Source organism: Sarcophilus harrisii, chromosome 3, assembly GCF_902635505.1.
Source record: "Sarcophilus harrisii chromosome 3, mSarHar1.11, whole genome shotgun sequence".
Lineage (NCBI taxonomy): Eukaryota > Metazoa > Chordata > Mammalia > Dasyuromorphia > Dasyuridae > Sarcophilus > Sarcophilus harrisii.
In genome coordinates, this window is record NC_045428.1 from 555456957 (window position 1) to 555600156 (window position 143200).

General features: G+C 47.0%; 3 protein-coding genes across 3 annotated transcripts; 2 read left to right on the forward strand and 1 right to left on the reverse strand.

Moving 5' to 3' along the window:
• The first annotated feature begins 3609 nt into the window (after window positions 1–3609).
• SLC9A1 (solute carrier family 9 member A1) lies at window positions 3610–67029 on the forward strand. Its single transcript, XM_031962501.1, has 12 exons — window positions 3610–4128; window positions 53736–54196; window positions 58771–59021; window positions 60619–60836; window positions 61251–61453; window positions 62571–62660; window positions 63124–63194; window positions 63276–63449; window positions 63726–63840; window positions 64067–64168; window positions 64524–64596; window positions 65393–67029. The coding sequence occupies exons 1-12, from the start codon at window positions 3783–3785 to the stop codon at window positions 65713–65715; spliced, it is 2427 nt and encodes an 808-aa protein (XP_031818361.1). The 5' UTR covers window positions 3610–3782; the 3' UTR covers window positions 65716–67029.
• Window positions 67030–100297: 33268 nt separating this feature from the next.
• TENT5B (terminal nucleotidyltransferase 5B) lies at window positions 100298–110067 on the forward strand. Its single transcript, XM_031962502.1, is given in 5 exon segments — window positions 100298–100358; window positions 100361–100396; window positions 100399–100455; window positions 100458–100792; window positions 107470–110067. Coding segments are annotated over 5 exon segments (1509 nt in total). The 5' UTR covers window positions 100298–100312; the 3' UTR covers window positions 108505–110067.
• An 18817-nt stretch (window positions 110068–128884) lies between these two features.
• TRNP1 (TMF1 regulated nuclear protein 1) lies at window positions 128885–131791 on the reverse strand. The gene has a single exon (XM_031962503.1). The coding sequence runs from the start codon at window positions 131458–131460 to the stop codon at window positions 130516–130518; it is 945 nt and encodes a 314-aa protein (XP_031818363.1). The 5' UTR covers window positions 131461–131791; the 3' UTR covers window positions 128885–130515.
• Between the last annotated feature and the right edge of the window lie 11409 nt (window positions 131792–143200).

Sequence of the window (143200 nt, forward strand, 5' to 3'; positions counted from 1 at the left end):
TTAAGTACTTAAGCTGTGTGACTTTTCCTCTGCCTCAGTTTCCCCAATTCTGAAATGGGAATTATAATAGCACTTAGAGGGTGCTTATAGGGTTGTTGTGAGGATCAAATGAGTTGAGATAGTAGGTGCTATCTAAGTGTTTATTCATTTCCCTTTTTATTGTCATGGTTTTGTTGCCTCCTATTCTTGGAAAATCCCTTGGGTGAGTTCCTCCCTGCAATTTACATTTGAGGAAATATCCATGCCATTGCAGGCTGACTTCACACCCCACCCAGCCCAAGCATGTCTCTTGGTTCTAGAGTGAGAGTAACTTTCCTTCTCTTATTTATTACCCCACCCCCTTTCCTTTTACTGTACTCTTTCACTGTTAAAATAAAATGTCCTCGAGGGCAGGAACTATGTTTCTGCTTGTATTTGTATTCTTACTCTTTGCCCAGTGCCTGGCTTATTTGTTGCTGTTGAGTCTTTTCAATCATCTGAAGGTGACTCATTCAGGGTTTTCTTGGCAAAGATGCAGGTGTGGTTTGCTATTTCCTTCTCCAGCTCATTTGACAGATGAGGAAACTGAGGCAGACAGGGTGAACTGACTTGCCCAGGGTCATACAGCTAGTAAAGGGGTCTGAGGCTGAATTTTGAGGTCTGGCACATAGGAGGCACTTAATCAATGCTTGTTGACTTGAGACATGTACAAGTATTATCATCATCAGTTTATAATAAACGGATCATTGATTTAGAGCTGGAAAGGATCTTGGAGGTCATCTCTTCTAATCCCTTCCTTTATAGTTGAGGAAACTCAGATTAGTAGAAATTAAGTATCTTGCCCAGAGTCGCACGGCTACTAAGTGTCTAAGGCAGGGTTGGAATTCATGTTCTTCTGACTCCAAGTCCTGTACTTAGTCCACTGTATCCACCTCCCAGCTCACCTAGGAAACTGAAGTTGAGTGACTCTATATAATTTATTACCCAGCTAGCAAGTAGCAAGATCAGTACTGGATTTGGGTCTTAGAATGTTCCTTAGGCTGCCTCATGGCACGGCTGTTCTGGTATATACCGTCTATGGACTGAACATACGCATGTTTTTGTCAGCTATGGCTAACCCTGGCAGTGCCTTCCGGCCTTCCCTTCCAAACACTGTTGTCATAACCTTCTCCAGGCTGTTCAGCATCTCCCAGGCTGGCATTTCCTGGTCCTAACGCTTCAGGGCTGGGAGGACAGCCGCAAAATTGGGGGTGGGTTCCTTCCCGGTCTGGGATCCAAAGGATAGAAGAGAGAGGGGTCAAAACAGGAAAGGCTTTTGGGAAGTGAGTTCAGGGTGTCAGCCAAGATAATCTGGAGCCTAAGAAAGAATGGTGATTCTTTCTGTTATTCCTCTAGCCCAGCTCCAGGAAAATTCTTCTCTGGAGCCCGACTTCTTCTCACTGTGCGTCCTGAACAACAGCTACCGCGACCTCCCCCCTGTGGATGATTTATCGATTTTATAGTCAGGAGCGCGATGCATTTGAAGACAAAAGGCCTGAATTTGGATCCTAGCTTTGACACTTATTTAATGAAAACTGTGTATGAATCGCTATCATTGGCAGGTTCCCTGCCCGACCTAATGGTTTCCGTTGGTTTTAGAGCATCACCGAGGGAACCTGAAATCCTTAGTTTGGAGTGGGCACGGTCGCGTTCTTGGGAAACCTCCGCATGAGGAAATTCACCGTTGCGCCTTTGAGATGGCATCCGCTTTGATACTCATACCTACCCCTCAGTCCCCTATGCCCGTCACACTGGAGGTGGGGCAAAGAGCTCCTCCCAAAGCCTCCGTGTTAAAGGGGGCTCCCAAGCTGGCGATTCTCATCAACGACACCGCTTGGTCCGGGTCGCGCGTCCCCTCCCGCCGTTTCTGGAGGACTGCCTTCCCCCTTTAGATTGTGAACTTCTCGAGGGGAGCATCACTCTCTAGTTCGCATCCCCAGCATTTTGGCAGTGCCCGGCGCATCGCAGGGGCTCAGTAAACGTTTATTAGCTGACTGCCTCACCTTCCCAAGGCCCAAGAGGCCTTTCCTCGCCCCCGCCCCCTTTCCCTCCCCCCGCCTCCCACTAGTGTCGCTTTCCTTTCGGAGCGGGCTCCCATTCACTTTGCATGTAAAATTGCAATGTGAATAGGACACGGTTATCGCACGCGGTCTCCATCCCCAGGACGTGTTTCCCTTTCTTTTTTTTTAATCTCCAGGATTTGACGCAGGGCAGACACCCAGTAAATGCTGAGTAAACACGTGCCGGTCGGTGGAGCCGGACACTCCCAGCCTCTGGGCCGGCCTGGGTTCCGCTACCTCCCTCGTCTCCGCAGGAGCCTCCGGCCAACTCTTATCCAGACCGTTATCTCCCATGATCCAGCTGCCGCACCTGCTCAGCCCTGACTATTGTCGGCCCCGGGAGCGCCCCTGCCTGAGGCGCCTCCACGCGCCGCTCTCGCACAGCGCACGAAACGTGTCCCCCGTCGGACGCAAGCTCCCTGAGCACAGGGGCCCTGGGGCTTAGTACCGCGCCCGGAACACAGTAAGCGCTTAATAAATGCGCGCGGCCCGCCGGGCTCGGGAATCCCTGCCCCTCACCCTTCAGGGCTTCCCCCGACGCCTTCCCTCCGACTTCCGGAGACACGGCGTAGAATAGATGGATTCCGGGTCCAACGAGAGTTTGGGTCCTGACGTCGGGAGCCCAGACTCGACGCGGGATCGCTAGCCCGGAGCACGCGTTAGGCAGCTGCGTGCGGCCTCCTCGCCCATCTACCCGAAGGGCCGCTAAGAGGCGCTGTAGCGCGGCGGCCTCGGCGGGTGTTTCTCTAGCCCGCCGCGCCGGCCGCTCTGTGGTACGTATAAAAGGCAGTGCCGGGTTGTCGGGGGCTCAGTTCGCTGCTGCCGGAGCTGGAACCCAAGCTACAGGGGACCAGCGGGAGCCGAAGGGCCGGGGGCGCAGAGCTGGGGCCGCGCAGCTGTCTCCGCGGGCTCTCTGGGCCCCCAGCGGCCGGAGCTCCTTCCCCGCCTCCGCATCCCGCCCTTTCTCGGGGAGCCTCCTCCCGGCACGCCCGGCCGCCGGCCTCTTCCCCATCCCCGGGGCTGCCCGCAGCCCCGGACTCCTCCCTTCCCCACCCGCGAGGGCCCAGCCTCCTCTCCCTCTTCCCTACCGCGCGGTCCCAGCCTCCTCCTCGCCTCCCCGGCTGCGGGGCCCCAGCCTCCTGCCCTCCCCGAGCCCTCGGTCCCAGCCTCCCCCGAGTGCCTTCCCTCAGCTGCAGGGGCCCAGCCTCCTCTCTTCCATCCTCTTCCCCGGCGGCGGGGCCCCAGCCAGCCCCTCCCCGGGCTACCTGCTCCATCCCCGCTACCTCCTGACTTTGTTCCCCGTCCTCTTCCCGCCAGCCTCCTCCTCTTGCCCGTGGCTGGGAGCCCCAGTCCTCCCTCCGCTTCCTTCTCCCCTCCCTGGGATTCCCAGACTCCTCAGCTTTCTTTTCCTTTGCTCCCTCATATGGAAATCCTGGTCTCCTCTCCCCTCTCCCCTCCCCAGTCTGTGCACATCCTTTCCCACCTGACCCTCTAAGAAGAGCAGTTTCTTAGTCTTTTGAAACATGAGCTTTTCTTAGTAATTCTGGCTTTATTGTCTCTCTCTCCCACCCCCACTCCCCATTTCCTTTCTTTGGGCTCCGATTTCCAGCCCTTTTTCTAGACCCATTCCTGCCTATGTCCCAGACTCTGCTATTTTCTTGTTGAGGCTGGAGGGACCTTCCCCTCCAAGAGCAGCCTGAGAAGATGCCGGGGCCTGGGTTCTGTGGTCTCTCCCCACTCCGGGTGTTCCCCTCCGTGTTTGTGGTGGCAGCCCTCCTGGGCTTGCTTCCAGTCCTCCGGAGCCATGGGCTGCAGAATACGGTGACATCAAAGGTGTCCACCATGGGCTTGTACATAGGCCCCGGGGAGGGGGATGTCACCTCCGCGCCACCCGAGGTCAAACAGGAAGTCCACCCGATGACCAACCATTCGGGGACCCCTCACATGAAGACACGCAAGGCTTTCCCCGTCCTGGGCATCGACTATCCTCATGTGCGGACCCCCTTCGAGGTCTCCCTCTGGATCCTGCTAGCCTGCCTAATGAAGCTGGGTATGTGGTGGGGTCTCTGTCTGGGCTGGGCAGTGGGGACTAGAGCATGTCCTGTGCAACAGAATCCCCTCAGCGGGTTGGGGAGAGCTCCCTGCTCCCCTTGCCTGGCGTTTTAAAACCAGCTGTCAGACACCCTTAGTCCGAATGATTTCAGCCGGGCTGTTTCCTCCGGGGTCTCTGACAGCACCGGAGAAATGTTGCCCTTATTCCCTGCATGGGCAAACAGATTGGATCGTGCCTGTGTGTGTCAAGGCTGGTGAAGGGGGGGGGGTTCATTAGGGTCCCCATTGCCAGGCAGTTATTGGTGGTGAAGAATGCGGTCTTTGTTTTTACCGGGGACACTTTCCATTTTGCCTAGTGCCGGTGATCGGTGGGACTGGGGCTGAGGGAATGGGTTGTGTTTATTTTTCACCTTGCTTGAGAGCCCAGGTGGACTCCATGCTCAGGGAGCCCGCGACTCTTCCCGGTTGTTTATTTCTCCCTTCTCAGCAATCCTCTGCCCACTCTGGGAACCTTGAGAGAGCTCCGCCATTGGGGTTTCAGAAGTTCAGAGGTTTACTCTGGAATGCAGGTTTTTCCTGGGTCCGTGATCACTTCCAAAGATTTAGCAGGCAGCTTTGCATCCAGGCCACCCTGAGAATTTGTGTGTATGTCCTCTGTGGGTTTGTGGAGCTGGATAGACCTTGGGAATCTCTGAGCTGGATCTGTGCTTGGGGAGGAGCCTGTCTGGTCTTGGCTGGATACCAGATCAATCCCAAGCGGGTTCTTAGCTGTTTCTTAAAACTCAGCCTGTGCCTGGCCATGGTGCTGGCCTGGGAGCCGCCGGAGCTAGAGGGCAAGGCCCGGGGCCCCATGGATGGGGCATCCTAGCTTGAGAAATGATTGTGTTGATTTAGGGGAGAATGACTGGGGACAATTAGTAGCTGAAAAAGTGAACTTCCATTGTCTCGTGGGAGATTGATGGACCGGTCTGTCCGGACCTTGTGATGACCAGCAGTCCCAGGAGCCTGACTAGTTTTGAGCCAGGGAAGCCTTTTGGGCTGGTTTGGCCTTGGGCCAGCTGTGGGAGTTCAGGTGACCTGAAAGTTACAAGGGCCCACCTTCCCAAGGACATGCAGGAATGATGTTAGGTTTGGGCTGGTGATGCACAGAGGTAGTACTGCCTTCTCTGGTTCACTGCATACTTCTTTGGGATGGACACGAGGTGCCCGCAGACAAGATGGGCAGAAGCCGCGGCTCTGGCTTACCCTTCTGGTGCCCCCACTGCAGCTACACTTCCTGCAGGCAGCAGGACCAGCTTCCGAGGCAGGAGTCTGGAGGCAGACACCTCATCTCCTGATCCAAACAGTCCGATGACCTTGGCAGGTGGTAACTTTTCTCTGCCTCGGTTCTCACCTGCTGTAAAGTCGGCGTGGTTCTCAAGGTGGAGCCTGTGCCAGCTGCCTTATCCATCAGTTTGGTCCATCAGGCGCTGAGTGCCTCAGAGGAATGGTGTGGTGGTACGCAGGGTTAGCGCTGGCCTCCGAGTCAGGAACATCTGCTTGTGAGACTTGCTGCTGACCCTCCACCGACTGAGTGATCCTGGGCAAGTCTTACCCGTCAGGCTTCTTAGCATGTCTCTTAAGACTGAGTTACACAATAGGTATCTGGTATTTCTTCACCAGGAGTTCCTCGTGTTAATGGAGTCACGAGTGCAGACCCATAAAAAATGAGCATGGTGTTATGCTAGGTGAGGAAAATGAAACGAAAGCCAGCTGCCTTCCAATAGCAACCAAAGCAGGAAGAGAGGATTAGCTATGAAGGGGCTCAGGAAGTTCTCCTTTTGGAGATGTGGTGGATGAACTGAGGCTTGAAAGAAACCAGGGCTTCTAAGAGGCTGTCATGTTCCATGACATGGGAGTAGAAGGCAGAGGTGGGAGGTGGGCATTCAGGTACTGGCTAAAGCACCTCATACCGAAAAAGCCCTTTGTGGTCCAGCATCGTTGAAGTATATAATTTAGGGCTGGAAAGGGGCTCTTGATTCCCCAACCCTTCGGATTCTACAGAGGAGACACCTGGGCCCCAGAGAGAAGAGAAGTACCCTGGGGCAACCAGAGGCAGAGCCGAGACTAGAACAGAGCTGGTATTTTTGCCATCATACAGTGGGGAAGGGATAACCAATAAAGTTAGGGAGCCCTAATGAGACTGTAGTATATGACAATTCTCCATTTATCTTCCTCTTGCTTCCTGTTTTATATTCTTACTCTGTATTCACAAATAGTGATCTTCAATCCATGATAGCTGAAGTGTAACCCCAGGATCCTAGGATTTTAAACATCTCACCCCAGGGAATCTCCTGGTAGCTGGTTTGGGAGGGTGTGGCTTATGGACTTTGTCCCTTTCTGTGAAGCTGGTTTCTGGCTGGCTCTCTGGAAAGTTAATAAGCTAGAGGTAAGATGGGGTGCCCCTGGGGCCACTAAGGCTGGCTCCCCTGACTGTACAAGTAGATACTCAGGAGATCCAGCGGGCTATTTTGGGGCTTCGCCTTTTCTCTTGCCGCCCTAACGTAGGCAGGAACTGTGCCCTGAGCCCTGATTCTGTCATCTAAGGCAGCTGTTTCCCTGGCAAGGCCCCCTTCCTTTAAGAATAGAAAGTGCTGTGTGAGATGCTCCTTTTTATCCCAAAGCTTCAAATCAGCAAACTACACCTTGGGTGGTTATTGTAGGAGGAGGTGGTAAGAATCATACAATGTTAGAAGTGAAAAGCATCTGAGCATATAGGCTGCCATAGCTGAAAGAGGCCTCAGAACAGAACAGGGGGGACCTCATATAGATGTTAGTTCATCTTTAAAATATCGTATCTAGAAGGTACCAGAAATCATCCATCCCTTTATTTTATATAGCTTCCTGGATGGAGAAAAAAGGCCCCCAAATTCTCTTCCAAAAGTACTGTTGACTTACCTTCTGTCTGTCTTAGTTCTCTATCTGAGAAGAAAGGAAAGGAAGAAAAGAAGCATTTATTAAGCTCCTGCTACATGCTGATCCTTATGCCAAGTGTTTTACAAACATAATTTCATTTGGTCTTCATTACAGTCCTCCTCCCCCCCCCCCACTTCTGAAGTAGGTGCTATTGTCTCCATTTTACAGATGAGGAAGTTGAGGCAAACAGGGTAAATGACTTGGCCAGGGTCACATTACTAGTAAGTTTCTGAGACTGGATTTGAGCAAGTCTTCCTGACTCTATCCCCTGTGCCACCTAGATGCCTACAGAGACAGGAATATCTGCCATATCCTTTGCTGGAGGTTGCAGGTTACATATAAGAAAATTATCAGAGACCTCACATTCTTGGATAGAGCAGTTCCCCTCTCCAGTTTGTTTCCACTTATATAGAAGGATGGCTCTAAGATCCCTTCCAATTGACATTCAAAGATTCTGGGGCCCTGAGAGAAACTAGATTTGGGGGTAAGTAGTTTATTAAGTCTCAAAAAATAAGAGTTTGCAGTTTTAGTATTGAACCTTAGGCAGTGCCCCTTGTCCTTTTGTTGATGCCGGGCATATCACCTTTGCTTGGGGATCTTGCTGGATGGTTGAAAATGTGTTTGTGGAAGTCTGGGATTAATATATTAGCCAGTACTGTGAGCAATGGGAGTCTTAAAGACATTGGATGCAGTGAAGGCATTTTGGGTCTGTGAATGAACTGGAAGATTCTAAAAAAATATAATCATCGGCATGTCAAAGCTAGCAGGGCCTTCAAAGAGAATATGTTAGAGATGGCAAGAATAGGAAGGGTTCTTATAACACAGTGTAAACTGGAAGAGTCTTAGAATACAAATTATCTGGGCTGGACGAGACCTTTGAGTAGGAAATGTCTGAGAAGGAGCCCTTTCCAAGTTGCAGGGGGCCTTGGAACAGGAGGTGTTGGGTTAGGAAGGGACCTTAGAATATCTGGCTAGGAAGGAACTTTATTAGATTTTGAAAAGGTCCTTAAAATTAGTATGTCAAAACCATTCTTTGTTAGAACAAAGATGTTACAGCTGTGGGGTCCTTTAAATGCTGTATGTCATTTAGAGATTACCTGACCATGACAGGTTCTTAGGCCATGTTATACATACAGGTCATACAGTGAATTCGTGGCAAACAGAACCCGAGCCTTCTAACTTGAAGACCATTTTTCCTCCTATATGCTAACAGGTTGGTTTTATCATCCAGGATCTTTGGGAGCATTCAGGACATTGTCCAGTTGAAGTTGACTAGATAGATAATCAAGCCATTCAGCTTCTGACCAATGCTCAAGAACTTCCATTATACCATGTAGTCTGCAAACCTCCTTCCTTCCCTCTTTGTATTTTTTTTTTTGAGGTGCACTTGCACATTGCCTCATTGCATTTGTATAACATTCCCCTTGAGGCAGGACTGTCCAGGTTCATTATATTATTCTACTGGTGGAGAAAATGTGCACTGACTAGCTGCAGCCCTTTGTGACTTGCCCCAAGTCATTCAGGCCATGGGCAAGCACCCTGGCCTCTCATTGTGATCACCAGAGGCCCCCTCTAAAGGCCTTTCTCACACCTTCAAATTGTTACCTCTCCCTGCTAGAAGAATAATGACTTCTCAGTCAGGTTGTGGAGGGGTGGGGGATGAGAGAGGAGAAAGTGGGTAGGCTGACTAAGAACTAAGATGAAGATCTGAGGTTGGCAGGGAGAGTTGAGGAGGATTTTTTTAAATAACTTTTTATTGACAGAGCCCGTGCCTGGGTAATTTTTTACAACATTATCCCTTGCACTCACTTCTGTTCCGATTTTTCCCCTCCCTCCCTCCACCCCCTACCCCAAATGGCAAGCAGTCCTATACATGTTAAATAGGTTACAGTAGATCTTGGATACAATATATGTGTGCAGAACCGAACAATTCTCTTGTTGCTCAGAGAGAATTGGATTTAGAAGGTATAAATAACCCAGGAAGAACAAAAATGCAAGCAGTTTACATTCATTTCCTAGTGTTCTTTCCTTTGAGGAGGATTTTTAAAAGCTGGGCAGTGAAGCCGGGAACTTTATCTTTCCTCCTTTTGCTATCTATCCAAATCTTCTAAGACCCAGCTGCAAATCTTCACTTTCCAGGAACACTTCCCTGACCATTACCCTCAGGGGTTCTCTGCTTCTCTTTCTGTCTCTGTCTTTCTCCATCTCAACACTTGTCTATATCAGTGATTTGGTAGTTAATTATTGTTTTGTACTATTGAATCAGAGATATAGAGCTGCTGGCAGGGACCTCAGAGGTCATCTGATCTAACCTCATTTATAGATGAGTAAACTCAGGCTCAGAGAACCTAAATGATTTGTCCAGGGCCATTCAGCTCAGTAAGATTCTTTGGCAAAGCATTCAGGGTTAAGTGACTTTTACCTAGAGTAGTGTCAAGTGTTTCAGGCTGGATTTGCACTCAGGTCCTCCTGACTCTAGGGCTGGTGCTCTGTCTACTGGGCCATGTAGTTGCCCCAGCTAATGAATTTCTAAGGCAGCATTTGAACCCAGGTCCCTCTGGCTCCCACATCCATTCTTCTCCCCATACTGTACCACCTGCCTTCTTTGCAGATTGGGCCCACAGAAGTGTAGTCTATTGGTCTACTGTTGCACAGCAAGTAAGGAATAGAGCCCACATTCAAACTGGGATCTGATTCCAAATCTAGACCTCTTTCTATTTTGTTATGTTGTCTCACATTTCTTCTCTCACTGTATTGTTTGTAGACTTTCCCTGGTTCATGTCCTTCCTCTTCTAATAAACTGTATGTTGCTAGAGTCCAGGGAGCACATATTATATACGACTTACTACATGGCCTCTGGCAAAGTCACTTCTGAACCTCAATTTTCTTATCTGTAAAATGGGGATAATGGCTGCCTCACCTGCCTCACAAAGATCTAATAATAGATGAAAAATTCCTTTAGAAACCATAAAAGGCTTTATGAGTGAAAGGTGGCGATACCATTTTTCTCTCCGGAAATCCAATGTGTGTGGGGGGAAGGGGGGTAGCCTTTGTGCAAAACTACATGGAGGTGGTCATTAAGCACTTTCTTGATTGGTGGTGGCCTGTTGGCTCCCCACAGTACCAGCTGTGGGGAATTATAGGTGGATAGGATGGCAGGTCATTTATAGCTCTTAGAAAAGGCAATGCTAAAATGCAGACATGTTAAACCTGGGGGGGACCTGAGAATGTAGACTTGTAGAACCAGAAGGAGCTTTGAGACAGAAAACATTAGAACTGAGAGGAACTTTAGGACATAGACTGTCGGGGCTGGAAAGGACCTTCAAGATGGTTTTGTTCAGCTTCTTTTATTGAAATGAAGCAGCTTGTCCAAGATCACCCCGCTGACAAGTGGAAGAATCCAAACTCAAGCCCTTGTCTTTTGGCTCCAAGCCTCATATTCTTTCCACTATATCAGACCAAGAAGACTTGGATTGACTGGGCATGGGTTCCTCTTCAGAGGAGTTCTGAGTGGGCTGACCTAGGAGTATGTAAGGATAGCTTCAGGTGTATCTGCTTTGTGCTTGTTTAGGTCCAGATCCAATCTCTAGGCCAGGAGAACTATTTTTCCTAGCAGCTGGTCCCTGTTTTGAAATAGGTGATCCCTTGTCCCGTCTACTTCCCTGCTAAGTCCCTTTCTCAGAATTCTGAGTCAAAATTTGGACCTTAAGAGGAAGGGAGATAAAACAATTCATTACTGAAGACATAAAGATAAAAAATACATTATACACACACACACACACACACACACACACACACCTGACTTTTATAACTCAGTGGTTCACTGTCTACAGTTTATCAATGTTAAACATATATGTACCTCTCTCTATGTGTGTGTGTATGTATGTGTATATATATATATATATATATATATATATATATATATATGCTATAGAATCTAAATTTGTAAAGGGAAAACTAACTAAATTGCAAAAGAGCACAATAATAGGAGATCTCAGTGTCCCTCTCTCAGAGCTAACATATTTAACAGATAAACAAAAATAAATTGAACTATTGGAGAATTTAGGCCAAAAAGATTCATAATGTATTCTGAATGAGACCACTAAAGAATATACATATTTCTTAAAGCAACTCATTACACAGTTACAAAAATAGACCACATGTTGGGATCCAGAGAAACTGCAAATAAATTTATTAAACATATCCTTTGTAGACCACAAAATAATATAAATAGTCATCAACACTGAAAACACCAACAAAAGCTACAGACCCAAAAGAAGACTTGATAATGAAATCCTACTCAACAAATGTGTTAAAGAAGTCAAAAAATGTAACCATGTGAAAGACAATGATAACACTAAGAAAACATGCCAGCATTTCTGGGATATTGTGAAAGAAATCCCCCAAAAAGAAATTGTCTCTAAAAACATATAGTAACAAAATAGAAATAAAAGGATACTTTGTATGTTTTTAAAAAACCAACTAGCTCCCCTGAAAATAAGCACAAAAGAGGAAATGATAAAAATAAGAGGAGAAATTGATTAATTATAAATCATGAAGATTATAGAACTAAAATCAAAACCTTAGGGAATTAACTATAGTTTTTTATTTCCTTAGTATCTGGACCTTCCTCCAAGGACATCCCTTTGGCCTAGGGACAGTTGAAGATTCAGGGGTTAAAAAGTTATTACTGGCCTAGCAATTTTATAGAGTCGACAATGTTGTTGACTTTTAGAAAGGGAAGTTTTGGGTTACCTTCTTTTATTCCTGGGCTAGAGAACCACCAGGATTCCCTGAGATTGGAAACAGCTGGCACAAGTAAATTACTTGGACCAGAAAAACAACTTCAGAGGAAGCTCTGAGTTGCGGCAAGGAAGCAATACACTGGGGGCTTTCCAGGTAATGCCCTTGGTTTTTTAGAAGGCAGGAGGTTTTAGTAGTCTGCTTAACTCTTTGAATGTGGTTATTACTATTGGGATGCTAGGGTGGACAGGAGCTGTTTAGACAGGTATCACCACAGTTTGTGATGCAGCCTAAAACAAGTCTGAAATCCTGTGCTAGAAGTCCTTGGTTAGGTTTGGTGGAGATGCCACTTCCTTTGTGAAAGGGGTGGGAGGAAGGGACTGATTGATGCCTCTTCTCCATAGACAGAGCTGGAGGAAACCTGGTAGTAATGGGAGGAGCCTGTGGAGGAAGGGGCCAGCCTTGAACTTGAGCTCTCCCCACCCAGCAGCCTGGCTAAGGTGGCTTCATTCTCTCTTTTCCCTCCTCCTTTGTGATACAGCCCCCCAAAAGAACCTGTATTAAAGAGGGGGAATGAGGGATGGCTGAAGCCTTGTTGGGCCTGGGTCTTTAGTCTGGAACTAAAGAAGGAAAAAATGAGCTGGCCCTGAGCCGTGACCTTCTTATAGGACCTTATTAGATAGTCCTTCTCACTTTCTGGCCCTAGAAGATGAAAGGGTTGAACTAGATCATCTCCAAAGTCAGTTTCAGCTTGGACACTGTTTGAAGGCCTTTCCCAGCCCTGGCATTTTACCATCTGAGCTTTCTCTTTTAGCTCTGACACTTTGTGTTGTAACATCTGTGTTAGAAAGTCACTTCCAGCTGTGACATTTCACAATTTTGTGTTCAAGTTTGGAGCTGGAAAGTTTTCTTTTCTTTTCTTTTCTTTTTTTTAACTTTTGTATTTCAAAGCTTCCTTGGCTTTTGGCAGAAATTGAGATGGTTTTCTCTGTCCTAAAATTGTCCTTCAAAAATGTAAGGCCCAAAGCTGCCACCCCAGAGGTAGCTTCATTTCAGAAGAAATGCAGCACGGGAGGAGGATTGAAGCTAACTAAGGTGGCTCCTAATTCCTCCCAGAGAGAGTCTCCCCCTTTATGCTTCTTTTTGTCTCAGCCACGGCCTGAAGCAGGGTGCAGTGGGGGGGCTGCTGCTCCTGCTCTGGAGGCCTGGAGCTGGCTTATGAGTCATCTCCCACTTGTGTCTCCTTCTGCAGGACTCCTCCCTGCAAACATCTGAGTCAGGCCTGTCTACCAAGGTTGTCTGCACAGGCTACGCTGGGCCAAACCATCTGTTAGATGCTGATAAACATTTAGTAATACTTTAAGATAGCCCAAGATTATATTCAGGTATTTTTTATCTTATAGACCTAATTTTAACTGGACTAAATCACTTGACTGTGCCTGGAGCTGTGGGCTTTCCCCAGTCCCTAATCTAGCATCAAGACCTTGCCCAGCAGGTCGCGGTCTGGGTTTTTCAGGCAGAGCCAGTTTCTGGGGGTCCATCAGGCCAGCGTGGAGCCTGGGTTATTTTAATACTTCCTTGTTTGCTGGAATTGAGCGGGCTTGTTTCCCAAATTATAGCAGCAGTCTATTTCCCGAGAAATTGCTTCCTTCAGCAGGGTCAAGGGGAGAAACTATAATCAGCTGCTGCCCAGGATTTGGGAGGAACACTGTACCCTCCACTTAATTTTCCTTTCACTGCCACCCTACCTATTCTCTGACTTTTCCTTGGGAAATATGCAGATGTGAAGGTGAAAATGAGATGCTTTAGCTGAGCGATCTGTCTGTTCCTGACCTCACTGGTGATAATGGGTAGAGACCACAGTCTCACTCTGGCCTTGTTAAGGGTCAACCGTGTGTGGTTGTCAGGGAGTCACCTGGGTGGGTTGTGCAGGCTTAGGGAGATTAATCAGTCAGCTTCTCTTAAACCAGAGTCAAGAGAACACCTCAATTGAAACCAATCAGTTTGTTGAGCTCCCACTATGTGCTGTTCCCTGTGTTAGACACTAGGGATGCAAAGGAACATAAAGACCTGATTCTTTGCACATTAAGATACAGTAAGTGGATTTGATCTCTAAAGTCCTTTCTAATTCCCACAGGCTGAATCAGATGAGGACAGAACATAAACATATAAAAGGGACATTCTGTTAAGGGCTTTAAAAATTAAATGTCCCTGGAAATTCTGAGAAGGGACAGGATTCCTTCTGGGTAAGAGTATGAGGACTTCCTGGAAGAGAAGACCTTGGACATTATTTTTTAAATTGAATATTGTATTAAAAAAAACCCTAAATATTGGATATTCATTCAAGTAATTTACTATTTCCGTTACTTTGTATACATCAAATATTACACCGCTTTTTCATTTCTTCCCCCTAAGACCCCATCAGATCTTTGTCCCATTCATTCTCATTCCCATAGTCCCTCCTCCCCCTTGCTTTTGTATAGTTGTAGTCAGTGAGCGTTCCATTTTTCTGCTTCTCCCTTTTTTGCTTTGCATTATTTCCTAAAAGGTCTTTCTACATTTGCTTTCATCATACTTATTTCCCTTAATTGCTTTGTAGCATTTCATTACACAAGTGTATCACAGTCTGGTTAACCATTCCCCTCGCTGCTGAACATTTATGTTGCCTCTAGTTTTTTCAGTTACATATCATGTTGCCATGAACAGATCAGCCTTCTGGAAGTGAAATAAACAGAGCTGTGAAGGAGAGGGCAATACTGGCTTTCTTGCTGTCCCTTAAAATGAGATACTCCCATCTCTGGACGCTAGGCATTTTCCCTGGCAGTCCCTTATGCCTGGAATGCCTTCCCTCCTACCTATCTCTGCCTCTCCAGCTTCCTTCAAGTCCCAGCTAAAATCCCTCCTACAACAAGCCATTCCCAGCTCTTCCTTCTAGTGTCTTCGCTCTATTGATTGTTTCCTACTTTATCCTGTAATTTATCTTGTTTTTACAGAGTTAGACTGGGAGCCCCATGAGAACAGGGACTGTGTCTTTTGCCTATTTTTGTATCCCATGGGATTTTATTGACTGGTTGACTGAGGATATTCCAAATATTCTGAGATGGGATTGGTTATATTTTCTTGGAGCAAAGTATTGTCCCCATCTGTAATATGGGGTCAGGTGTTCTTGCACAATCTGTCTGATGGAGAGGCTTTGAAGAAAACAACATTTAGCTGTGTAAATGTTCACTGTTGCTAATTTCTGAGGGTTCATACCAAAATGTAGTGAAGTGACAAATGTGGTACTAGACAGTGAAGGGCCTTGAATGCCAAGTGGAGGAATTTAATCTTGAGAAGCAGGGAACTGTTGGAAATTTCTTAGCTCAGGAGACTGATCTGCACAAAGCCATGGAAGTAATTGGACACCTTTGGGAGGCTTAAGGTAGGAGCTGGAGACTTTCTCAGGATGATCCCTAACTCCCTAACTCGACCTCTGGGAGAATAGAAGCTTACAAATTTCCTTTTTTATCAGTAAAATTTGACTTTATAATGATTGATGTTATTTAGTGGTTTAAAATCCCAAACAGTCTGCTGAAGTAAGCACTTCAGGTGATGTGTTATCTTAACTTTGCAGATGAGCAAAGCTAGATGTAGGGAAGTTGCTGTTTGTCTCGGGTCACAAAGCTAATAAGTTTTCAGAGGTGGCATTTGAACCTGGCTGTTCATTGTACTATTTGCTTGGCTCCGGGAGCCCAACATTGGGCCCCGTGTACTGTGGGATATGGATATGGGAAAAGCAGGAGACTCACTTCTTGCCCGTGATCTCACATCCTCTGCAGGGAGATAAGACACAGATACATGTAATAGGCCGGGAATAGTCACAGGATGGCAGATGAATGTTGTGCAGAGTCCCAGACACAGGTGGATGAATTGGCAGGGGTCATAGATTTGGGGCTGGAGAGGGACCTCAGAGCCAGCTAGTACCTCCCCTGGAGATGAAGCAATTTGCCTGATATCATCAGAAAGCCAAATCCTTGGTTCCAGAGCTGGCGATTCTTCCATTCTAGCACAGGGTAGCATCTGGTAGGGGCAAGAGACTTGGGAAAAGAATCAGGAGCCCCGGGTTCTAATCTAGTCTGTGCCATTAATTCTCTATGAAGTCTGCCCTCTTGGCCCTTCACCTGTTCACACAAGGGTGCAGGCCAGGTGACCCCCAAGGCGGTGTGTCAGGGTCAGCCCTGAGAGTGTCTGAGGCGGCAGCCTCTCCCCAAGGATGGGGGATTGCTCCAAGGGTGGCCCTTGGGAGGGGGGCCAGCGTCTCTCACTTGGCCAGACATCACCAGGACCACCTCTCGGGTGCTCAGTGGGCTGTGCCTGAGAATGCACATCCTTGTTTGGCTTGCCCTCTGCTCTTCCAGTCAAAACAAGGAACTGGAGCTTCCCCCGAGCTGTAGAAAAAAGGCCTTAATGGAAGTCAACTGTTCTTTTTTCTTCCCCCTCTTTAAATGTTTTGTTGATGTTCTTTTCTTACATCACAGTTTCTTCCAAGTTACTCCTTCTCTTGGAACAAATAAGTCCAGTCTTGCAAACCAGATGAACACATTGGCCTGTCCTTCATCTGCAGCCCACCTCCTCTGCCTAGAGGCCGGCTTCACTAGGTCTTGGAAGCCACCTCTGGTCCCAGTGTCCATCGGAGTTCTGCTCCTTCATTGTTCTCCTCCCTCTCATCATTGAGCCTGTTGTCGAAGTGGCTTTCCAAGTTTTGATTAGTTCGTAGCAGTCTGCAAGTTCCTTAGAATCCATCATCAGCATCTTTTCTTGTGGCCTGGTGACATTCTGCTAGATCCCTTTACCACATTTTGTTGGCTCTTGCCTTTCCTTTCACTGCTTTGCTGCTCCAAGGACTTGTGCGTGTGTGGGACCTTTTCCTCTGTGACCGTGGTGGGATACGTGGTCTTTGTCAGGTGCTTCAGACTGTAGGCGGCTATAAAATTAGGAGTCCACTTCCCCTTAGTCTCAAGGGCTACAGATTTATGGATAGGTTGGGAAGGCTGGGAGGAGGTAAAATTCTAGCTTGGAATCAACTCACTAAGGGATAATTTTAGTTTTAAATAATTTCCAGCATGTGTAGTGGGAATGACACTGGCAGTGGAGCTCAGCCCAGCCAATGAGGAAAATCTTCTGTGTCTATGTAGAATGGAATAAACTTTTATGTAGTACCTACTATGTTTCAGGCACTGAGGCATTTTTTTTTAATAGCGTTTAATTTTTACAATTGCATGTAAAGGTAATTTATAGCATTCATTTTTGTAAAATTTTTGAGTTCCAAAATTTTTTCTCCTTACTTTAAAGGGACTCTTATCTCCCCTTTTCGGAAGACAGCAAACAATCTGATATAGATTAAACACGTACAATCATTTTAAACATGTTTCCATATTAGTCATGTTGGGAAAGAAAAGTCAGAACAAAAGGGAAAAACTGAAAAAGAAAACAAAAAACAAACAAAAAAAAGAAAATCTTTATTCAGTCTCCATAATTCTTTCTCTACATGTGGATGATATTTTCCACCCCATGTCTATTGGAATTGTCTTGGATCACTTTATTACTAAGAGCTAAATCTATCCTGGTTGATCATCTTATAATGTTGCTATTACTATGTGCAATGTTCTTCTGGTTCTATTCACTTCTCTCAGCATCAGTTCATATAAGTCTTTCCAGGTTTTTCTGAAACCAGCCTGCTCATCATTTTTTTCTCTATAGTATTTTATATGGATATAATATAGTATGTAATGCAATATTATATAGTATGTAAAGATAGTTTTCAACATTCATTTTTGTAAGATTTTGTAAAAAAAAAAAAAAAAAAAAAAAAGACACACACACACACACACACACACACACAAATACCCCCTTCCCAAAACAGTAAACAATCTGATAAAGGTTATACATGTACAATCCCTTTAACATATTTCAATATTTGTTGTATTGTGCAAGAAAAATTAGACCCAAGGGAAAAAAACTGGGAGAAAGAAAAAGCAAACAAAAACAAAGATGAAAATAGTATGCTTTGATACACATTCAGTCTCCATATTTCTATTTCTCTGGGTGTGGATGGCATTTTCCATCCCAAGTCTATTGGAATTGTCTTGGATCATCACATTGCTGCTGCTCAACATTTCTTATAGAACAATAGTATTCCATTACATTCATATACCGTAACTTATCCAACCATTCCCCAATTGATGGGCAGCTATTCAATTTTCAATTCTTTGCCACCACTGAGAGAACTGCTTCAAACATTTTTCAGACACTGTGCTTTTACAGATACTTCAATTGATCTTCATGACAATCTTGGGAGGCAGGTGCTATTTTTATCATCATTTTATACTTGAAGAAACTGAGGCAAAAAAAGTTAGCATCTGAAGCTGGATTTTCTGACTCCAGGCCTATGGCCCTTAAAAAACCATAAACATAGATAAACATATCAAAATTCCATATGTATAGATATCTCTATATGTCCATATGTATCTCTATATCTACTCACATGTATAAGTATATAGATATACGTGTGTGTGTGTGTGTGTGTATTTTCCCTCTTGTATACAATGTGAGATGTTGGTCTATGCCTTATTTCTGCCAAACTGCTTTCTAGTTTGCCCATTACTTTTTTTTTCCAATGTTGAGTTCTCATCTTAAAGCTTAAATCATTGAGTTTATCAAACACCAGATTGCTATAGTCATTTACTACTATGTATTATGTACTTAATCTCTTCTACTGATCCTCCACTCTGTTTCTAAGTCAGTGTTAGGGTGTTCTGATGCTTATCATTTTATAATATAGCTTAAAATCTGACTGCTGGACTTCATTCCTTAATATTTTTTTCATTGATTCTCTTATATATTTGACCTTTAGTTCTTCCAGGTGAATTTTATTATTTTTCTCTATTTTTCTTTGGTAGTTTGATTGATATGACATTAAATAAGAAAATGAACTTGGGTAGAATTGTCATTTTTATTATATTGACTGGGCCTGCCCATGAGTAATTAATATTTCCTCATTTGCTTAGATCTGTCTTTATTTGTGTGAATAATATTTTGTAATTGTGTTCATATAATCCCCAGGTTTTCTTGGCAGGCAGACTCCCAAGTATTTTATGTTGTCTGCAGTGATTTTAAATGCTGAGGATTTATGTGGGATTGTTTTATATCTTATAACTTTGCTGAAATTTTTAATTGTCTTTGCTCTTTAAAAATTGATTTTTTAAAGTTCTGTAGGGGTAGCTAGGTGGATAGATCACTGGGCTTGAAATCTGGAAAACTTAGCTTCACAAATTCAAATCCAACCTCAGATACTTACTAGCAGTGTGACCCTGGGCAAGTCACTTAACTCTGCCTCAGTTCCTCATCTATAAAATAAGCTGAAGAAGGAAATGGCCAACCTGTCCAGTATCTTTGCCAAGAAAATACCAAATGAGGATCATAAAGAGTTAGACACAACTGAAATGACCAAACAGCTAGAGTTCTCTAAGTATACCATCATTTCATTTACAAAGAGTAATAGTTTTGTTTCCTTATTGACTATTTTCATTCCTTCAATTCCTTTTTATTACTATAGCTAGCATTTACAATGCAATATTAAATAATAGTGGTAATAATGGATATCTTTGCTTCACTTCTGATCTTATTGGAAAGGCTTCAAGTTTATTCCGTTTATATACTGCTTGCTCTTGGTTATGGATAGATACTACTTATCATTTTAAGAAAGGCTCCATTGATACCCAAGCTTTCTTGTGTTTTTAATAGAAATGAGTGTCGTATTTTGTTAAAGCCTTTTCTGAATCTATTGATATGATAATGTGGTTTTTATTGTTTTTGTTACTGATGTCGTTACTTATACTGATGATTCTAATATTGAATCATCTCTGCATTCCTGGTATAAATCCCATCTGGTCAAATTGTATAATCTTTGTGATATATTTTACTGTAATCTCATTATTGATATTTTATATAAGTTTTTTGCATTGACGAGATCAACCAAATCATTTCCAATGGAGCAGTAATGAACTGAACCAGCTATGCCCAGAAAAAGAACTCTGGGAGATGACTAAAAACCATTACATTGAATTCCCAATCCCTATATTTATGCGCACCTGCATTTTTGATTTCCTTCACAAGCTAATTGTACAATATTTCAGAGTCTGATTCTTTTTGTACAGCAAAATAACGTTTTGGTCATGTATACTTATTGTGTATCTAATTTATATTTTAATATATTTAACATCTACTGGTCATCCTGCCATCTAGGGGAGGGGGTGGGGGGGTAAGAGGTGAAAAATTGGAACAAGAGGTTTGGCAATTGTTAATGCTGTAAAGTTACCCATGCATATATCCTGTAAATAAAGGCTATTAAAAAAAAAAAAGATAATAACTGGAAAAAAAAAGTTTTTTGCATTGATATTTGTTAAGGAAATTGACCTGTAGTTTTCTTTCTCTGATTTTGCTCTCCCTGGATTTTGGTATCGAGATTATATCCATTTCATGAAAGAAATTTGTTAGGACTTCTTTATTTTTTTTTCCAAATAGTTTATATACTCGTAGGATTAATTGTTCTTTAAATGGCTGGTAGAATTCACTTGTAAATCCATCTGATCCTGGGGATTTTTCCCTTAAAGAGTTTATTGATGGCTTGTTCACTTTCTTTTTCTGAGATAGTTATTTAAATATTTGAATTTTTCTGTTAATCTGAGCAGTTTATATTTTTGTAAATATTCATCCATTTCATTTAGATTGTAAGTTTTACTAGCATATACTTGGGCAAAATAACTCCTAATGATTGCTTTAATTTAATCTTCATTGGTGATGTCTTAGCTCTTTTCATTTTTAATACTTAAAATTTGGTTTTCTTTTTCATTCAGTCAACCAATGGCTTATCTTATTGGTGAGGTTTTTTTAATTTATTTATTTGTTCAATAGTTTTAATTTTCAATTTTATTAATCTCTCTTTTAGTTTTTCAGAATTTCTATTTTGTGTTTAATTAGGAATCCTAAATTTGTCCTTTTTCTACAGTTTTTAATTGTATGCCCAATTCATGAATCTGTTCTTTCTCTCTTTTATTGATGTATGCATTTAGAGATATAAAATTTCCCCTAAGCTCTGCTTTGGCTCCATCCCACAAATTTTTATTGTCTCTTTGTTGTCATTCTCTTTAATGAAATACTGTTTCTATGATGTATTCTTTGGTTTACGCATTCTTTAGGATTGTTTTTAGTTTTCAATTAACTTTTAAAGTATGATTCCACAGCTCTTAATTAAATGCAATTTTGATTTGCATTTGCATTATTGTCTGAAAAGTATGCATTTAATATTTCTGCATTTGATTGTAAGGTAAAAATCTTACAATCAAATGCCCTAATACATGGCAAGTTTTTGTGAAGGTTCCATATAGAGCTGAGAAAAGATATATTCTTTTCTATTTCCATTAAGCTTTTTCCAGAGATCTATTATATCTCACTTTTCTAAGCTTTTCTAAGCTTACTAATATAGTTTTACTGTCTGTTTCATCCGGTAAATCATTTAGCTTTTCCTTCTGGAATTTAGATGCTATGTCATTTGGTGCATATATGTTTAGTATTGATTACATTTCATTATCTAGTATGCCTTTTAGCAAGATATAGTTTCCTTGCTCTTATCCCTTTTAATTAGGTCTATTTTTGCTTTTGCTTTGTCTGAGATCATAATTACTGCACCTATTTTTTTTTTTAACTTCATCTGAACATAATAGATTTTGCTCCAGTCCCTTATTTTAACTCTGGGTCTTTTCTTTTTCAAGTATGTCTTGTTTAAATAGCACATTGTTGAATTCCGGTTTCTAATCCATTCTGCTATCCACTTTTGTTTTTTGAATAAGTTCATTCCATTCATTGTCACAGTTATGATTACTAACAGTGCATTTCCCTCATCCTATTTTCTTCTATTTATCTTTCTCTCTCTTCTTTTATCCTATCTCTTCTGTAAAGTCTGTTTTGCTTCTTACTCCATTGCTTTTTATCCATGGTCCCTTTTATTCTCTCCCTCCCCCATCTTTTTTTTTAATCCTCTACCTCTCCTCCTTTCTTGTTGAGTAAGATAATTTTCTATTACCATTTGAGTATGTGTATATATATATATATTTTTTTCCCTCTTTGAACCAGTCATTGCCTACCCTATTCCCCATTTCCCTGTCTACTGTAAAAACTCTTCCTTGTCATGCCTCTTTTGTGTGAGATAATTTTCCCATTCTTCATCTCCCCTTCCTCCCTCTTCCTTGCCTGTTATTTAACATCATCCCAACATAAGCTACTCACTCCTATACCTTCTTTCTATATAGAATCCTTCTGCTTTAATAATGATTAAAGTTCTTAGAAGATATATGTATAATCATCCCATATAGAATAATAATGTTTACCTTTGTATGCTTGAGTCTTGTATTTTCTCTTCACTTCTGATCTTTTCATCAGGAATGCCTGAAAGGGCTCCGCATCATTAAATTTCCTTTTTTTCCCCATGAATGATTATACTCTTTTGCTGGGTGTGTTAGTCTTGGTTGTTATTCCAGCTCTTTTGCCTTCTGGAATATCATATTCCAAGCAAGTCTTGTGTGATCTTGACTATGATTCCACCAAATTTGAATAGTTTTATTCTGCAGATCAGTGGTCATTTTTTTTTAATTAAATAACTTTTTTATTGACAGAACCCATGCCAGGATAATTTTTTACAACATTATCCCTTGCACTCACTTCTGTTCCGATTTTTCCCCACCGTCCCTCCACCCTCTCCCCAAGATGGCAAGCAGTCTATACATGTTAAATCAGTGGTCATTGTTATTGAATCAGAAAATGTCACAGAATATCAGAACTGGAAGAGTTGGAGAATTGTTTCAGTTGTGTTCAATTCTTCATGAACCCATTGGGGATTTCCTTGGCAAAGATACTGAAGGGGCTTGCCATTTCCTTCTCCAGCTCACTTGTCAGAGGAGGAGACTGAGGCAAACAGTTAAGTGACTTGCCTAATGAGTAAGTGTCTTAGACTGGATTTGAAGTTGGGGAAAGTGAGTCTTCCTGACTCCAGCCCCAGTGCTTTATCCACTGCACTATTTAACTACTGCTTCACTGAGAGATACTTTAGAATATAGAATGTTAAAATTGTGAAAGAACTTTTAGAACATAGAATATTGGACTCAAAAGGCCTAAAGACAGAATGTCAAAACTAGGAAAGACCTTAAAACACAGGATATTGGAGCTGGGAGAGCCCTTAGAACAAAGTGTCAGATCTGGAAGGAGCCTTAAGTTATCTAGTCCAGTCTTTTTTTTTTTTTTTTTTTTTTTTTTTTTCAGAGGAAGAACTTAAGTGAGCCACACTGCTGGTAGCACCAAAGCTCGTATTAGACACCTCCCCATTTTCTGATTTCACATTTTTAATGTTGTTTTTTTGTGCATTGGCCGGCCCATTTTTTTTTTTTTTTTTTTTTTTTTTTAGCCAATTCAAGGCTTCTCTAGTCTTGGGAACCTACTTTGTTGCAAGGTTGAAGTCTTTAGAGCTTAAATTTGTGTGACATTTACTTCTAAATAAATGCTAAGATGGAGATAGTGCAACCATTGACCTATTTTACAGACATAGAAACTGACTCTCAGAAAAATGTCTTGCCCAGGGTTACCATATGAGTATCAGAGTTGGAACAGTGCTCTTTCCTCTTTCTTATTCCTCCTCAGTATGTAAACTGCTTGAGAATAAGAGGTTTTCGGTTTGTGGGGTTTTGTTTTTTTTTTTTTTTTTTTTTTTTTTTTTTGCCTTTCTTTGTATCTCCAGTGTTTAGCAGAATGCCCACTACATGGTAGACTTATTGACTGACTACCCTACAGAGTCCTTTTTATTTGCTAATTTAGTTTGTGGCAGGGATGTTGATCAATCCCAGTGGGCTTTCATGCCTGAAATTAAGCCATCTGTTAGAACTTTTGCAAACTTCCTATTGCCCTACTGGAATGCTCAGAAGGAAATCCAGGGGATTTCCAGAATGAATCTTCCAAGAGGGTTGTCAGGTTGACCACCTACTTCTCCCCCTCCCCAAATTCTGAGTTTTGGGGGCATCTTTTACTGTGTGTATGTGTCACACACACACTATCTCCAGTGTCCTGGGACCAACCCTGCAGGAATTTGGGTACCTCACTGGGTCAGGCTCCCTGCCAGCCCAAAGAGGCGCCATCACCCTGACTGAGCACAGCTGTGACTGGGTGGACCCTTTACTCAAGTTACATCGAGGTTTTTGTTTTTTTAGTAGATGGGTACCTGACAGTGCCTTCCACCCTAGGTATCTTGAGATCATCTTCTTTATTATGTTGGAGGAAAGATGTCAGCCTGATGCCAGGACCCACGAGGAGTGCCAGCTTGTCACTTGGCCTCTGGGCCTGGAAGAACCTTCTACCAGGCGGTTCCGAGATGGTCGTGATGGCTTGTGTCACCTTCTGGGGACACCCCAGGTTTCCGTTGGGGCATCTTTCTGTTCCTCTCGGTGATTCTATCGTCATCTGGATTGTGCTGGGGATGCACAACTGCTCACTTTGAACAGCCCTTTCCCGTTTGCAGGGTGTATTCCCAATACATCCATCCATGTGAGACCTTAAGTAATAAACTATTATCCTCATTTTAGACAGAAGGAAACTCAGGCCCAGAGAAGGAAGTTACCTTGCTTTCCCAAGGCCACATGGTTAGTGAGTCCTGGAGTCAGAACTAGAACGCAGAGCTCAATGTTCCCAAGATTGGCTTTCTTTCCACAATACCTTGCATGATCCTGTTTTTTTCCAAACTATTCAGTGGTGTCTCTTGGCTTTGCCCTGATGTGAAGGTGACCCTGCCTTCTTGAGGCTATGTCCACAAACTCTGGCAGGGCCTGCCAATAGACTATTTGTTGATTAAGGGGCCAGCCGACTTGCTGGGAGACTCTGACTCAAGGGCTTGGCCGCCAAAGGAATTTTTCTTGGGGGTTGGGGTGGGTAAGGAAGATGCACAATAGCTCATGAAAGTCAACTCCACATTTTAATAATCTCTCCCAATGGGCCTGAATCCCTGCTTCAAGAATTCACATCTTTTAAAGAACTTGAAATATCTTACAAAATGAAGAAACTGGCGTTCAGAAGTTATATGACTTTCTCGGGCGTTCTTTCCACTATATTGTGCTACCTCTTTATTTTTTTAATAGTAGCATTTTTATTTTAAAAATACATGAAAAGATAGTTTTCAACATTTACCTTTGCAAAATCTTGTGTTTGAAATTTTTCTCCCTCCTTTCCCCTCCCCCTCCCCATAGACAGCAAGTAATCCAATATAGGTTATAGGTACAATTTGTCTATACATATTTCCATCATATTGCACCAAAAAAAAAAAATCAGAACAAAAAGGAAAAAAATGAGAAAGAAGACAAAAAACAACAAAAAGGTGAAAATACTATATTGTGATCCAATCCTCATAGTCCTCTCTCTGGATGCAAATGGCTCTCTCTATCACAAGTCTATTGGAATTGCCTTGAATTACCTCATTGTTGAAAAGAGCCAAGTCCATCACAGTTGATCAGCACATAATCTTGTTGTTGCTGCTGTACAGTGATCTCCTGGTTCTAGTCACTTCACTCAGCATCAGTTCATGTAACTCTCCAGACCTCTCTGAAATCATCCTGCAGACCATTTCTTACAGAACAATAATATTCCATAACATTCACATACCATAATTTATTCAGCCATTCTCCAACTGATGGGCATCTGCTCAGTTTCTAGTTTCTGGCCACTACAAAGAGGGTTGCCACAAACATTCTTCCACAAGTGGGTCCCTTTCCCTCCTTTAAGATCTCTTTGGGATATAGGCCCAGTAGTAACACTGCTGATATCCTTCAAACCCTTTCAAACACAAGATTTTGCAAAGGTGAATGTTGAAAAGGGTATCAAAGGGTATGCACAGTTTGATAACTTTTTGAGCATATAGTTCCAAATCGCTCTCCAGAATGGTTAGATCTATAACTCCAACAACAATGTATCAATGTCCCAATTTTCCCACATCCCCTCCAACATTCATCATTATCTTTTCCTGCCAATCTGAGAGGTGTGTAGTGCTCTTTTTAAAGCAAGATGGACCATGCTGGAGCCTTTAATGGACAGGCACATTTTGGAGCTGAAAGACCCCAAAGTCTTCAGCCAGATAGAGTGTTGTGATAGAGTAAGCTCTCTATCCACGTCTGAGTTGGGTCAGATTTTAGCGCTAAAAGGGGCTTGAGGGAACCCTGAGCTAGTCAGTCCTCTGACACCCTTGGAGTATCATCTTCACTTATGGACATCGCATTTAGGACCTAAGTTGATAAGCCAGATAGTGGCCAGAGGAGGATACTTGGGGCAGGGGAAGGCTGGAGGAGCAGCAGTTGGAGGACACTCAGATATTTCTCTCTGGAAAGACTTAGTGACATGATCTCGTCTTGGAACGCTTGAAGGCTGTCTCTTGGAAAAGGCTTGTTCTCTGCAGAGCCCAATGGTGTAACTGGGAGCAGTGGGAGGAAAGCTCATCAAGGCAGTCTGAAGTCTGATTTAAGGGAGAAAATCCTCTCCCCATTCTGAGCAGTCAGAGCCATCCAAGCGGAATCTCTGGATAGAGCCCCTCTGTGAGACTCTTAATGGCTGGCAATACAGGCTGTACAGTAGGGGATTCTGGACTGGACTCTGTGCCTTCGAGGCCCTTCGTAGATTCTCGATTCTCTGTGTGTGTCCAGACATGTGTGCACATATGGACTTTCTGTGGTTTTCTTTTGACACGAGATGTTTCCCCAGTAAGCATCCAGACCAGTCCATTTACACAGCATGCTTCCCAGTAAGGTTATTGCTTATTTACTGATGGGGCGATGTCTAAGTGGGGACATTGACTTCTATATCGAAGGAGATCTTTTTGTTGGCTGCCTCTGTGACTTTATTTATCCCACCCTCCCTTACTGTATACTTTTGGTCTCTGCCCTCTGCCCCTGGGTGATCCTTTAGTTTAACTTTGTTTGCAAAGAAAGGTCTTGCTTCCCTAGCATGGCTGCGACTTGCCATGCAGCGAGTTCATAGCAGAGCTCTCCCCATGGCTGCCCAGTGCTTTTCCATCCTGCTACAGCTCACACCCTTGTCTCCTTTGCAGGTCCCACAGGACCCCCAGGCTGGGCCTTTGGGGCTGTCTTGCTGCCAAGAGGCCACCAGACGCAGGGTGGGGTGCCTAACTAAACGAGACACTCCTTCTGGAGCATTCTCCCAGAGAGGAGGATCCAGCCTCCTGGCTCCCAGAACCTCTGGGCCATCTTACTTCCAATGAACTAGTGCCTTCCTATTCCAAAGCCTTGTCTCTGTAAAACTGGCCAAGATCCCATGTGCTGACTTGTTGAGCTTGCTACTCCCTAAAATTCCAGTCCTCGCAACAGCTCTCTGTCCCTGCCCCCCTCCCTCCAGCTTATATCGTGAAGTTGTTTTTTTTGTTTCCAAGGAGAAGTTTCTCCATATCCCTATTTAAATTCCTTATTAGCCCATCCTGTGGAGATGCTTTGGGGTTCTGACTCATCCACTTAATTGGCCATCTATCCTGCCCAACCGTGTCCACCTGCAAATTTGACGGGTCTCATGTATAACTTTATGCGAGTCATTGATAACAATGTTCACTAACCCAGGGTCCCATACAGCTGCCTGTGGTATTCTGTCCATGTAGAGCCTTTAACCATCCACAACTCTTTGGGCTTGACCATTTTGAATCCACCTCATAGTAATGGTCTTCTACTCTAGCTCATTTTTTTCCCCAGAAATAATATGAGATCGTTGTTCAAGTTCCCAACTCTTAGCTCTCAGTCTGTGATCTCATGACTGCTCAAAATATCTTGAAGGCAATTGATAATCAATGTTCATTGAAGATTTTTTGGATATAGATTGGACAAAATGGTCACTATGAAATTCCCCACTCTGAAATTCCAAGATTAAGCTTCTGCTGATTTCCAGATACTATTAATAATAATGATGAGCATTAAGATAGTGCTCTAAGATTTGAAAAACTCTATATGAATATTGTTTGTGTATCACAACAACCCTGGAGAGATGGTCCTATTTTAATCCCCATTTTACAGATGAGGAAACTGAGGCTGAGAGAGGTTATGGAATGAGTCCAAAGTCATACAGCTAGTAAGTGCATGAGGAAGGTTTTAAATTTGGATCTTCCTGACTCCAGGTCCACGTCCAGCACTCCCTCCACTTTGTCACTTAGCTTAGTGCTGGCTGCTAAGAGGGACATCATGATATGAAACAAGACATAATTCCTGACCTTGTAGAACAAATAGTTTAGTAAGTGATAATAAAGACAAAGAATGAAACAATCACTATTATGACTTTTTTCTTTGCCATTAGGCAGATGATCCTTCAGTACTGCCCACAAAAGTCATTTCTTTGTCGTCAATCTGGGAGGCACCTCTCCAGACATCACTAGGTTGTGGAAGATGAGTTCTACTCTGAGAATCCACAAATTGGTGGGTTCCCCAATTTGGATAGCACCAAGCATTTACTAAGCGCCTTATGTGTACGAGGCACTAGGACCAGAAAAAGTGACAACTTCCGCTTGTATGGAGGCTTGGGAGAGACCTGGCCTCTCTACCCCAGGAAGAGGGATTTCTGAAGCACATGAAACATCTGGTTAGGTTAACTGAGTGATGTCTTCCTTGCCCACATCTCTTGGAAGACCATCAGCTAAATTTTCCAGTTGTCCCTAGTTTGAGAGTGATCCCATTGAGGAAGTGACAGATATTTCAAGTATTAATGTGCAGTACACTGGCAAAAACCTTTGAGAAGGGCATGAAAGTGATTTTTGAGGTTGAAGTATGAAGCATTATTGCTGACTTGGGATGTGGGTAGTCTGAGAAGGCTTCCTGGAATGAATAGAGTAATCCACACTGATGAGTAGAGCTGCAAATAATCCCCAAACCACTGACCTATGACTTTGAGAAGATAGCCACAGGTAGGGAGAAGAGAGTTTGCTGTTTGCTGTTTATGCATCCCTCTTTCCTTCTTCATTATCTTTGTTTGTCCAGGCAGGATGGCTTGGAGACACCTGGCAAACTTTAGACTTTTCTGATCAAAGGAATAATATATGAAAAGCCTTCCTATGTGGTAATAGTAGAACCTGTGTATAACAGAGATGCTTCAGCAAGGGCACAGCAAATGCATATATATCTGCAGCATAAATAGAAATGCAGTTATTGTCAGAGTTGTTTGGGATAGAGGTCACTTGCAGTTGGAAAGGCTTTGTATAGAACAGAGTTTCTTAAACTTTTTCCACTTGAGACCCTTTTTTACCCAAGATATTTTTACATAACCCCAGAATATAGATATATAAAATAGGTATATGAATCAAACTTTATTGATAACAAATTCTAAAAAAGTTTATTTAAAACAATATATATAATGTTTCCATTTAATAAAGATGAAAGCAAATTTGCACACTAATAAGATGGATGTGTTTGTTTATTTTTACTTAAAGAATTAATCTTGGTGAAACATTTGATGCGTTTTATTGTTGCCAAGTTTTTCAAAATCCCCACATTCGGTTATATGACCTCATACGAAGTTGTGACCCACAGTTTAAGAAGTTTTGGTACAGAAGATAGTCTTTGAGCTGTTTGTTTAAGGAAGGAGAGAGACTTTGTGAGGTAGAGATTGCAAGTATCAGGCAAAGCTTTTTAATGAAATCTCACATGCTCGTAATTGTAGATAAGACAGATACTGTTATTCAGTTGTGTCCAACTCTTTGTGACCTGTGGACCTGTACTGTCCATGGAGTTTTCTTGGCAAAAGTACTGGTTTGCCATTTCCTTCTCTTTTGTGTTGCCATTTTATAGATGGGAAATTGAGGCTAATAGGGATTAAGTGACTTTCCCAGAGTCACACAACCAGTCATTTTCTGAAGTTAGATTTTGAACTCTAGTCTTGATTCCAGACTCAGTTTTCGATCACTGTACCACTTAGCTGTCCCGGACTAGACATGGGCTAGATCAAAGCTTCTTAAACTGTGTGTCACAACCCTAAATAGAGTCACGTAACTGAATGTGGGGATCGAAAAATTATTATCTGTAAGTGTTTAATTTTATTTGTATACCTATTTTATTTTATTTTTTGTTTTGTTTTTTATTAAAGCTTTTTTATTTACAAAACATACGCATGGGTGATTTTTCAATATTGACCCTTGCAAAATCTTGCGTTCCCTATTTTCCCCTCCTTCCCCCCCCTACATGGCAGGTAATCCAATACATGTTAAATATGTTAAAATATATGTTAAATCCAATATATGTATATATTTATACAGTTCTCTTGCGACACAAGAAAAATCAGATCAAGAAGAAAAAAGAAAACAAAATGCAAACAGACAAGAGTAAGAGTGAAAATGCTATGTTGTGGTCCACACTCAGTTCTCATAGTCCTCTCTCTTTGTATACCTATTTTATATATATTCAGGGTCACATTAAAACTTCTTGGGTAAAAAGATGTTGAGAGTGGAAAATGTTTAAGAAGCTAGAGGCTGCATGAGACCTATAGTATAGCTAAGTGCGCTGATTCAGTGACTAGAGTCCCTAGTTCTAAAAACCAGTACCTGCTGGCTTGGAGGAAAGTCTAATGAAGCCCCCTCCCCAGAGCTCAGACCTTGGGTCTCTAGTGGTGAACATTTTTCATGTGGTACATTCATCAGATCTGCAGATGTCACAAATCAGAGAAGGATCACAGAATCTTGGAAGATCCTGGCGGGTTAAATGTTAGGCTAAATCTATTTTAAAAATTTGAGAGATAGATGGAGAATCCTCAACTTGGGATCCAAAATCAACTTCCCATTCTCTAGTGGATGACCCACTTTTTGTGTCAGTAGTGTGGTCTAGCAGTCTGGACCGCTGGTGAGATGTCAGACTGCACAACAAAATGTAAAGGGTGTGGAAGGCAAAGAGAGGGGCTAGTGCTGTGAGTCCTGTCCCGGGTCAGTCACATCCACGTGCTGTGTCTGGGATGGGTGTCACACATTGGCAAGGGCATGGGAAAACGGAGAGTTGTCTGAATGGGAGGAGCCTTCCTATCATGCTTCCCACTAAAGGCACCAGGGCTGTTTGAGAGGTGGAAAAGCTTAGCAGGGAGGACATGAGGGCCAAGGATCTGAACAACTATCATGGCAAAGGAGGCTTAGCCATGTTCTGCTGGGCCATAGAGGTCAAAACTAGGAACCTTGAGTGTGAGAGGCCTGTTATAAGAAGGAACGTTTTAATGGTCACAGCTGTCAAAAAACACTCCAGCCCATACAGGCAGGGTTCTCTGTAGAGGTTGGGAGATCCTTAAGCGAGGAGGAGTGGAGCACCAGCCCTTCCCTGGATTCAAAGTTTCCCTGGACTTGGAATTAGTTTGACACAAGCTGGTGTAGGAGGGGGCTCCTAGCTCCTTGTCTGATGGCTTCCTTTGGGGTCACATAAGTAAATGTGAGGGCTGTGCAGTTATGATTTGTCATCAGTAGATGTTGCATTTGTTTTCCTGGGGTTACATAGACATTTCTCAGGGAGAGGGGATCATGATGGGGAAGATTTGAGAAGTTTGGCTCAAGAGCACCCCTCCAGCACCAGCATCCTGGGGTGGTAAAGAGGAGCCTTGGGTGGGAACCTGGGGACCGGGAGCATGTCACTAATGACCTCGAGGAAGTCCTTGCTGCTGTGTGCTCATGAAGAGAGAGTCCTGAATATGGACCTTGCTTCTTGAGTGGGTGGCTTTTAGTAAGTTGTTTACCCCTCTGGGTCCTGGGTTCCTCATCTAAAATGTCTGAATGGATTCCTGTGGGGCCCCAACAAGTATACTTTGGGGATCCTTCCTCACCTCCCTGTTGTGTTCTATTCCATTCCCCATCTCCTCTTTGAGGAGGCAGTCAGGGTTTTAGAGACTGCTTTATCTGACATGCAGATGAAATGGTGACTTAAGTTCCTCCAGCGAGAGCTTTTCCAGGGACCTCTGAGCCGGGCAGGAGAGCTCGGGAAGCCCCAAGCGGGCTGAACAAGTAAGTCAGTCATGATCTCTGTCTGGGGGAAGAGCCAGGGAGCAAGGGGGGATCCAGACAGCCCGGGTGCCAGGGCCAGCCAGGAGCCTTGTTTCTGCTGCTTACCGAGAGCTGAGACCCAGGACCACGGGAAGGAAGGGGCTGCTGCCTCTAGCCAGAGCCAGTTCCAACTCCTGAGAAATGGATCCTGGGGGAAGGGAAGGCTGGTTTACAGCACTAGTTTGGCACTTCTCAGAGCCAGCGGTCATCAGATGTGTCATGTGGAAGGCGTGGTGGGGAGGCTGGACGCTGCCACATGAACCTTTGTGTAAAGGGCCTGAGGGACTTCTCAGGAAGGGGAAAAGTTAGATGGAGAATCCTCTGCAGGGGGCCCCTTCATGATCTAGTTCAGCCCTTTTTTTAACATGCTAGAGAACTGAGACATTGAGAAAAGAAATGGCCTTATAGGAAGTCCCACAGCTTGTGGCTTATTCGGATTCATGCAGCCTTGTAATGTTTCCAGACTTGCTTCCCAGACTTGTAAGGGAGGTGCATCAAACCCCCCCCCCATTAAAAAAAATCATTTTTATTGATACATTTAATTTTTCTAGTTTTATTATTTCTTCCTACTGCTACTCTCTACTTTCTATCTTTAGTATTTCCTAATGTCTCTCTCCCTCACCCAGAGAAGCATATTTTATAAGGAAGAATAGAAAAAAGAGGCATAGAAGCCAGTTCCATGAGACTAACCAGCAGATCCCAAAGATCTGGCATTAACTCAGTGTTCCATCCCCACCTTCCCCCAAACCTGCAAAGAAAGGGGCGAGCTGGACTAGCACCTTCTCATTTCTTCTGGGAATCCCAGTGAGCACGGCCATTGGAATGCCACAGCATCCGGTTTCTAGTTTTCTGCCACTTTTTCCATTTGTGTTACTGTAGTCATTTTTGTACATGTATATTATAATCAGTGTGTATATGTTTTCCTGGTTTTGCTTCCTTACCTTTGTGTGAGTTCCCCTGTTTATCTCATTTTTGTTTTTAATGGACGAAGAAACATTCTGTGAAGGGAATTGTAGCTCCCAGGTAGTGCTTTGGAAAGCCCTTTGCAGACCTGAATACTAGAGAACTGGGTTGCTTCATGTGTAAATGGCGCTAAATCGTCCCTACCTACCGGATAAATTAGATCTAAAATGTGTGTGAAGTTCTTTTGCAAACTTTATAATTACCTCATTTGATTCTAAAATAATCTCATAAGACTGATATTATTACTATCCCCATTTTATAGATAAGGAAACTGAAGTTCACAGAGGTAAGTGACTTGCCAGTTCTGAGGTTGATTTTTGAATCTAGCACTTGATCCGTTACTGGAATATACCAATACATAGAATGCATCTGAGATGGGATTTGAACTCAGTATCATCATAGAGTCTGAAGAGAACTGGAGGATAAGCAACCCTGCCCCCTTTATTTTTCAAAAAAGCAGCCCAATGCTTGTGTAGAAGCAACTAAGATCAGAGCTAGTGAGCAGCAGAGCAGGGATTTAAACCTGAGGTTTTTTTTTTTCTTTTACACTATGCTGTTCCCAGATCAATACTGGGATTAGAATCCAGATTTTCTAACTGGTTTACTACTTTTTTGGGAGTCTCTGTGTGCCTGTGTATGTGAGCGCTTTGTCAACCATCACCATGTTATGCAGTGTAACAAAGCTATCAGATTGTCCGTGCTCAGTCAGATGTGAATTATTCTCTCCACCCAGACACTCCCATCTAACGAGCCAAGACACTTTCTTCCCCCAGGGTTGCTTTTCTTCCTGAGAAACTGATTGGAAAGTACTGGGAATATGTTGACTGTTGGTGGAAGATGCAGAGTTACTGCTGACTTCTCCTTCCCCCCCTCATTGGAATGTAGAAGGGATCATTTCTAAAGCTTCAGGAATTTGGATTTGAGGCAGCGTGCGAGTAAGGAGGCATTGCAGACCAGACAGCAAGACTTGCCTTTGGGGTCCAGGGACATGGGGCTGATTATCTCTGAAATACAGAACCAAGAGCCTGGATAGTCCTGGTTATTGGAGAGAAAAGTCACTCATATCAGAGCTCCCAGAGAAATTGAAGAATTACAGAATCTCAGAGCTTGAAGGGATCTAAGGCTTCAGGATCATCTGGTTTTATCCCCTTTTATTTTACAGAGAAGCAAATTAAGGCCCAGTGACTTGTCCTTGCTTTTGGACATTGGGCATTCCCAGCCCCAGGACTCTTGCCTTTCTGGGCCTATATAAGACTTCCAATCCCAAGTCACTGTCAGGAGAGCCCAAGAAGCACTTCTCCTTGACTCTTTGGGGGGGTTCAGAATGGCATAGATGATTGCACTTGGACTTTAGGACCTTGCAAAGAAATACATTTAGATCTAATGTAAGAGAAAACTTTTGGAGAGTGAGATATTGGTGGAATGGACTGCCTGGGCTCCTTGCCTCCTTTTCCCAGGCCAGGCAGGACCAAGTGGTCAGTGAGGTTCCTCCCAGTCTTGTCCGAGTGCTACTTTTGTCACTTCATATCTTAAGGGACTTTGGTCAATCACATTCCCTCTCGGGACCTTAATAACTTCATCTGTAAAATGGAGTGACTAGACTGAATGTTCTAGCTCTTAAGTCCTGTCATCACCTGGAAGTGCTTTATGAACCGTAGTGAACGGGAGAAATGTGAGCTGCTCTTATGCCGCCCTCTCCCTCTCCCCTGGTCCTCAGGAGAGAACCGTAGGCTTTCTGCCATCCCAGGACAAGTGGTGAGTGCCAGGCTTAGGCAAATGCCTTTGGCCTCGGGCCCAAAGAAGCAAGAGCCCTGGCTGAACCAATGCTTAACCCGGTCAACTTTGTCCCCCCTAGCAGGAATGACCTTCTGAGAGCTTCTCTGGTGGCTGTCATCTCAGGTGCAGCTTCCAGCCTCCTGCCCTACCCTCTGCCCTTAGCAGGCACCTGGCCAGCCTCAGGAGTCTGTGGTCCAAAGCCCCCTGAACTAGCCTCTTTGCCTTTAAACAGATATTTTAGTTTTAAGCATAATTTTATTTTCACTTCTGCATTTTTCTCTCTCTCTGTCTCTCCCTTCCCACTCCCCTCTTTTGTCCTCCCGAAAACAAAGAAAAACAAAACCAGTTTCAAACACATATATTCAAGGAAAGCAAATTCCTGCACCTTAGCCTGTGCTCCGACTCCGTCAGGAAGTGGCCGTATGTCTCCGCGTGAGTCTCAGGAGTCATGGTTGTGTGTTGCATCGATCAGAGTTCCTCCGTCTTTCAGACTTTATACAGACAGTTTTATTGAGCCCCTGCAGAATATTGGGTTTTTGGCTTTACTGAGTAAAGTGGTCTGACCACAGCAGCCCATGATTAGGCCATTTAGGCACTCGTGGCTTCCCATCTCTGGGCCTTGGAGCCCAGCCTGCCACTCCCAGTTGGCTCATATTTGTTTTACAGGGAACCGTTCTCTGGTAAATGCCCTCAAGACGTGGTATAGCTAGGTTTGGCCCAGGCTTCCTCAGGCTTTATCATTGTGTCCTTAGCATTAGGCACCTCGCCCTTCTAGGAAGCACAGCCCGAAGTCAGGACTTGGGACTCAGGCTCAGGGAACCTGGGTTAAATACCAGCTCTTCTGTTGATTGGACTGTGAGGACCTCAGTTTCCTTCTGTGTATAAAGGAGCTGCTGAAAATTCCATGAAACTCGTTACTTCCTCCCATGGGTAGAGAGTGGATTGTTAATAATCAGGAAAATAAATTTTCCCCTCGGCTCCATCTCCTGTAAGCCTCTCTGGTCACTCTGCAGAGTGGAATAGCCTTCAATGGGGGCTCTGTTCTGTCCTGGCTGCCTCCCAGCCCCCTCCCCCTTGTAAAAGTCACCGGCATCCCTGTGACACGGGGACGTCACTGCTTGGGGTCATGGACTGTTAGAGGGGCCCCAAAGCGGTCATCTATATTTTTACATCCTCATTTTAGTAGTGGAGACCCAGAAAGAATTCCCGTCATTGGTGGGAGCCTGGCTCTCCTGTGGCACTGCCTCGGACCTGGAGTGAGAGCAGAACTGCGCACAGAACCACATGTCCCAGGCTCAGATGCATCACCAATCCAGTGTGGCCTTCTCTCTGGGACTTGGTCTCCCCCTCTGTAAAACCAGAGGCTGTGATGTCTGCCCTCCCTTCCAGCCCTCAGCCTTTTGGGGCTTTGGGTGTGGGGCAGAGGCTAATCCTGTTCTTCCCGGACAGGCTCCTTTGCTGGATGCCTCTTCTGGCCAGCTTTGGGTTCCTGGGCACACCCCAGCCCCTTCTCCAGGAGCAGCACAGGCCCGTTGTTTAGTCATCTAAGTGGTACCAGGTACAACGGGGAGACTCCCTGGGCCCAAGTCCGCTTTGGAATTGCCCTGAATTTAAAACCATCCAATTTGAGTTTGATAAAGGAGGGAGGCAGGGGAGTGCCAGGTTGGCCTTGGGCAGGGGGCCGGGCCCTCAGCAGGGATGGGAGTGGCTGAGATTACAGTGCCTGGCTCAGGTCCAAGCCCGGGCCCAGTTGAGTAAGGAGGTGGCGGCAGTGACCTTGGAAGCTGACTTTCCAAGGGCTGCTACCCAGCCATGAGACCCACCTTGACGGAGTAGGCCATTTTGCCTTGCTTCCTTAATGTGAAAGCAGGGGCTGCTCCCCAGCCCCCCCCCCCAGGAGCCCCCAGGCTGAGGCGGAATCGGACCAGTCTGAGGGCTTCCCCACCAGCCCTCTGACATTTGCTGAGAGACCTCAGGCAGACCATGTTATACCTCGGCTTCCCTGTCTGTCAAAGCCTGATAGAAACATGAGCAGCTGACAGTGTGAAGCAGGGAAGCCAGTGCCTGACAGAGAAGGAAGGCCAGATTATCCGGAGCCCCCCGGCCCACATCCTTTCATGGCTGGCCCTGCTTCCGTCCCGGGGGGTGGGTTGTGCACCTCACCACTGGCTCTCATTGCAGACTCGGAGCCTGCCGGCCAAACCGGACATTCTGACCGACAAAGGCCCTCTTATCTCCTTCCTGAATGCTGGGGCTGGCCAGCCTGGGGAGGCTCCCTGGCCCTCCCCTAGAGTCTCATCATTCTGCACTGGGGGCCTTGGGCCAGGGAATGACCAGGCGGTCTGGGGTCTTGGAAGCCAGGACAGCAGCCCGGTGTCTGGGGCTGAATGCTCAAGGAATTAAAGCTAGTGCGGCCCCCTCGTGAGGCAGGTGGAGAGGCTGAGGCCGGGAAGGGAGGGCATCTTGTTAGTGACCCCCAGGGCCTGGAAGCCGGCCCTTAGAGGCCACTAGTGAGCTGTAACAGAGACGCCATCCTTTCTATCAGTGACTTAGCCCAAACTCCAGGAGCCAGGTGACCAACTTCAGGCTGATCTTGCCATCCCCCTACTTTCCCTGGGAACCCTAGGGCACTTGTGTTGGGCAGGGCGGCAGGGGGAGCGGCCCCAGCAGGAGGCTGAGCCTGGCAGGGGATCCACAGCAGTAATATCCACGGCCTCTGGTTGCCAGTAATTGTCTCTGTCCCCATCCTGGACCCTGTGCAGCTGTGCTGACCGAGAAAGGTGCAAACTGTCCTGCTCTTGTTCCTGCGGAGAACAAAGGGTCTGGTCCTTGGCCCCGTCTTCCCCCTGCCTTCTCTTGCTGGCCCCTCCTTTGCCTTTCTCCCCAGCTGCCTTGTCTGCTGCCTCCCATGCCATCTCCTCCCCAAAACTGGAGATTGCATTAGGTCGGCTCCCTGGGGCTCCTCTCTGCAGTGCCCTTCTAAAGGACGGCCCTGCTGAGCATGCTCAACGCTCCTCTGCTAATCAGGTTCCAGCTCTCCAGGCTTCCAGTCCAGGGCACAGGGATGTGTTTGTCTGAGAAGCAGGGAGGAGGCAGCCTGCGGCCTCATTCCCTGGTGGCTTCCATCCTCCAGTGCTTGGCCACAGACTGAGGAAAAGTATCAGCTCAATTTAGTCTCCTTTATTAGGACTTCCTTCCCCGCCAGAAGTGCTATCCCCTAGAGCCTGCTTATAAATCAGCTCATCAGCAAGCGTTTATTAAGGGCCTGCCCGATTCCGGAACTGGGCTAGTGAAAGGTCCAAGCCAGCTCTGCCCTCAAGGAGGTGATGTTCTAATGACTCAAGCATGTTCATCTCTAAACACAATCTTAAATATGGGCAAAGGAAGCAAGAAGTTGAGGAGGGCACTAGCAGTCCGGGAGCGAGGAAGCAGCTCTTGAAGCTGGAAGGAGGTGGGGGATCCCGAGGGGCCTCTACTTGGAAAGCATTCCAGCTTGGGGGGCGCCAAGGCAAAGGCGCAGAGAGAAGATGCTGCATGGGAGTGGGCAGTAGTGAGTCGATGAGACCCTCGGGTCCCTCCCAGCTAAGACCCTCGGGTCCCTCCCAGCTAAGACCCTTTCCCCTTCCTCCGCCTTAGCCCAGCCAGACCACTCACCAGCCTCTGTACAGGCCCTTGACTTCTGTGTTGTTGCTTAAGCCAAGATATCCCCATCTCTGCCTGCTGGCTCCTGCTGAATTTCTGACCATCTAATACCCAGCTCAAATGCCACTTCCTCCAGGAAGCCTGCACGTGATCTATGCCCTCTGGTAGCTTGAGACGGCTCTCCCTGCTGCTGCACGGATTGTGTGTGTTCTGTTAGGGGGTAGTTTGTCTTTAACCAGCCCTGGCACACAGTAGGTCTCCATAAAGGTTTGTGGAATTCAGTGGTTCCCCAGCAGCGGCATTTCTTCCTGTGGCTTCTTGGGATGGGATGGGGGCCGCTTTCCTCCCTTACCTTACCCTGCTTCCTGCCGTCCCCCCAGCCAGCTAACTTCAACAGGAAGCAGCCTGCCCTCCAGAGCTGGGAGTAGCAGTGGAAGTCCTCTGGGTCAGCAGCCAGGGAGAGAACTGCGGGCCGGGGGACAGTGGAAAGAGGAATCAGTTCAGCTGATGAAGGATGCTCTGTGTTGTCCCTGCCCACTAAAAGCTCCCATTGCAGTGGGACCTAGGTTCAAACTCCATTCTGCTCCTTGCCCTAAAGGTGGTGGGCAAGTCACAATCCTCAGTGGTCTCAGAGAGGAAGGGCCTGGGGAGAAAGCAACCCTGGGCATTCTAAGCCAATTGAATGCCATCAAGTGCAAGGCTCCCTTATGGTGGGAGGTACACTGGAGCCTCCCAGATCCAGCCCTTGGACCAAAGAACAGCTTTATCCCCCGCTGCTTTCCTGTACCTTCTTCTGGGTTACCTTCCAACTAGCCCTCTTTTTTCCTAGAAATAAACTCTTTAAGGCTGGGCTTCTTAATTGCTTTTGTGTCATGGACCTCTCTGGCACCAGCAATCTGGGGAGAGATGCCTTCTCAGAATAAGGACATTTTTTTTTCTTTTTTAAAAAATTTACAATTAAAGGGAATGCTACGTTTTAGTTCAAGGTTAGTGAATAAAGCTCTAATTTTTTTCCCCCACCTAGTGTGTAGAGTAATTGAAGTCTATCCCTAGATCCCAGGTACAGAGCCCCTGTTTTAGGACTACAGCTCCCATAACTCTGTGGCTCCTGAACTCTTCTGTGGCCTCAAAGAATGAGTGCTACATAGATTTATTTTTTGTATAATTTTTTAAAAATAAAAAATTCAACTTAATAAGGCCCCCCAAAATGAGTATTTCCATATACAAAATGAAACAGAAACGTGTTGTAATGAAACTGTGAGCCTTTGTTGCATACTGCTTGTTTTTTCATTTAATGACATTTAACACATAACTTTCAAAATTTTGTATTTCCTTCTGACCTTTTGTTCACTTTTTTTTAAAGTTTCAGTGACCCTGTTTTCTTTTCTTTTCCTTTTCTCTTTTTAAAAATTCTTTTTCTTTTCAAATCTATTACTAGCTTCTTCCTCAGTGCTTTCTCCTCATTTCCCAATTAAAAAATAAAACAAAAAAACCCTTAAAATTATCATATACATTTTTCCCTATTAACATATTTTTCTCCCTAACTGCCCCTTCCCCCCATGGCAGGGGGTGGAGTGGGGTGGTAACAAATTCTTGGTAACCAACTTAGTTTGGTCATACCCAAAAAACTCATGTCTCATTCTGAATTCTGAATCAGGAGGTAGAAAATATCATCATCACTGGGGCCCTGAAATCATAGCTAGTAACTGTTTTAGACAGAGTTCTGATAGTTGTTCTCCTAGTTCTGCTCACTTCATTCTATATCAGTTCTTACAAGACAATTCAGATTTCTCAAAAATTGTCCCATTTGTCATGCAATAATAGTTTATTACATTCGTATACCATAATTCAGCCTTTCTTAATTGATAAAAAATTCTTTTTTTTTCTTTTTTTTTTGCAACAGTGGAAAGATCTGCTATAAATAACGTGCATATAAATCCCTTTTCTTTCTTTGATCTCTAGAAGTGTTACTGCTAGATCACTTGGAATACCCAGTTCAGTCAGGCTTTGAGTACAGTTCCCGATTGGCTGGATCAATTCATAGTTCACCAACAGTGCATTAAGTGGGGTCTTTTCTGGCAGTCCCTCCAACAACTGCCAATTTCCTTTTCTGTCCTCTTTGCCAATCAGATAGGTTTGAGGCGGGATTTCAGAGTTATTTATATTTGCTTTAGTTAGTTCCAATGCTTTGGACCATTTATTTTTAATATGACCATTAATAGCTTGGATATCTTCCTTAAAAAGCGCAAGTGTTGGGGGGCAGCTAAGTGGTGCAGTGGATAGAGCACAAGCCCTGAAGTCAGGACCTGAGTTCAGATCTGGCCTCAGACACTGTGTGACCCTGGAAAAGTCACTTAATCCTAATTGCCTCAGCACACAAAAAAAAAAAAAAAAAAGTGCAAGTGCCTTTCCATTATCCTTTGAATGTTTGTCTATTGGGGAATGGCCCTTATTCTTACATATTTGAATTAGCTCCCTATGTATCTTTGACATAAAGCCTTTATCATCATGCCAGGGAGAGCTGATGCCAGCTGTCCCTTGGCTTCTGTGGTGATAACCTACCCTCCCCTCTGCCCACAGCAGCCTGAGTCCTCAGATAGCTTGGCTCCAGAGGGCAGAAGTAGGACCCATGGGTGGAATTTGTAGGGCTCCAGATTTCAGCTCATATAATTACTGACACTCAGGACTATCAGTCTAGTGGGCTGACTTTCCTCCAGCAGAAGGTGGATGACCACTTCTTGGTTTTCAAGGAGGTCCCTGCTCAGATGGTGGTTAGATTAAGTCACCAGAAGGTCCCTCTGAGCTCTGAGAACGTATGGTTCCATATCAAGGCCAAAATGAAAGCAAAAATGAGGATTGGGGGCTTTGAATGAGATAATCTCTAAATTCTCATTTAGCCTTGAGATTTTCTTATTATGGATCATGGCACTCGAGGCCCTCTAATCAAATGACCCTACTTCACTTAGCCATTCTCATATTCATTCTCATTCTCTCTCTGTCTCTCTGTCTCTCTCTCTCTTTCTCTCTCTTTCTTCAGTAAGCAATTAGTCAGGCCTAGGTTCAGATCCAGTTCTGATACTTAATTAACTGTAAAATGAGGATGTTAATACTTGTATAGCCTACCTTGGTATAAATGTGAGCAGCAAGGATGCTCTGGAGGTTTTGTCCTCTGAGGATGAGAAGGAAGTTGGAGATGTTTTGCTTGAGCAAGAGTAGACTCCAGTGGATGACTGCTATGTTCAAGTACTTTTTTTGAAGGATTGTTATATGGAAGAGCCAGTAAACTTGCCTTGCTTGGTTCCAGAGCATGTCAAGTCAATCAGCATTTATTAAGCACTTACTGTGTGCCAGACACTGTGCTGACTGCTGGAAACACAGACACAAGACAGGTTTGCCCTCAAGAAGCTTAAATTCTAGTGGGGGAAGATAATATAGAATGGGAGCTGTCAAGGGAACCAGGTAGGGAAGGTCCTAGGGGGAGTCAGGGTAGAGAAAGTTTAGAATCCAGGATGGAGCCTGCTGGAAAAGGGAGCTCATAATGGATGGAAATATAGTAGGGAAGGGGATAGAAACCTAGGATTTGAAGAGGCAGTTCCCTGGAGTTTGTGAAACCCACTTCCCAGAGGCATGATCACTGGTCAGGCGTGTGGTTGAGAGAATCTTCTGTCCTAAAATTATATTGTATTTGTTTTGTGTGCTTGTTGTATCCAACCCTGGGAGAACTTAAGTTCCTTAAAATCAGTAATGGTTTGGATTTCTAGCTCCATCAAGGCCCAGTGCCTTGTGAGAGCAAGTGCTAAATCTCTGCTTGTTGAATTGCATCGAATCTAGAAAGTGGCTCTGCATGAAGTGGCAAAGACTTGGAAACAGAGGATGTCTGCCCATCACCTGGGGAAGGGAAGAGCAAGTGATGAGACAGGAAGACAAGGGATGCTATTTTGCTGCCAACAATGGTGAAGGGGGTGGTTTCAGAGAAACCTGGAAAGACTTGTGTGAACTGAAGCAGAGAGAAGTGAGCAGAACTAGAATCATTTATAGTGTGGTAAAGACAAAGAGTTTTCAGACTAGGATCTCTGTTTTTGGTAGGGTTCCAGAGGACTCAGTGAAACATGGTTTCCCCTCAGGGTGGGGGAGATAACCTCAGCATGATGATTTTGTTTTCACAATTCACTTTTATAATTTTTTGAGTTCCAGATTTCTCTCTCTTCCCTTTCCCCTCCCCAAAATAGCAAGCAGTCTGATATAGGTTATTTTGTACCATCATATTAATCTTATTTCCACCTTGGTCATGTTGTGAAAGAAGAATCAGAACAAATGAGAAAAATCACAAGAAAGAAAAAACAAAAAAGAAAATAGTATGCCTCCATTTACATTTAGACTTCACAGGTCTTTTCCTGGATGTGGATAGATAGTATTTTTCATAATGAGCCTTTTGGAATTGTCTTGGATCATGGTATCACTGAGAAGTTGATCATTGAACAATGTTGCTGTAACTGTATACAATGTTCTCCAGGTTCTGTTCACTTCACTTGGTTCGTGTGAGTCTGTCCAAACTTTTCCAAAATCAGCCTACTTATCATTTCTTATAGCACAGTAGTTATCCCATTACATTCATATATCATAATTTGTTCAAGCATTCCCCAATTGATGGACTTCCCCTCAATTTCCATCACAAAAAGGGCTGCTATAAATATTTTTGTACGTGTGGGTCCTATTTCCTTTTATGTTCTTTGGGATACAAATCCAGTAGTGGTATTGTCGGATCAAATGCCCACTTTGATTGCCTTTTGAGCACAGTACCAAATTGCTCTCTAGAATGTTTGGATCATTTCTCAACTCCACCAATAACGCATTAGTGTCTGTTTTCCCTCATTCCCTCCAACATTTATCATTATCTTTTCCCATCATCTCAGTTAATCTGAGAGGTGTGAGATGGTGACTCATAATTGTCTTAGTTTGCATTTCTCTAATCAATAATGATTAATAGCATTTTTTCATATGACTATAGATGGTTTTAATTTCTTCATCTGAAAACTGTCCATATCCTTTGACTCTTTATCAATTGGGAAATGACTTATGTTCTTATAAAGTTGACTCAGTCCTCTATGTATTTTAGCAATGAGGCCTTTATCAGAAACACTGACTATAAAAATTATTTCTCAGCTTTCTGCTTTCCTTCTAATCCTAGTTGCACTGATTTTGTTTGTGTAAAATCTTAATTTAGTATAATCAAAATTATCCATTTTGTATTTCATAATGTTCCCTATCTCTTACTTAGACACAAAGTTTCCATTCTCTTATTTTCTTATTTGACAGGTAAACTATTTCTTGCTCTCCTAATTTGCTTATGGTGTTACCCTCCTTGTCTAAAGTACATGATTTACTCATTTTGACCTTATCTGGGTATATGTCAGCATAAAGATTGCAGCAGTTTCTTTTCCTCCTTAGCTTTTTTGTGCCTGGTAATGAAGGAAATTGTTTTGCATCGCTACTTATTTGTAATGGTTTATATTTTTATTGTCCATTGAAATAAAAATAAAATAGTATTGAATTTTTAAAATATGTCTCATGGATTCCCCCTTCCCCCCAAAAAAAAATTGAATACAGACCAGCCTTCCATTTTATATAAGGAACCTAACTGGGAGTGGAGAGCAAATGGAAAGTTTTTTGTAGGAGAGATGGGATTTGAACCCAGGCCCTTTAACTACAAATCTAGTGTACTTGCCATCATACTGTATCTCCTGTCCTCCATGATTGTAGATTTGATTTGAATTGGATAAATCATATTTATGAAGCACTTTCCAACTCAGGTGAGATGCTGTAGGTATTGTTTATAAAACCATCTCTCTGTGTCTTCACCACAATCCCTTGAGAAAGGTGGTTAAGAAGTATCTCTATTTTAGGGGTGAAATGGAGGCCCCAGAATGTTTCTGTGACTGCATAGGAAGCAGCAGGACTTAGGGCTTCAGACCAAAAGTAAAGGACCGTGGAGGTGGGCTTTGTCTCTCCTACTAATCCCCTTCCTTCCTACAGAGTAGCTTTGGGATCAGACAGCTGAAAATGGACCCAGCTTCCCAAATCCTCAAAAGCTCACCCCCCAAACCTCCCACTGCTTCCTTCCCCCCCCCCCCACAGTAACAAACCTGATCAGAAACAGGAGTTCTGCTATACTGGTTTTTCTGTCACTAAACTGTCCAGATGATTTGAGAGCAATGAAGTTGCACATCTTCCACCCCCCCACCCCACCCCCCGATTCTGTCCCCTCCAACCAGATTTACTCCCCGGCTTTGTCATTCCCAGAAGCTGTTGTGTGACTGAGGCAGGCTCCTTGCCCCCAGCTGAGTTCCCCCTTTTGAAGAGCTGCTTTCAGATCCCCCGGTCCCAGGTTTCAGGGGACTAGGCTGGCTCCGGGTTTTTTGATTCTTCCTAAGTCCCTTATCCTGACTTACTTGTCTGAAGGTAGAAATGGCTGCTAGCCTGGGCAGCTTGTGGAGGGGCTGAACTCAGAAACCCTTCCCCCTTTCTCCCTGACTCTGAGCACAGAAGGCATGGTGGGGACCTCCTCAGGAATCATTCCAGGAAGGGGCTGCACATCTACACCTGTTACCTTTGCTAAGGTGTAATCACCCTGTGGGCCCCAGCAAGGCTGTGGCAAAGAAGCACCAGGCCCCCTCCCCCCTTCACTTAATCCATCATTCTTTGTCCTGGAAGGAATATCTCGAAGCACTTTTGAGTTGTCCTTGATGACCTTGAAGGGAGGTGGAAGATTCTGTGGTTGAGCAGCCTCACTGCCATGTCCTGGGTCCTGAGGCTAAGGCCTGGGCAGGGAAGTGTTTGACCCAAGGGTGCTCTGTGCTCTGGTTCTGCATTTAATTAGAATAGGCCTAGAGCCTCAGGTGGTCCTTGCCAGCTCCCCTGCTGGCGGGCTTCCCAACCCCCAGCTGACTTCCCAGCCCTTGCCTATGATGGGGGGGCAGAGAGGGGAAGACACATGATAGTGTCCGCCTTCTTGGTTCTTGTAGGGCCCTGGGCTGGGGTCACTGTCTTAAAGACTGCATCCCTTGCCAGGCAATCTCCCTCCTCTCATTAACACATATGAGCTGTTTACTTTCCTGCTGAAGCCTGTTCCCAACATGAGTCATACATAGCCTTAACCCTTCAAGGACCGATTGGGTATCAGCACCCACTGGGGCTTTTTCCTGCTGCTGGACGGGGGGGGGGGGGGGAGGGAGGGTCTGCTACTAGGTATCACTAGGAACTCCCACATTCTGCAGATAAGGACCTGAGACCCAGCCAGCTCTTTGTAGCGGGGACTAGGAGGCCTGATACTACCTGCTCTGCTCTGGGCTTTGGGGGTTAGAGGAAGGGATTGGAAAATGGGATCTGGAAGTGGGGGGGGGAGGGATTTGGAAAGGAGGATGGTGGGAGAAGAATAGGAAGGCTCCGAGGGGAAGAAATTATTCAACTTGCTGCAGAAGAGTTTGGAAAAAAAAAAAAAAGCTGTAGCTGTTCCCTCTTGCTTGCAAGTTCTTATCCAGGCATTTAAGGTCCCAAACTGCACTGGTCTACATGTTCTACCCTATCTTGCACTAACCCTTTCCTCACAACCCAGTAAATCAGGAAGTGAGGATGAGTCTGCTCCTATTTTCTAGACTCAGATAAGCAGTTTGCCAACTATGGCCCAGCTAGTAAGAATCCGAGATATCTTAGGCTGAACTTTGAACTCGGCCCTTCTGATTCAAGCTCAGCAACGCTCTGCATCTAACTCTACATCTCGCCCCCATTTCTTAATCTTCCACCTTCTTCAAGGCCCATCTTGTGTCTCTGCTCCCATGAGCCTCTCTCCTGGATTCAGCAAACACCTGCTTCTAAGTGCTCGAGGGGCACTGGGGAAGGGAGAGAGGGAGACAGAGAAAGAGGGGAGGGAGAGGGGAAAGCTTAGTGGCTGCTGGGGAAACTCAGCACATAAATTTAACATGAACTAGAATGGATGTGCCTTTAAAAAGGTAGAAACAATGTGCTGTGCTTTGAAATCAGGTGAAGAATGGCACTTGGAGCTGGGGAGATCAGGGAGGGAAGGATTCGGTTTCTGTGGGTGAGGAAAGGTGTAAGCAAAGCATGGAGGCAAAAAAGCATTAACCGGTATCATGGGGACAGAGCCTAGGAAGCCAATTAATCCAATAGCTCAGCTTGCAGATAGGAAACCGAGTCCCACTGACACAGTCAGTAGTAGAAGAGCCAGGATTCTTGCCTAGACCCTCCAAAATGACCTGCTTCCCCCACTACAACCTGCTGGGCCAGCCCGAGACTCGGGTGGCTAGGAGGCCTTGTCCCCCTGCCCCACGGGCCTCCTGGGCTTCCATTTATCTCTCCTTTCCTGATGATAGCCATCTCTATTCAATGACTGAAGTAGAATGGCCTTATCCACTGGGCCTAGCCCAGTAAAATAGCCTAAAAGCTACTGTTGAAGGAGAGTGAGATAAGGGCATGCTGAAAAACCTGCCTTGCCTGTTTGCCATGGGGCCAAAAGCCTTCACTTTATTTCGTGTGAAATCCCCTCCCTCTGCTTCCCTCCCTTCCCCCTCCCCTCCTCCCTTCCCCTATAATCTCCTAGGTTTTCTATTTGTGATATGGTGGCAAGAGCTCAGCTTTGTAGTCAAGACCTTCTCAACCTGGCAGCTGCTTCCTAGCTAGCCCTGTGATTGTGACCCAGTCCCCTCATCCCTTTGTCTCATGTGTGAAATAAGGCCCCAGGATTGAGGAGCGGATACCCAAGTCCTGGTGCTGTGAACTCAGTAGGACACAAAAAATCCACCCTCCTCTCAGCAGCAGTGGTGATGTGTGAGATGGAAGGGCTGGATTGAGGGGGGATGCCAGGCTGCAGGCCCAATCTTCTGGGCCAGGCCCCCTTTTGGCTCCCTCTCCTGTGCTGTGCCTTTGGATTGCTCCATTGCCCTCCTGAGTCTTCTGGCTTTAGGTGGGATTCCTTCCACCAGGTCACGTTTGGGCTTTGGAAAAGGTCTTTCAAAGAACTGATGGAGAAAAGAAAAATATCAAACAAAATTGTACAAAATTGCAGTCATGAAGTACAGCCACTCTATCCTGAAAGATCCTTAAATCCAGGCAGCCATTCGTGCTGCCTAGAGTAGCCCCCTTTCCCATCTTTGCTCGCATCCACAGCATGGTCATCCATCATCCATGGGGGCAGAGCCCTGCCCCTTCTTTCTTTAAATTCACCAGCCATCCAACTTTGGTTCATTAAATGCAAAAAACATATCTAGCACTTGCTGTGAATATGTAGCATCTCTCCAGAAGAGCTGCAGAGCCTGGGTATAAAGGAAAGAGGAGAATTGGCTCTGGGGGCCAGAAGACCACACTCGCATCCCAGAACTGCTCCTTGTGACTGGGGTCTTTGGGCCTCGATTTCTTTGTCAAATGAATTCTCTCTGTCTTCCACGACCACCAAGTAATTTTCCTAACTCAGGATTGATGATGTCACCTCCTATGTTTTCCAATCTCCAGTGGCTCCCAATTTTCCTCTAGATTGCTTTGTATGGCACCAAAAGTGTTTGGCCTGTCTTCCCCCCACTTCCAGTCTTCTACATTCCTCCTGCCTTCTGACTCTGAGATGTAGCCACGGTGGCCACCGCTCTCCATCTTTTCCAGCCTCCTTCCCTTTGCACTGGCTGACCTTCTGCTCCTCCCCTCTGCCTCCTGGCATCTCTAGCATCCCACAGGTCTCAGCTTGTGCGCCGCCTCCTGCAGAAAGCCTTTCCCAGTATGGGTCTTCTCTCCCCTAACCACTGGCCATGTGTTCTGGCTGTTTGATTGCTTAGCCTAGAATGGAATAAGTGCTTCAGAGAGCAAATGAATGGGGCTGGACTGGGTGCCTCTAAGCTTTTCCAGGTCAGCATCTGTGGTTCCAGCAGGATATGTTTTATCCAGCTCTTCCCTGTCAAAGCTGGTCCTTCCTAGAGTTGCTAGGGCAGTTGTTCCTGCCTCAACGTGCCCACCTTCGCATTGGGTGGGAAGTGTTCTGTGATTTAGGGAATTCCCAGGGGAAGAAGCTCCTTCTACCAGTGAAGGTCAGCGGCCTGTACTCAGGGTCACCTGGGAGCAGTATATGTCAGATGGGACTTGAATTCGGAGCTATCCTGGCCTCCCTCTCCATCACCCAGGCTACCTCTCAAGTCTCCAAACCATGATTTAAATTTAGATCCTTGAGATTTCATGGGCAGCTACGTAGCACCACAGCGCATAGAGTGCCAGGCCAGGAAGACCTGGGAAGTTCCTTCCTCTGGGAAGGAATCTTTGCCAGGAAAGCCCCAGATGGGGTCCCCCAGAGTCAGATGTGACCAGAACAACAGAAAACAGCAATCTTAAGGTTTCAGAGCGGGGGTGCTTTTGCACTCATCTAGCTGCCGCACAAGTTTCCTAGTGGCTCCCTTCTCTCAGTGCAAGGCTTTGGGAGAGGGCTCCATCCTTGACATAGAGGTGGGAGCCGTAGCTTTGGGGGGAGCAGAGATGGTCAGAGCCCAAAGTTCCCGCCAGGCGGAGGACGGGGTGCTGTTCTCGCCAGCTGGATGGCCAAAGAGGAGGCGTCTCTCTAGAGGCGTGTGAGAAATTGCCATAATCCATGATCTGACCCTGGCTCAGAGCGGGCCCAGCCTCGACTCCCTGTAGGCCCCTGGCCTCCCTGGCCTACAACTCTGGGCAGGGCACGTCCCTGGCATGGCACTGTGTCAGTGCCAGCCACCCATTGGTGGGAACTGTTGGATGAGGGGGGAGCAGTGAGGTTACTCATTCAACAAATATTGGAGTGCTTACTAGGTGTAAAAAAAGCCCTGGGTGGGGTGGGGTGGGGCGGGGCAAGGAGCAACGTGGTACTGGGGGAAAGGATCTGGCTCTGCCCTCACAGGGCCCAGGCCTGGCCCCTGCTCTGCCCTTTCCCCCTGGGCCTGGCACAAAGAGCCGACTCTTTCTGGGCCCATTTCCCCTGCTGGCGAAGGGCCTGCCAGCTGCCAGTGAGACCCTTGCTTAGTCCAGGTAGCGCTCCCTGCCTGTGGGCTCTCCCCAACTTGTGGCTCCGACTGCACACACCGAGTGCTTAGTCACCATCTGCTGGAGATAAGCCGCAGGCACATGCGTCTGTGCCACCGGCAGAGGATGTCCGAGGCGGCAGTGATTGGTTTCTGCCAGGCTGGGTGACCTGAGAAGGCTTCCCAGAGGAGGGGCGGGCAGCAGGAGACCCGGGCCGGAATCAGTGTCTAATAGCAGATGGTGTCAGGTTGGCCTGAGGTGGGAGAAGGGTTGGTCCGCAGAATTCCGGGCCCCCGGGCTCAGTTGACCTGGGGTAGCCCTGGACTGCCCTGCTGGCTCTCCCCTTATTAGCACCCCACTCCCCACCAAGAGACCGTTCTGTTTTCCACCCCATTCCTCCAGACAGCTGCCTTGTTGCTGGGGCATTCGAAGCAGAGAGTGAAGAAATGGAATGATTGTGTAGTGCAGGGGAGTCCCTGGGGCCCGGCTGAGGCTGAGGTCCCAAGTGAGCCAGAGCTGGTTCCCCAGGACCCCCTGGGCCCTCCAGGAAGAGCCAGGGGACCGGCCCAGCCCACAGGCATCCCGCAGACCAGTGACCACCAAGCCCATCACACTGCTCTGCCTGGGCCACGGTACCCTTCTCCTCCCTCCCCCCCCCATGTCAGGAGGAGGGATGGAAAACAGTCACCAAGCAGTGTCTGGTCCCCTTAGCAACAGAGGCAGTGACGTGAGGGAGGCCCGTGCTGCAGCATCTTGCTTGCCTCAGCAGATGGAGACGGGAAGAAGATGTAAATAAGCCCTCCTTGCTGAGTGGGAGCAGCTACGGGGGCAGCATCGGCGAGCTAGAGTTTGGAGAAATCTGTTCCTCGTGGCCAGCTAATTTTTTCACCATCACACCGACGGCAGAACAGGAGGGAAAACATCCTCCTGTTCCCAAGCCTTGGTAGCTTTTGAGGAAGGACTGATCCTTCTGGGGCCTTGAACCTAAGACCAAGCAGTGACAAATTTGACCTTGGCTTCTCCCCCTCCCCATGGCACTACTCTGACGATGGCTGTCCTGAGTTTGGCCACGTATCTGGGCTGAGGTGGGAGGGTCTCAAAGACTCAGCCTGGGACACCCATGGCAGGTTTCTGGCTGGGCCCACGGGCCACAGCAAATGCTCGGTGGGATCCAGCAACATGGCAAGGCCTGTGTTCTCCCTTTCAGACACCCTTCCGGGAGAGGGAAAGACTGGCAACTGGCAGAATATCGGGACCTTAGGAAGGCAGCTAGCTAAGTGCTCTCCCTGATGGGGGCAAAGCCACATCCCCGAGAGACGCCGGGTGATCCCTTCCATATTCACAGGGAGTTAGTGGCCACTGCTGGAATTCAAACACAGGTCTGCGAAACCAGGGCTTTTCCTACTGCCCCAAGGACAGACCAGTGCTTGCTTCACTCCCCGGAAGTGGGAATTCTCAGGCACCAAAAGGTCTGGAGCGTTTGGGGACGAGGTCCGTGGAAGCTGGGCTCTCAGAACGCCTCTGTTTCCAGGAGAGGCTGCCCTGTGGCCTGGCCAGAAGGATTCTGAGCAGCACAGGTACTGGCCGGCCCAGGATGTGGCCTATTGACAGAAGGAAGGCTGGCTGTGAGACGGGAGGAGGGTGTGAAGGTAAACCATGCCCAGCACGGGTCCGGAGGACAGGGGTCTGCTCTGGGCGGAACCTGTGAGTAGGGAAAGGAGTGGGAGGGATAATGTATGTGATAGAGACAGACCCAGAGAGAGACAGAGAGAGAGAGAGAGAGACACACAGACACAGAAAAAGAGAGACAGACACAAAGAGGGACAGAGAGAGACACACAGAGACACAGAAAGAGACACCTCCCCAGGTGAGGTAACATGACTGTGTTCAGAGCCAGGAGACCTGGCTGTGAGTCCAGGGGCCAGGGCCCAGAGCGGAAGCTGCCTCGGGTCCCACAGGGAAGCTTCAGGGCAACCGCTGGGATAAAGTCGGGGCTGCTGCTGGTGGGACCAAAAGCCCCTGAGTCTTTCCGGCTCTGGGTTTTAAGCCCCCCCCTAGCCTGCCTGGGCCCTTTGTAGAGGCTCCAGGGCCTTATCTCCTGACTGGAAGCTCTGTTTTTCCCACAGCCCCAGGGCTTGCCTGTGGTAACTGCTGCTCTGCAAATAAAATCTGTTAACTGGCATGGATGAGAGCTGGTGTGAGTAAATGAAACATAATAAATGGGAGAGTGTTTTATAAAGTCTGAATTGGCTGGCAGAAGTGTGTTAGGTATGGCCTGGTGGGAAGAGGCAGGAAAGCCAGGGCCAAATCCTGATTGGGCTATCTTAGGCAAGCCATTCTCCCTCCCTGAACCTAAGTTTACCCATCTGTAAAATGAAGGGGGTGGGACTAAACTTCAAGGTCCATTCTAACCATAACTCCTGTGATTAAAACAATCAAAACCAAAAGCTCTAAAAGGATAATTTACAAGTCTGGCTTCCAAGAAAGATGAAAAAGCACTTCCTTCCAGGCCAAGGAGCACAGGACATTGCATGGAACATCAGACTAGCTTTGTGGACTGGGTTGTTTTTTCCCTTTGTTATAGGAGATGGCTTTATGGGAGGGAGAATGGGGAGAGATGTTTTTGGAAACCAAGGGGCTATTTTGGAGAGATGGAAACTTTTTTTTAACTTTCAGTCCTCTGTTCCTATGGCATTGTGGACAGGACAGTCAGTGCCCACTCTGGGAATGACAGAGACTCATTGTGGTATGCTGGAAGACATGTTTGATTTGATGACCAAGGACCTGGGTGCAAATTCTGAGTCTGCCCTCTCCTACCTACATGACCGGCTAAGTCACACCCCTTCAGGTCCCGACTTCCTCTTCTATGCAATGAGGAATTGGGGAATTGGACTAGATGACCCTGAAGGTCTCCTTGGGCTCTAAGGCTATGAACCTGTAATGCTCCATGTTTCATCGGCTCTTATGGCCCTGAAGCCACCATCGCTGCCTCTGCCCCTCAGAAGAGGGGGCCATTTGTCTTGGTCTGGACATTGAAAGGACTTCCCAGTTACAGAAGCAGGCACAGCACACAGACAGTGCCAGAGGGACTTTGGAGGCTCATCTGCAAAAGTGGCAGCTTTCCTTCGAGGCTGGGTAGGAGGCAGGGGAGTGGATGTTTTGACCCCGGAATTCCCTTCCTATTTAGAAACTGGCACTTGACTCTGGATTCTGAACCTGTGGGGAAACAGGGGAGAAACCCCCTGCTCCAGACACACTTAAAAGGAGCCCAGCTGTGAGAGGGTTGGGAGGGCTTCAGAGGCAAGTGGGCTGTGCCTGTGACCTCTGACCATGAGGGACAGGAAGGCAGTTCTTGGCCTCCTCAATGGAAAATGACTCATCTGCTAAACGGACCCAAGCCTGGTGCTCTCAGTCTCGTCTTCCAGGCTCCCTGTTGTTCTCTGGGGCTGAGCAATTTCCAGGCACGGGTTTCCCATGGGCCCTTCATTTGAACTTGGCTTTCTGGAGAGCTCCCTGCTGGCATGAGCTTTTCCTTCCGTCCAGCAGTGACTGCGTGTGGCCCTTTAATACACGTAACTTTTATTGCATCATGATCTGAAAAGGATACATTTAATAGTTCTGCCTTGTGCATTTGATTGTGAGATTACCTCCCAAATACATGGTCAGTTCTGTGTAGGTGCTGTATACCACTGAGAAAAAGGTGTGTTCCTTTCTGTCTCTATTCAGTTTTCTCCAGAGGTCTAGCAAGCCTAACTTTTCTAAGATTCCCTTCACTTCTTTATTTTGTATTAGATTTATCTGGTTCTGAGAAAGGGAGGCTGATTCCAGCAGTGACTTTGGACTGAATGTGCCAGTTCATAATGGTTTAAAGCCTGGCTTCAGAGGCTGCCTTAGATGGTCATTAGCTTTTTGACTCTGGGTCACCTCTGCCTGCCTCAGTCTCCCCATCTGTGAAATGAAAGGGTTGGGCCCTAAGCCCATGCTCCCATGATCCCAGCACCTCCTGTCTTTGCCTCTCTGAGCCTGTTTCCTTGGCTGTATCCGTGTTGGCCTCTTCATCCCCTTTTTTTGGAAAAGAGCATCTCATCCAATACCTAGCCCAGGGCGCTGTGAGCTCAGAATCCATCTCTGTTCTTTGGGGCGTCTTATCCGGTACACCCTGCTTTTCCATACGGGAATGGACTCACTCAGAGCTGAACAAGACCCCAGACATGTAGCCCAAACCCCTCACTTTGTAGCTGAGGAAACAGGCCTAGAGGGGAGATCACCCTGGGAATTCGAATTTAGGGCCCCGGGCTCCTCTGTGATTCCCTCCTCCCTCATGCGGCAGCATTTGGGGGCACTCATGAGCTCCTGCTGTCGTTCTCCTGCAGGTTTCCATGTGATCCCCACCATCTCCAGCATCGTCCCCGAGAGCTGCCTGCTGATCGTGGTGGGGCTGCTGGTGGGAGGCCTGATTAAAGGAGTCGGGGAGAGCCCTCCCATCCTGGAGTCAAAAATCTTCTTCCTCTTCCTCCTGCCCCCCATCATCTTGGACGCCGGCTACTTCCTGCCCCTGCGCCCTTTCACGGAGAACCTGGGCACCATCCTGATCTTCGCCGTTGTGGGCACGCTGTGGAACGCCTTCTTCCTCGGGGGGCTCATGTACGCCGTGTGCCTGGTTGGGGAGCCCCCCATCAACGAGATCGGCCTCCTGGACAACCTGCTGTTCGGCAGCATCATCTCGGCTGTGGACCCCGTGGCGGTGCTGGCTGTGTTTGAGGAGATCCACATTAATGAGCTGCTGCACATCCTTGTGTTTGGGGAGTCCCTGCTCAACGATGCCGTCACCGTGGTAAGTGCGGGGCCCGGAGACGGGGAAGGGGGGCCCGGCTGTCCAAGTCAGTCCATGGTACAAGGCCTGATTCTGGAGGCTGGGGGTACACAGAGCCTGAGAGAGACTGATCTCAGGGGCTCGGGGTCCGGTGGGAAGCGACAGGCCAGATGGGGCTACCAGGAGCGGGGGGGGGGAATGATGGGCTAAGGGGACGCTTTCTCTGGGGCTGGCTGGGTCAGGGACGGTTTCCCTGAGGGGCTGCAGCAGGACCTGCAGCTCTAGAAAAAGACATTATTTGTGGCCATGGGGGTGTGGCAGCTGTCTGGCAGGAAAGAGCAGGATGGGAAGCAGCAGTGGAGAACTGCCCTGTGCCAGTCGCAAGGGGCCCCCCGGGGGCTCGGGGGCTTTGCTGCCAGTCACAGGCAAGAGCCTCCCCCTCCCCCCCCCCCCGATCTGGGCAGGGAGTGAGGAGTGGATTCAAAAGGGGATAAGCTGAAGGCCAGTCTTGTTACAGGCCCTGCGGTGGGCCAGGAGAGAGGAAGCACAGAATGATGTCTTGGGGGGGGGGGTCCGTCTTTGGGTGTTGTGAGGAGAGGAGGAGGATGGTAGGGTTACCTTGAAGGCCTCAGTCACAGCCCTGGGACCACAGCTTCTTTTTTTTCTTTTTTTTTTTTTCTTTTTATTTAATAGACTTTTATTTACAGGATATATGCATGGGTAACTTTACAGCATCAACAATTGCCAAACCTCTTGTTCCAATTTTTCACCTCTTACCCCCCCACCCCCTCCCCTAGATGGCAGGATGACCAGTAGATGTTAAATACATTAAAATATAAATTAGATACACAATAAGTATACATGACCAAAACGTTATTTTGCTGTACAAAAAGAATCAGACCCTGAAATATTGTACAATTAGCTTGTGAAGGAAATCAAAAATGCAGGTGGGCATAAATATAGGGATTGGGAATTCAAATGTAATGGTTTTTAGTCATCTCCCAGAGTTCTTTCGCTGGGCGTAGCTGGTTCAGTTCATTACTGCTCCATTGGAAATGATTTGGTTGATCTCGTTGCTGAGGATGGCCAGGTCCATCAGAACTGGTCATTATATAATATTGTTGTTGAAGTATATAATGATCTCCTGGGGACCACAGCTTCTTAATGACCTTTTTCCGAGGAGGCTGTGCCCTGAGGAGGGCTGCCCGTGGTGCGCCCTTGCAGAGGGCCTGAAGCTCCCAGAGATAGCGCAAGGCTTGGAATACAGGACCCCTAGTGTCCAGAGGATCCCACAGGCTACAACATTTGACCTGGTCCAGTGAATCTGGACCGTGGGCCTGGGATGAGGGCACTGAAAAAAGTTTTAGCTGTCACCTTCTGGTCTGACTACCAGGGCCCTGCCTGGGCACTGCTCTCTGGGAAGGAGACCTGAAAGCCAGGGGGTCTCCAGAAATGAGCAAAGGCCATGGAAGCATGTCATGAGTAGGTCAGGGGAAGACATGGGGGGTTTGATGCAAGAGAGAGAAAAGACAGGGACAGAGAGATACAGAGAAGAGACACACAGAGATCAGAGAGAGATGAGAGAGAAAGAGACACATAGATAAAGAGATGAGAAGACGCACTGATCAGAGAGATGAGACAGACACATAGAGGTCAGAGAGAGATGAGAGAGACACAGAGATGTAACAGAAAGACACATACAGGATCACAGAGAGATGAGAGGGACAGACACACAGTCACAAAGATGAGAGAGAGACACACACAGATCAGAGAGATGAGAGACACAGAGATGAAAGAGAGAGACACAAATCGGAGAGATGAGATACAGACACACAGAGATCAGAGAGAAGAGACAGAAAAGGCATAGAAACATTATGATTTTCAAATATCTGAAAGGCTGTCACATAAGATCGCACATTTTGTGAGACCTCCGTAACAGAGAGGATTAATAAGGGAAAGATACTCAGAGATGTAACTTTTGCCAGGATATTTAATGATTAGAGCTGACAGGAGTAGAACGAGCAGCTTTTTGAGGGGATGAGTTGCCCATCTTTAAAAAGGTGTTCAAGTGAAAAAGGTTCAGTCTCTTGCTAGGGATGCTGAGGGGAGACCCAGAGAGGGTGTTTTGAGTATGGCTGGGTCAGCTACTTCCCAATCTCCCAGCGGAAACCCCCCTGAGTCCCCTCTCGGGGAGAAAGCCCTGCTGTCCCCTTCCTGTCTGCTACAGGAGCTGGAGCACTTGGGAAGAACATTGGTCTTGGCTGGCCACAGCCTGGACTTCCTCCTCCTCAGAGCTCCGGGAAGGGAGGCTCTGGCCTCAGGCCTTCCAGGCTGTGCTAGAGAGAGCCTCCGGGCTTCTGAGCAGGGCTGGACTGTGGAAGCCTAAGGTTCAAACTTAGCTTAGCCATGGTGAGGGGGAAAATTGCCCCTGGGGACATAGGAAAAAGAACGTGCTTGTGTCCCCAGATAGCCCCAGAAGAAATGAGAGAGTTGCTTAGGAAGAGAAAAGTGGGGAGCACATAGTCCTGGGGTGGGTGGGGGCTTTGATAAGGGCGGCAGGGACTCCGGGGGCTCAGTCTCTCCTCCCCCTCCCCCAAAGCCACCGTGACTGTGACCAGGAGCAGCACAAATAAACAAGAATTTATTTGGTGAGTCTGGGGCTTCCAGGCAGCTCCCTACTAACTTCCCCATCTGGGACTGGAGTTGGGAGATGGGGCCTTGGGCAGGTCACCTGATCCCTCTGTCCAGGGGGCCACTCTAGGCTTGTAGCTAGACCCCCAGGCGGTCAGTGTCAGGAGGCCTGAGTCTTGGTCATGCGTGGCCATTTTCCCCTCTCTGGGCCTGCGTTTCCTCAGCAGTGACATAGAGGCAGAATGGGAGTGATTGCCTGCCTGATTCCACAACCTTTAGGTGCCAGCCTGTGCCCTAGAGAGAGGCTCCCCAAAGTTGGGCCCGGGGGATGCTGCCAGAGGGCCGCAGTGAATGGCCGGTCACCCCTGGTCCAAAGCCTGGACTCTGCTCACACAGGCCCCCACTGGGCAAGGTGCTTAAAACTGCTGGAGCCTCTGATGTGGAATTAGGCCTCTGTCCATGTCCCACAGGCTCCCAGCCGTGATTGCTGCTCAGTAGCTAGCATGGAGATTTGGATCCCTGTCCCAAGCAGCCTGCCCCTAACTAAGCAGCAGGAAATGACCTTTTTGCAGGGGGAGGACACAGAAGGACACGGTTAATTCTAAAGCCAGGGGACTCGGGTCGCTCTGTTAACTGGAATCTCACACACGCAACCCAGGCGGGCCTCGCATTCCCCCTTTTTAAATATTGCCAGCAGGGACAGACTCAGCCAGTTCCCTTAAAATGTTTCTTTGTATTTTTAAAAGGGAGACAGACCACAACTGAATGTGGGATTACCAGAGAGAAAAAAAGTGAGATTAGGGGCAATCCCTCTGGATCATGGTGGCTTCTGGGGATCACAGGACTCCTCTGGAAGAGACCTCGGGGAGTGTCTGGTACAGCTGTTCTACAGATGAGGAACCTTGAACCCCAGACAGGGGAAATTACATGGATAAGGTCACGCAGGTAGTCCCCAGGGGAGACTGTTTCAGACTCTCCGTTCATTTCCTGGTAACCTGTACCACCGGGCGTTAGAAGGAGGACGTGCCGACTAGATAGCAGGTGAAGGAATGAGCTTTGTTATTGCTGTTGATGTTGATTTTGATGTGCAATGGCTAGAGCTCTCTCAGTGGCACTGAGCCTGGAGTCAGGGAGATCTGAGTTCAAATCCAGCCTCAGACACTTCCTAGCTGTGTGGAAGAATCTTAGACCCAGGGTGTAAGTCACTTAACTTCTATCTGCCTCTGTTTCCTCATCTGTATAATGGAGATAATAATAGCATCTACCTCCCAGGGTTGTTGCAAGGATCAAATGAGATAATTGTAAAGTGTGTAGCACAGTACCTGTATAAGTATTTATTCTCTTCACTCACTAGGAACAGAATCTAGAGAATCTAGAAGCCATCTGGAAGGAAAATCTTGGAATGGCGGAGCTAGAAGGGACCCTCGATCATTAAATGTTAAAATAAATGAGATAGTTAATCTAGATGACCCCAGAGATCCATTTTAGCCCTAAATCTACAGAATGTGAAAGCTGTAAGAGACCTTAAAAAAGTAAATTTTTAGCACTGGTAGGAGCTGTAGACCAGCTGGGATCAGAGCTGGGAGGGCCCTTAGAATATGAAAAGTCAGAGCTGGGAGGGACCTTAGAAACCAGAAAGTCACAGCTGAGGGGCCTTTAGAACCCAGAATGTCAGAGCTGGGAGAGATCTTAGAACCCAGATCACAGCTGGAGGGAAAGACCCTTAGAATCCAGAAGGTCAGAGCTAGGAGGGACCTTAGAACCCAGAATGTCAGAGCTAGAAATCAAACATCCAATTCTGCTCCCTCATTCTTAGAGAAATATTCAGAAATCCAGCAGGAGAAGGCGCTTTGTCTAAGGTGACAGAGCCAGTGAGAGGCAGAGAGAAGGCCCCGGTGTGGCCCCTTTCCCAGCAGAGCAGGCCCCCTGCCCTCTTGGCTGAGCTTTCCCCCCGGCCTCCCCAGGTGCTGTACCATCTCTTTGAAGAATTTGCTGGCATCGACCACGTGACCTTCTTCGACATTGTCCTGGGCTTCCTGAGCTTCTTCGTGGTCTCTCTGGGGGGGGTGTTTGTGGGGGTGGTCTACGGCATCACTGCGGCCTTCACCTCCCGCTTCACCTCCCACATCCGGGTCATCGAGCCGCTCTTCGTCTTCCTCTACAGCTACATGGCTTACCTGTCAGCCGAGCTCTTTCACCTGTCTGGCATCATGGCGTGAGTCCCTGGGCCTGGGGCTCCCACCTGCTTGGGGGGGGGGGCTGCCCGCTTCCTGAGCTCACTCTCTGTAGACCCGACATGGCCGCATCAGAGCCTTTGTGACCCAGCTTCTAGTATGTCCCCAGTGGCCGCAGGTCAGCGAGACAGGAGTTTTCTTGTTCCCAAAGTCTGGGGGGACGGGGGCACCCGCTTAGAATGGCCTCCTAGGAAGGTAGGACCCGAGCGCCTTTGGAGTGGGCAGGGAGAAGGGTGACCCTAGTCAGCCAGGGGCACGGTGTGATCCCCGCATTTTACAGACCCAAAGCTGGGGTCCCAGCAGGGTGAGTAATTTGGTTTGTGTCACCAGGAGGCAAGTGGTCAGAACCTCTGACTCCCCATCCCCTGCCGAACCACTAGGGTATCTTGAGGAAGGCATGGAGGGAGGAGGCTGCCCCCTAGTTCAAGCAGAAATCCTGTTTCACTCGGTGCTGTAACTAAAGCTTGGTCAGTTCCATTTAGCAAGCATTTATTAGTCGCCTATGATGTGCCCAGCCTGATGCTATGGGCTGGAAATAGAGACACAAAACCGTTCTGGACCTCGAGGGAAAGGATGGCTCATGGCGCTGTGTGTGTAGGAGCCACAGGCAGAATAACCAGCGCATCTGTGTGTTTGCACAGCATTTTGTGTCGGGTTTGATTCTCATAACCACCTCAGGAGGTCTTTCGCAGAGAAGGAAGCAGAGGCTGCTGTGAGGCAGAATTTGAATTCAGATCTTCCCAACTCTCAACCCAGTGCATGAAGGGCAGTCCCACAGATAGGAGCAGAGAGTGGGAGGAGGTGGGTCCAAAGGGCTTTCAGCACCAGACTGAGCCATCTGAGAGGCAGGGAGAGCCGAGTCACAGGATATGGGTTCGAGTCCTGACTCTGCCAATCTGTGTGACTCTGTGTGACATCTGTAAAGAACAAAGATCAGCCTTGATGACTCCTAAGGGTCTGTCCAGCACAAGTCTGTGATCCCAAGATTGCCGAGTGGTGGTGGCTGCAGGGGTAGAGAGAAGGGGTGGGGCGCAAGGAGAGCAGACATCGGAGAGACTGAGGCATACAGGGATGGGTGAGGGAGCGGAAATTAGGCCGGCTCCAAGCTTGCAGACTGAGGGAAGGAAGGCTCCTCTCGGGAGAGACTCGGGGGCCTTGGAGACAGAGCCAGTGGGGAAAGGGGTCCTGCCCTCAGAGCTCCTCGGCCCTCTGCTGAGGAGGGAGACGGCCCCCAGGGACAGGGCCAACGGTCCCTGCGTCACCACACGCCGGAGCCCTGACGCAGCCACGGGCAGTTCCACCAGGAAGGTCTCTGGGACAGGAGGCCCGTAACTCTCTACCCCCTAGAATATTGTCTGAGTCAGAACTAGTCTCCATGTACAGAGCGTTAGCCTGGACTTTGTCGTCACATCCCCAGGACAGTACGTGGCACGTGACAAGTGCTTTTGGAGTTAGATCGGATTGGAGCCACAGTGGGGAGGAGGGTAGAGGCCAGGGCTAGGGCCCTGAGTCCGCCCCTGGCCGGCCCCTCCTCCCCCGGGGTCCCAGGATGCTCCCTCTGGCCCTGTGTTCCCACAGGCTCATCGCCTCAGGCGTGATGATGCGTCCCTACGTGGAGGCCAACATCTCGCACAAGTCCCACACCACCATCAAGTACTTCCTGAAGATGTGGAGCAGCATCAGCGAGACCCTCATCTTTATCTTCCTGGGCGTCTCCACTGTGGCGGGCTCCCACCACTGGAACTGGACCTTCGTCATCAGCACGCTGCTCTTCTGCCTCATTGCCCGGGTGCTGGGTGAGCGAGCGGCCTGGGCCGGGGCGGGCTGTGGGGGAGCCGGAGGAGACAAGAGAGCCTTGGGTGTCCCACCACAGCGAGCTTGTTACAGAGGGCCTTCTCCATCGCTAAAAGGAGGGGCTTGGAGCAAATGATAATCTCAGGGCCTCCCAGCTCTGACATCCCAGGTTCTAAGGGCCCTCCCAGCTCTGACATCCCGGGTTCTAAGGGCCCTTCCAGCTCTGACATCCCGGGTTCTAAGGGCCCTCCCAGCTCAAACACTCTGTGCTTCAAGACCCCCCAGCTCTGCCCCCTGTGCCTCTCTCAGCATAGTGTAAGAATGATTTGGGGGAGGGCCCAGCCCTGGGAGGGTCCCTGGCCAAGAGGGGTGCCGACCCTTGGGGAGCACAGCTCTGTCGGCTCTCCTGTCCCCAGGCGTGCTGGGCCTGACTTGGTTCATCAATAAGTTCCGCATCGTGAAGCTGACCCCCAAGGACCAGTTCATCATCGCCTACGGCGGCCTGCGCGGGGCCATCGCCTTCTCCCTGGGCTACCTGCTGGACGTGACCCACTTCCCAATGAGGGAGCTCTTCCTCACCGCCATCATCACTGTCATCTTCTTCACCGTCTTCGTGCAGGTCACCGGGGCAGGGCTAATGGGGCAGGGGCGGGAGGGCCAGGCTGGGCCTGGGGAGGCCCAGCTGGGGGCAGTGTCTCTGTGACACTGGAGGCTTGGGGATCTCAGGGAACAGAGCAGCGAAGGCCAGACGATGGGACACCGGCCCCAAGGGTCAAGTCCTGAGGGGTGACCACCAGCAGAATACCTGGAGGCCTGCAGCGTTAGGCTGGAGGGCAGGGTTAGAGTCAGGGCCCAAAGTCTCCTGTCTGAGGGGGTCCCAGAGAGCTCTGAAGAGGAGGGGACACTTGGGCAGGGCCTTGAAGGACAGACAAACTTTCAGCAGGTCAGAGGGAGGGAGAGCCTTGAGATGCAGGAGGGCCTCGGAGGAGGCCCAGAATCAGCCTGGTTTTGCTGGAACCCACAGGGAGAGAGGTAGTGAGTGGGGAGGAATGAGGCTGAGGAAGGGCAGATCCCTTGCCAGGAGGGGAGGCCGGGAAGGCAGCGGGAACCCAGAGTCTGGGAGGGCCCTGTGTGGAGACCTTGGGTTCAAAGACTTGGCTCCCCTGGCCCGAGATTCAGAACATTCCCATCAGTCACCAGGGCCGGCTCCAGGTAGACCTGCTACTACCATTGCCTGCCCTTGGTGAAGGAAGTGCCTTCACGAAGGTCTTCCTCTGTCTTGGGGAGTCTTTTCTTCCCTGGAAAGCAGGGCTCCTCATGAGGCCCTCAGCCACTTAGCACTTCACGTTCTCATGTTGTTAATCCCCATCTGCAGGTAAGGAAACGGAGGAGATAGGGAAGGGTTTGCCCACTCCTCCGGGCAGTGGCAGGGCCTGGACTCCCAGGCCTGGGCCAAACTGCAAATAGTTGTAATTGCTTTAGATTCCTCATCCCCAAGAGAGAGCAGGATGTTTTTGCCCTCTTTAAGTGATAAGAGACAACCCACAATCTCCCTGGGGTGTTGAGGGTTTGGACCCCCCTCTGTGGAGGTGGTCATGGTGGGGCCCTGCGGGCAAGATGTGGCCATGATCATTTCCCACAGAGGGATTGGGGGTCCTGGGAGCCCTGCCCTTCCTGGGGGTGCGCCCCTGTAGGCCTGGGCCCCTGAGGTGGCTGCCCCCCTCTCTGACCTGCAGGGAATGACTATCCGGCCTCTGGTGGACCTGCTGGCTGTGAAGAAAAAGCAGGAGAGCAAGCGATCCATCAACGAGGAGATCCACACTCAGGTGGGGGCCTAGCGGTGGGGGACAGAAGGCCGGGAAAGCTGGTCGCCAGTGGGACTGGCCCCGAGCAGGGCCGCTAGCCCTTTGCCTCTGGGGGTCTTAGGCTAAAGGCTGGGGGACCAGAGGTCGGGACCTGGGTGGCGAGGAGGGGAGGAAGAGCCTTCCGGGGGGCTGCGGGTAAAGTTCCTGGCCCTCCTGGGGGGGCAGAGCTTACCCCCAGGAAAGGTGATTGTGCTCTCATTTTAGGCTCTGCCTCCCAGGGGCCAGGACCTGTGCTCCAAAAGGAATTTGGACAGAGGCTCTGGAGCTGGGCTGGGCTGGGCTGCCTGGGGCTCTGCTGCCCCCTCCTGTCCATGCTTGGAACTGCTGCGCTGGGAGCAGGGGCCGGGCTTTGGGAGAGAGGGCCCCTGGGGGAGGGGACGGCTTCCCAGGGAGGCTCCAGCCTCAGCTCTTGGTTCCCTTTTAGTTCCTGGATCACCTTCTGACGGGTATTGAGGACATCTGCGGTCACTACGGGCACCACCACTGGAAGGACAAGTAAGTGGAGGGAGGGATCGCGCCGGCCGGGAGGCGGGGCCAGGGCCCCCCCAGTGCCTGAGGACGGCCCTTCCCCCCCAGACTGAACCGCTTCAACAAGAAGTATGTGAAGAAGTGTCTGATCGCCGGGGAGCGCTCCAACGAGCCCCAGCTCATCGCCTTCTACCACAAGATGGAGATGAAGCAGGCCATCGAGCTTGTGGAGAGCGGGGCCATGGGCAAGATCCCGCCTGCCGTCTCCACCGTCTCCATGCAGTGAGTGTGGCTGCCTGGGGCGCCCCCAGGGGGGTCCCACTGAATGCTGGGGGGCTGGGGGGGGGAAGGGACCTGGGAAAGAGCCTGCCGGGGGATGGGAAGTTCTGGGGCTTAGAGGAGGGCCTTCGGGGCTCACTGCTCAGCCAGGAGACTGCCGGGGACCTGGGGGCCGAGCTCCTCCAGTCATGGCAGTGAGACGGAGGCCCAGCCCCGCCTCCCGTGGAGACCGAGGGCTCTGCCCCTGGAGGGTCACCCTGGATCCCCGACTGTCCCCAGAAACATTCATCCCAAGGGCCTGCCTTCAGAGCGAATCCTGCCGGCGCTGTCCAAGGATAAGGAGGAGGAGATTAGAAAAATTCTGCGCAATAATCTCCAGAAGACCCGCCAACGGGTGAGTCTGGCCCTGTCCCGTCCCCCGTCCCCCTAACCTGGGGCCTCCTCCCTCTGCCCCACTCACCTCTCATTCGGAGTCCCTGGATGCCCTCACCCCTCTCCCCTTCCCACTCTCCCTGCACCCCCGCCCATTGCAATACCCTCTCTCTCTCTATTGGAGCCCCCCTCTCTCTGCTTCTCCCTCCCCCTCTGCCCATCCACTGACCTTCCCCGCCCCCCGGCAGTTAAAATCCTACAACAGACACACATTGGTGGCTGATCCCTTTGAGGAGGCCTGGAACCAGATGCTGCTGAGGAGACAGAAAGTCCGACAACTGGAGCAAAAGGTACCCGCGGGGTCTGGGGCCCGACCCCTGCCTCGGGGCTGCAGGCCCTCTCCCACCCCAGCCCCCCCCCTCCGCCCTGTGGCTCCCACTTTCTCCGGAGGGAAGGGAAGGGGCAGGGTGGGTGACCCCCACCCCCATTCCCCAGCAGACCTCAGAGGCCATGAAGTTCAACCCTTTTTTTGCACAGGAAATGGGGTCTCAGACACAGAAGACAGATCTCAGGGTCATAACAGAAGAGAATGAAAAAGACAGGAATAGAAACAGGTCTTCTAATTCTCAGCCCGGCTCGGAGTCTGTGACTCCCGAGCTTTGACATCCCCCAAGAGCGCTTTGTATGTTTCTTTCCCTCACTCAGATAAATAACTACCTGACGGTGCCAGCCCACAAACTGGACTCTCCCACCATGTCCCGAGCTCGGATTGGCTCAGGTATGAGACTGGACCGGGGGGCAGGGGCTTGGCAAGGGGCCGGGGCCAGGGCTTGGTGAGAGGCCCGCCTCTCCCCCAGCTCCTGGGGAACGGGTGCGCAAGCATCAGGTGGGGGAGGCGGGAGTCTGTTCTCACCCCCGCCCGTTTCCCTGGGACTGGCACGTTCTGCCTCCTTCAGATCCTTCTTGTGGTTTGGGAAAGGGCAAGGAAATGAAGGCAGATGGTTTCCCTCCACTCCCAACTGTCCAAAAGGAAAAGCTCGGTTTAGGAAGAGAGAGAGAAGTGGAGAAAGGGGAGGGGAGACAGAGACAGATGGAGAGACAAAGGCAGAAAAAAGGAGAGACAAGAGACAGAAAAGGAGAGAGAAAGAGACAGAGAGAGACGGGGGGGGGTGGGGGTGGCGGGGGGTGTCTGTCTATCTGTCTCCATCCCCTGGACCACCTTCTGGCATTCAGAAACTTTGCAGGGGCCTTCTTCTTTCTCCTGACTCCAGGGTACCTTGGTGCCATGGAGGAGATGGAGGAGAGTGTACAGAGAGGAAAGGATTGAGGGAGTCAGGTGATCCCCGGGGGGCGGTGCTCAGGCTAAGGAGAGGGTCCAGAAGCTGGAAGAGACGGTGCTGTTACCCCCCCAAATTTCCATACTGAATTAGAATCCAGACTCTGAAGGGGTGGGGGCCGTGCCCTGCTGCCAGTGGGGGACGCTCCTGCAGTGCTTCTGGGTGGGTGTGGGCGGGCCTGGCCTGGGTCAGGCTGGCCATCTGCTCCCTTCCCTGACCCCTCCCGTCGGCCCGCAGATCCCCTTGCCTATGAGCCAAAGCCCGATTCAGAGAACCTCCCCATCATCACCATTGACCCTGCCTCACCCCAGTCCCCTGAGTCCGTGGATCTGGTAAATGAAGAACTGAAGGGCAAAGACTCGGTGCTGGAGGAGGAGGAGGATGATGACCCCGGCCTCATGATGCACCCCAAGGAGCCCTCCTCCCCGGGCACGGACGACGTCTTCACCCCAGGGCCGGGGGACAGCCCAAGCACCCAGCGCATGCTCCGGTGCCTCAGCGACCCCGGGCCTCGCCCGGAGCCAGGCGAGGGGGAGCCCTTCATTCCCAAAGGCCAGTAACGGCAGGGCTGGTGGCCGCCGGGGACCCACGGGAGCCTCTCCCTTTCCTACAGCATGGCAGCTGGGCTCCAGCACGGCTTCCCACCCCCGCCGGGCAGTGCCCGTCTCTGCTCCCAGCACCAGCCCTCAGAAGGCCCACTGGGCACCACTGAAAAGCTTTACTCCCTTCCTCCTCCTCCTGTGCCCTTCCCCTCGGGGGGCTGTGGGGCTTGTGGCTGTGCCCTCCTGGGGGCATCAGGAGCCTCCCTCTTTCCGTTTCCTGTCATCTTCAGACCCTGGATTTCCTGAACTCGGGGTCCTGGCCGGGGGCCGGGGCTTGAGCCTCTCCCAAGGTGGTCCAGACCTTCACTACCTGGCAGGCGAGGCCTTCCTGCCCTGCTGAAACCCTCTTGGAGTCGGTAACCAAAGAGCAGGTGCTCCCTGCCCCTCTGGCCCCCGATCCTGATCTGGCAGGGGAGGGTGTGCCTGGTTAGTTAGCCCTGCCTGCCCCTGCTGCATCTGGGAAGGGCCTGCCCTGACCGGGCCTGGGTGCAGCAGGGAACCCGGGAGGGGAAGCGACGCTCTTCTTGCCTTCTGAGTGCTCCTGACTGACCCATGAGTTGAAACGAGACAGAGGGAGAAGCCAGAAGGGCCCAAGGACCCCCGAAAGACCTCTTGGGGGCCCTGCGGGGAGCCAGCTGGCCCTAGTGGCGGAAACCCGGCCTGGACAAAGGCTTCAGAAACCAGGCGGCCATGAATGGAGCTTTGTCCCTCTTCCCAGAGTGCTCAGCCTTGGGTCCTCCCTGGTGCCCCACAGGTTCTGCTTTGTAAAAGGACATGCTGATCCCCCAGTGGTGTCCTCGCCCCCCATTCCCGCTGCCTCGGGATCTTGGGGACTAAGCCAGCAACACCCAGGCAGTTTCCTTCCCACAAATTTGTTCTGTGCCTCCCTGTCAATCAGTCTCAAGTCTGCCCTGCTTTTGCTGTCTTTGTTGGGGACTCCCTCCCCACAGTGTGTGTCAGCGCATCCCTGGGTTTCCCTGGCACCTCCCCCAGGGAATGACCTGCCCCTCACAGGGTCCATGGGCGCAGGGCCACAGGCCCTGCCCCCGCCCTACACACACACACACACACACACACACACACACACTCACACTGACATAGACACACAGACACACACACAAACACACTGACATAGACACACACACAGCCTCTGCCAGGGGCCACCAGCTCAGCGCTTTGTGGCCTTGTGTCTGACCCTGCGGGTGACCCGAGGCCAGGGCCCCCCCCGGGGTGGGGTCTCGCCCTCAGATCCACGCCGCCTTCTCCCCCGCCCGATTGCCCTGAAGGTCTCTACAAAGGCCATTTTTACTCACGGCAACCTCCCCCGCCGTGCCTGGGTGAGCACGCTTACCTGCTCAGTCCCTGGCAGAAATATCTAAGCAATGAGGAGGCCGACTGGGCATCAGGCCGTGGTCGCCACCTACGCCCCCCTCCCCGTGTATAAAATGAAACAAATCTTTTTCATATTCTAATAAATCAATGTGACTTTTTAAACATGCTGAGGACTATTCCTGGGGCATTGGGCCCAGAGGGGAAGTGTGACTGGGGCCTGGAGCAGATGGAGTAACTGGAGAGCAGTCGGGGACCCCCCCATTCCCAGACTGCCGGGAGCCCAGAAAGGGTGCGCTGCGGTAGGATAAGCTGGCCACCAGAGGGCAGTGGAGCCCCAGATTTCCTGTGAGTGGATCCCAAAGCTCAGGGGCGGACTTCCCTGAGCTGAGGGGAAGGGGGAGGCCAGGAGCCCTGATCCTTGTCCTCATCTGCTAACCCACTTAACCCAGGTGACCCGAAGCAAGGCAGGGCCTCTGACTTCTCTGTCCAAAGTGAGGTTGCCGTGAGTAAAAATGGCCTTTGTAGAGACCTTCAGGGCTGGGAAGGCGCTCGCCAATCTTATGATCCTCGCTCCCTGGGAGGGGGGCCCATCCTACCCATTTTACAACTGAAGAAGTGGCTGGCTGATGTCAGTGACCTGCCCGGGCCCCACCACCGGTGTCTGAGACTGCGTTCGCACTCGAGTGTTCCGGTCCACTCTGCAGCCGTGTCAGGGGGAGGAGCCGCTGTGAGCCCTGGGCATCACAAGCCCACACTAGATGCACCCTCAGGTCACCAACTGCCTTTTGGACGAGCTGTGCGAATCACAGACTCGCCGTGTCCAAAACCGGACTGAGTGCTACCCCCAACCCTCCCTCCTTTCTGACTCTCCTGTCAGGGAGCAGGGGTCACAATCCTCCCAGTCACCCCGGCTAACTACCCAGCCATCATCCCCAACTCCCTGGCTACTGAATGCGCTCTCCTAACCCCTCTCCCCGGCTCCCTGCTCTGAAACTCCAGGCCGGGGCAGGCCCTCCTTTCCGGGCCTGGACCCACCTGCCCCACATCCCTCCCCACTCCAGTCTGTCAGTCACTCCCCTGCCAGAGTTTTCCCTTGTACCTCTTCATCAGTCTTCATTCCCCTTTGTGCACTTTTACCAGCCTTCTTGCTTTTCCATACTCCATTTCCTAGCATCAGCCTCCTATAGCTCTAGCTCCTGGTTTCTCTCAAGGCTCATCTCAACTCCCACCTCCTACGGAAAGCCTTCCCCATTCACCCCCCTACCCAGTCACCCCCTTCCCTAGTCACCCTCTTTCCCAGTCACCCCCTTTCTTGGTCACCCCCTTCCCCGTTCACCCCCTTTTCCGCTCACCCCCTTTCCCTATCTCATGCTTTTTGAGCCTACATCCTATTCCCCAAACGTCTTGCACGTATGTAGTCACTTGCATATTGTCTCCCCCATTAAAAGGTGGGCCCCTTGGGGGCAGGGCCTGCTTTTTTCCCTTTCTTTGTATACCCGGGGCCTAGCACAGTACCTGGCACTTTATAGATGATCGAGACCTTCTTGCCAGTTTATGCAGCTCCCAGGAAACCGTGGGGCAGGCAGGCTGACTTCTGGGCACTGCCAGTCAGATGCCCTGGCAACCTCAAGAGAGCATCCCTCTTCACTCCTCCCCAAGCAGATGGGCCCGTGGATTATGGGAGGGGGAAAGGAAAATCACTTGCCCCAGAGAGTACAACATAAAGCAGAGAATGAAACCAGAAATGGGACAGATCTACCTGTTCTCGTGCCAGCGTTTTTTGCCCAGGGAGTTTCCCCACTAATTGGGTTACGTGGCCTAGCAGGGAGGGGAGGGGACTGAGGAGAAGAGGTTCAGACAGTCTCACACTCTCTAAGAGTAACATGGCTGCCAGCAGGGGAATCGTCCAGACCGGACACGCAGATAGCGCTTAGTTGACGTTGGTTCCCAGGGGCATTGAAACTCTGCTAAGTACTTTGAGATCATCAGAGAGAGATAGCTAAGAAAGATTAATTATTCTCCACCTGGCAGCCGCCTCCTGGAGCCGCCCGGACAGGGCAGACTACCATGAGCAGTCTTGCCCCTGGCTCTTGGCATTCAATCATAGATTCGTTGTCAACTGGTCAGTCAATAAGTATTTAGGATGTGCTTACTAAGGGCAACTAGGTGGTGTGGTGGAGAGAGCCCTGGTCCTGGAGTCCAGAAGACTTTGTCCCCATGAGTTCAAATCCTACCTCAGATGCTTCCTAGCTCTGTGACCCTGGGCATGTCACTTTACCCTCTCTGCCCCAGTTTCCCCATGTGTAAAATGAGCTGGAGAGGGAAGTGGGCAACCACTGCAGCATCTTTGCCAAGAAAAGCCAAAAAAGGATTACAAAGCCTCAGTTATGACTGAAACAAGCCTTATCCTTGTGTGATGCTGGGCAAGTTATACCATGGGCCTCAATTTTCCCATTTATAATCTCTAATGTCCCTTCTAGCTCTAAGTCCTGTGATTCTGGACAGAGACAGAGAAAAGGAGAGAGAAAGACAGAAAAGGAGAGACAGAGAAAGGAATAAACAGAAACAGAAAGAGAGAGAAGAGATAGAGACAGAAAAGAAAAGAAACAGAAGAGAGAGAAAAGAACAAACAAACAGAAAGACAGAAAAAGAGAGAGAAGAAAACAAAGACAGAAAAAGAGAGAAGAAATACAGAGAAAAGGAAAGAAACAGAAGAGAGATAGAAACAGACAAAGAAAAGGAGAGAGAAAGGCAGAAAAGGAGACAGAAGAGAGAAACAGAAAAGGAGAGACAGAAGGGGAGAGACAAGGAGAGTGGGTATTTGGAGGTTCGCAGGAGGCAGGACGTTAATTGAGGGGAATAGGAATTCAGGGAGAGGAGGGGAGGTTCAATGTGAAGGACATGATGGCAGGGAGGGGATAAAGGCTCCCTTAATCGGGGGGAGGAGTGGGGACTCCATAAAGGTCTGGGAGCTTGGGCCGTCCCTTCCAACTCTGCCATTCTGTGATCCAGGTGACAACATTGTCTCTCCTGGAAGTTAACAGTTACCACTTTGCCTTTTGTATCCCCGGTGCCTCACACACAGCATGCACTTGATGAATTCCCTCTGATTGATTTTATTTGGAAAATGAGTTCCTTTCACTTATCTTCTCAGGGTCTTAGTTTACTCCTTTGGGAAAAAAAAGTAGGGGAGGGGTGGGTCAGAATTGGTTCCCACTAAGCTCCTTTCTCCCTCCAATCCTATTAGCCAGGATCCTAAATGGATGGGCCCCTGGGGGATTAGGACTGGAGAGTAATGAGAGCCTGGCTGTTATTGAAAGGGATGCTCAGAGCAGGAAAGAGAACTTGGCCAGGACTGGGTGGCTCAGAGATGGTAAAGAGATGGGGGCGCAATCGTGAGTGGGACTCAAGTGGGGGAAACAAAGGCTTAGTGGAGGCAGGGGGGCCCACTGAAGGGAGCTGCGGATGGGAAAAAGATGGGGACTGAGTCAGTCAGAGGGACTCTGAGTCAGAGAGGGAGTGCTGGCTGAAGAGGGAGACAGAGGAGAGGGGAGGGTGGCCATGATGCTCAGAGAGGATGCTGGTTCCCTTCAGAGGCAATGGGGGCCCATTGTGAGAATGGAGGCAGAATCAGGTCCCAGGGAGAAGGTGGAGGCTGAATAAGGAGATTGACTCAAGCCGCAGAAAGATGGGAGACCATAAAAGGAGAGGGGGGGGAGGGAAATCTGTGGGTGAGAGATCAGGAAACATGTAGGAGCAAAGGGGAGAAGGGGAAGTTGGTCTCCGAGTTGCTTTTTCTCCTCCATTTTTCCTTTCATAACAAATGTCTTGGTTGCTAAGGTTGGCAGGACAGGTCTGCGGTTTGTGCTGCTGGGAAGACCGAGGCTCGGGATCACCAGAGTTCAGGAGAGCTCAGGCCAATGGGGCTGAAGCCGCCCTGGTGCCCTCACTGAGTCCGACAGCATCATGGTGAGAGCCTGCAGGAATGGGGGCTCCCCACTAACCTCAGGGAGGGGGGAATCGGCCCAGATTGGAAAACCAGAGGCGTCGAGTTCAGTCTGGGACGGGAGCTGTTCCTTGTGGGGGAAAGAGGAAGCTCCAGGAGAATATGTGGTCTCCAACTCAAAACACACTTATTACGCAGCCAATGGGTCCTGGCTTTGGGGGGAGACGGTTTGGTCCCATGATTTCTGCAGCGGGGCGGGGAGCTGGCTGGGCAGCTGGGTAGCTCAATGGCTAGAGCACCAGGCCCTGAATTCAGAACTTACATCAGACGCTTCACAGGACCCTTGGCAGGTAGTTTTCTCATCTGTCAAATGAGTCGGAGAAGACAATGGCAAATCATTCTAATATCTTTGCCAACCCCAAACGCGGTCATGAAAAGTCAGACACTGAATGACTGAACAATAGGAAGCTGGGGTGTGTGAGAGGAAACTCCCTCAGCCCATGGGCAGTGAGGCTACAAATTATACAGTACTTGAGAGATGCTTGGGATCACAGATAAGGTCATCCACTCATCCATGGCCATCCAGGCGGGGATCGAACCCCTCCCATTGTGACTGGGCCAAGTTCTCTGCCCGCTACGCTCCAGGATGCCTCCAGCTGAGGATACAGTCCCTGAGCTCAAGGAGTTTGAGAAAGGAGGACTTAGTGGGGGAAATGGACTCAATCAGTAGGACCCATGAGGGAAACAAAGGCTCAATGAAGGTATTGGGGCCTGTGAAGGGAGCTGGGGATGAGAAAAGGCTGGGAATTGAATCAGAGAGTGAATGATGGCTGAGTAGGGAGACAGAAGAAGACAGCCAAACATAGTGGGATAAGGCTGGCTTTGTAGCCACAGAGATCTGGGTTCAAGTCCTGACTGACATATACTGGGTGATCCTGGATGAACTTCTTTCTCAGAGTCCCAAACAACTACTCTTTAAGGCTAAGATGGTAAGTTCCAGAACAGGTAGTGATCTGAATTGGCAAGTCTGATTGTGATCCCCATTTTACAGTTAAGGAAACTAAGGCAATCAGAAGTGATTTGCTTAGAATCCTACAAGCTAGTAAATATCCGAGGTGAGATTTGAACAGGTCTTCCTGACTCCAGGCTCAATAAATATTCTAACCACTGAGCCATCTAACTGCCTCTGAGAAATAAAATTTGATTAGTTGCCTATTGAGGTTCCCTCTAGTTCTAGTCCTATGATCTTAAGTAATTAATGGGTACCAGATATAAAGTAAAAGAAATGGGAATGAAGGGGCTTTAGCAAGTGAAATAAGGAGCTCAGTGAGGGGATTTGAGGGGTTATCTATAGCTGGAGACTGAGCATCTCCATTTAGTTTTCTTATTCCTCCCATCCTTCCTACTTCCTACTCCAGAACTATCTCCCTCCCTCTGATTTCCCCCATCTCCCCAGGGATCCCAGCCTGCTGAGAAGACTGCTGTTGGGGGTCAAATGTCCTACACACAACAGGAAGCACTTTCTGGATGGAGGGGGCATTCTGCTTGAAAGGGGGACTCTGCAGAGGGCAGTGGGACTGGATGGGGAGCTTCCAAATGTAGCTGAGGTCTTTCCCATCTTTATTTCCAAGTTTTCACTGTCCAACATGAAAGCAAAAACTCATAGAAGCAGGGGCCTGGATGGAATGATTACCCAGAGCCTCTTGATTCTCTTGGCACTCGGGGGAATAGTGAAAAAAAAATCTGATTTTGCCACCTTGGACAGCTCAAGTCGCCTGCTCCTGATCACATTGAATGAATGAATATGAAGGGCTTGGATGATTCCCTGGTTGTGAACTCATTCAACTTAAGAGATAAATGAGTCCCTATTAGTTCCAAAGAAGAAAAGCAAACTCATTGTTCTCTATAAGATCATAGCTGGAGGATGGAAGCAGAAAGAGCAGCAAGGGTGAATGGGGTCAGTGTGGAGAAGCATCCATTGGAGACAGAAAGCCCTGAAATTGAACCCAGCATCTGAAGCTTACTAGTGACATGATCCTTAAGCGTTTCCCTAAGCCTCAGTTTTCTCCTCTGTGAATGGGGGTAATCATGAGGTTACCCACCTCCCAGGGATCTTGGGAGATGCAGATGACATAAAGCTGTAGAGAAGTGCTTGTTGCTTGAGGAGAGGTAGGGTAGCACAGTGGAGAGAGAGCTGGCCTCTGAGACTGGAACAACTTGATTTTCTGTCTTGCCTCTGACAGGACTGGGTGACCCTGAGCAAACCACAACTTCCCCATGCTCTAGGCAAGGGTCAAAGCCTGCAAGTTTCAGAGAAGATGCCAAGCTAGACCTGGTAAAGGGGATTGCCTCACTGGAGTTTCCTATATCCATGACACTGCATTCACTGCCAGGAATGATAAAATAATAAAAATGTTAGGAGTCATTATAGCTACTAGATCTGGAACTAAATGGGAGCTGGGCAGTCGCCTACCCCAGACCTGTACAGACTGAGAAACTGAGATTCAGAGGATCTAGTCTAATACTAGAAACAGAAAGTTTCTAGGAAAGGAAAGGGAACGGACTTTCACAGGGATGAAGTGCCTTCCACCAGGTCATAAGGCAGAGAGTGTCAGAGGTGAGATTTTAATACAAGTCTTCCCATTCCACTGAGTTGCCCTGCCTCCCCCACAGTGGAAAAGGTTAGAGGGATCTAACCATGGCTGTATCCTTTGATGACTTTCATGAGATCGTTTTAAACTTTTCTTCCAGACTTCTAGACCTGGAGTCAGAAAGACCCAAGTCTATATTTGACCTCAGATGTTTTCTAGTTGGGTGACTCTGGGCAAGTCACATCACCTTGTTTGCCTCAGTTTCCTCATCTGCAGAAGGAGACAGCCAACCAATCCGGTGTCTCTGCCAAGAAAAGCCCAAACACGGCAGGGAATCGCATGTGACTGAAAGACAACATGTGTCAGCATCAAATTAAGCACTGAGGATACAAAGAGAGATATTAATGGATGGCATTTCATTGTCTTTAAGTAGAAACAGGGTGGAATGGTGTGGAGAAAGGGTTGGACTTGAAATCAAAATAATTCAGAGGCTCCCTAGACAAGTAGGACAGCTTTGAAAGTAGCACCTTGAATATATGCTGCGCTTCAGAAGACATGCAAACTCTCCAAGCAGAGATTCAAAGTGTCCTGTACGATTCATTCCTTCAATTGTGTACAACACATTTTTATTGCATTTTGTTTTTCCCAATTTACACGTAAAAACAGTTTTTCAACATTCACTTTTTTAAGAGTGAATTCCAGAATTTTCTCTCCTTCCCCTCCCCAAAACAATAATCTGATACCAGGTTATACATGGACAATCATGTAAAGTGTATTTCTACAGTGGTCATGTTATGAAGAAACAGAACAAAAGAAAAGTACACACACACAAAAAAAAAAAAAAACCCTGAAAATAACGTACTTCAATCTGCAGTCAGACTCCATCAGTTCTTTTTCTGGATGTGGAAAGGTGCTCGATCATAAATTTTTTGGAACTGCTATCAAAGCAGTCCATTGCACGATGTTGCTGTGGTGATGTACAATATTCTCCTGGTTCTGCTCTCTTCACTCAGCATCAGTTCATTTAAGTCTTTCCAGACTTTGCTGAAATTCTCCTGCTCATCATTTCTTCCAGAACAATAGTATTCCATGATAATCATCCACCACAACTTGTTTGGTCATTCTCCAACTGATAAGATCCCCTCCATTCCCAGTTCTTTGCCACCACAAAAAGAGCTGCTATAAACATTTTGGTGCATGTGGGTTCTTTTCCCTTTTTCATAATTTCTTTGTAGAGGTCTCAAAGAGTATACACTGGGTAATTGCTATCTGGGCATATGTACAACACATTTGGAAATAGTAATAATATTACCTAGGATTTATATAGTGTTTTAAGGTTTACAAAGCACTTTGCAATTTTAGTTTATTTTCAAAATAATCCTGAGAGCTAGGCACTCATCTGATTTTGGTGTGATTTAAGTTCAATGATTTTTTAAAAATTGTAGACTTAGAGTTAGAAAGGATCTTAGAGTCATCCAATCCACTCCTTGAATCCGAACTCAAATCCCAAACCATGGGATCATGGATGGACAAGTCATTCATCCATCTGAGCCCCAGCTTCATCATTTGTACCCCCGATAGTGCCATCCTCATAGGATGGTGTAATGGGCTGAGGCTTGAGTTGATGCACTGAGGTCCCAAGCACGTGAGGCTAAATAGTAATTGGACCACACTCTATTAATATACATGCTTGGATAAAGAATGGCCCCCACCCACTCTCTGTGCAAGTCCTGATGTGTTGTATAGGATATGACGATTTTGATGGGTGGAGGCAGAGAGACAGGAAGAGAGGTTGGGAGAGACTGGGCCTGGGTTCCATGCTGGTAGCTGCTGGTCGTGTGGCTGTTGGTCTAGCTAGCTTCTTGACTCAGCTGCACACATTGCTATTGCCCATTCTCTTCCACCTCCGATCTTTCTTCATTGAGAATAAAGACTGATGATTTTCCCCTAACCTGAATTCCTGACTTGGCTGATTTTAAAATACGCGGTCTTCACAGGATGGTGATGAGAAGCAAAAAAGATCATACAGGGAAAGCATTTTGCAAACTCTCAGGAGCCATAAAAATCTCTCTTTGCTCCCTCTCCTTCCCCTACTTACCCATTTCCACTTCTCCATCTTGTTCTGGGACTTATCATCAGGTAAACAGATCAGTGTTCTTGGACGATCGTGGAAGTCCTGGCACTTAAGGCTTCCTAACATGGCCAGGACTGCCCAGAGCAGGGCTCTCTCCCCAGACCACTTCTTCCCAGTAGCTGACGTGTCTCCCCCCACGCCCTGAGAATGTAAGTTCTTTAAGGCCAAGGATTGATTCACTTTTGTACTTCTAGACCCAGTGCTTAGCATACAGCAAGGGCTTAATAAATGCTTCTTGATTGCTTGAGTTCTCGCTTCTAACACTTCTTAATGTGACCATGTGTGATACAGGCAATTCATTTCATCTCTCTGGGGCTGTTTTCTCATCCGTAAAAGGGGAATGATAACATCTATAGCATCTATCTCAGGGAATTATTATGAGAGCAAATGCATTCATTTGTTCAGTTAATTCATTAGTTCCAGTTAGAGCTGGAAAGGGCTTTAAAACCACACCTGGGCTTGGAGTAATTACTTGGAACATAGAATTTTAGAGGTGGAAGAGATCTTATCACCTAGAATGTTAAAGCTAGAAGGGCCTCTGATACATAAGGCCTGGTGGGCTGGCCTGGGCCCATAGTCCCTGCTATTGGGGAGCTGAGGCTGGGGTTGAACCGCCAAACACGAGGCCAGTGGAGTGTCTGCATTAAGTCCGGCACTGATAGGGTAGCCCCTGTTGGCTGCCTGAGCCTTGTCAAAAACAGCCGGCCAAAGCTAATCAGTCGTGGGACCATGAGTGCCTATGACATTCTGCCCAGTAGTCCCCCACATCTCCACCAGGAAGAAGGTTTCTTTGGTTTCATTCATTCCCATTGGTTCTTAATTACTCTGACAGTTTCCTTTTAGCCATTTTTCTCTACCCAGTTACCATGAAATTATTCTCTTGCTTCCATTCCTTTCACCACAGCTGCCCCCACCAAAGACCCCATGTTTCTCTGAATTCTTCCTAGTCATCATTTTCTCACTGCCCCCAAATAGTCCATTACGTTCACACACCACAATTTTGTGGCCATCCCCTGCTCATTGGATACCTGCTTTGTTTGTGGGTATGGGGTTGCACCATCTCTATCTCAGAGAATTCAGTCACTGTTCAGCACTAATTAGTCACCGTTGTATACTATAAGCAGTATCTTGCCGGGAGAAGTTGGCAAGATAACCCAGGTGGCTGTTTAATTCCTAGTAATGGCTCCGTCGCTGGTTTGGCTTCTGGGGACCTCAGTTTCTGCCTTTGTACTCCTTGGGCATATATCCAATAGGGAGATCACTCAAACTATGGGGACAGTTTAAATGCTTTTCTTGCCAGATTCCAAACTGCCTTCTATAAGGGGACCTTGAACCCAGGTTCACGAAGGTTCTTTTAAGCTCTGGGCCGAAGGCAGTCAGGTGGGACCAGGGCCTTTATTAGTTGGTTACAGCCTCCTGATTACCCTCACACCAGCATCAGCTGGCCTAATGATGGAGCTGAGCTGGCATATGCCCCTCCCTCCCTGCCAGAGACAGCCCTGAGCCAAGTGTAGATGAGAAGTCCTTCCCTATGTCCTGGGATGGAGCTGTAATGATAAGCCAGGCCGACCAGCACCCAGACCAGTCCTGCTGGCTACTAGAATTGCCTCCATAAAAGCTACGGCCTTTCTTTACCTGATTAATCATCTGGGGCCATAATACCAGGAAGACGGGCCATGACTGTTGCCCCTACCTGCCTTCAGGTGAGCACGGGCAGTGGGAACCGGCGATCTCTGGGAAATACCCCGTGTAGGGACTGTCTCCTCACGAGTGGGATGTCAGAGGCTCCAGAAGGTGAGACTTAGGATGTCCATCCATCCATCTGTCCTACCCAGTTTTCCATCCAGTAACTGAAGGGACTCGGAGAGCCTGGGCTGCGGCCAAAGGCCTGGGGTAACAGAGTTAGTATGTGATGGAAGGGCTGATTAGATCCGGTTCTTCCTCTACCAGACCTTAAACCGTCACTGCTGGGTCACAGGCCAAGATCTCACCCAGAGCCTGAACCCTAATCTCTGAGCCGTAACCACAGCCCAGCCTGGGCCCTAATCCTGGCGGACACTGAGCCCGAGCCCGAGGCGCTCCCCAGCCTGCAGGATGAGACCCCGCACGCACAATCAGCCTGATTCACAAGAACGTGAGGCACTTTCTCCAACAGGGGGAGGCAGTGAGCTCTCCATCGCCGCCCTCAGATGGGATTCATGATTTCCAGGAGTAGTCGGGCTCCAAGTCTCCAGCCCTCTCTGAGGGAGATGGGCCTGCCCTCGGTCACAGAGATTGTCCAGGAGGGATCAGACAGCCCAGCCCCCTGGGCTGAGTGAGTCCAAGAATTTCACCTCTTCCCCCTTTCCCTTCCACAGAAACAATGGCTATTAGGAAGAGTAGCCTTAGATTGATATTTTTATAACCTAAGGAATAATTATAAAGGCTAATTGACGGAGGAGCTTCTTGATTCCAGGAAGCCCAAAGTCTCCCCCACCCCTGTATCTTGGGTATGATCTCTCTCCATATCTTCCCTTTGAGCTAGAATTCCAGGCCTTCCCAAGTTCCAGAAGCAGAGAAAAGCTCACTTTTCTTTTTCTAGTTGCAGATCGCAAAGCAATTCAACATATTCCCTCATTTGTCTCTCCTTATGCCCCTGCAAGATAGGAACTATGATTATCCCCATTTTACCAGTGAGAGAGGATAGGTGACTTATCCAGAGCCACACAGCTAAGAAGTGTTAATGATAGAGTTTGATTAAAACTTCCTCGTTCTACTTCTTGCCTTTGTCTACTTCCCTTACACCCGACAAAGCCAACCAAGAACCAGGCAGCGACTGCTTTATACCCAGAGAGAGACAGAGACACAGAGAGAGACAGAGACAGACAGACACAGAGACAGAAAGAGGGACAGACAGAGACAACAGAGATGGAGAGAGAGAGAGGAGACACAGAGACAGAGAGAGAGAGGAAACAGAGAGACAGAAACAGACAGAGACAGAGAGATAAATAGAAAACAAAAGACAGGGAGAGAAAAAGCCAGAGAGAGGCAAAGAGAGAGGGAGAGACAGCCAGAGACACAGAGAATACAAAGAAAGAGAAAATCAGACTCTGCCTTCAGGGAGCTGAGGGTCTAATGGAGAGACAGAGTATACCCAGTTCCGGAAGGCCCAGACATCGGGGAGGCGATACTGTGACATGCAAGTGAATTGTATTTAAGTGAGGGTAGGCTGGACAAGGGCACCTGCTTCACCCCCCCAGAGGGTCAGGGTCCAGAGGCCAGAGATAGACCAGAGTGACTGCAGGTGGCCCTGGATGAAATGCAAGACCTGGGCCTTTGTAAATTAAGGTCTTCACTAGTTTGAATAAGGCCGCACCCATTCAGTGATTAAAGCTTGGGAGCAATTGAGGCAAAAAATCTGTTACCTAGTCAAAAAAAAAAAAAAAAACTAAATAAAGAAATGAGCGAATTTGGGAGGGGAAGAGCCTCAGGGTTTCTGGCCCAGGCAGAAAGGATTGCCATTTACATTTAATCAATCAATCAGGACTCAGACAAAGACCAAACGGGGTTGGGGCCTGGGACCCAAGAGTGGCCAATCAATGAGAATCAGATTGGTTTTGCTTTAAGGCGTGGTCCTTAAGAAACCTAGCGGGTAAACTCTGAGATATCTTGGGAGGGTTAGGAGGCGCAAACGAGGGGGAAAATGCTTTTAAGAGCATCTGTAGCTAAGGGTGTGATAACCAATGTGGACACAGGGAGTGACTGGAAGGCCCTAGCCGTGGGGGAGGGGATCTGCTTGCCCCGGCAGCCCCACAGACACATTCTCACAGAGCTAAAGGTCGGGAGACTGGAGGGAACTGGAACCCCTGAGATCAGGGGTGCCGGGAACCCTTTCCCTTTCTCCCCACTTTCTTTCCCTAAGATCCAGGGCCCAGTCACACTCTGAGAGCCGAGGTTCCTAATCCTGGACTTGTCACAGGCCCATGTGAGGCTGTAAGCGAGTAAGTGCAGTTCTCTGTGTCTGAAAAACAAGGACATTCTAGGTTCTAAGGCCCTCCCAGCCCTGACATTCTGTGTTCTAAGGAACTTTTTCAGCTCTTAACATTCTGTGTTCTAGGGGCCCCCCAAGCTCTGCCATCCATGTTAGGCCCTGCTGGCCCTGGAGCTCTGTCCCGAGTTCTCTTTTAACATTCTGTCATTCCAGGACTGGTCTGTCTTCTCCTTTGCTAAATTCAAACTTTTTTTTCAGGGCAGAGGATGTGCCTTGTTCTCATTCTCTCTGTCAGTACTCTCTGTCTCTCCCTCTCTCTTTGCCTCTGTCTCTTTATTTGTCTCTATCTCTGTCTCTATTTCTCTTTCACTTTGCCTCTCTCTCACTTTCTATTTGTCTGTTTTTCTCTGTCCCTCTGTATCTCTCTTTGCCTCATTGTCTCTTGCTTTCTATTTGTCTGTGTCTTCCTTTCTCTTTGCCTGTCTCTCTTGCTTTCTCTCTGTCTCTCTGTTTCTCTCCCTTTCTGTCTCTGTCTTTGTGTCTTCCTCTCTCTTGCTTTCTCTCTGTCTCTGTGTCTCTGTCTCTCCCTTCCTCTCCTTTCCTCTCTCTGTCTCTGTCTCTCTCCCCCCTCACACATAGTCTAGAACACAAGACTGGGCATATAGAAAGTGTCTGACAAATGTGAGTGGGATGAACAAGGGTATTAAGAGTCAGGAATGGATCCATTGCTCAAGATCGGTGAGGGCAGAGTCTTTGCTGGCAGGGCCATCCTTGCCCAAGGCTCAGAGCAGGGGAAGAGTCCCATCCCAGGCCTCTTTCCTCTTCCCAAAAGGTCATTGGCCCTCAGTTTCTATCAGTCCCCAATGTTCACCCTCCCTGCCCTAGGGGCCATTCTTAAGGAAGCTGGCTCCTCCCGTGGGAACTGCTGTGGTGGCCCAGAGTGGGCAGGGCCTGGTGGAAGCATCTGCCTGGGGAGGTGCCAGGAGGAGGCCGGGCTTCTGGGCTGGGCCCTTGATGGGGCATTCACCCCAGGCTTGCCCGAGATGGAGGCCTGCAAGACAGATGGCTTGGAAGGGAAAGGGACCTGTATGTGCACGAATGTTTGTGGCAGCCCTTTTTGCAGTGGCTAGAAACTGGAAACTGAATGGATGTCCATCAGTTGGAGAATGGCTGAATAAATTGTGGTATATGAAAATTATGGAATATTACTGTTCTGTAAGAAATGACCAACAGGATGATTTCAGAAAGGCCTGGAGAGACTTACACGAACTGATGCTGAGTGAAATGAGCAGGACCAAGAGATCATTATATACTTCAGCAACAATACTAGATGATGACCAGTTCTGATGGATCAGGCCATCCTCAGCAACGAGATCAACCAAATCATTTCTAATGGAGCAGTAATGAACTGAACCAGCTACACCCAGAAAAAGAACTCTGGGAGATGACTAAAAACCATTACATTGAATTCCCAATCCCTATATTTATGCACACCTGCATTTTTGATTTCCTTCACAAGCTAATTGTACAATAATTCAGAGTCTGATTCTTTTTGTACAGCAAAATAATGTTTTGGTCATGTATACTTATTATGTATCTATTTTAATATATTTAACATCTACTGGTCATCCTGCCATTTAGGGGAGGGGGTGGGGGGGTAAGAGGTGAAAAAATTGGAACAAGAGGTTTGGCAATTGTTAATGCTGTAAAGTTACCCATGTATATATCCTGTAAATAAAAGGCTATTAAATTAAAAAAAAAAGACAGATGGCTTGGGATGGAGATGCCCCGGGGCCTTTGGAAGCAGGACAGTTTGCCAGCCTGGGTCCCATCACCCGCCAGCCCAGGAAGCTAAGATTTCATAGAGTTGGACAAGGAGGGGGAAGAGAGGCAAGAAGTGTGAGGCCCTGCCCTCCTTTGGATCGCTTCACCCCAAAAGATCTCAAGGACTCTGTGGCCGGCAGAGCATTCTGAGCCAGTCCTGGTCTGATCGGCTGCAGTCGGACTGGCTCGCTGCAGCTCGACTCTAACACAGCCATGCCATTTTGGTCCTCTTCAGGAGCAAAGGACGACAACCGACCAGCTGACTCTCCTTACAAATGGGGTTGGGGGGATTGGCTCCCCCCACCCGGCCCCTCCTGTCCTGGTGCGAGCCCTCAAAAGTTTCCTAACTGGTCTCCTGGACTTCTCTCTGGTTCATTCTTGCACAGGCTTCATGGAAATCTCTCCATTCCACAACTCTGATGATGACGCACCTCTGCTCAAAGACCTTCCGTGGCTCCCTACTAGCCATAAGATCCAGTTCTGCGTTTTTGGGGTCTGCCCTTTAAGGCCCTCTCCAATCTGGCCCCAGATAACCTTTACTGATGATTTCCAGTCACTGCTGTGCTTCAGCTAAGCCCCCCATTTTCTCTCTGTCCAAAATGCTCTTGCTGTCCTTTCTTGAGTTCCTACCCAGACTCCAAGGCTCCCCACTAGTGTCCCATGACCTCCAGGAGCCTTTCCTGATCTTTTGGGCAAGCAGCGATCTGTCTCCCCCATGTCTTGTGGCCCAGCCAGGTCCAGACCACCGTCATCTCCCCCACGCTCACTCCTTCACGACTAGGGCCGGACATCCATTTTTGTCTCCTCGCCAGCACAGAGCCCAGGCCTTGCCCCCAGTAGGTGCCTGCTGAACAAAAGGATTGAGAATATATGTTAACTGTAGTCCTCAGTCAGCTCTAGTCAAAAAGCAAGTGCTGTCATGCTCACTCTCCATGACCCTATTGGGGGTTTCTTAGGGATACTAGAGTGGTCGGTCATTTCCTTCTCCAGGGTATTTTACAGGTGAGGAAACTGAGGCAATCAGGGCTAAGTGACATGTCCAGGAAGTGTCAGGATTTGAACTCGGAGAGTCTAGTCTTCCTTATTCCAGTCCTGGAGCTCTATCCACTGATCCACCTAGCCAGCCGCCTTCTGTACTTCAAGGATTCTCCAGTTTGAGGAGACTATTTTTCTGGGCAGCTAAGTGACACAGTGAACAGAACACTGGGCCTAGAGTCATCGTCCTGAGTTCAAATCCAGGCTTAGACACTTATTTTCTGTGTAACTCTGGACAAGTCACTTAACCCCGATTGCCTCATTTCCCCTTCTGTAAAATTACCTAAAGAAGGAAACAGCAAAACCACTTCAAGTATTTTAGCCAAGAAAACTCCAAATGGGGTCATGAAAAACAACTAAACAAGATACTTCAAAATTCCTTCTTGAGAGGTTCCTAATCTTCCTGGGCTAACTTTGCAAAATGTGGGCAGTTAGATGGCCCAGTGATGTGTGCTGGGCCTCTTGTGAGGAACACGAGTTCAAATCCAGCCTTAGACACTTATTAGCTGTGTGACCCTGGCCAAGTCATGTAACCCTGTTTGCCTCAGTTTCCTCATCTGTAAAATTAGTTAGAGAAGGAAACGGCAAAACCACTCCAGTATCTTTGCCAAGAAAACCCCCAATGGGATCAAGAAAAGTTGGACAAATCTGGCAGCCGCTCAAAAACAATAGATTTCTTTTCTTTCTCATTTTTTTAAACTTTTTGATCTGATTTTTCTTGTGCAGCAAGATAATTGTATAAATATGTATGCCTATCTTGGATTTAACATATTTTTTACCATGTTTAACTCATGTTTAACATATATTGGATTACACGCCATCTAGGAGAAGGGATGGGGGGAAGAAGGGAAAATTGGAACACAAGGTTTTTCAAGGGTCAGTGTTGAAAAAATTATCCTTGCATATGTTTTGAAAATAAAAAACTTCAATAAAAAATAAAATTTCAAATTTCAAAAATTAAAAAAAATAAAAACAACAATAGCACACAAAATTTGATATGAGAGACCTTCTGATTGAGTGTCTGCCCATTGGGAGAGGTGCTGTAGTCCACACTCTTGCACTCTCTGTGGAGTTTCTACAGCACTGGAGGCTTGAAAAGAAAGACTGTATGTTTAGAAGAATTGCACATATTAACCTATATTGGATTACTTGCTGTCCAAGGGAGAGAGGATGTGGAGAGGGGGGGAAAAAATTTTGGAACCCAAAATTTTGTAAGGGTAAATGTTAAAAATTATCTTTGCATGTATTTTGAAAAATAAAAAACTATTATAAAAAAGTGGAAGGGAAAGAAAAGAAAATTCTAAATTGATTTTTTTTTAATAAATAATTTTTTTTTCAATTTACAAAAATTCACCTGGTTCTTATTGAAAAAGAAAGAAAAACCATTGCTGAATAGTCGAGCAAAATAAATTCCCACATTGGTCACATCCAAAAAAAATTTGAGTCTGTACCCAAGTCCATGAAAGAAAGAAAAGAAAGACTGTCAGATGTCTCCATAGCAGAAGTAGGTGAGGGGAGAGAAAAGAGAGAGAGAAAGAGAGAAACCGCAAGAAAGCTTGGTGAGAGCTTTTTGAAGCCGGTGAGTTAGCCCTGGGCTAATGGGCTGGATGGTAGGTGTGGCTCAGTGACTGGATAAGAGTTCAAATGGTGGGTCAGGAAGGGGATGGGATACTAGTGTGCTGACCAAGAAAGTGAGTTACCAGAAAGGGATGGTTTCAGAGACACCTGAAGACTTACATGAACTGATGCAGAACAAAACGAGCCCAACTGGGAGAATCATTTATATCATGACAAAATAAACAACTTTGAACCCTGAGAAAGGCTATAACCAATCCTGATTCCTGGGGATTCATGATGAATCCTACCAGCCACCTCCTGAGAGAGGAATAATGGACTCAGGTGTAGACAAATATTTTTTTAGATATGATATTGTGCGAATTTGTTTTGCTTGATTATGAACAAGGGTTTTTCTTTTTCTTTTTTTCTTTTTCTATTTCTTTTTTTCTTTTGCTGACTCATTTAGGGTTAAGTGTTTTGTCCATGGTCATTCCTTTTTCAGTAAGAGGCAGGGAAAGAGGTGAATTTTTGTAAATGGAAAAAATATCATTTTAAAAAAGATCAGGTTAGAAACCATGTAAAAAAGATAGAATATACAAGCTCTAGCATTCTTCTTAGGCTTTAAATTTTTCTGGATCCTTGAATCCTCAGCCCCAAAGTCACCAGAAATACACAGTATTCTCTTCCTTCTTTGATTAAAAAGGGAAGGGGAGCTGATGAGGGAGTATCACTTCCAACACCAGCAGTACGTGATTAAACTGTGTTCTCTCTCCCAATGTACTAGAGACATGGAGTGGATAGAATGAGGAATTGACTCACAGACTCCCTCGGAGGCATGGGAGGTGGCTATCCAGGTATCAGTGCCAAAAACATTTGCTGTTTCATCTGATTCCTTGTTATTATTCCTCGCCATAACCCGTCTTTCCTCTCAGGGATGCGTCATAGAAAGACAGAAGGACAGAAAGGTAGAGAGCACAGGTTATTCCGAGAGCTCAGAGTTCTGGGGGCCGAGAACCACAGTCTGGGGAGCTGGTCTCCATCTTGCCCAACTGTTCAGGGAACAGTGAAAGTAGGTCTTTGTTCCTGGAGAGCAGCCAGAAGTGGAAGATACTGGGGGTGAGAAGGGTGGGGAGACACCATTGCAAGGCAGATATGACTGACAGCAAAAAGACTAGGCTTGGCCAGGGACAACCAGTAATCATACTCCAGATATGTTGCCCATGTAATGCCTGTGGATAGGAGCCCCTTGGCTACTGGGAGCTTAGACCATGGAAATCACTGTATATTATTCATTGTTTTCTGACGAATTCCTTCCCCTTACCTCCTTGGCGAGGAGGACGCAATAGCCAAGGAGGAGAAAAGGGACTCAAGAACTGATCTTTTCCATCCCAAAGACAGCAGTCTACAATAACCAGGATCCTATTTCTTTACGTGTTTATTTGTATTTTTAAGCTCAACTATTTTATTGTGGTTGTCAGACTTCCTAAAGCCTTTGGGGGGTTTTCTTGACAAAAATATGGAAGGGATTTGCTGTTTTCTCCTCCTGCTCATTTTTACAGAGGAGGAAACAGAGCCAAATAGGATTAAGTGACTTGCTCAGATCACACTAGTAAGCCGATATCTGAGATCATGCCTCTTTAATATGATCTGTGTCAAGACAGCTAGATGGTACACTGGGTAGAGTCAGGAGGCCCTAAATTCAAATCTGGCCTTAAGCATTTACTACACACTAGCTGGGTAACTCCGGGCAAATTGCTTAACCCCAGTTGTCTAACAAAAAAGAAAGAAAAAGAAAACATATAGTCTGTGTCCAAGTTCTGGTGTGTGTATGAGGCTGGAGAGTGGAAAGAGACAGTGAACCCTAAAAGAGACATTTCTCCTTAGCTTAATGGGGGTCGGGACTGATCTGATGAAAGTGCATTTTCTATTCTAAATAATTTTCTAGAATATAGATATATCCACTCTTGACCATATCATATTTTCTAAATAGCTTTTTTGACTCCAGTGTGAGAATAGCTATAGGGAAATGAGCTATAATAACATTGTGTTGGACCCAAATTAAAATCAGCGACTCTCAAGGTAAAAATAAAATTGGAAAAAAAGGATTTATTATGATCTTGAAAGAAAGGGCAACTCTCAACAGACAAGGTGTCAGTAGAGGAATGCAAAGCACAAGATTATATAGACCCTGAATGCAGAAACCCCCATGAGCCCCCACCCCACCCCTACCCCTGACCTTTTCTCCCAATGTCTGGGGGAGTTCAGGCTTACACTCTAAATGTAAATCTATCTCAGAAACAAAAGGCAAATAAACTCTTAATTCAGTTTTCCCTGGAGAACTGTAATACAAGCAGATATTCTTGGATGAGAGAATTCTGTTACCTGAATTCCCAAAGCCATCATTGCCCTTAAATGCTAATTAAGAGATGGAGGAAACCGAAGGGGAAATGTTCATCCAAGACAATCAAACACCTGCAGCTTTTCGCTATAGCTCAACTTGTTATTGCAGAGTCTCATGTCACAATTAGGGCATAGTTCAGGGTCACATTCCCAGAGGTCTTCCCTCAGTTTATCCCATTCAAAATCATGTCAGGAGGGGGAAAAAGAGCATTTATTTTATATCTATTGTACACCAGGCACTGTGCTAAGAGCTTTACAAGTATCCTCTCATTCTATCCTCACAACCCTATGATATCCCCATATTCCTTAGTTTGGGAAACTGAGGCAGACAGAGGTAGCTAGGGTCATATAGCTAGGAAGTGTCTGAGTCTGCATTTGAATTCAAGTCTTCCTAACTCCAGACCCAGCCCTTTATCCCCTGTACCATCTCTATGTAAGGAAATGGCTGGTACAAATTTCACCTGAAGGCAAAGACTTTGGCACTTCATAAGGACGCAGCTGTTGCTTCTAGCTTTGTCTCCTGAGTTCGAAAGCTTTTGCTAATGTAATGTCCTTATGGATTCCTGAGCTAAGCAAAGCCCAAACAAGGCCCTCCCAGACCTTTATGGAGACCCTCCCCCCCAACACTGCCCTCTATTACATAGAGGGATTTGAGGGGCTGATTCTAAACTCCAAAGGCATAATCCCCTGTTGGGAGCCCAGTAGCTTCCCCTGCCAAGTGGTATTGTTCTAAGAAGCACCTCCCACTGGGCCATGGCACAGATTCAGGAATCTCCCAAATCTCAAACTCAGGAGGTTTCGCTAGGGCTGGAAACTTCCATTTCTCAGGATGGCTGCTCATGACTTAGATTCAAAGAAGAAAATACAAAATACAAGGTCCTAGGGATTGGATGTCAGTCTCAAGTTCACCGACAAAAGAGCTCATTTCCAAGTCTTATAGTAAGAGCTGTTGGAAGGTTGGCAGGTGTGGGCAAAGAAATTCTCTCCTTCTTTTGCTGAGAGTTCAAGTAAGTTCAGGTTAGATATGGATCCCAAGCCAAAGGACAGGGAGGCATTCCTTTTTTTTTTTTTTTTTATACTTTTTTATTGATGTTCTGTTTCTTGTTGTTCAGTCATGTCTTTTCCTTCTCTAGATCATTTTATAGATGAAGAAACTGAGGTAAACAGAGTAAAGTGACTTGTTCAGGATCACACAGCTAGTAAGTGTCTGAGGCTGGATTGAAACTCATGGAGTTTTCTTAAGTCCAGATCTGATACTCTATCCACTCTATCTACTCCACCTCCTGGAACTTTCGTATATCACCATAGTTATCCCAAAATATCCCTTCCCCTCTCATTCCCAAAAAACAATCCTATATGACAAATAATATTTTTTTAGAAGGGAAAAAAAATCAATCCAATTGATCAATATATTGAAAAAGCCTGAAAACATGTATAAAACCTTTGGACCTCTCATCTACACGAAGGCGTACATTGGGGGGGTCTTATATGTCTTCAAGTCCTACTTGCTCTTCATAATTTTGTTACTCCACTTTTGGTTTTCAGAGTGAGTTCTTTCCCTTTACACTGTTGTAGTAACTGCAGATTGTTTTCTTGGCTCTGCTTAACTTGCTTGAGGCAGAACTTCAATAGTTCTTATAAGCTTTTCCTGATTCAAATGCCACTCAGCTTAAACACAACCCCTCCCACCCCCAACCTCCCAAAAGTTCAGCAAGGAGCTCTAGATCACCCAAGGCCTTTTGCAAAGGGCCATAAGCTCATGGAGTCCATTGGAAGAGACCAAAGCACATGCACATTTCCTCGTCCAGCAGATCAGGGACCGATTTTCCCAGAATGTCCACATTCCATTGTCAATCTACTTCATCCATATAGTCAGTCTTGCTTTCACTTTGAAATCAGGTAGATGTGATCTGGTCTAATCCTTTGAAATGGGACATTTTATGGGGGCCCATGGGCTGCAGTTTTGAAAGGGCAGTGACTCAGACTCAATATCTGACTATAGCTGGAATCTGAGTACAATTTTCAAGGGACAGATTAAGGTAGACTAAAGATACATTTAGAACAGAAAATTCAATTAAATTCTATAACACTAAGCACCTGCTACATGAAATAATATATTGTGTTAGGTGCTGGAGATATAAAGAAAAAAATGGAACTATCCCTTTCTTCAAGGTACTTTCCTTCTATTGATCAGGTATACCACATGTATACAACTACATATGTAAGGAATAAATGGGATGAGAATAATCTAGGCAAATTACTCCAGGAACAAGTGAAGAGGGAAAGCATTTGTTCCTGGACTGAGCCTTGAAAACAAAGGAAAGGAGGAGAAATTTGAAAGGTAAAGATTTACTCCTTCCCTCGTTGGCCCAAGATGGGGAGGTGGGCTATAGTCAGCTGTCATCTATTTCCTGGCCACTGGAGGAGGATCTGAAATCATCACCCACATAGTTCAAGTCCCCAGCTCTGAAGGTACTAGTTCATAATCCTTGGCTACAATGAGTACAAGAGGGAATCAAATAAGATAATATTTGTAAAGCACTTTGAATAGTACCTGACACACAGTAAGTGCTTAATAAATGTTTGTTCCCTTTTTTTCCCTCCCTTTTTAAGATCTCTCCTCAGCCTCTCCCAAGTTCCCCCAGAAGATTTCTCTGAGGGACAGAGTAAAAGGAAAGAGAGAATAGAATAAGCAGGGGGGAAATAGTTAGCAATTGAAAATGTGAAAAGAACTTCAAAGCAAGTTTATCTGATGAGGGCCTCATTTCTCAAATGCATGGGAAACTGAGTCAAACTTATAAATTAAAAAAAAAAGAGCCATTGCCCAATTGATAAATGGTCAAAAGATATGATGTGTGCCCAAAGAATTATAAAATCATGCATCTCCTAATCACTACTAGTCATGAATCCCAAAAGAGATTTTAAAAAATAAATAAAAAGAACATATATATATATAATATTTATAGCAACTCTTTTCTCAGGGCAAAGAATTGGAAATTGAGGGGATGTCCCTCAGTGGAAGAATGGCTAAATACTTTGTATGGCATTATGAGGGAATATTATTGTTCTATAAGAAATGGTGGGCAGGATACCATTAGAAAAATCCGGAAAGTCCTCTATGAGCTCAAGCAAAATGAAATGTACTGTGTATGTAGTAATAGCTACTACATGGGATGTTCAGCTGTGAATGACTTTGCTATTCTCAGCAATACAATGATACAAGACTACTCTTTAGGATTTATGATGAAAAATGCTACCCACACCCAAAGAAAAACTGATTGTGTACAAATTGAAACATGATTTTTTTAACCTTTTTTCTTGAGTTTTTTTTTTTTTTTTTTTTTTTTTTTTTTTTGAGGGAGAGTTGGGGTAGAAGCTTTATGTTTTTTTTTTTTTTCCAACATGACTTTTTTGGAAATGTTCTACACAATTTCACATGGGTCTTCTCATGGGGGTGGGGAAAAGGAAGAGGGAGAATCTGAAAACTCAAACATTTAAAAACAAATGTAAAAAAATTGTTTTACATGTAACTGGGGAAAGTAAAATATTTAAAAAGAAAATAAAAGAAAGAACTGAAGTGGAAGGAAGGAAACAGAGAAAGAAAAAAAAGAAGACAAAAGAAAGAGAAAAAAGGGAGAAAAAGAAAGAAAAGAGAAAGGGAGAGAGGAAGGAAGAGAGAAAGAACAAACAAAAGGAAAGAAGGAAGGAAGGAAGGAAGGAAGGAAGGAAGGAAGGAAGGAAGGAAGGAACGAAGGAAGGAAGGAACGAAGGAAGGAAGGAAGGAAGGAAGAAAACATTGATGGGAGCAGAGAACTCTTCACTGATCCATTTAGCACTCTATGCTCCAACCAAACTAACCTACTTCACAGGATCATGGATTTAGAGCTCAAGGGAGAATAGACTCCACTGAATTTCCTAATCTTCTCATTTTATATATGTGGAAAGTGAGGTACAACATGGTTGTTATTTGCCCACAGTCACAGAGGAGGTAAGCATCTGAGGCGGGATTTGGACTGGAGTTTTCCTGACTCCAAGTTCATCTCCTACCTTCAATACAACCATTATTCAATGTTTCATTTCCCACCTCCTTGACAATGCACAGGCTGTTTGTTCCTCATTCCTGGAATGCTCTCCCTCTTTACCTTCAACTAACAGAATCCCTTTTATTGTTTTTGTTCAGTCATTTCAGGCACGTGCAACTCTTCATGCCCCTATTTGGGGTTTTCTTGGAAAAGATATTGAAGTTGTTTGCCATTTCCTTCTCCAGGTCATTTCACAGATGAGGAAACGAAAGCAAAAAGGGTTAAATGAGTTGCCCAATAAGAGTCTGGGGTCAGATTTGAACTCGGGAAGATGTCTTCCTGATTCCAGATTTGACACTCCATCCACTGCACCATTTAGCTGCCCCCAGAGATTCCCTAGTTTTCTTCAAAACACAACTCAGAAACTATCTCCTACACTAGGCTAATCCTGATCACCTCAAATATTGGTCCTCTTCTCCCTCATTTTATTCATATTTTGCACATATATATGTGTACTTATTGGGTTTTTTCCCCAGAATGTAAACTCCCTGAGGACAGACTGATCTGATCTTGACTCTCTCTCTCTCTGGCAGCTAATCTGGCATAGAATTTGTCACAATCCATGTTTGTTGACTCACAATTCCCATGTCCACAAACTTTCAAAAAAATGCTTTCCTTTGAAGTAAGGAAGGGGAGGATTTTTTAGTCCCATTTTACAGGTCTGGACATTGAGGTTCAAGAAAGAAAGCTTCTGTAATTGCTCCATCACATTGCCAGACTCAGCTAGGACTCTAACTTAGATGATGAAAATCAGGGGAATTCTAAGAGAGGAGACGTGTATAATATTTAATTCAAGGGAGTCGGACTAGATGATGTTTACAGCATTTCCTACTCAGCATTCAAAATCCTAAAACCCTAAGCCTTTTACAAATATTATCTCATGTGAATTGCACAGCCCTGAAAAGGTTGTTGTTTTTCGTTCATTTTTTTTTGTTAAACATGCTAAAAATATATGTTAAGTCCAATATATGTATATATATTTGTACAATTATCTTGCTGCCCAAGAAAAATCAAATCAAAAAGGAAAAAATGAGAAAGAAAATAAAATGGAAGCAAACCACAATAAACAAGAGTGAACATTCTATGTTGTGAACCACATTCAGTTCCCACAGTCCTCTCTCTGGGTGTAGATGGCTTTTTTCATCACAATAAAAATTGGAACTGGTCTGAAAAGAGCCACGTCCATCAGAATTGTTCATTGTATAATCTTCTTGTTGCTGTGTACAATGATCAGGATCCTGGTTCTGCTCACTTCACTTAGCATCAGTTCACACAAGTCTCTCCAGCCCTCTCCGAAATCATCCTGTTGGCTGATTCTTACAGAAAATAATATTCTGTAACATTCCTATACCATAACTTATTCAGCCATTCTCCAATTGATGGGCATCCACTCAGTTTCCAGTTTCTGGCCACTACAAAAAGGGCTGCCACAAACATTCGTGCACATACAGGTCCCTTTCCCTCCTTTAAGATCTCTTTGGGATATAAGCCCAGTAGTAGCACTGCTGAATCAAAGGGTATGCACAATGTGATAACTTTTTGAGCATAATTCCAGATTGCTCTCCAGAATGGCTGGATCTGTTCACAATTCCACCAACAATGTATCAGTGTCCCAGTTTTCCCATATCCCCTCCAACATTCATCATTATCTTTTCCTGTCATCTTACCCAATCTGACAGGTGTGTAGTGGTATCTCAGAGTTGTCTGTGATTTGGAGATACCTTTTCATATGACCACAAATAGTTTTAATTCATCTGAAAATTGTCTGTTCATATCCTTTGTATGGCCTTCATTCTTTTTTTTTAATTTAATAGCCTTTTATTTACAGGATATATACATGGGTAACTTTACAGCATTAACAATTGCCAAACCTCTTGTTCCAATTTTTCACCTCGTTCCAATTTTTCACCTCTTACCCCCCCCACCCCCTCCCCTAAATGGCAGGATGACCAGTAGATGTTAAATATATTAAAATATAACTTAGATACACAATAAGTATACATGACCAAAACATTATTTTGCTGTACAAAAAGAATCAGACTCTGAATTATTGTACAATTAGCTTGTGAAGGAAATCAAAAATGCAGGTGGGCATAAATATAGGGATTGGGAATTCAATGTAATGGTTTTTAGTCATCTCCCAGAGTTCTTTTTCTGGGTATAGCTAGTTCAGTTCATTACTGCTCCATTAGAAATGATTTGGTTGATCTCGTTGCTGAGGATGATGGCCTTCATTCTTAACGAGGATCAGAATGATACCACTATGTTGCGGTCAATGGATAGTATGTCAGGCTGTAATTCATCAGCCCAGTATGGGTTCTAAGGCTCTGGACAGGTCAGGCATAAATAGTCTGGACGACCATTTGGGAGGGAGATATCTCTAAATTTGTGCATCTCACATTTCTTCTGAGCCACTGCCATTCCACTTTCATGCGCGTACATCCTACCAGTGATCCTGAACCACTGTCTCCCACGTCACATCATTGATTCCAAAGTTCTTCAGAGAGACCTTCAGAGTGTCCTTTTTTTGTTGACCTCTCTGTGAGCATTTGTCTTGGGTGAATTCTCTGTAAAAATAATCTTTTCAGCAAATGTGCATTTGGCATGGGAACACTATGGCCAGCCCATTGGAGGTGAGCTCTCTGCAATAGAGTCAGAAGGCTTGGCAGTTTTGTTTGAGAAAGAACTCGGTGTTCAGTACCTTATCTCACCAGGTGATCTTGAGAATCTTCCTAGGACAATTCAAATGGAAATGACTCAGTTTCCTGGCATGGGGCTGGTAACACTACCCGGGTTACACAGACATACAACAATGAGGTTAATGGATCTGTAAACCTTCAGATTGGTAGGGAGCCTACCCACTTCTTCTCTCCCAAACATTTTTTCCAGGACTTCCACACACTGAACTAGCTCTAGCCATATGTGCCTCAACCTCATCATCAGAAAATGCGTAGTGGGTGCAAGTATTATCCCCATTCGACAGATGAGAAAATTAAGTCTCACATAATTGAATTGGGACTTGAAACCAGAGCTTCTGTCCTCCAAAATGGGAAGGCTACCGTTCTAACTCTGAAACAGCTGAACCTAATTAGACCTGGAGCTGGAAGCACTTTAAACAGCCAATCTTATATTTGTGGAAACAGAAACCTAACAAGACACCTCATGGACTTCTCAAACTCCACATGGATATGATGATCCTTTCCCTCTTCCTAATTTTCTGATTATAAAGTAGGCTACCACCCACCTCTTAGGTGTACCAGAGTACTATCACCCCAAATATTAGTCTTCTCCTCCCCCAAATTATTTTCTCTATATGTGTATGTGTGTGTACTTGTTTTTTTCCCAATAGAATATAAACTCCCTGAGGGCAAACTGATCTTGACTTTCTCTAGCATTAGCCCGGCACAGAATTTGGCACAATACATGTCTGTTGAATTGGATAACAGCTCTATGTCCATAAGCTTTCAACAGAATGCTTTTCTCACAATAGACCTTTGAAGGAGGTGTAAGGGGAGGATGTTTAGTCTTATTCCTCCAATCTCACACCCTCTTCACTAGTTGTCAAATTTTATTCTTTCTACTTTATAACATCTCTCCAAAGCCCCCTTGTACCCTCTGATCCTGCCCTGACCCTGGTGCAGGCCCTCATTACCTGGACGTTTGAGCTTGACCATACTGCCCTCCTCCCATAAATTTCAGTGGCTCCCTATTACCTACAAGATCAATTATAAATTCATCAATTTGGCTTTTAACGCCTTTTCTAACTGGGCTTCTTACCTTTCCAGTCTTATTTCTTATAAATTTACTCTCCCCTCTCTCTATTACTTCCTCATGCTCTGCCATCCAGTGACCATGATGCCCTAGCCATTCTTCCCAGGCTTTCTCCAATCTGCAGACTCCAGGCATTTGCATTTGCCATTCTCCATGCTAGTAAGAGCAGGGACTTTTGGTTCTTTATTTTACTGGGGCTTAGCACAGTCCCTCGCACATAATGCTTAATAGAGGCTTGTTAACTGAGTTGAAATGTAATCTATCAGTTCTTTCAACTTTCCATTCCACACTGGATACTCTTTTCACTACATCTTCCTCTCTTCAGAGTCAGGTACAGAAACTCATTCACTATCTATTAGTGGGAACAACTAGGTGAAGTGGATAGAGCACTAAACCTAGAGTTCTAATCCAAGTTTCATTATTAGTTGTGTGACCCTGGGCAAGTCACATAACCCTAATTGTTCACTAATATATATATGTATGTATGTAGATATAGAATCAGACTCAGGAGAGGAAAACGATCAAATATTACATCTCATAGCCTATAGAATGTTCTGATCATTTAGAATGTGGACCACTATTTCCTTGCTCTCATTAGTTTAGGAAACTAACAGCCTACAGCAGTTAATGAGCTTGATTCCGTGCTGCACTCACACTCTTTTCAGTCTCCCCTCCTCACAGCCATCCCCACCCCTACCCCCATCCCCACAAAGATGCTGACATCTGAAATTCAGACAAACAATGAAACAATTAGCTTTGGGAACAGGATCATAAACACAAGCATGATTCACGGATTGGGGAGTCTGCTAATTGCTCTTCCCTGCCCAGATGCAAGTCAGGAAAGAGAAAAAAAGGAAGAGGAATCCTTTGGTTTTCACTTACCTCCGACTGTTTTATGATTGAAAGTCTATTAATAGCCCCTTGCTGGAGAAGGGTTCTCTCTGGTAATTAAGACAGGGCCCCTAACCACAATTGGAGTTGGTCAAGTAAACATCATTATCTCCACTTTACATTTTCTTATCCTTCTGAAGCTCCAGAGACTGATATGGTCACAGATGAGCAGAAGAACTGGATTCAAATCCCACCATGGACTAGCCATGTCCTTCTGGGGAAGTCACCAAACTAGCATATCCCTGTCATAAAATCCCGGATTTAGGGATGGAAAGGACCTTGAATGTCATCAGATCACAGGAGGAGAGATTTGGAGCTGGAAGGGACCTCAAGGGCCATCTACTTCAACCCCTCCTCTCCCATTTTGTAGTTGGGGAAACTGAGGCTCACAGGGATTAATTGATTTAGACAAATCTTACAAGTAGTAAATGGCAGAGTCAGAATGCCTCAGGCACTTCCTAGAACCTAGTGACTAGGACTAAAACAGGTTCTAATCTGCCTCAATCTGCTGATCTGTCTAGGTAAACTGAGCTCCCAAACCTGAAATTTCCATGCATACATAGAAATTATTTTACAGATATAATTACAGATTATTCCTATACTAACATACACATGAGAAATGTGGCACTCAGAGACGTCAAGTGACTTGCCCAATGTCCCACAGCTAAAAAGGACCATCACTTCAGGGCTCTTTCCACTATAAAAGACAACACAAAATAGAAGGTGACAATTTCACAAAAGAGGAATAAACCTGATTGAGTGGATCCTAAATCAAGAGACTTTGGTCACAGTTTCCCTGCTACCGGACCAATCTGCAAAGCAGCCCTCCAGAGACCAGCTTGAGTGGAGCTAAAACACTGTGGCCTTTGTGCTGATGGATCATCTGGCCAGTTTCTGCCAGGCCACCCTGCAGGTTTACCAGCCACTGCTCCATTTTTGAGAATTGTATTGCTTCTGAAAACGATGGACTCAAAAACTGTTCTATTGTTCTGCTCAATATCTTGCTCAACTTTCTTCCTCCCTTTCTTCCTTCTTTTCTTCCTCTCTCCCTTCTCTCCTTCCTTGATTTCTCCTCTACCTTCCATTCCCTCCCTTCCTCTCCTTCTCTTTCCCTTTCTCCTCTCCTTCTCTCCTTTCCTTCCCTTCTCCCTCCCCCTTTCTCCTTCTTTCCTCTCCCCCTTTCTCCTTCTTCTTTCCTCTCCCCCTTTCTCCTTCTCCTTCCCTTTCCCCTCCTCTTTTTTCTTCCCTTCCTCCTGCCTCCCTCCCTTTCTTTCTTTTTTCCTCCTTTCCCCCTTCCTTTCTTCTTTCCTTCACTCCTTTCCTAACTCACAGCAGTGGCTCTGAAATCCAAAAACACAGGTTTAAATCCCTTCTCTTATATGACCTTGGACAAGTCACCTCTCTGGATCTCAATTTCCTTTTCTGCAAAAAGAAGAGATCAGACTAGATGACCCCTGAGGTCCCTTCTAGGTCTGGATCCATGAGCCTGAGATTGTTTATCATTCATCTGTGCAATGAGGGAGTTGGACTAGAATATCTGAAGTCCTTCCAAGTTCACTATCTGAGAAGCTTGTCACAGAGATATACAGGATATTTAGTAAATCACATTTATCATCCTAATGAGATATTCCAAGAGCTAAATTGTTAGTGAATATGTTTTTGGATTGGAAGTAGAATGATAATACACCCACACACATAGGGGAGAGGGGAAAAAAAAGGGAGGGGAAAAGTACGAGGAGATGGGGAGGAGAGGGGAGAGAAGAAAGAAGAGAGAAGAGGAGGGAAAACAGAAGAAGGGGGATAGGAAATGGGGAAAGAGAGAGGGGAGAGGAAAGAGAGGAGAAAGAAAGAGTAGGGTGAGAAAAGGGAAAAGAAGGGAAAGTAGAGAAAGGAAGGGGGAAGAAGGGAGGAGGGGAAAGGGGAGGACAAAGGAGAAAGAACAAAGGAGAGGAGAAAGAGAAAAGGACCCAATGAATTTAAATCTGACCTCAATTATTAGCTGTGTGATCCTATCAAGTCACTTATTCCAACTGCCTCCAAAAGTGTAAAGAAATCCTTAGACTAAAAAGTTTGAAATCCGTTGGACAAAAGAAATCATGGAAAACTTCGTGGAAAAGGCAGCATTTGGGCTAGAGTTTGGGTCAGGGCTGGTCTTTTAGGAACAATAAATAAGGTTCCTTTCATTGTAGAACGAGTGCATTCAAAGTCACAAATTGCTCACTCGAACCGGTGGTCTATCTCCTGGAAGCTCAAGACTCCAAAAGGAATGGGAGCAGAGAGAGCTTTAACCAAAACAGGGCAATGTCCACCCTTCAAATCAGTTCTACCCACCTGCCCCTCCTTACTCGTTTCAATCCCAAAGCCCCGCCTTCCAATGCCAACTACTCTGGTATTGAAAGTTTCACTATTTTGCACAAAAAATAAAAAAGAAAAATCTAGAAGGAAGCAAAGAAAATCTGGATAGCTTTGAAAACAATATGTAGTATTTATTATACGTTTTCTTAAAATAGTAATGTACTGTTTTATATTGAATCCTCTCGTATTCTGTTATTTACATGGATAAGTTCTTTTTACTTTTCTCATTTTTGTATTTAAATTTAAAATGAATGAAACATTTACCAAAAAAAAAAAAAAAAAATGAAATAATGAAAACTCCAAATCGGCTAATACCCATCTTTCCAGGTTAATTTCACATTTCTCCTCTCATGCACACTTCTGTTCCAGCCAGTGATCTTATTTGCCCTTTCTTTTACACAAACTTTCATCTCTCATTTCCATACCCTTCCCACAGGCTGTTCCCTCAAAGGTAGCCTCTCTTTTCACCTTCTCTTCACGGAATCCCTCTCTCCAAGTATTTAGCATTCAACATACAGTAGATGCTTAATAAATGCTTATTGCCTGATTTAATTCACCTGCCCATGAGGCCTTTCCAGATTTCCCCACTTGTCAGTAGCTCCCTTCATGAAATTATTTGTGTGGGTGTCTGTGTGTGCACGCACGTGGTGTGTTCATATTATTTCTAGCTAGTAGAATGGAGCCTCTTTGAGGAAAGTAGCTTTTATTTTCAATTTTGTATATTTTAAAACATATATTAAAACAAACAAAAAAGTTACTTCCCCTCTCTCCCCCTTCCAGTGTTGAGGGGAATGGGAGGAAGAGAAAACCGATTTTTGTTCATTGAAAAAAAATTATCTTTATGCCTCTAATACCTAGGCAGTATCCAGTCCTAGGCAGCTGTCAGTTTGTGGGACATTTTATGTGGTAGGGGTGGTGATTTTGTATCCTAGGTTTCCCAGGTGAGGAAACTCAAACCGGTACAAAGCAGATTACTCGGTGTTTCGCCACTTAGTCTGGGTGAATGGCCCAGAGCATAGACCTGTTCAAGGTCACACAGCCAGAGGATGTCAGAGACCGGATTTATGGGGAGGCGGGTTCCACTTACCTCCACCACCCAGCTCATAATCAGACGGAATTGAATTAAAAGATAAAAATAAAGAACAGCTCCCGCCTTCAAGGAAAAGTCTTTAGTTAAAAGAATCTTCAGTGAAAAGACCAAACCATGGGGACTTTGCACCTTCCCTGAGGGGAAGGAGGAAAGCTGGTGGAGATGAAGGTGGTGGGAAATGAGACTTTCATTAGTGGGATCTAGGGAATCGGGCTTTTCAAAAACAGGCCTGATAGCCGGAGACAATAGAAGGGACAGGGTGAGCAGCGTGTAGGAAGAAGGCTCCTTGGATAGAGAAATGGCTCCTTAAGTGGGATTCAAGGGCTCTCCAAGGTCCTAGGATCACTCAGCGGAAGAAGGACCCGAGACATTTGCCCTCATTTGAGGAGACAGCCTTCAAAGCTGGAAGGAAACGGGGCAGGCGGGAATGAGACTGAGGAGGGAGAATACTTAGATTGATGGTGCCCCACAGACAGCCAGCTCGTTGGGGTCCCGGGAAACATGAATTCCATGTACAGCGGATCCCAAAATGGGCTTTCAGCGTACCTAACGTCTCCGATTCTACCGATCCCTCCTTCCTTTTCCCAAGTTGGGGTCAAGGTCTGGAATACAGGATGGGGAGGGGAAAGAATGAAGAAAAAGGAAGAGAGGAAAGATCATGGGAAAGGACAGGAGAGGAGCAGAGAAGGGCACCAGGCTGCCCTACAAAGTTTCGAGGAAGGAGATGGGGGGAGGGTCACGCGGACGCCCTCATCTCGGATCCCAGCTGCCAAGGAAGGAGCTCTCCTGAAGCTCAGTCACCGCTTTGGGAAGACCAAGGTGGGCAGGCCCGGCCGCTTTCCTCACCCCTCACCTTCTAGTTGCCATCGTCCCTCCGCAAAGGCTATCTGGACCTTGGACTCTCTAGACCTCCTGGGAATTAGAACCGTTAGGGACTTTTCGGGATCATCCCGGTCCCCTCCCCTTCTCCGCCCTCTGCATTTTACAGCGGAGAAGGCGAGGCGCGGAGATTCCCAGATTAGCCTAAGGTCACCTAGGGAGATAGTAGCCCAGCGGGGTCCCGGACTGCGGAGGCAGACCTCGCTCCCGGGCCGCTCGGCCGTTAAGTTGCCTTATCTGCAAGTCCCCTAATCTGCAAGGTGAGGGGGCTGGACCAGATGCTATCTCAGACCTCCCAGGTCTGGCGTTTGATCTTCCCGTTCCACCACTCGGACTCAAGGTCCTTGCTAGCTCGGACGATGCAAGTTTCCGAGTTTACCCGCCCCTCGCCACAAACTCGCTCTCTCCACTGTTTTTTCTGAATGTCTCCATCCCGCCGGCGCCCCGAGACGGCCCCTTTAATTCCTAGATCTGCCCAGACCTGACCTATCCGAGAGTGGAATCCCTGGGCCGGCCCGAAGGAGAGTCCGAAATCAGGTGGGAAGGGGTAAGCTCCTCGGCCAATCGCGGGCCGGCCCGGCCGAGCAGTGACGCACATGCAAAGCCAGTGGAGTCCTCTCCGCCCAATGACAGCCTGGAGGGCGGGGGTGGGGTGGGGCGGGGGCGGGGGGGCGGATGAACGACAGCTCTACGGACCAATGGACTGGCGGGGGACAGCCTATATGAGCCGGTCCCAGCACACCTTCCTCGGCTTTCTGGCCGGTGCACGCCGTCGGTAGCGTGGGTCGTCGGGGCCGGAGCCCGCAGAGCCGCCGTCCTCCTCCCAACACCCGCCTGCTTCCCTCCCCCCTGCTCTCCTCTTCACTCCGGGTTCTGGCCGTCTAGGCTCCGGGGTCTGGCTAGAGATGCCGTCGGAGAGCGGGGCCGCGAGTCCGGACGCGGCAGCGGTGGCGGCGGCTGCAGCGGCGCCCCCGGCCCTGGTCCCCCCCGCCGCTGCCCCTACCTTCAGACGAGATGGCCCGAGTCCCGAGGGCTCCTCCGGGGCCGCACGACTGCGCTTCAGCCGGCTGAACTGGACACAGGTGCAGAGGCTGGACGCTCTTCTGGGCGAGGAGGTCCCCATCCACGGACGCGGCAACTTTCCCACGCTGACGGTACAGCCGCTCCAGATCGTGCAGGTGAGTGCGGGCCCAGGGCCGGCTTAGCCGATCCTCCCTCCCCCGACGCGTTTTTGCAGCCGGGAAGGATGGGGTGCTGAAAACCCGCGCCCCCGCCCCAAGCGCTTTCGGGTTAGAGGGGCTCTGCAGAAGAGTAGAGTAGAACTTAAGCAAACTTTAGCACGCGATCTTGGAACATGGACTGAGGGAGCTCGGCACCTCCGGATGTCCGAACTGGGAGCGACCTTAGAACATGGAACATTAGACCCGAGCACCACGGCATGTTAGCCCTGGAAGGACCTTAGAAATTGTCGGCTTAATTTCGCAGACAACAAAAGTGAGCCTCCCTTTTCTCCCTACTTGGGCATCTGGGAAGAAATGGGGTGTGGGCTGTGCGCCGGGTCTTGCCCCCTCTGAGCCTTGGGAAGCCGGCTGGTGCGAGTTGTGTGGCTGAAACTGTCCCTGAAAAGTGACGCTCCGTGATGGTGCTGGAACAGTCCCGAAGCTGGGGAGGGGCAGTGATGGCTCTGGCAATAAAGAGGGTGTTCCTGCAACAAAATTAAGCTCCCTTCCTTCCCCAGTCCCGCCCCTCCCCCTCACCGTGGGGTGAGCGCTCACCCAGACCAGAAATCGGGCTGATTCTCATCCACCCACCCCCACCCTAAACTGGAGGTCCCTTCTGCCCTTTGCTCAGTCAGGCTAACTGGCTGGGGGCTGGAATCCACCAACAGAGATATGTGCTGAGATGGTGAAACCCGTGGCTGGCGCTGGGCCAGGGGCTGCACACGCCCAGCAGACAGCATGCTGGTGGGGGAGGAGGAGGGAATGATCCAGCCTAGCTGCCTCCCTGGAAGGGCCTTAGCCAGGTCTTGTTTCTTCTTTCCTTCTCTCACCTCTGCCCCCTACTTCCCCCTCCCCACTCCATGCCTTTCGGCAGAAGGTGGACTTCTATTGCATGGGTAGGGTCTTTTCGAGGAGGACAGGCAGTCCTCTTGCAACTTAAGCTACCCTGGAACAGTCCATAGCTGCACTGATTCCCCTCCCACCTAAGCACCCAAGCTTGGGCTTCTAGAACTAAGGGGAAAGTCCCCATCTTAAACAGGAAAATCCAGCCTGGATTCCTACTGACATCTTGGAACAGTAACTGCCCAGGTAGCAGCCATCTGGCCAGGTGAGCCAGGCCACTCCCTGGCTTCAGCTGCTACCTCAACTGCCCAGGGTGTGCCTCTTGCCCCCTCCCGAACCATTAGGATACTTATTTGCTGCTTTAAGAATTGGTGCCAGAAAGGTAGCCCAGAGCCAGGCTGATAAGCCCCTCCTCCCCCCCATTGGCTCCCTGCTCCTCCCAATTCCCAGGGATTCCCTGAATCCCTGGGATTCAGTCCAGTTCTTCCATCTCAAGACCTGGAATTCTGGAGATTCCATGTCAGAAATTGGACCCAGTTCAGGAGGGTAAAAATGCTTGCATAGAAGCAAGAAATAAGACTCTTAGGTTGCAAATGAGAAGTCCTGGTTCCAGCAACAACTCTGTGTGATCTTGGGAGAGTCCCCTGCCCTCTTAAGTTTTCATTTCTGTGAAGGAGGGGAGTTTTCAAACATAGAATTGCTAAGAATGCAGTTCAAGATTATATGACCTACAGTTAACAGTTGATTTAAATTGATTTAATCAAGTTAAAATTGATTTAGGAGGAATCTATTTCAGGCTGAGTGCCAAAATAAATAAGATGAAGCATTTGAACTGGTAGATGCTCTCAGAATCACAATGTTAGCAGACCGGAAAAGGACTTTATATAGAGGTAGTCCAACCTGAATACAGGAATGGGAAAATGACATACTCAAGGTCATAAGAGTTAAGAAATATAACCAGGCCTTGTGATTTTAAATTTGAGATTTTCTTTCCTTCCCCCCTTTACTTTTTAGATATTAATTTTGTTGCTTTCCCCTTTTCTGTCCCCTTACCTCCTACCCTATAACAAATAATGCAGAATCCAGGCAAACCTATCCATGTGTGGACACTGACTTCAAGCGTCCTGTTAATCTCCCCCACCTCCCATAACTAATTTTATTCACAATAAGATGTGCCCATATGCCCCGAAGATCTTGGCACTGTGCTCATGCCCATCACCTTAGGTTGCTAGCCCTGCCTGCTTGCCAGTCCTCGGGGGCTAGTTTGGTCACATCTGCCAGGGGCTCAGCTGTAGGTAAGCTCTGACAGCAACGTCCAAGGCTCTCTGGGTCAGATGGATGCTCTCAGGCAGCTGGAACCCATGGAGGTTGTGACCAAGTATGGCAACTTGGGGATGATGAAGGGACTGGAGACCATACCATATAAGGAGGTCCTGAAGGAACTGAGGATGTTTAATTTAGAGAAGAGAGGGCTTAGAAGGAATGCCATAGCTCCCTTCTAATAGGCAGGGGACTGACCCTCATGTGGAATAAAAATCAGATTGGTTCAAGTGGCAAAATGAGGGAATGATTAAAGGTGTGGCAAGGTGGACCCAAGTTCTTATATAAGCACTTGTAACAAATCGTTGGTATAGTTGTTTGTCCTTCATTCTCTAGGAGGGCCATAACATGTAGTGAGTTGGATTTTTTAAGGCAAGTCACCTACCTTATTTTCCCCTCCAGAGCCCTCTTGAGTCCAATGGCAAATAGAGATGACCCTGGATGCAATAGGAGAACTGGGTCTTTTTAAACTTAAGGTCTTTAACAGCTCTGTTTAACTGAAGCAACACCCATTAAGGCTAGGTAAGAATTGAGGCAAAAAAAAAAATAATAACCCTAGAGAGATCCTTGGGATTTCTGGCTAAAACAACTATACAAAAATTGACATTTAGCACTTACTATGTGCTAGAGGTCCCTCCAAGTGAAGTGGGCAGTCTCGAGGACGGGGGATGAATTCCCCTTCTAACAAGTACTGGAATCACTCGGGATTAGCTTAAATGACTTCTAAGGTCCCTTTAAGTTCTGGAATCCTGCTTCTGAGGCTTTTAAAATGAGAAGGGATGTCATTTTTCAGATGTAGCAGCATGAGCACCGAATACCAGCACAGCCTGTGGTGTTCACTGAGAGGAGCTTATCTCTTTACTCCTCCACCCCTCTGTCCAAGCTGGCCCACTTCTGTACCTGCACCCTGCAGAGGAAGGGGGGGGCCTTTGGCACCCAGCAAGAGAGGCTGCCCCCTCAAATTGGGGCAGAACTAAGCTCCTCAGAGGCACTCTTGGGTGTGTCTGGTATCTGAGGTGTCACACCTGGGAGACAACAGCTCTAGGCCGGCTGACACAGCGGGCCCCAAAGCCCTGACGCTGGAGGATTTAACAAGAGTACAGCCACCTCCTCACCCAGCCAGATGCCCCAGCCCTGGGGTGGGTGGAGAGGTTGGAGGGGGAGACAGATCGGCATCTTGGGACAAGTCAGCTTGGGTGCCAGCCTATAGGTGGCTTTGGTTGTCCCTTAGTGAAAGGAAAAATAGCGTGAGAACTGTCACGCTCCCAACTTCTGAAGGGAGTTCGCCTGTACTAGCATTGTAGAGTCATTGGAAAGGGCAGTGAACCTACAGACAGGGGTCTTGTTCACTTATTGAGTCACCTTGACCTCCTCATTTGCAGAGGAAAGCCCAGTCTTGGCTGAACCCTCTTGTCTTACCCAAATGGCTTCCTGGCCTTCACTGGCCCGTTGAGATGTTGCTTCGATTAGCGCTCACGTGTGGGATTAGTGCTCACATGTGGGATTAGCGCTCACGTGTGGGCCGGTCACTTCCCTTTCAGATGGAGACACTCCTTTTTTCTGCCAAAATGCTTTGTCCCTTGGCGTCCTTGATCCTCCCAATCCTGCTCTTTGGGAAGGAAAGCATACTGGGTACCCCTTTCTAGCAGATGAAGAAATTGAGGCTCATGGGTGACTTACTAAGATCAATAACGAATCCACGATTAAAGCCCCAGGCCAACTGGTTTCCATTCTTGTCCATATTTCATTTTCCTCATGGCATTCACCCCATACCTAGTAGGCTCAAGGAGTGGGATCTCCCGTCTACTTTCTCCCCCGAAGCTATAGTCGTCCTAGACATTTTCATTGCCATTTTCCTACCCAGACATCAGGAGTGATGACACTGGAGCATATGGGCATGAGACCAACATGGTGATGACCAAGGAATCTCCACTGAGGCAAGGAGGGAAGGGTTCCTTTCTTACCCAGAAGCCAGAGGGGAGCCACTTGGCTCCGATGATTCACCCAACTAGTTTTTTGGGGGAAACAATGTAGTTTAAAGAAAAGTACTGACACCAGAGGAGCAACAGGTTTGTGTCTTAGGTCCGCCACTTCCTAGCTGGGCGAGTCTGGGCAAGTGACTTAATCTCTTTGGGTACACAAACCCTGTCTGTAAAATGAACCAGGGGATCTTCTAAGCAAGCTTCCTTCCAGTTTTTAAACCATGGCCACCCCTTTCAGGTGGTCCTGAGTCTCTCCCGTCTCCACTACTCTGTCCCACCCTTCCAATCCCATCTGTGGCTCCCATCCCCTCCCCTTTCCAGTAAGTCTTCCTTGCCCGTCTCCACCCAGCTTGCTTTGCTTGATTACTTCATGTCTCCTAGGCATTTTTATGCTTTTTATCTACACCCCTCAGAATTGGGGAAGGAAGCCATGCAGGATCAGCTGACTTAGCACCAAGCTGGCATTGCAGAAGAACTGGGGGGGTCTAGGAGCATTAGATCTTTTTTTTGCATGATCTCCACTTAAGGACCATTGCTAGGCTGTCCCAAACCCTTGTCCAGAGGCTCAATTGAATTCTTCTTGGGGCCAAACTCCTTTCTGTTCTTTGCCCAGAGAAGCAGCCATTGGGAGGCTATGGCCCTATGCAGAGAAGGGGACCACAGTGGATCCCAGATTCTTGTTGAGCAAACTTTGATAACCATAGTGCTGGATAATGGATAGCCAAACTAGCTTGGAACTAGAAGGGTCTAGATTTTCATTCCTTCCTCTCAGGTGCCCTTGGCAACGTTCTAAGATTCTTAAAATGCAGAGGAGGTACCAGCCTGCACTGGTAAGAGCAAATTAGTTATATATACTAATGAAATCTCGGGTCTAGTCTCTGTCCTAATAAGAGAAACGGGTAATTGCTGACACTGATAGAATAATTACCACAAGGTTTGTAAAGACCTTCAAATATTTTCTCATTTAAATCTCAACTCTGGGAAGATTATCCCCATCTTACAAATGAGGAAACTGAGGCAGACAAAGGTCAAGCGTTTTGTCCAAGTTTCCACAGTTAGTGTTTGGGGGCTAAATTTGAACTCGTTCCTGAATCAATGCTACTTGGGCTGCTTCTTGCTAGACTGGATATGTTTGTAAAATATAAGTAAGTTTGTTTAAACTTGGTGCTTGCTTAACTCAGTGCTGGTACATAGTAGCAAGTTTGTTGTTCCGTTGTTTTTTTAGTCATGTCCGACTCTTTATAACCCTGCTTGGGATTTTCTTGGCAGAGATACTGGAAGGGTTTGCCATTTTTTCCAACTCATTTTACAGATGAGGAAACGGAGGCAAATGGGGTGAAGTGATTTATCCGGGGTCACCCAGCTAGTAAGTTGGGAAGATAAGTCTTGCCAACCCCAGGCCCTGCACTCTCCACTATGGCACCTAGCCTCCTCAAGGTGCTTTATTTAACAAAGGCACATGGATTCTCTATACTGTCCACCAGTGCAGGGCACAGTTAAGGGGTGATAGGTTCCTCCCATGTGAGGAGGGAACTTGTAGTCACTAGCTGGAAGAAGAGAAGGTTCAGGGGAATCCTGCTTTCAAGTCTCTGAAGGGCTGCCATGGTGGGGCTGAGACTTTTGTTTGGTCTCAGATAAGTGAAACAAGGAGCAAACAGACTTGGCACATCGGAGAACTTGGAGTCCCGAAGACTGGGATCATTTCAGTAGGTAGTGGCTACCCCTCTGGAGCACTTTGGGGCCAAAGGTAAGGAGCCACTACTTGGATATTCTGGAGAGAGCCTTTCCTCTTGGGGATGGGATGGACTCCATGACATCTGGTTGGTCCAGTCCTCTGACTCAGAAATGCCTTGGATTCTTCGCCTTACTGAAAATGCCGTCAAAGAGGCTGGGTCCGATTCGCTGCCGGCAGCCGGAGGAGCCGAGCCTTGGAACCAGGAACCCCGAGCCCTGCCATTTAGTGGCTATTAGCCCGAGCACCAGTCGTCATCTGCAAAATGGATATGTTTTCATTCCTTACATTCCAAGGTTTTGTGAAGAAAAGCCTTTTATATAACTAAGAATTACTGGTGCTGAATAAGGACTGACTCGACACCTTATGGGAATGCTTTATACATAGGATTTTGCTTCATCCTCACTACAATCTGGGGGGACAGGGCTCTTGGACCCATTTTCCAGAAAGGGAAATGGAGCCCCAGGCAAGGTCTAGCCAGGGGTGATTGGCTGTGAGGCAAGATTCCAATTTTTCCTTGCTGAACCCCGGCAAAGTTCAGGGTCCTCGTGGTCTAAGCTGCTTTATGGCCAGTGGATAGAAGAGACTCCAAGTATCACCTGTGCTGCACATTTATCCCCATTTACCCTCCGACCTTTCCCTGCCAAGTAGTGCCCCCCAAGCAGCTGGTGTTGGTTCTGAGGACCCTCCTCCCTCCCCCAGTCCTGTGCCCTCCCCCAGGCGGTTCTGTTCCTGCTCTCACTCTCTGTCCTCCCCAGGTGGTCCGGAGCCGCCTGGAGCAGTTGAAGGTCCCCGTGCACAGCGTCCGTCTCAACGGCTCCGCCGCCAGCCACGTCCTGCACCAAGATAACGGCCTGGGCTACAAGGACGTGGACCTCATCTTCCGCGTGGACCTCCAGGACGAGGCCGCCTTCCAGCTGGTGCGGGACGTGGTTCTGGACTGCCTCCTGGATCTGCTCCCGGCCTGCGTGAACCGGACCAAGATCACGCCGCAGACACTGACCGAGGCCTATGTGCAGAAGCTGGTCAAGGTGTGCACGGACACCGACCGCTGGAGCCTCATCTCCCTCTCCAACAACAGTGGCAAGAACGTGGAGCTGAAGTTCGTGGACCGCCTGAGGCGCCAGTTTGAATTCAGCGTAGACTCTTTCCAGATCATCCTGGACTCGATGCTCTTATACAGCCAGTGCTCGTCTACCCCCATGTCGCAGGCCTTCCACCCCTCGGTGATGGGCGAGAGCCTGTACGGGGACTTCGAGGAGGCGCTGGAGCACCTGAGGCTCCGGCTGATTGCCACCCACAATCCGGAGGAGATCCGGGGCGGGGGCCTGCTGAAGTACTGCCACCTGCTGGTGCGCGGCTTCCAGCCCTGCCCGGGCACCGACACCCAGGCGCTGCAGCGCTACATGTGCTCGCGCTTCTTCATCGACTTCCCGGACTTGGGGGAGCAGCGGCGCAAACTGGAGCGCTACCTGCAGGCGCACTTCGGCGGGGGCACCGGGCCCGCCTCCTATGCCTGCTTGGTGACCCTGCACCGCGTGGTGAACGAGAGCACCGTCTGCCTCATGGGCCACGAGCGCCGCCAGACGCTGGACCTCATTGCCATGCTGGCCTTGCGGGTGCTGGCCGAGCAGGGCCTCGTGGGCTGCACCGCCCTGGCCTGGCACTACCCGCCCGCCTCCTACCCCCACGGCGACGGGACCGCCCCTACCCTCAACTACTACGTGGCCCCCCTGCAGCCTCTGCTGGCCTGCACCCACTCCTCCTACCCCACCTGGCTGCCTTGCAGCTGAGCTGAGGGGGAGGCGGGGGGCCCCGTCCTCACCCGGGACCTGCGCCAGCGGGGGAACGCGTCCCCAGCCGCGCCAGGCCTGACTCTGTTAGACTTACCGATTTGCTGTTGGGTTGAGGGTGGGGATGTGGGTTGGGGTGTCTAAGGGCTTGTTAATAATCGAGTCCAGCCTAGAGGGGGACAGGGCCACGGCCTTGGGATGGAGGGAGCCGTTCACAGGACTCCATTCCTCCCATCGTGGCAGAAAACCTCCAGGAGAACAAATTGCAGGCTCTGAAGGGGCCACTTCCCTCCACGGGTGGATTCTGTGGGGGGAACAGCAAGAGGCTGTCCAGGGCCCAGCCTGAGGAACAAGGGGGTGGGGGAGGGAATTTTCAGTGAAAGAGCCTGGATTTCTAAGCTCCCCCGGGTCATCCTCCTGATCGACCTTGAAGACCCCTCACTGCTGAGGGCCCAGGTGGGCCAAGACTAGCCTGGAAAGGAAAAAACTGACATATGTGGGGACAGGGAGCCATGGGGAGCTGCCCCAGCAGCCTGGATTTCCTCTTCCCCCAACATTCCCCTCTATGAAGACCTGGCCTCAGGAAAACTGGATAGAGATGGTGAGCTTGGGAGGAAGGGGTTATTTATAGGCTGGGACAGATGGGGGCAGCTGGGTACCTCAGTGCCAGATCCGGACTCGGGAGTCTGGTCTCAGGAAGTTTCCTAGCTGTGTGATCCTGCACACGTCACTTCATCCTCTGCCTGCCTTCTGTAGAATGAGCAGGATGACATACCAACCCAAACCCAGGGGGATCCAGACACCTTGGAAACTACTCACCTGGAAACTACTCAACTTGGTCAGCCCCATCCCCGCCCCTCCTTGGGGAGGGGGCCATTCCTGAGTCAGCATTTTTGATTGTTTTTGTTCACTGGTGGGGAAAGGGAGGGGTGCTTGGATAAGGAGCCTGACTTGCCTTGCCCCACCCCACCCTAGCTACTCCAAATCTCCCTGTGAACTCCAAATGTTTTACTCCCCAGCAGAGTTAGGTCTTAGATTGTAAAGATTTCTGCCTTTGAGTGGTTTGTTTGGAGCTATAGGGGATGGTATGCAGAGTGATTGGCAGGGAGGTGGGGGGAGTCTTCCTTTTCATCCCCCTCCCTCCCAGATTTGAATTGTTTTCTCCAGACTGGTAGGCGTGACTTCTTCCTTGAAGTAGAAGGGGCTATGAAGGTCCCAATTTATTCCTTAGAAGCCCAAACACTCGCCACTCCTGAAGGGAAGAGGGTGGGCCTGGTAAGTGACCCTGGGATAGGACATCAGGCCAATTGGACCCTGAGAGAGGGTGGAGCTGGGAAGGTGCCAACTAACTCTGGATATACCCCTTCCTTCCCTCAGGAGCCCAACTCCCCAACCTCTGGGTGCTAGGTGTTTTTGAGGGGGGAGATCATTAAGGAAGGAGGGAATCTGGAGTTCCAGCTTAGAACTGTCTGAGGGGTCTCAGGTGTGGGAGGGAGAGACGGCAGGACTACTGAACCCACGAACCTCTCATGAAATAAATTAATAAAGTTTCTATTTTCTCTATCTGGAATCTGTGCTCTGTCTTGGGGTGAGTGGGGAGGAGCAGAGCCAACACAAGTCCTATTCTCTGGAGGGCAGGAGAGACATTCTTTTAACTATGGCACTTGTATAAGCTAAAGTACCTGCTCAAGGTCATTGGATCAGTGGAGGGTGGGAAGGGGATCTACGGGAGACATCACCTGGAGGCCTTGACCTCCGAGGCAGGCCGAAGTTATCAGCAGAAGTCTCTGGGGAAGAGATAACCTCATAACCCTAACAGGAGGCCAGCTGAGCTTGGAAAACCTTCAGGGAAGGGAAGGCTGCCTTCCCAGGCAGCTTTCTCCTCAGAGATGGCTCCAGTTGGGCTTTCCTTTGAGTGAAACCTGAACTTTCTAGGCTCTGAAATGTTAGGAAATTGGTGCAAAGGTCACATAGTCCAGGGAGCCTCAGCTGGGCCTTTGAACCCATTCTTGGCCAGGTGTGCTTCTACATGTGCTTCTGTACCCTCTGCATTGTAGGCCTGGGTGAGCTGGGAACCCATAATGAGCGGCCAGTTCTTGCCCAGGGTGATTGATTGGGTTTAGGAGGGAACCATCTCCAATTGCTCTGTTCCCTTGAGTTAATTTTTGGCTGGGAGTGGTGGGGGTGGGAAGGTAATGTAAATATGAGAGACCTGGGCCTATTGGGAAATACAACCTCCATGGAAAAAAAAAAGCCAGTTTGGTTCCCATGCTCCCCTGGGCATTGGCTCTGGGCCTGCCTACGTCAGTGCTGACACAGGGTTATGAGCAAAAGGATAGGAGCAGACAGCTCCTGGCCCTGGGTCGATGCCCAGGGCCGGGAAGGGGCCCTCATTCTCTGGGCTAAGTCCCTGTCAGCAACACAAAGGCATCTTTAAACCTAGCATGGAGCCCATCCAAAAGTACGTAATGACTGGGGGTGGCCACTGAGGGCCCTGGAAGGGAGAGGCCATCACCCCGAGGCACCCGCCGGCCCTGTCACTATGACAATGCCAGCTGCTGTTTACCAAAGTCCCTTTCATCCAGAAATCTCAAAAGCCCTCAACTTATTCACCCTCATTAGGAGCCTCTGAAGTGGTGAGTTTGATGTAGAAAAAGCCAGGCAGTGAGCAGGTGAGTCAGGACAGAGGAGTCTTGGCACCCAGCCTGCCCCAGGTCTAACCAAAAGTTATCTCGCTCAGTCCATCTTCCTTCCCTCCTGCTCACTTTAGGTGACTTAGGACACTTTGCTGGACCAAAGCCCATTAATAGGGCTCCTTAATGTTAGTGATGGGATAAAGAGGAGGCTATAAAGCAGCTCAGAATCTCCTTTCCAACCAGTTTCCCTGCCTCAAGTCCTTCCCGTTTCACATCCATCCTTATCTAGGTATCCTGGTGAATCTGAATGCATTTCTGACTCCTTTGCTGGAAGAATCTTCACTGGCTCCCAAACTACCAAAAGGCACCTAAAGCACTCCAGTCTGTCATCGCTAGCTTTTCCAGTCTTTTCTGCTATTCCCCAGCTACCCCACCCTGACAACGCCTGAATTTTTTCTGCTCAAATTTCTCCCTACACTTGGAACGTTCTGTACCCCCATCTTCCACTTTTGTCTAGATTGTCCATATGCATCCTTCAAGGCTCAGTTCAAATATCACCTCTGGTAAGCTCCCTTGATGTCCCTAAGAGCAATGCTCTCATTCTCTCAGCTTTCCCTAGAATACTCCATCTCTATTTCTTTACCCACTTTCCTTGATTTTCTATGAACCATGTACATGGCACATGGCCTAATAGAATATACATTCATTGAAAGCAAAAACTCCTTATGTGAAGGACTTTATAGGTAGTAACTATTGAGCCATGTATGTGTATATGTGTGCATACACTCATGTACATGCATACATTTATATATACATTGATCTCAATGAATAACTCTGTTCCCGGAAGTAAATTCAGCTCTGAGTAGTTAGATATGACTGTGCTGCCCTGGGGAAGGGATCGATGTATGTACACAAGGTTTTATTTATGTGTGTACAAATGAGTGTGCAAGGGGATGACGAGCAGTAGCCCCAAATTGGGATGAGGCATGTTGAGACTATGCTGAGCAACAGAAAACACTGTAGACCTTATTTATATCTGTGACACTGTTTCTCCAGCAGTATGTAACTGCCCCTACCAGTCGGTGCTAATTGGCTGAATGTCAGAGCCTTAAAAGGAACCTTTAATACATAAAAGGTCAGGACTGAAGGTTTTAGAGAGGATGGAAGAAATCAAGAGTTTATTTATTGTTTTTTATGTTAAACATATGTTAAATCCAATATATGTGTACGTATTGATACAATTATCTTGCTGCACAAGAAAAATCAAACCAAAGAGGGGAAAAATGAGAAAATAAAATGCAAGCGAACAATAACAAAGAGTGAGAATGTTATGTTGTGAACCACGTTCAGTTCCCACAGTGTCTCCCTGGGTTACAGATGGCTCTCTTCATCACAAGGTCATTGGAACTGGCCTGAATCACCTCATTGTTGACGAGAGCCACGTCCATCAGAATTGATCATTGTGTATAATCTTGTTGCCGTGTACAATGTTCTCCTGGTTCTGCTCACTTCTCTCAGCATCAGTTCATGTAAATCTCTCCAGGCTTCTCTGAAATCATCCTGTCAATCATTTCTTATAGAACAATAATATTCCATAACATTCATATACCACAATTTATTCAGCCATTCTCCATATGATGGGCATCCACTCAGTTTCCAGTTTCTGGCGACTACAAAGAGACCTGCCACAAACATTCTGCACATGTGGGTCCTTTTCCCTGCTTTAAAAATCTCTTTGGGACATAAGTCCAGTAGTAACACTGCTGGGTCAAAGGGTATACAGTTTACTAGCCCTCTGGGCATAGTTCCAAATTGCTCTCCAGAATGATTGGATCTGTTAACAATTCCACCAACTAATATATTAGTGTTCCAGTTTTTCCACATCCCCTCCAACATTCGTCATTATCTTTTCCTGTCATTTTAGCCAATCTGAGAGGTGTGTAGTGATATCTCAGAGTGGTCTTAATTTGCATTTCTCTGATCAATAGTGGAAATCAAGCATTTACTATGCACCCATTATGTACCAGGCACTGTGCTAAACACTTTATAATCTCACAATAATCCTTAAAAGATAGTTACTGTTATTATTATCTCTGTTTTACATTTAGGAAACAGGCATAGGTGAAATGAATTGCCCAGAGTGACACAATAAGCACAGGAGGCTAGATTCGAACTCGGGTCCAGCACTCTTTCTACTGTATTATCTAGCTGCCAACTAAATCGCAGTGCTATAAAAATGGTAGTTTGTTATATTAAAAAATGATGAACAAGTTGATTATAGAAGGGCCTGGAAAGATTTACATGAACTGATAGTGAGGGAAACAAGCAGAACTAGGAAAACATTGTTTATAATAACAGCAAGAAAGTGTTATGATCAACTATGAAAAGCTTGGTTCTTCTAAGTGGTTCAGTGATCCAAAACAATCCCAATAGACTTTGGACAGAAAATGCCCTCTGCATCCAGAAAAAGAACTATGGAGACTGAATATAAATCAATAATGCTATATTCATCTCTTTTTTCTGTTTTTTTTTTTTCTCTCCCATGGGTTTTCCCTTTTGTTCTGATTTTTTTCTCCCAACATGATTCATAAAGCAGTGTGTATTAAAAATAAACTCACTATAATAAAAAAAAATGGGAGTTTGTCACCAAAGAGAGAGATATTCCTATCTCTAGAGATAGCTATATAGCCCTAGATAGTGTCAGGAAACTGATCTCAAATCCAGCTCCAGACACTTACTAGATGTGGACTAATCATTTAACTGCCCCCTGCCTCAGTTTCCTCAATTACAAAATAGAGATAACATCACCTCCCTCTCAGGGTTGTCATGAGAGTCAAATGACAGTTTGTAAGCTGCTTAGCACATTGCTTGGCACATGGTTGGTGCTTAATAAATATTTATGCCCTTCTGCCCTGTGACACTACACCAAAATTTCTTCCCTGATCACTATTCTCCTTATGCTGTTTTCTCACCCTATTTCAAACATATATATATAATTGAAGCTTCTTATTTTATTTTGTTTTATTTTTTTCCTGAGGCAATTGGGGTTAAGTGACTTGCCCAGGGTCATACAGCTAGGAAGTGTTAAGTGTCTGAGATCACATTTGAACTCAGGTCCTTCTGACTTCAGGACTGGGGCTCTCTATGCACTGCAAAACTTTTTTATTTTCAAAACATATGCAAGGATCATTTTTCACGACTGAGCCTTGCAAAACTTTGTGTTCCAATTCCTTCCCCTTCCCTCCACTCCCTCCCCTAGATAGCAAGTAATCCAATATATGTTAAACATGGGAAATATATATGTAAATCCAATATAGGCACATGTGTAAGCTTCTTAAGAGCAGTGATTATCTTCTTTTATATTTGGAACCCTAGAGCTTAGCACAGTGCCTGATACAATGTATAAGTGCTTTCCATTCATTTATACATTTGTTGCTGTATATATAACTTGTACATAACATACTAACACATGACATTCATTCAATCAATATTAAACTACTTGCATTGTGGTAGACCCTGAGAGAGAGATGGAAACCTTAGAAGCTATCAATTTTCTTTTCCTTCCTTCCTTCCTTCCTTCCTTCCTTCCTTCCTTCCTTCCTTCCTTCCTTCCTTCCTTCCTTCCTTTTTCCTTCCCTCCCTCCCTTTCTCTCCTTCCCTCTCTCCCTCCCCCCCCTCTCTCTTTCTCTCTCTCTCTCTCTTTCTTTCTTTCTTTGGCAATTGGGGTTAAATGACTTGCCCAGGATCACACAGCAGGAAGTGTTAAGTGTATGAGGGCAGATTTGAACTCAGGCCTCCCTGACCTCAGAGCTGGTGCTCTAACCACTGCCCACCTAGCTGCCCCAAACTGTCAATTTTCTATGACCACAGGGTGAGGGGGCACGGGAGCATCCCCATCTGTAGGGCATAGAGTGCCTAATGCACAAAGCGAGCTCCTCTCTAGCTCTGTCTGTCTCTGCTCTGAGCTCCAACAGTTCCTCTGGCATAGTTCATTGGCCAATATATTTAGAAAACAGCCTCATGAGAAGAACATCTCTGACTCTGAGCCCAGGCCAGGCCAGGAGCCCAAGTCGATCAGTCAGCATTGGCGTCAGCAGCTTGGCTAATGAGCCCTGATCCCAGGTCATGGCCTTCCTGCTCTGGTGTTTAGTTCCCCAGGGAGCCAGGGGAGATTGGGGGTAGATGAATGGGGAAGAACAGCTCAAGACTCCCCTAGGAGAAGCCCCTGACAATGCGGGACTGATGGGCATTGGGGTGCCACCCTTGGGTTTCCCAAACCCCTTTTGGATTTGTCTCCCAGTACCTGACACGTAGGTGCTTTTCATTCATTCGTATGGTTAGTTCTGTATCTATGACCTTGTATCTCTGTGTATTAAACACTTATTGGGCTTTTAGGACCTAATGCATTGTTCACTAGCTGCCCACTTCTCATCTGCCTGTGATTGGGCCATCATGGACCAGTGGTGGGGAGGAAGGGCAGAGATGGCAACAACCTTTCTCTGGTGAGATGTTGCCTTCTGCCTCTGTATATCTCTGTCGATCTCTGTGCTCAGGTTCCATCTAAAAGAGTGGATATAGTTCTGGGTGCCATATTGTGAGGGATAGTGGGGATGCAAAAGGTAGCCCAGGCCTGTGTTCTGGAGAAAGAGAGACCAGAAAAGATTCACTCCTTGTTTTCAAGGACTTTACATTTGATTTGTGAAAACCAACTTTCCTTCAGTCTAGAAGAGGTCATCCAGGAGGGTGAGAGGCAACCCTTTCGGGTCATCTAAAGCCCAGCTTCTTAAATTATGGTTCAAGATCCCATATAGGGTCTTGTCACTGAATGTAGGGGTTGGGAAATTATAATTTATCATCAACAAATGATTTGTATCCATATGTTATATACCTATATACCCAGGGTTATGTAAAAATTTCTCAGGTGAGTGAAAAAAGTTTTAAGAAGCCGTGAATTAAAGGATCATTTGAAAGACCTGGGAATGTTTAGAATGGAGAAGAGAAGACTTAGGAAGTTACATTAAAATGATTTTTAAATATAAATTTATATATATAAACATAAATTTGTATATATGTATTTATAAATTAATATAAAATTAGAAACATAAATATAAATATATAAATGATTATTTTGCTTGACCCCAAAGGACAAAAGTGGCAAGGGTGGGAGAAAATAAAGGAGAGAGGCTGGGGAATAGAACATTTTGCCTAAACTTTCAAGAAACTATAGCAAACAGATCAGCCATCCTCAGTGAGTTTGGGAGATGTCTCCCCCAAACATATGAAGAAGACTTCCCTTGGCAGAATGGGCAGATGAGAACATTTTGTCCCAATGGCCATGGAGGAGGCCGAAATGGGCGCTAAGGAGCTTTATAGCACTTAGAGCCGGACCATCACCCATCATCATGATTTTGCTCTGACACTCGAATTCCAAGACTGGAAGAAAGACTGAAGGGGATGACTTTGTACAACTCTGCCTCCTTTAAATCTCATTCACGCACAAGTCAAGACATTCCCTGGGATGGTCCTCGTTGGAGAATGGAAGGTCAAGCCACAACCTTTACCATTTATATTATGGTCATTTGTCTCATTATTTGTGCCAAAGGCCAAGGCTAAGATGGAGCATCTGCCAGCTATGGGAGACACTTAACATTTATTTATTGAATGAATCAGCAAATAAATAAAATTACAGCGAAGCAAATTTCAATTCAAGAAAATGGGTTAGTATTAAATGATCTCAGGTTCTTTCTAGTTCTGAGATAGGATCTAAGAACAAGTACAAGAATTGAGGTCTCAGGTAATGTTAATGAAGATGATGATGGATCACTCCAAGAGTAAGGACAAGAGACAGGCAATTTAATTTGCATATGCAAACTAATACTAGATTATTTGCAAAACTCCTGTATGCCTTAGATTTAAGGGAGAAAGGCAGGAGCTCATCCTGTGTCTCCCTATCTCCATCCAAGCCTCTCATTCCCAGCTGGCCCTTATTTGAAAGATACTTAGGCACACAGTAGGTTTTATATAAATGGTAATCCCTCCTCCTTCCCTAAACCTTCAGCTTTCCCCTTCACTTCAGTCCAGACAGAATCTTCCAAGAGTCCCCAGCCAAGAACCCCACCTCATTCCCTCTCCTGAATAAGGCAGAGGATTTAGGAAGGAGGACAGGAACCCATTAGGAAGTGGGTCCAAATTAAACTCTATGGGACTCTCCAAGTGGCAGCCCTACCCTCATTGCCCTCAGCAGTGCACTCTATCCCCTTCCTCTTCTCCCAGGGATCTGAACTCTGCAAATGCCCGTTGTAGCCTGCACTCTTAGGTGGATGCTCTTGACACTTAAGCCTTTCTGAGCCTTAGACAACTATAAAGTGGAGGAAATGATACTTACACTGCCTACCTCACAGGCTTATTGTGGGAAAAAAAAAGCTTATCAATCTGAGGGTAAGCTATGAAATGGTTTATCATTGTTATTATTATTACTGTTGTTGTTATTCATGTTGCTGCTGTCATTTATAGTTGGCCCCAGGTGTTTAACCTGGAAGATTTTCTTCTGTTTTTCCCATCCTTCCTCTGTGGGACTATTAGTCCTCAAGTGTATTCAGTCTTCCAGTGTATTCTGGACACATTATGGGAAAAAACCTTGGATGTTTTCAGGAGATGGATTAAAATGGGATTAAGTCCAACAATCTCATTTTACAGATGGGGAAACTGAGGCTTAAGATCACATAGATAACCTGTAGTAAGCAGAGCCAAGTGACAAACACAAGTCTCCAGCCTCCAAATCCATAGCAATTTCCAATAGGCAGAAAGAGATAGCCTCTGCCTTCCAAGAGGCCTCTGCCTCTACCTTCAGAAACTCTACCTCATATATCCTGGGAGGGGAACAAGGAAGCCTCTAGGTCTTGTTCCTTAGGGTGGGTGGGCAGAAGCAGAGGCTAAGAGGAGTTGAAGTGAGAGAGCAGGTGATCATAGGAGCAGTAGCCCCAGGTTCCCCAGAGCCCCGGGCACAAATTGAAACTTGAGCCCCAGCCCCCTCCTGGGGTCACGAGAAGGCGTGGAAGGAATTTTCTTATCCACTGGATGGCTGATTTTTATCTTTACATAACTTGGGACAGATAGTAAGAATGTTTGTTGTTACACCCAAGGGAGACCTGCCCAGCTTGGTAGAGCAGAGACAGGAAAAATGAAAATCTGAAGAGAGAGAGATGATTGGTGGTCTACTCTTTCTGGAGCAAAGGGGAAGAGAGGAGTATCTGGGTGTCTTTCTGAACCAGCCTAGTTGAGTTCAGTGGCTAAACTAGTTGGGTTCAATACACCAGGAGGGAGGCAAAGGGTCTGATGGATGACCCTTCTACACCCTTTATACAGGATGACCTGTAGAAAACACTATTAATGTCACAATCAGAATGAACCTTAGAAGAGAGAATATCAGAGTTTGGGGGGGAGCCCTTGGAACATGAGATGTCAGAGCTGGGAGGGCCCTTAGAACCCAGGAGGTCAGAGCTGGGAGGTCTCTTGGAACCAGAATATCAAGTATGAGATCAGGCCCCACTACTGAACTTTCATCTTTAATGTCCTATCCATTCCCAAAACTTCTCATTTCTACCTTTAGAGTAACTCTCTCCATGTCTTATCCTTGGAGCAGCTAAGGAGAATAGTGGCTAAAGGGTCTGTCCTAAAGTCAAGAGGACCCGAGTTCAAATTCTTCATCAGGTACTTCCTAACTATGTGACCCTGGGTTAGTCATTTAACCTTATTTGCCTCTGTTTCTTTATCTGTAAAATGTGCTGGAGAAGGAAATGACAGACCATTCCAGTATCTTTTCTAAGAAAACCCCAAAGGGGAGCATGAAGAGTCAGACACCATTGAAAAATGACTAAATAGCAACAGGTCTCATTCTACACACAGACACAGACACAGACACAGACACACAGACACACACACACACCACTCTGGTTCAGGCCCTCAGCACCTCTTGCATGAACTATTTTACTAACTTAATTAGTCTCCTTGACTCAAATCACTCCTTATTACAAACCCATCCTCCAACCATCAACCAAAGTTAGTTTTCCCCTCTCCCCCACCCCCATTTAATATCCCTAGTAGGTCCCTATGATCATGAGATCAGATATAGAATCCTCTGTTTCACCTTTAAAGTTCTTTACAACATTGGCCCTCCCCTTCTCCCCTTCTTGCTTTTACTCCTGTCTATACCTTCTACAATCCAGGAACACTGGCCTTCCGGTAATCTAATTTTTACTCCTGTCCACACCTTCTACAACTCACTGTGAGATTCCCTTTCTTCTATTCAGTAGGTATCTAATCTGTACCTAGTTGTTGACATGTTGTCTCCCCCATTAGAATCTCACCCCTTGAAGACAGGAACTCTTTGTTCTTTGCATCCCAGCCTGAGCACAGTGTCTGACACACAGTAAACAATAAGTGCTTATTTAGGTAACTGGGGGAAAAAATCTCTGATAAAGGTCTCATAACTAAGATATATAAGGAACTGATTTAGAGCTATGACTAAGAGCCATTTCCTAATGGATAAATGGTCAAAAAATGTGAAAGGCAATTTTCAAAGGAAGACATCAAAGCTATCAACAACCATTGGGGGAAAAATGCTCTAAATCACTAATAATTAGAGAAATATAAGTCAAAATAACTCTGAGGTTCCACCTCAGCCCTATCAGACCGACAAAGATGACGGAAGAGAAAAATGACAAATGTTGGAAGGACTGTGGGAAAACAGACACACTAATGCACTGTTCCTGGAGAGGTGAATTGACCCAATCATCCTGGAAAACAATTGGGAACTACGCCCAAAGCTTACAAAACTGTGCATATCCTTTGACCCAGCTATAGCATTCTACCTCCCCACAAAGAAGAAAAGCTTCCATATAGAGAAAAGTATTTACAGTAGCTGTTTTCATGAAAAGCAAAAACTGGAAATTAAGCAAGTATTCTTCTCTGGGAGAATGATTAATCAAATTGTATGTGAATGAAATGGAATATTATCCTATCATAAGAAATGATGACATGGACACTTTCAGAGGAAATTCAGAAAGTATCTATGAACTGATCGAGAGTGAGGTGAGCAGAACCAGAAGAATGATTTATACAATGATAAAAACATGATCGAGAAAAACAATTGTGAAAGACTTTAGAATTCTAATTAATTCAATGTAAACCACTAGTCCAAAAGAAGAGGAAATATATGGTATTCAGCTCTAGAAAGAGGGGACATGAACTTAAAATTCAGAAAGAAACATACATTTGGACATGGCCAAGGTGGGAATTTGTTTTTTTCTGAAGAATGTATGCCTAGAGGACTAATATTTTTTAAAATTTGCTCAATGAAGTAGGGGAAGGGAATATTCTGGAAAGGGCAAATTAATTTAAAAAATCTTTTTTACTATAAATTTTATTTTTTTTTTAACTAATTTAGTAAATTTTTTACTAAATTATCAATTTCACTAAAAAAGGAAAAACTATAAAAAACAAACTATATTCTAAAAAACACTTTAGCATATAGAATGTCAGAGCTAGGAGGGACTTGGAAACATATAATGTTGCTGGGAAGGCACTTAAAGCACAGAATGTCAGAGTTGGGAAGGCCCTTAGATCACAGAATGTCAGAGCTGGGAGGGGCCTCCATAAAGATCAAGCTCCTTCTTTCACAGAAGCAAAAACAGGCTGAGAGGAGAAAGCTCTCAGTTAAGATTGCAGAGCTAAGGCTAAAGAAAAAGTTCTTGGGCCTCTCCTCCCCATCGCTTCTCCCCCATTGGTGCTTCCCTTCTCTCCCTCCTCAGTTGGGCAGAACCAAAGCTGGCACCCAGCATTTTCTGAATAACCCAGGGATAAGTAAGAACTGCTTCCACTATCCAAGCAGAGAAGGGACAGGCCTGAGTTCTCCCCTTCCCTAAGTAAGGCCCTGCCCTTAAGTTAGGGGGTGTGTGTATAAGTCCCACTGGGGAGGGAAGGCCCAGCAGCTCCACTGAATTTTCCTGGTCCCACGGGGGAAATCCCATCAGCTTCTCATAGTCCTCCCCATTCACACACAACACACAAAGGCACCCTCTCCTAGCCATTCTATAGAGAGGGTAGAGCAGAACAAAGATCCTCTTCTTGGAGCCAGGAGACCTGGATACTTCTCTCACTTTGGCCGTTGATTACCTTATGAACTTGGCAAATCATGTCCCTTTTCTGAACCTGTTTCCTTACCTGTTAAATAAGGGGGTTAGTCCAGGTCACCGCCCTATCTGGCGTTTCCTGGCAGAGATACTCAATTGGTTTGCCATTTCCTTCTCCAGTTCATTTTACAAATGGGGACACTGAGGAAAACAGGGTTTAAGTTAATGGTTCTCAAACTTTTGTTTTCAGTATCTTTATCCTATTAAAAATTATTGAGGATCTCTCCAAAGCGTTTTTGTTTATCTGGATTATATTTATAGACATTTACCTTATTGGAAATCAAAACTATTTTTGAATTTGTAGACCCTCTAAAAGGGTTTCAGAGATCCCCAGGATTCTCTAGACCATACTTTGAGAACCACTGGTTTAAGTGATTTGCTCAGGGTCACCCAGCCATTAAGTGTCTGAGAATGGATTTAAACTCAGGAAGATGAGCCTGACTCTAGGAGTCTGGCATTCTATCCACTGTGCCACTTAGCTGTCCAACCATTTAATAAATATTGACTGTTGATTGAGCTGGCTGCTTTATTTTTTTTCCCTCTCGTACCTCCAGGGTCTAGCATAGTGACACATAGCAGATATTTAAAGGCTTGTTGAATGGTCTTGAATGGACTATTAGAGCCCATATTTGGGGATTCTCATTTGGGGAAATAATTGAATAAGATTAACCAAGTCATGGTATGTATGTAGGATTGCACCTAATGAGTAAAATTTGCCCTTATGGGATCAACAAATCAGAAAACTAATTCTAAATGCACTATCTGATTATCATTTACCTAGTCATTCCCATGTGGATGAATGGCTTATCTCTCACCCTCTCACTCCTGCACTCTTTTTATTCCAGAGTATTCTTGGATTGACTGTCCTTGGGGTTTTTGTCCTTCCCCCATTTTGTTTCCCTGAAACCTGGTCTGCCCAAGTGATGGAAGCTAAGGTCCACGTGGAGAAGGGTGACAGGTAGCCTTTGCAGCAGGAACCTGGGGTGTGTGGAAAGGTCAGTGAAACAACCTACAGGATCCCTCAGGCCCCCGTGTCTCGCTCACTTAGCCTTTGGAGTCACCTTCTACCATGTTACCTGATGGGTGTTTTTATTCAAGAAAGTTTGTGATTTCCCTTAACATTTACATTTTTCAAAAGCTGGAAGTGACAGTAAGTCCCTTGCTCATATCATGAAAACAATTTGTTTCCCATGAGACAACATGGGCAGAACCAAGGCTGGCACCCAGCATTTTCTGACTAACCCAGGGGTTCAAAGTCGAGGGCAAACAGGACTTAATGTACAGAAATTCATTTCACAGGCAGCTCAGCAGAGACTACTTCACTGTTTGGAAATCAAGGGACAGATGGAGCAGCCAGTGCCTGAGAGTCCCAGAGCTCGGGACACAGGTGAAAGGAATGCTCTCAGTTGGGGAGGGACGCTCGGGGAAGACTTCCTGGCAGAGGCATTCTGGATAGGCAGCCATGGCCCAGCTGACAGGGATGGTTCCCAGACTGAGGAGCCGATGGCACTGCCCCATTCCTGGCTGGGATCCTTTATGAACCCCTAATTATCTCTGACACTTGCGGAGTTCCACACCCCACTCATATCCTTGGCATCTCCCTAGCCGAAGACTGCAGGGACAGGAGGAAGAGAGGCTGCCTTTGGCCCTCTGCCCCCCAACCTCCTCTCATCTTAGGTCTGGGTCTTCTTGGCCCGGCTCGGCTTATGGGTGGCGAGGTGTGGGGGTGGGGTGGGGAGAGTGATCACAGCTTGTCTGGGGTTCTCATATTTCTGGGACCGAGCCCTTGGCGTCCTGAGGCTCCCGGCTTCCTCTAGAATTGGGTTTGGAGTGAAGAGGGGTCTCACGTGGAAGGGAACCTCATGAAGGAGGGGTTGTTCCCCAGGTAGGGAAAGTCCTCTGGGAGCCGGGGTCCAAAGCCTTGCAGAGATCCTCCCCCCACTTCTCTACTCAGTAAATGCCAGGCTGATTATATCTGCCTCTGAACAGTCAGAATGGAATGTTCCATGGATGGAACTTGGGTCTCCCTTCCCTCCCTCCCCTTCTGGCCTGGGGGCTGGGGTAGGGTGCTGCTTAAACTACTCCTCTTATGGTGATGCTGTGGGGGGACCTGGCTACCCCGCCAAGAGCCCGAGGTCCTCCCCCTGTCCCTCCCTCCCATGTTCTAGTCTGACTCCCAGCCAGTGCTGGAGTGTAACTCGGGACTTGAGAACAGGAAAAGTTTGCAGAGATATTGTTAGGAACACAGCCCCTTCCTCCCTCACACACACCTAGGGCACCCAGAGGGGATCGTTCAGGATGCCATGAGCCTGATTCCTGACCCTGGCTTGGAGTTTAAATCCCTGGGGGGCATTTCCAAATGTGGGCAAAGTGCTCGGAGATCCTAGGATGAAAGATGCCAAGGAGCCTGACTCAGCCTGAATCAGCTACCCCAGGGGCCCCAGCCAGCCCAGCCTTATTTGGCCCAAGCCACAGGAAACCCCAGAGTCAGCTCCCTTGGGTTTCTGGCTCAGACTCAGCATCTTCGGACCAGCTCCACAACCACCTCTCTCCCAGATGTCCCAGCCTTTAACACCCTGGCCATACAGCTCCGTGGGGTGGGAAGGGTGGAGGAATGGCAAAGGGGAGCAAGGCAGAGGGAGGCGGCAGGCAATTTGGATTCGATTCCTCCATTTGTCCCCAACCTGCTGCGTGAACCTCAGTTTTTGGTAAAATGAGGAGGCTGAACTGTCCCTAAAGTCTTTTTCAGCATTGAAATACTGGGATTCTAACGATTCCCTCCTCTTCCCAGGAGCTCTGGGGAGCCAGGATGCCCGGGTCTATCTTGGAGTTTATCCAGGGCCTCAACCCCTAGGGCTTGGTCAGCAGGGTCAGTGGGTGGAGGACTGGGCAGCTTCCTGTTATTGCCGATGCAGCTCCTGCCTCATGCTTGGTATATGGCCCCTTGGACAGGGAGGGTGGGTTGGGGGGGATGGTGCTGCAAGAGGGGAAGGAAGGGCCAGAGACCAGATTTCCTTGTATATGAAAAATGGATGTCTCAATGACTTCACATATTCCATATTCCCATCAAGTCCTTCCTTGGGTCTCAAGTGTCGAGGCCCTAAAAGGATCCCTAGGTTAATACTGTCAGATGGCGGGTCCCGAAGGCTGGATCCCCTCTCTACCTTCCATTTAGGGAACCATGTTAGGGGCTTGGCCAGAGTGGGGTTTTCCTTCCTACTCTTCCCCCCTTCCACTATCATTTTGGAATCCCCTCTTATAGATTGAGTTTTCAATAGATAACACAGCTAGAAATGGCTAAGCTCTCTAAGCTCGGAGAAACACTAGTTTAGGGAAGTTTGGGCAGAATGAATCTTGTCTCCTTTGCAGGGAATAGCACCCCCAAGTAACGACTGCCTAATCTCTGTGATGGGTTGGGGTGACCTGGGATTTAGGGCAAATTTCAGTGGGATTGGGCTACCTATGGAGAGTTGGGAAAAGGATCAGGATTTGGGGGGCAGCTGGAGAAGGGTTCTTGGGCTCAAAGCCCCCTAGTGTTCTTATTTCTCCATTTGTAGAACCCCAAAGATGGAGACAAGGAGTGCCATATTGCCCCCTGGTGGTTTTGTCTAGCCTTGCAATCTCTTTTCTAAATTCAAAGGCTCACCAACTTGTCCCTCCATTTCCCAGGGCTGCTTGCTGATGCGGAACATGACTGGGATAAAGGCATTTCAGAAGACTCTTAGGGCTAGAAAGGACCTTAAAGATCCTATAATCCAGCTTCCTTACTTTGACACATGAGAAAACTTGAAAGAGGAAATGTCTTGCACAGTCACAGATTCTAACCGAGGTTCGCTGATTCCAAATTCAGTGCTCTTCTCTCTATACAATCCTGTTTTTTTTTTTTGTTTTGTTTTGTTTTTTTTTTTTAGATCGGATTCATAGGAGACTGGCACTTGAGAGAACTCACCTATTTTAAGTACAAGCTCCACAAGGTCAGGCACCATCCCTTCCTTAGCTCCTATCCTTATATGATCTAGGAACTTAATAGGTGATTATTGCCCACAATCCAACTCTCTCAATCTGTAACAAGTCCTGAGAAAGAAAAGACACTACTAGTTAGTAGCAGAACCCAGTAGCTGACTCCCAGAGGGCCACTGTGATGTCTGCTACCCCGTAGACCCTAAAAAGGAAGGAGCAGAGAGTAGATCTAGATGGGTAGAAGCCTTAGGCTTCATGCAAGGAAAAACTTCCTAAGGATAAAAGCTGTCCTAAAGTCTCCCATCCTTGAGAGGTAGTAATTAGAGACCTCTCAATGGAGATATCGGAAGCAAAAGCTAGATGGCCCCTTGGGTATGTCACAGAAAGAATTCTAGCCCTTGAGGTCCCTTTCCCCAATGAGATTCTGTGAAGCAGAAGAGAAAAACCCATTCCTGACCTGGGAGAGCCTCCATGGGTGTTGATATGGCAGGAGGGAGACTCCTGAAGCAGGAGGAGGTGTGGGGAGCTGGAAGGTTAGGGAAGGGATCTCTCATTCTCGAGCACTGCCAAGAGAGGAGACTATAGCATCTCTGCAGGAAGTCTTCACCTTCTCCGAGTCCAGTTCTCACAAGAATCTATAAAGTGACTTTCAAAGACTAACCTCAGGCCCTTCTATGGTAGTAACCAAAATCTATTTTGTTTTGACCCTGATATAGACACTACCCTGAAGACCAGTGCTGTCATTTCACCAGTGACCTTGCTGAAGGTGGAAAGATGTGTCCATCCTTTCTAGCTACCCTGTTGAAGTACTGGGGTTTGCAGTGAGGGTAATAAACAGGCAGGGCTGTCCTCCATCCCTGGAACAGGCCAGGGCACCACAGGGTAAAAAGAGCTATCATGTCTTGGGGAGGGAGGGAATACCGCAGCACAGCTCAAGATACAATTGACTCTCAGTAGTTGATCAGCGTTGGTTCAGGGATTGAGTGTCCCCTTCATTGCAGGCTGAATGATTGAGAAAACAGAGCCCTCACACACTTGGAATCTCCCCAGTCAGGAGGAGGAGAGGGAAGCTGTTTCATGAGGGTGTCAACAGGGAAAAGTACTGTCCACATCCTGGGAGAAACAAAACCTTAGGTCCAAGGCAGAGAGACAAGCGCAGCTGTGTAAATAGAGCTTGCTCTGAGAGGACACAGGATGGGCGATGTAGGGGAGTCAGAGAGAGCAGAGACTTCTGCTATTTGATGTAGGGGAGACAGAGAGCAGAGATCTCTGCTGCTTCCTATGGCCTCGGGCAAGCAAGTCATTTAACCTTCCTCAAACTCGTTTCCTCATCTGGAAAGAAGTTAGACTAGAGAACAGTCAGATCTTCTCCTGCCTATGAAGAGGCTGGAAACAGAAGAGGGATGCTCTAAAGCAGGGCCCTTGCCCAGAGACAGATGGGGCTGAAAGGGCTTCAGCAGGGTGATGTGGAGATACCATCTACTCATAAGAACATTAGCTAGATCTAGAAGGGATCCCAGAAAGCATCAGACTTAATGCCTCTCATTTTACTGAATCAATTCACCCAGAGGAAGGTTAAAGGACTTACCCAGGTTGCAGAACCAGGATTTGAACCCAGATCCAAACCCATGGCTCTTTCCATAGAACAGCTAAGAGGCAGTCTTGACAAGGGCACTGTTTGTGTGCCCTATGGCCTAACATAATACACATTTATTGAGTGCCTACTAGATGCAAGGCACTGGGCTTGACACCAAGGATACAAATTAAAAAACCAAAAACCACAGCCTGCCTCTTTCTAGGGAGCAGGGATCTTAACCAGAACTTTTATCTCCCCTGGTGCCAAGCACAGAGCTCTGCATACAGTGGGCATTTCACACGTTTGTTTAATATTTAAGGGCCACAAGAAACTGAGCAAACCTTTGACATATCCTTCCCCAAGCCTGATCCTGAATCCTTCTGAAACCTGATTCAGTCCCTCCCTCTCCTATCCCATAAGAATCCGACTACAAAGTTGCTTAGGGAGAAGTGACCGCTATGCAGAGTCTCCCATGGAGGACTATGAAACCACGTCACCTGCTCAGCCTAGAGCTCGCTTGGATCATTTGTGGAGGGCTCTGCAGAAGCTGTGCTCCCACATGGGGACTTTGCTTGGGGAGGGGACTGCTATAAACAGCCTCCAGCTCCTCAGACAGAAGTACAAGGACCCCAGAAGGATTTGATGTCCTTCCTGAGACCCTGGATCACTTAAGTCAAAAGATGACATAACACTATGAGATATAGTCAGTAGTAGGGGCAGTGGAATCAGGAATGGGGCTCAAAAAATCATTGCTGCTAGTGGGGGGGAAATCAGGAAAGTCAGTCCTGGAATCTGGGGCCAAATTTTCTCATCTGTAAAATGAGAAATGACTGAGTAGATGAGATCTAAATTCTCTCTAGATCTGATGTCCTAAAGTCACCCCCTGCTTTTCCATTCCATAATCTGATCAAAAATCTCCCGTTAAATATCGTGTGCCCCTAAGAAACAGACTTATGCCACCTAGTGTCGGTGACAGAAGGTCCATCAGTTCAGACCCTGGGCCTTCAGAAGGTGTTTGGGGTAGGGAATAGGCTTTGGAAGGACACGGAATCAGGGGGAATAGGTCTCCTGAAGTTGGGATGGGATTGGGGGAGAAAAAGAGTGAACTAGTAGTAGGAGAGATGGTCTCTGGGAACTAGAGAAGAGATAATGAAGCAGAAGCAGGGGCTTGAAATCAGAAGAGCTAGATTCCATTTGCTATGACCGAGCACACCAATATCTCTGCTTGGAGCTCGGTTCCTTCATCTATAAAACAGATGCCCGATCTCTTCCCAAAGCCCCACTATTGTGGATGGAGAATCAGATTTGGAGTTTAGAGAGCAGGCATTCAAACTTGTCTCCCTACCCCCACTCCCATTCTATTTATTCATGCCTCTTAACACTCTCCAATATAAAATGGAGCTAATGCTCATGCTACCTGAATAGATCCTATCATTAGTTATGTGACCTTGAACAAGTATTTGATTTCCCTGAGCCTCAGTTTCCCAATCTATAAAAAGTTGGACTAGGTGGCTTCAAGGTCTCTTCCAGTTCTTACATGACAGGTCTCACGAGGTTGTTCCATGGAAGACATTTTGCAGATCCCAGAAAACGTGAGATATTATGTAACCTTTCAAGGTGAGGCAGGAGCTACAAATGGCTGTGACAGGATATCATGGCAGAGTTAACCTAAAAAAGCTAATGGCAGAGTAGGGGATGAGAGAGCATTTCAGTCTCCACCGAATAGATATGAATGCACATTCCGATTTCTCAGATGAGCTCTGTTGCAGTAATCCTGGGGCACAAAATTCTCTCTCTAATCCAGCCAAAGCCGATTAACAAATAAATCCTGGAGAAAGGGAGGATCAGATCCTAGGCAAACCACTTTATATCATTAAGAGAAAACCTCGGAGGGAGATAATGGCCTTTCCCTCCCACTCCTCTTCCCTACAGGGGGATAAGAATATCCTAAAGTCAGCAGGGGCAAGGAGCTCACAGATTATCTAATCCAAGTCCCTCATTTTGCAAAACACACAAACTCAGACAGAAGTGGTTTTATAGAATTATTTCAGAGCAGCAAAGGACCTCAGAACATAGCAGGTTAGAATTGGAAGCATTTAGCAGGTGAGGAAAACAGGCTCAGAGAGGCTGAACCATTTAGAGAGGTCACACAGCTAGCACCAAACAGAGAGCCGAGATTTGAAGCCAGGTCTCCTGATGAAATAGCTCCTGCCTTTAGTTAGCGTTCATCCTGTGTGCCATTGCACACCCTCCAACCCCTCCAGGTGGAAAGGGCAAGAGTTAGCCCAGAAAGGGTCTTGTCCAAGGTATTCAGGCTCTTCCCCTTCCCCCAAGAGGCTCACTTCTTTGCCTCCCATGCCATATCAGCTCAGTATACCCAAGATGATAGCTGGAGAAAAGAGGGGCCATGAAGGTTCAGGGCCCCCACCTAGGTCAGGGAGTTTTCCAAGCTGTTTCAGAGTCAGTAATCCCAGGGGGCCCTGGCTCAGCTTCTCCTGCTCAGGATGCCAGCTCTGTGCTATGCTGGAAGTTACCAGGCAGCAGAGCTCAGAGCAAGGGGACCCAGGAGAATTGACAAAAGGCCCAGAGACCTGGCTCAGGTGCAAGCCAGCCGCATAGTTGCAGCCCCAGGCAGCTTTCAAATAGCACCCAGGGCCTGCTCAGGCCTGGGGCACTTGGAAAAAAGGAGGGAAAGATAGTAACAATAGGAGAAAGTAGAGGAAGGAAAGGAGGGAGAGTCCTTAACTAGAATATGGGGACACCTGGGTTTTAGTCCCAATTCTACCAGGAAGTGGCTAGAATGACCTTGGAAAAGCCTTTCCTCCCCCCTCTGGGCCTATTTCTTCACTCAGCACAAACATTTCACTTCTCTCTGGCATTTTTAAAAGTGCTTTCTTCATTAATATGCCCATGAGGTAGGTAGTGGAAATCTCAGACCAAGGCAGTGACTGACTCAAGGTCACTCATCTAGCAAAGGGCAGAGCTAAGCCTCTAATGGGCTGGATGGGCTCTGATCTTCTATCAGCTCCTCTCAACCCTTCTCCTTCCCCTAACCAAAGCCCAGCTCTCCATCCTAGGGAGCTTTTAAGAGCTCCTTTGCCCTCCTGAGGATGTAAGTGCTGCCAGAAATCCAATATACATTGCTACTTCTTGGGATTCTCAGGAAGCACATATGGACACAGAATAAATTTAAGGGTATAATGACTGCCCTGAATATCTTCTTGGGGTGGGACACATAGAGGACAAGGTACTGAACCTGGGACCCCCAAATACCAAGCTGGGCTGCCCAAACCTTATAGTTCTGCAACTCTGGGACACACCCACCTCATTTTGCCCATCTGCAAAATGAGGCCCCATCGCTCACCAACCCCATTCTTCTGCAGTCCAATCCTGGAGAGGAAGCCTCAGGGGGGAGGGAGGGGAACAGGCCCAGGGCCCATAGATTTATTGGTTCTAAGAGTTGCCTCCCGCAGAAAGGGGAGGGAAAGAGAGGGGCCCACCAAATGCTCCACCCGGAGAAGCTAGCTCAGCTGTGCTCGTCCCGTTCAGGACCCCCGCGGTCCCCGCAATGTCCGCCCGGCCGCTGCGTCTATCCAAAGGCTCCAGCTGGCGTCCGTCCGCGGCGGCGGCTCCCTTCTCCTCCGCGGCCTTAGTGCTGGGGGGATGCCGGGCCTCGGGGTGGGCTCCGGCGGAAAGGGGAGTCGGGCTCGGGGGAAGCGGCGGCGGGCCCGGCCCCGGCCCCGGCCCCGGCCCTCCGCAGGCGGCCGGCGGCCCAGGGCACGCAGCCGCCCAGGCCCAGGGCCGAGGCGAGCAGGGCGGGCGGGCGGGGCCGCTTGCCGCGCCGCAGCCCCTTCTTGGCCCTCTGCCCGTGGGCAGCCAGGTAGAGCTCGGCCTGGGAGACGCTGCCGCCCAGGCGGCTCAGGCTCTCGGCGCGGTGCGCCAGGCGCAGCTCGGCTGCCAGAAAGACGCGATGGAGATGCTGCACCCGGCTCTCCAGCTCCGACACCACCCGCCGTCTGCCTTCCACCTCCAGCAGCCGCCGCCGAGCTTCAGCCAGCTCCAGCGCCCGGCTGCCCGCCGCCGCGCCCGCCGCGCCGTGCCCCCCGGGCCGCCAGCGCTGCAGCTCCAAGCCGCGTCCCGCGCCCTTCTCCGCCGCCGACGTCGCGGTCCCGGGGGCTGCGGGTTGGGGCTGCGGAGGGGGCTGAGGGGGTGGTGACGGAGGCGGGGAGCCCGGCTCATCCGCGGGGTCCGAAGAAGCGGGAGAGGAGGGCGGCGGAAGAGGAAGGGGAGGGGGCGGCGGCTCTCCCGGGCGGGGCGCTGCGCCGCAGGCGCTGATGCGGCACCCCGGCATCCCGCCGCCCCCCAGCTGGGCTCCCTCCGGAGAAAGCTGCTGCGGAGACTCCTCCGAGGAACCGGATCGGAGACCAGGGAAAGCGACTGCGCCCCGGCAGACCCTCCTCCTAGGAGCGCACGCCAAGGGGCCTCTTATAGCGGCCGAGGACGGGGCGGGGCGATGGGCAGCAGAGCCAATAAGAGAGGCCGCAGGACCGCGGATCTCCGCCTCCGCGCTAAGCCCGGTCCTGCTCACTCTCATCCTAGACCGGGTCCTGTGGCCACCGGTCCCTCAGTCGCATCCCTACCTCGGCTCCGGGTGCCCGCCCCACCCGGCTCCCCCATTGACTTTTCCATTCCTTTCCGTTCTCCAACGAAATCTTGTCCCTCTTCTTGGGACTGTTACAGATCCAGGAGCCGGTGTACAAGGTCCACTTCACTTCTGACATTGCCATCTTTCTCAGGCCCCCTTCCTGTCTCTGGCATTTTATGTCCTAGTGTTCTGTGTTCTGCCATTATAACTCCCTCACGATTCTGACATTCTAGGCCCCATCGGGTCTAATATTCCGAGTTCTGTCAGAGCGTCTCCAGCTCTGACATTCTATATTCTGAATTTAGAGAAAGTTCTTCCAGGGCCTGTGACGTCACATCTGATAAGGTTGCGGAGACAGGCCCCTCCCTTCTCATGCTTGAGTAACCTGGTCCCATCTGGGAAAAGGTTAATGGGAGCGGATTTAACCCACCTCTGCTGTTGTCAGGATCTAGTGGAGGTGCCATTGTGTCCCTGGGTTGGGCTGGGTCAAGGATATTCTGCTTTTGGCAGAGTCCCCTTCCCTCCAAACCAAGTCCGGAGCCTTTCCCCTCCAGGCAGGTCACTGTCTACAACAAACTCTCAGCCCTAACCCTAAATGCGTGCCCTTGGTAACAGAAGGATGGCACCAGAGTTAGGGCGGCACTATTCCTTGTGGCCCTGTGGCCCTTGGGAAGAGCCTCACCTGTCAGGAGAAGAGGGACACTTACCTTCCCAATCACCCCACACCTTTTGGTGCTGTCAGGAGGCAGAGGCTTCCTCTGAGAGGAAGGAGCCAGATGCCAGACAATGGCAATTCCTTAAGCAGATCTCACTTTATCAATTTTTCTAGGAGTCCTAGGGATTGGATGATTCTAGAGTAGTCAGCAGTAGGATTTAGAGGGATGATATGTAGGGACTAGACCTGTAATTTGATATAAGGACTTCTTGGATAAAGCAACTCCCTCTATCAGTATAGGTCAGCACCTCTGCAAATGATGAGTTTAGAATTACCCAGAATTCTGAGAGGTTCAATGACTTACCAGGATATTACAGTTAGTATATATCAGAGGCTTCAGATCTCTCACATCATGATAACTCTCTCCAAGAGTCTAGATCTGAGTTTGTAAAACCAGGGAAGGGATACGCAGGCGCAAGAGTTTATTGATACTGGCAAAGCTAATCAAAAGACAATTTACATGTTTTTACATGTTTATTTATAGTATGCAAATTGCTATAATAGTTCTGAGAATGCCACAGAAAATAAAGCGTCACCTGATTTCAAGGATACCTAACTAGGTGGGGCATGCTGAGACATAAAGCCCCTGCTAAGAAGATTCATCCCCTGATCATGGAGACTTTGTGAAAAATAAGTTTAAGAATAAGCTTACACACATTAAGCAAGGTCTTGTTGTGATGACCATAGTATTTTTGCATACATCATCTCATGATTTAATGTCTCTGCATGTAATAATTTCTGAATGGAATCGCAGAATCTGGGAGGTGGAAGGTCCTTAAGATTCCATCTCATCCAAACTATTTCAGAAAAGTGATCTCACTATAGAATTCCCAGCAAATGGTCATCTATCCTCTTCCTGAAGGACTCCCATGGGGAGAAACCCATTACTTCCCAAGGTAGCTTATTTTATTTCTGGGAAACTCTATTAATTGAGAATTTTGTCCTGACACTAAACCTAACATCTAATTTGCAGCTTCTAACCATCGCCTATGGGGGCAGAACGAGTCTCATCCCTCCCCCATCTGGCACCCCTTCAGATACTGGAACACATAAATCATGGCCTCCCTGAGTCTTCCTTCTCCAGATCAATGACCATCCAAAGATCTCTGAAAACTGACTTCAAGGTTTTTGGGATGAGATGGAGGTACAAGAATTAAGGAAAGGGGATGAGTGATCCATATATAAATGGAAACTCAGTGAGGACCCAGAGACTCAATGAAGAGACGGAGTTCAGAGAGGAAGACAGAGACTCCCCAAGAGTGGTAAGTACTCAGTATACAGGAAGGGGAATCACTTAGGGTCTAAGAGTTTAAGGGGATGATCAGAGGGTCAGCCATAAATGTAGGGGTTCAGTGTCAGGGGATGACATACAATGTGAAGGGTGAAGGATTAATGAGGGGATAGAATTTCCATAAGGAACTAGAGGAATAGGAATGATGTATAGGAATAATTACTTGGTGGCCACAGGCAGAATAGGATGTAGTTTTCTGTTCAGTATGCCATCTTCTTTGAACATAAACAAATCATGTCTCTCTCCCGGAATGAGTGAGTTACAAGTGCCGTCTATGAGTCAGACAGTTATTTTCATCCCACTAGAGATTGGAACTTTTGGGGGAAGGGATGGGGGATGAAGAATAGAGAATCAAGGAGAATGGAACCTCATCAAGGAGAATGAGCATTCAGAATCAGGAATAATAATTAATATGCATGAAGGTTTTCAAAGCCCTTTAATACATTAAACATTTGATTCTCATAACAACCCTCTGTAGTTATCCCCATTTTACAGATGAGGAAACCGAGACTAAGTGACATGTCAAGGATCACATAGCTACTAAGCACATGAGTTGGAATTTGAACTCATATTTTCCTGACTTTAGGCCCTGTGCTCTATCCTCCACACCAAACTGCCTCTTTTCTGAATGAGAGTTTAATGAAGTACCTAGGGAGTTAGAGAGACTCATTGGGGAAAGCTAGGGATTAGTGAGGGGAATGAGGTGACAGCTCAATATATGAGCTGGGGACTCAATTAAGGACGTGAGTGGGATTGAGATTCAACTTCCTACTCCCATCCAGGAAAAAAAGGCCTAGAAATATTCTGAGGTTCTAGGAGAAATAGCAGTTCTGAAGGGATCATCTCAGCTAGTTACCTGCCTCCTTCAGCCACCTTGAGGTGAAGGTGTGGATAGGGACTGGTCTCTTGTGTAAGCTAAAGAACGTGTCTGTCTTCTCTATTTCCACAAGCCAGGTACAGTAGCTTCCCTAACCTGGGAGTCAGTTGAGAGTCAGAAATTCCCCTCTTCCCCAATTACCAGCTCAGTTATGATTCCTTTAATGAGAGAAGGGGAGGAGGAGCCCAGAAAGCATTTGAGGAGGTCCTGTACCTCTCTGCTCTCATATCACTGATCTGCTATTGTGCAATGATAATGATTTTCTTTCCATCCTGTATTTAGTCCATCCTTGCTTTTTCCAACCCCAGAGGGCAAATAAGTATTCCAAGAATACTAGTCTCAAAATCTTTTGGAAATCTCTTTTTCCCAGAGCTAAGGCCCAGCAAGCAGACTGTGTTCTCAATTTGACATAACAATAATCCTTTGTATCCTGGAATGATCTTACCTCTGGCAAAATGTCACTAAGGAATTTAGCTCCCCTTATTACCCAGGGTCATTCATCATATGTTCACAATTCCTATTCCTTGTTACTGACAGGTACTATGCTCCTATTCCCATCACAGAACTGGTTCTGTGCCCTGAAGGGTGGTCATGACCCCTGACACTGTTCCCATGGGATACAAAAACTGTATTGTCCCAAGAAATACTTATCGTGAGAACTATCTCAAGATCTAAGAATGATTGTGTTATGGGCCAACCCCTTTCATGTATATAAGTGGCCCGGGCCTCAGCAACATTAATCCCTCCTCCCTGGCGGGCAAAGGAAGGGGAAAGCTTCTGTTTGCATAGGTCATTTACCTCACTCTGAAATTAAATAAATGTCTATTTGTATCCTAATTCTTCTGTGTCTGGCCTGCTTTGTGCAGCTCTGTCTATCCACAGGTTAGGGGCTAGTTCTGGTCCAGGTGACACTCAGTAGTAGTGATATAGGAAAGTGACATTTGCAAAATGCTTTACAAATATTGTTTCATTTGATCCTCACAATATCCCTAGGAGGCAAGTGCTATTATTATCCCCATTTTATAGTTGAGGAAACTGAGGCAGAGAGAGGGTGAATAACTTGCCCAGCAACACACAAATGGTGTCTGAGGTTGGATTTTAATTTGCTTCCACCTAACTCCAGACCTATCTGCTCTAGCCGCCTATGCCTCTTTGTTGTTGTTCAGCAGTATCCAATTCTTTGTGACCCTGTCTGGGGTTTTCTTGGCAAAACCACTGGAAACGCTTGCCATTTTCTCCTTTAGCTCATTTTATGGATGAGGAAACTGCGACAGACAGGGCTAAGTGACTTTCCCAGGGTCATGCAGCCTGACGCCAAAACCGAACTCAGGAAAAAGAGTCTTTCTGATTCCAAGCTCAACACTGGGTCCCATACCATGCCTAGTTGCCCCTCACCATGCCCTTTATCTGCATCATCACCATCACCACCATAATCATCCCTTTTAACTGTAGCTCTGATCTCATGCATGATTGGTACGGCTGCCCACTTTCTAAAGTGCCATCCCCTTCATTAACTCGTTTCACTCTCGTGGGAATCCAGTAAAGTGGGCATGGCAATGGGGTTATCCCCCTTTTACAGGTAAGGAAAACCCCCAATGTAGGTCAGTGAGAGGCAGGGCAAGGGTGCGGGCCTTTTTTCTTTTCTGTTCTTTTAAAATAATATGTTATAATATTATAATATAGCAACATAATAATATAATTAATATGTAATATATGAATATGATTATAATAACATGTTAATTTCTTTTTTTCTGATGATTTCCCTTCCCCCTCGGTAGAACGTTCCTTTGCTCCAGGTACAGACTGATCAGGATGGACAGTCATGTTCCTTATTTTGGACACTATGCATTTTTTAATACAGCCTGATGTCAAATCATCCTTGGGAGCTGTCATGTCACACTATCAAACTTGAAATTGACTAAATCCTCCAGATCTTTTTGTTTAAAAAAACAAAAAGTTCTTGTTGCTATCTCATCTTAACATTATCTGCATTTCCCAACATATCTTATTCCCCTTGCAGCCGCTCGGTCTGAGCATTTATTAAGATAAAACAGAAGTTAGATAAGTGACACTGTAGATAGAGTGCTAGGTCTGGAATCAGGAAGACTCATCTTCCTGAGTTCAATTCTGGCCTCAGACTCTTACTTGCTGTGTGATTCAAGGTAAGTCACTTTCTTCATCATGAGTTAGAGAAGGAAAAGCAAACCAATCCAATGTTTTTGCCAAGAAAACCCCAAATGGGGTCATGAAGAGTTGAAAACACCTGAAATGACTGAATAATAACAAAAATAAGACATTGTGCTAAGTACTGGCAATACACACACAAAAAAGTCTAAGATAATCTTTGCTTTTTAAAAAAAAATTTGCTGAGGCAATTGGGGTTAAGTGACTGCTTAACCCCAGGGTCACACAGCTAGGAAGTGTTAAGTGTCTGAGGTTTGAATCTCATTTGAACTCAGGTCCTCCTGACTTCAGGGTTGGTGCTCTATCCACTGGGCCACCTAGTTGCCCTGATAGTCTTTGCTTTTAAGGAGATCACTATCCAAAGTGGAAGACAACATGCAAACAAGTAATATACAAGATAAATAGGGAACAATGAACAAACTGGTAGAAAGTGGGATTTTAGCTGGAACATCTATTATAATAAAGACATTTTTAAAAGGTGTGGGGGGAACAATTTAAGAAAGCAAACCAATACAGTCTGCTATTCTATACCTATAATCTTCACCCTTTCACCAAAAAAAGTTTATCTTCTTGGAGATCCAAGTTTAAGTACTATCATTTCATTATTCTTTCCTTGAATATTATAGTCCCAATAATGTATTGTTCCCTTGGCGTTTTTTTTTTAAAATGTGAATTGTCACTTACATTGTTCATCTTAGTGGGACACATATAGTCCTTGTGTCTGGTTATGTATGAACTCCAGGTTGTGATCTTAGAGGGGTTCTCATACAAAACATTTGTTGTTGTTTTGGAGGCAACTGGGAGTAAGTGATTTATCCAGTCACAAAACTAATCAAGTGTCTGAGGGTGGATTTGAACTCAGGTCCTCCAGGGCCAGTGCTCTATCCACTTCACCGCCTAAAAAAATAGGTGCCCTTTCTCATACACAATCTAACTCTCAAATAGTTAGACAGTAGAAGCAAATGTGTTTTGTCGATGGAAATAAAACTGAATAAGTTTCATTATCACGTAATTTGCCACTATACCCTAAGGACACTGGGATTAAAACTTCCAGCTAAAACCTCCATGTGTTGTCTCTCCCTATTTGAACATGAGCTTCTTGAGAGCAAGGATTATTTGTATTTCCAACATTTTGCTGAATGCACTGAGAGAGTGAGTGATAAATGTGTTTTCATTCATCTATTCTTTCATTGCCTGGCTGTCCATGGGCCCACTCAGAAGAACCCTAGCGACATCCATATCTGGCTTCTGTCTCCCATAGAATCTATTTGGCTTGTGTCTTCACCTGGGGAAACATCTGGTTCTTTTTGCTCTCCCATAGAGTCCTGGACTCCTCTGCAAAAGCTCATGATAATGAGACACTGAATTGAAGGCAGATTTTACTTAACTCAACAGAAAACACACAATCCGCTCAAGGGAAAATTCTCATTCCCTTTCCAGAAAGTATCAAGTAACAGGTTCTCCCAATTGGCCCCACTCTCTGTGATGACCTCATCCCCTAAGAGCTGATGGAGCAATGGATGGAGACTGGAGACAAGAAGACCAGTTGAAACCAGACTCTGGACATTTATTAGCTTCAGGACCCTAACAAATTACTTAACTACCATCTGCCTCAATTTTCTCATCTACAAAATAGGAATAATAGTGTTGTTATAAGGACCAAATGAAAGATTGTTAAAAGCACTTAGCACATTGTAGGAAATATGGAATGATTCCTCCAGGAGGGAATCTACATGACTCACGTGTCCAGTGAATGGATAGATCTTTTTGTTGATGATGATGATGATGAAGTTGGTTTACTGTAAATCCAAAGGCATCGGGAAACATAATTTCCCAGAACATGTTTCACATATTGCAGTATGGAAGCATTTATAAAAAATTCACCAGCAAAATAACTGTAAGGGACGACTGGAAAGAAAAGGGTGAGGAAAAAGAAGTCGATTCTTCTTCCCAGCCAATTGCATTGGGAAGACATGAGAGATGGTATATTTAATACTGGAAGGGATGGTCAAGAACAGAGTACTTGATTTCTGCAGAAGTCAAGTTTAACGAATAGATCTTTATTGTTGTCCCAGTGTCCATGGCTCTTTGTTGCCCCCATAATTTGCCACCCAGCAGGTATTCAATAAATGCTTAATGAGGACATAAATTTTGTTTTGGATTTTTTTTTTGGGGGGGGGGGGAGGTAATTGAGGTTAAGTGACTTGCACAAAGCTAATAAATGTTAGGTGTCTGAGACTGAATTTGAACTCGGGTCCTCCTGACTCCAGGGTCAGTGTTCTCTCCACTGTGCCATCTAGCTGTCCCCATGACATAACTTTTAAATTTAAAGTCTTATGCTTAAATCAGAACAGAACTATGGTTTATTGCTTACACTGACATGTAACATAGATACATTATGCATCTCTGAGTGAAACCAGTCTATGTGGCAGAGTTGATCCTCCCTTCCCCACATAGGTTTCCACTTCTCTGCCTCTGGTCCCAAAGTTTTCCCCCATTGACCCCTGCCTCCTTTTAGCATCTTTGTATGGTCCATGAAGGTTCCTCCTGGGCACATTTCATTCCCTGGATGGGCATGGTGGAAATGCAGTTCTCTCTCCAGGTCAGAGCCATAAGCAGTTCAGGGGGCCCACTTCAGAGGCCTTAGAGGAAGGAGGAGTCCAAGACAATCATTTAACCTTAAGCCTCAATTTCCTCATCTAGAAAGTGGGAGAAATAAGAGCACCTATTGCACAGGGCATCTGTGAAAAACAAATGAGGTAATGTCTGTAAAAAACTTTAAAACCTGATGTATATTTGTGCTATTACTGTTATCTCCTCATAATTTTCAATATGGTTCATAAAGCAACAATCTGTGGCCAAGGCCCCCTCTTGCCATCATTCTTTGATATTTAGTATTTTAATGATTAGTAACCAGTTAGATCTGGCCATTGCCCCCAATTCCAGAGGTTATCTTGTCACGGCACATATAGCCAGTCTGCTCAGTCTCAGAATCGAAGATTTTCTCCTCCAAGATTTTTATATGATAAATTCAGGACTGCTGCCATATTTCCCATATAATTGTAACAATAATCAATTGGGAAAGACTTAGCTATTCTGATCGATACAATGAATGATCTAAGATAATTTCAAAGGACCTCTGATGAAAAATGCTCTTCACCTCCAGAGAGAGAACTGATAAACTGGGTGAAGACTGAAGCAGACTTTTTTATTTTCTTTATGTTTCTTGAATTTTTTTGGTGGGGGAACAACAAGGTTAATATGGAAACATGTTTTGTGTGAATTCACATGTACAATCAATATTCTATTGCTTTGCCTTCTCAGTGGGTGGGGATGGGACAGGAGGGACTGTCCCAGTTTTAGAACTCAAAAATTTAAAAAGATGGTTAAAAATAAGTATTTTTAAAAAGGAAACACAAAAATTAAAAATAAATAAAAACTGTTAAAAAACAGATCAGTCAGGAGTCCAGGCTCCTGCGTTCAGATCTTTTTAAAGTCCCTCCCTTTTTTTGTCCCCTCCTTACTCCCCATCAGGAAGAGCTTCTTGGTGAGATCTCAGCACTAGCAAAGCTGACTTTAATAATTTAGCAGATGCAGACAAATATAGCAGTCCTGAAAATAAGCCAGCAAGGACACTAACCTTCTCCTCCTCCCCTTTCCTCGATGGGCATCCCATCTCTGCCCCAAACCATACCTCATACACACTGAACCTGAACTCTGTATACACACATGGTGTATGTGGGGGGGACGACCTGCAAACCCATAGATCCGGACATACACATGCTTGCCCACAGATCCACGCACTCCTGTACACACAAGCTTGAATGCAAATACATGTGGACAAACTACATGCTTGGGGTCCTACAGAGAGCACACATACACCCTCAGTCCCATGTATAGGTGATCCAATCAGTCACAATCACACACAAGTTCAACCCTCCACAAATATGCCCCCAACTGAACCTCTATGCAACCTGTCCAGGAAGCCTGCCATGAATGTAAATCAGGGAAGGGGTAAAGAGAGGAGACAGGGTCCCGATCTGTGTTTACTGGGCTTTGGACACATGGAAAATGTACGCACATACATACATGCCAGGTTCTGTGTACAAACACATATAATACATGTATGTATACACACATATGAATTTCTGATACATAGCAATATTCTAGGATTCTGGATATAGAACTGGAAAGTGATTTAGAGGCTATCTATTTCAAATATTTCATTTTATAAATAAGGAAACTGAGGACCAGAAAGATTAAGTAAGAGATTTTAAAAAATCTATTTATTTTTTGGCTGAGGCAATTGGGGTTAAGTGACTTGCCCAGGGTCACACAGCTAAGAAGTTTTAAGTGTCTGAGGCTAGATTCGAACTTAGGTCCTTGTGACTTCAGGGCTGGGGCTCTATCCACTGCACCACTTAGCTGCCCCTAGATCTTTAATAAATGCTTTTTGATTGATTAATTGAGCCCAAGGCAGGAACACAGATATATTCACAAATCCCTGAAGGCTGATATTTCTAGACCAAATAAGTCCCCAGCATTGAGGCTGAATGAGCCTCTGGAGGCCATCCCAGAGCTGCTCAGGAAACTTCTAAGGACTCCCGGGACAAGGTGACTCATTCCTTGGGCCTCTGGGAATAATACATTTCCTGGGTGCTTCAGACCAACTCGGAAAAGACTCTGTTGTTTTAGCATCATGTGATAGAACCTAAGTGGTCCCTTGGTATTGACCCTCCCCTCCTCATGACTGCAGGGGAGGGGGGGGATTCTGCATCTGATAAAAGAAGAGGTTTCCAGCTTCCTTGGTTGCAGCTTTCTAGTTGATAAGATGTGATTTCAGGAGAAATGGAGGATGATCCTTCTCTACAGGAATGTCTGTGAGGAGTATTGAAAAGGAAGCCAAACCCAGAGCAACACTGTATCCTCCCGTTTTCCTTAACTGTTGTTTCTTTGTTTCAAGGGTGGGTTGAATATGTGTGCATGTTTCAGAATAATAATATTAGCTAGCACTTTACAAATGTTACCTCATTTGGTCCTTATAATGACCCTGAGAAGGAGATGTTATTATTATATGCATTTTACAGTTCAGGAAATAGGCAGAGTAAGTGGCTTACCCAGAATCACACAACCAGCAAACATCCAAAACAGGATTCAAATCAATTCTTCCTGACTCCAATCCAGTACTCTATCCATTGTGGCATTTAGCTCCTTATTGGAAAGGAGGGGGAATTAGCAGGGGGAAGGGGGTATATTCAGGAAAAAACCCAATGCAAAGTGTCAATAAATCATATTATATCATATATAATAATATATATATATATATAATAAATAGATATAAATCATATAAAACAAAAATTCAAGAAGGGAGGTGGACTAAGTGACCCTGGAGGGTCCCTTCTAGCCCTGACATCCCATAATTCTATGATTTTCAGGACAACCAGACAAACACGAGACGCTGTTTATGTTCAAAATCTTTCAAATCCATGCCTACACTCTAGTCAGCTGTAATTATTTGTCTGAGCTAAAGCTGACCTGCCTCCATCAATCGGTAGTGTCTCTCCATGAATGATAGCATATTTGCTTTTTCTTCATATTACAATATCATCCCATCTTTATTTCTGAGCGAAGACCCAGAATGAGTTGATAAATTCCTCCATCATTAACAGAACACCGATTCTTTGCTAAAACTCTTCCACACCCTACAGCTGGGTCTTCCATAAACCACTAAGTGAGGCTCCTTCAGAATGGTGAGATGGAGGATAAGCCCTATCTCCCTAAGGCTAACCACGCTGCCTCCCTCACCCATACATGACCTCGACCTTCCGGGCCCACAGGAGACAGGTGTTCTGTGTAATGGCCAATATCCTCCCATAGCCAGTTATTCCTTAGGATTTCATTCCTTTCTGCCTGGGGCACAGACACTCACTTGGTCTCACCTATTAGAAAACCTCAAGGTTATCATGAACTTTCCCTTTCCTTCATCTCTCACATCCAATTAATAAGCCAGATATTGTCCATTTCCTCCTGTAATCTCTTCCATTTATCTCCTCCCCCCACCCCTCGCACACAATCGCCTCTGGTTCTGGCCTTTCATTCTCACTCACCTGAACTATTGCAATAGCCTCTCCACCTCCATCTCTCCTTTCTCCCATCCATTCTTTGCACAGCTACCAGAATACTTTTCATATGATCATTGATTCTGAACTAGGAGGACCTCAGAAGACATCATCTGACTCAATTCCCTCATTTTGCAAATCCAGAAACTGAGACCCAGAGTTGAAATGACATACGTATTGGTGTTAGAGATGGGATTTGAATTCTCTGGACAATGAGGTAGCACAGATGATATAACATGAGATCTGAAGTCAGAAAGAACTGACTTCTAATGCAGCCTCAGATACTACTTACTAGTTGTGTGACCCTGGGTAAGTTGCTTAATCCTGTTTACCTCAGTTTCCTCATCTATAAAATGATCAGGAGAAGGAAATGGCAAACTACTCCAGTATCCCTGCCAAGAAAACCCCAAATGTGGTCAGGGAGAATTGGACACAATAACCGAACAGCTTCTGACTCCAGATCCAGTACTGTTTTCTTCGTACCATGTCTACCTCTTCTCTTC

Excerpts from the sequence above, each read along its gene's own strand:
- SLC9A1 (XM_031962501.1), top strand. The coding sequence starts at position 3,783 with ATGCCGGGGCCTGGGTTCTGTGGTCTCTCCCCACTCCGGGTGTTCCCC. Across the intron at positions 59,022-60,618 it reads CACCTGTCTGGCATCATGGC|GCTCATCGCCTCAGGCGTGA; the intron begins GTGAGTCCCTGG and ends GTGTTCCCACAG. Across the intron at positions 64,597-65,392 it reads CCGAGCTCGGATTGGCTCAG|ATCCCCTTGCCTATGAGCCA; the intron begins GTATGAGACTGG and ends GTCGGCCCGCAG.
- TRNP1 (XM_031962503.1), bottom strand. The coding sequence starts at position 131,460 with ATGAGAGTGAGCAGGACCGGGCTTAGCGCGGAGGCGGAGATCCGCGGT.